This window comes from Neolamprologus multifasciatus, chromosome 14 (genome assembly GCF_963576455.1).
Source record: "Neolamprologus multifasciatus chromosome 14, fNeoMul1.2, whole genome shotgun sequence".
Taxonomy (NCBI): Eukaryota; Metazoa; Chordata; class Actinopteri; order Cichliformes; family Cichlidae; genus Neolamprologus; species Neolamprologus multifasciatus.
In genome coordinates this window covers 30,852,118-30,974,013 of record NC_140452.1, presented here as the reverse complement: position 1 = coordinate 30,974,013, position 121,896 = coordinate 30,852,118, and the positions used below count along the sequence as shown (strand labels likewise).

Genomic DNA, 121,896 nt, shown 5'->3' with positions numbered 1-121,896 from the left:
CAGTGTTTACTTAATAGAAATGTTTGTAAAGAGAGGATTCGCTAACATTTTTGGCTAGACAAGTCATTTGTACTGTTTTTGTGTATTTGTCCTCATCTATGATTTCTAAGAGCATTTTATGTCATTTCTCACTTTTACCCTACTTCAACTGGCCTAAGTAAAGGGAGTGAAGTCAAACCCTCTTGTCTGCGTGGTCATTTTGAAGAGGAGTTTAGTCTGAATGTCAACTCTAGCAAGGCGTTAGAGGCAGAGGACATTACAAGGGGAAAGTACAAAGAAGCGGAAAAAGTTAAGGGTCATATATGTTTGCCCTTAAAAAAGAGGAGTGGGGAAAAAAGTTCCATCATTTTATTTGTTCCTATAGACCAGCGCTGCATATAAAACACTGGGACACAAACAGAAGGTAATTAACACATACTGCAATGCACCAAGGAGAGAATGAATGACAAGTGTCAATCAGCCATCAGCCTATACCACGGTTATGAGGTATAGACTCTACGAAGATTCCCAGCAGAAGTATAAATCAGGCCTAACTTGGTAATAAGGATCATGTACTCTGAGACAAAAGTGGTTAAACTGAGTTATTTTTTTATATTTACTTATTTATTTTTTAATAAACATTGCAATTTAAAACATAAAAATTGTGCTTACTGTTGGTTCTGGATACTGTCTAATACACAGGGCTATGTCTAAGGCACCTCACTAGCATTGCATAAACCTGCACACCATCTGGCACACAAACACACATGGTCTACCTAATAGTTGCTTGGAATAACACAGAATAAAATGTGTATTTTAAAATAGCATTAGTTAAAGGTGCAAGATGAACCTTAGACTTTTCAATTAAATTCATTTTTATTTATATAGCACCAAATCACAGCTGCACTTTATATTGTAAGGTAAAGACTCTACAATAATATAGCAGATGGCAATGATACTTGAATGAAATACTGCATTTTTTTATATTTATGTAACAAAGCGGAGGTATGTCTACTTCTCCTCGCTGCCAGTGTTTCTGGATATAAAAAATGTAGTTTTGCAAAGGGTAAAATGAAATCAATCTCAAATCAAACATCACAAGCTATGTTCTGCAGACCTGTGTATTAAAAGGTAATACATCACCACCTGGCATCATTGATTCAAGTCTTAATGCTCCCATTTCAGCTTAGAAATAAAGTATCTTACAAATTTTGACTTTACAAGAATAGCACAGTGGCAGACTGTCCCTCATCTTCTCATTGAGGTGGTAATAATGAGTAGTATATTTCGAAAGTATCTCAGTACACACAAGTAAAGATGCTATGGTGTGTTGAAACTGTTGTTTGCAAGGTTTATCACGCTGTACACAACTGTTAGATGCATCTCTATAGAAAGTTTAAGGATGAAACAGAGCTTTAAGGCAAATAATTTGCATTAAAGATTTTTTTTCCTTCAGAATGCTTCTTCCCTACAAGCTTATTACTACTGAGCACCAGTTTTAAACAACAATATATTTTAAAAAGAAGACTTAGTTTGTCCTCCTGGTGACAGAATGATTCCTGGTAGGAAAAATAGCTGGGAAGTCTTGTGTGAAAGGAAAATGCCCTGTGTGGGCTGGTTTTGCTGAAACGAAATAAAGTTGCTAAACTGAACTACAGTAACAGATGGTGAAACCTCTTAGTGAGATCCACTTGCAGAGGCAGTTCACTAATAGCACAGTGAAAGCTTTTTCAAACTGACAGCTTGAGACACAGAGAGGCAAAATATTGAATTGACACTCGCTTATTTTAGCCATCAGGGCATGTAGCTAGAACAACAACAACAGATTTGACCATCTGTGAAAAGTAAAATAAAATACTGCATTTGCAAGTCATAGATTTAAAAATTAGGAAGATGTAGAAGCTGCAATTATTTACCTTTAAGATAAACTGCTCCATCTTTTTTTGGGGGGGAAGATACCGAGGTTTTCACAACCCCACAGAGACTTCTCTCCAGCTTGTTCTGGATTTGCCTTGGGGTTGCCTTGTAGTAGGACATGACCTTATCTCTCATACTCCTCAGATAAGGGTTTTTAGCTTTTGCATTTCTAAATTCCTGTTTATTTAGTATTATTAATGTACGTATATTATTTAGCATTTTGAGCCTTTAAGTATAAGTTCCAGTCCATGTTGTTTGTGTATTATTTTGTTCCATCAGTATTTCCCCCTCATATCAGTTTCTCTGTTCTCTTTGACGGAGTATTTACTATTCTTACTTCCTGTAATACATTAGCATGGTATTTGTCTCCTGCATTTCACGTTGAAGTTCACAAGTAAATTGACAGCCTTGCCTGCACAGCATTTTCTTAACTGTTTATCCAACACGGGTCATGTGGGTGCCAGAGCCTTTCAGAGCTGTCATAGGGTGAGAGTTGAGGTGGACCATGGACAGTCCATCACAGGGCCAACACAACCATTCATCACTCACATCATATACCTACAGCTGATTTAGAATCTCATAAACTGAGTAATTACTTTCTGCTTCACTGAACTTCCAGTTCGGCACACTGTTTTTGTGTATGTTTGTTTTGGCTGTGACTGAACCAAAACTGTGTGTGTCACATTATTACTGAACTAAAAAGCAGTTGGGTTGATGATAAAATAGCTAAAGTAGAATAATGGGATTTATTTATTTAGTCCATCATTAATCAAGCGTGAAAAAAAAAAAACCCAACCATAGTCTTGAGGCTTACATTAGTAACGAAGCTGGGTCTGAAAAAACATTTTATGAGAAAGACTTAAAAAAAAAAAAAAAAAATGAAATTGCTTTACACTGCTCTGGCTGTCAGGTGTAAAGCCTTAGACTTTTAACTAACTGGAGCAATTAAACATTCATTCACTGGCCACTTGATTACACCTGTCCCCCACACCACTGCACCACCTCCATACCTCCATCAGCCTGAACCAGCGCTACAAGATAGGATGGATCTGTGCTTTCACGTTGTTTTTGTCACATTCTGGCCCTAACATCTGAGTGGTGCAACAGAAAATAAGACTCATGAGGCTAGGTAAAATATTTTGGTAAGCCTGTGTGAAATGTAGTCTTAGTTTCCTGTTCTCGTGGATTGAATGTTCTTGAGTATTTACATAATTACCAAGGTTTCAAATTCAACAACTTATCTTGTCAATGATCTGTCAGTACAAATTTTAGGAATGTCTGAACAAAACTTAGTGGCTAAAGAGTAAATAAGCTAGAACAGCCTCCACGCACCCAGCTCTTTCCTTTTTCATGGCAAATTTCACAAATACTGTGCACACAGAAACTCTTCACTAGCCCGCCTTAATTTTTTTTTAAAAAAGTAGCTCAAACTGCATTTGCAGTCAGTCACATGTTATACGACTATGTGTCTCTCTTGCTTAAGTCAGTGCCGACATCTTTAGTAAGCCCCTTGACAGGCGTCTATCTGGAATTACAGGAGGCCTGAAGACACATCTATTGTGCGACACATCACCCTGTCAGTTCTTTTTCAGCCAGTCTCAAGCTTGTCTTCTTTTCAACTACAAGACAACCTGACGTGAGCATTTTCTCTTCACTTATCGTTCATCCTGCCCCCTCCTTTTCAAACAACTCTATTATTTCGCTGTTACGACGATTGACATATTTGCTGATAACTGACTGGACTTTGTGTGTGTGAATGTGTGTGTGTGTGTGTGGTCTGACTAGTCATAACACTCTATCCAAGCCTTAGGTCAGAGGCACAAAGATACAAAATCTCCACAGAGGGTGGAGGTAATGCATTTATCTTCAGCTGTGTATTAATCCTTCTACCTCAGGTTTAGTTTCTTCTTCTCCAACGGCCAAGTTCGAAGTCTCATATGTGAGAAATCTGGTGCTTCAGATATTATTGAGTAAAGCCCTGGTTTAAAACAGAACAAGTGGGGGCTGTGGCGAGGCAGCTTGTACTAACAAACTGACACACATACAGACAAAATGAGTTTCTATATACTAATAGTTTTTCAAATACTACCTTCTTGCTTTCTGTTGTCACAGACACTGAAACACTGAAACCAAGTGTCTACAGAAGACTATTCTATTATTCCCCTTTAACCAGAATTTGCCTCACCTTTATCACTGAGATTACAGCTGCTGGCTGAATGTCCAAGAAGCAGTCTTTCACAGAGCACAGCTATAACTCACATGACACCAAAGTTATTTGGCAGCCTGAACTAGTGCTTGAGACCAAGAGATACCTGGTAGATATAGCTGAGCTAGCCTCAGTCCACAGCTTATGTTATGGAGCCAGTCTCCTGGAGAGGGGTTGGACTCTTTTCAACTCTGGAGTTGCCTTTGGTGAGAGGCAATTTAAGAGCAGGTTCTTACACGATGAATGATAGTTCAGAGTTCAGAGTCATAGTTCCACATCAGGGTCCCCAGACTTTTTGGGGACCCTGATGTGGTTCTCGAGGTTCCCCCAACTGATGACTCAATTGTCCTGCTGGAGGACTTCAGCACTTATGTGCGTAATTACAGTGTGATCTGGAAGAATGTGAATAGGAGGACTTGCCCAACCTGAACCCAGTGTTTTATTGTTGGACCTCTGTGTGAAACATGATCTGAACCAGCAAACTGGTGGTCTGCTGGTTCAGATCATGGAGGCATGGGGGGTAAGCTTCAGAAAATGTATGGATGTTTAAAAAGAACTGACTGTATTGTTTAGCATATGGTCATATATCTACCAAAGGAAAAACGTAATGAATATAAGAATCCATGTCACATGTATTCATCAAGCATCCTGCTTCGTTTCATCAGCCTCATCATCAGCCTCATCATCAGCCTCCGACAGTACCTGCCTCCATGAAGAACAACTTATTTTGTTTCCTAATATTTTCTGTTTTTATCAGTTCCTGTGTTCTCCTCGTTTCCTAAGGTGTTATCGCCCACTTGTTGGTCCCTGTAAACCTGCATAACCTGTAATACAGTGCACTCTACATTCACAGTGTTTATCATATAAAGTGTTTATCATCACATTTATTTTTTTTACATGCTTTCCTTAGTTTTACACCTGCTACATAAATTAAACACCCTTCTTTGATGTATTTTGTGTATGCTGAAAAATTCTGTACCATTTTCCTGAAGCTGAATTATATATTATAGGAAGATTTCTTCACATATTTATTAGCGCACGACACATTCACAGAAAACCTCACACTTATAACCACTGATACAGGTTTTTGATAACTGTCAAAATGTAATCTAATGCGACACTTACTTCGTAGGATACTGTTTGTTATCCTGACATTTTACTGCAAAGTCAAATTCACTGCACTCCATCCTTCAGTATAGATTTTTAGCAACAACTAAAATTGTTTCCTATGCTGCAGGGAATTGTTAAATTAAACCACTGGAGGTATAAAAACATTCATCCAAAATAGCTCACCTGAATCGGCACTTAGTGTAAAATAGAATGAGACCACAATTAACTGCTAACTTTTCTACAATCTGAAACTGAATAGTGACAAATTAGCAAGCATTGCAGTAATTGTGTTAAACAGGAGTTTGTGTGACTGTGAAATTAATGGATTACTGCTTGCCTAAGTTTCAGTGAATTAAACGTGCACAGTCTGAATGGCTCTATAGCTATTTTACTTCCAACGCAAATGCAGCATGGATCAAGTATAGCCACTTAATCAGTTTGTAGGAATTACCTACCTAAGTTGAAAATGAGAAAAGGTCAGTCATGTACACCAAAAGTAAATACAGACGTTCTACCTTGCTACCTTGCTGTGTGCTTCTTGGTGGGACATAAGAATCTAAGCAATGAAGTTCAACAGATGAAGAATTGTTCTAAACATTTACTTTTCACTGAGTTAAAACAAGAAATAACTATTAATAGATGGTATTATGAGATACGGATGCACAATAATATGGTCACTTAGGCTACGTTCACACTGCAGGTCTTAATGCTCAAATCCGATTTTTTCTGTCTGCTTGTTCACACTACAAATAAAATGCGACAGCAAACGCGCTCTAGTGTGAACGCTCAAAGCGGCCCGCATGCGCAAAAGAAGACTTCACACACAACGCGCTCTGTTTAGACCTAGAGCAAACAGTATTGTTTGACAGATGGCCCTTAATATAAAGACTTGGGACTTTACGTTTCCCAATTTTTGCTTTAAGTTATTTTGTTATTTACACAATAATGTAGATAACCTAATAATTATCCTTATTGCTGTTTTAGAAAGGAGCAGTGCTTCAAAGGATAGTTGCAGATTTCTGTCAGAATCTGCAGATTATACAGTACAAATAAAATGTTCACGTTTCTCCAACGTTGTCTTCCCAACAGTTTCACTGACATCTACACGGGATGGCCAGGAAGCGATCGCGATGTCTTCTCGGGCGCTTCTCTGGCGCTGATAATTGGCTTCTGTCTTGTGTCGGTGACGTAAAAGACGGATTTAATGCGACCTGACCATTCACACAGCAGTCGCTTTCTAAAACATCGGATATGTATCGGATTCAGTACCACATACGAAAGTGACCCAGATCGGATTTGAAAATATCGGATTTGCACCATTCACACTGTCATAGCATGATCGGATATGGGTCGCATAGGGTCAAAAAAATCGAATTTGATGCGCTTTCGCCTGCAGTGTGAACGTAGCCTTAATGGTTAATGTTAATGCCACAACGGCTCATCTGCCTCCATCTCATCCTATCTCTAGCAGTTTACTGTTGATATGTATATAGAGCCGCAGAACTATAAACCTCACCTGTCTTTTCCACATGTCTGCATTGAATAGGATCTCATTGTATCTCATTGTACATGTGTATAGTGAGAATAAGAAGGCGTTCTATTCGATTCTGTTCTATTCTATCACACTGTGCATGGCCTCTTTCCCTTTTTCTCAGTTGTGTAGTACAGTTTAATGCATCAGGTGTCAGCAAATGGAAGCAAACAAGAAATGATCAAGAAAATGTACAATGTACAAAAATGTACAAAATGTACAATAACAAGTACATGAAAATGTACTTGTTATTGTGATTAAGCTTACCACATAACCAAATTTAAATGTATTGTTCACATTTATCTAAAAAAAAAAAAAAAATCCTTATAGGAGAGTAAATATGACTGACATCTTCCAATTCATATTTAATGCTACTATTTTCTTTCTAAAAAAGAAAATTGCTATGATAATTGCAGCTCTTGAGGAATGCAGTAATAGGATTTACAAACTGAACAAAACTGAGTCCACGACCAGCTGAGCCCCCGGCATTTTAATCACACAAGCTCATTCTGGCAGAGACAATGATTTCAAAAGGAAAATAATAAACACTAATTAGATTTTCCAGCAGAATTCACTGAATGTAGAGAAGCTACTTTTGCTTCTTGACTTATTGCTGCTGAGTAAATTGCAAAAACTCCTCTGCCACAATACTCAACTACCTCTGGCGAGGTCTGTATTATCTCCGGTACGTTTGTGCTTTGCAAAGAGGAGAGAGTTTCTGGCCTTCATCTGACAGACAGTCAGAGAAGCAGGACAAAAAACAGTAATTACATAAGGTGAATGACATCTTGCCTTTTATTCCATGTTCTCAATTTTTGCCTTATTCATTACAATTAACTCGAGGGCTCAGTTACTTTCAATATAAACAGTAACGTATGAGCTCCATTCTGTCACAAAAGCAAGTCTGATTGCTATTGTTTTATTGGTATCGATAGTAGAGGTTTTAGTAGTCTGTCTCAGCACTGAAAATTTGTCATAAAATGTAACCTTGCAACATCCACTCCACTCCAGGAGGAATGCTGTAATACAATTAGAAAGGAAAACATCATTATGTATGTATGATTTCTGCCAAAAGCACAGCGCAGTTACATTTTTTTTTTTACCTTAAATCAAGCTTCCCGACTACAAAAGAGTGCAGCCAAATTATATGAGGTGAGCACAGGTAGATAGACACTAGTTTTTAAGGTATTTGCACACTCTTAGCATTAAAAACAAGTTATTGGCATGTGACAATTGGTAACATGACTGGAATTAAGTCAACAGATGAGAAAGCTGACACACACAGTCTACAGGCAATCTGAAGAAATCCACTTATACTTGACTTAGCACAGAGGAATAGATCAGATTTCAGAATGGGACACATAAATGCTTTACTATCTAACCAGAGAGCAATTGGTGGGTCCAAATCTCATTCAAAGCCTAATGTCGTATTAATCTTCATTTAGTAGCAGATGTGATAGTGAGTAGTGACAAGAAGGATTTTTAAGTTGAGGTAGGAATGAAAAAAATGAAAGAAAACATTCAGTGCAAGAAAAAGAAGGAAGATTGTTTTAATATGTCCCACCTTTTTATCTCCATGTCTGACCAAGTCAAGTTTTGAATGGAAGCTATTGAGTTTGTTATAAAGCAGTTTACTGAAAAGAAATGCACGGGAGACTTAACAGATTCTATTTTATCTTTTTTAAACACATCAGTACATCAGGGAATTACAAATAAAAGGTGTGCCAGTCTCTACTGCCTAACACCGTCTATTATAATATGTCACAATATCCACTACTTTGACCACTACATGAGGCAACACATCACAGCTTTTAGTTATCATCAGCTGTCAGTGACATCTATTACAGTGCTACCATGTTGCTTATGTACAAAAACATTTCACTGTGTGCTACTGTTGGACCTCTGGGGTATAACCTGAGGAAACCATGTCAAATTTGCAATTAGTCTGAACTGATTTTATATTTCATAAGAAAACAGCATGAACCATTTCTACTGTTCTCACTACTATGACAGAAGATAAATGTAACAGCTTCAGTATACTGTAAAGCAAAGCCCAAAGGAAACATTATAGCAGATTTCCTGCCCTCTGCTGGACATCTAACTTTTCTCTTTTCTTATTCTGAAAAACAATAGAAGAAAAAAAAGTGTTTTTTTTTAGTGGGTATAATTCTCAGTGTTACAGCTAAGATACGCATGTGCCAGATACTATCAGTAACAAAAGCTGAGTAAGTAAAAGCAGTAAAAGTATAAAATAAACACAATACACACAACACTGGTACTCGACTCTTCAGTTATGACAGCTAGCTTGTTGTTCCTGCTCGTCATGGATTTATTTACAGCTGGACAGTAAAACAGCAAACAGGAGCCTCCACAATCTCCTCCAGGTCACACTGTGCTGACCAAACAGTTTCCCAGACTTCAACAATGCCAAGTCCTAAAGACAAAGAAAAGTTGCTGAAAAAAAACCTTTTTTTAAATCTCCTCTATCTATTTTGTGTCACCACAGAATTGTCAAGTCAACTTAATGCAGGATGACCTCCGTTTTCATTTGTGACGATATTGTGCCCAACGCCTCCGGGACAGCAAGCAGTTCTTTTAATGGTGTTTTTTTCTGTTTATTCTGTTCAGGTACTGAATCAAAATGTCTTACAATGGAAGAGAAACCTCACAGCTTTTTAGGCTAAACCTGACAGCATGCTAACCCATATGGAAAAGAAATAGTAAAAACTCAAGGGATCTTATATGTGTTTTCACTCTTGTATGCTTTTCATACAAGTTTCACACAAGACAGATACAAACTTTATAAGATTTATATATATCTTTTCCATATGGGAAGGCTCATGACGGGTGCTTGATTTGATCGACCAGGCGGATGCTCTGCTGAGATTAGTCACTATATTGTGAAGCAAAGCTGACTAGGCCAAGAGTGGTAAAACATACACAAACGCACAATTAAAAGAATATTAAAAAAAAAAAACACACAAGTACTATAACTCATAACAATGACTGAATAAATGGTTTGTGAGCAAACGATTCACAAATATATATATTTTTAAGTAATGGCAGCCAGCATACACCAGGGAGGCTTTTTATTCTCATTAACTACGAGGTACAAACATAATGTAGTTCACTGGACCATTTGAATTTCACTTGAGATGACAAATTTTGAAAGGCCTCAACTTCAGGGTCTGTAAAATGTAATTTCTTTATTATTTAAGTGACACTCTCTAACTGTGGATTTATGTTCTAGTGGGAAATCTACACTGCAGCTAGGTCACAACTTTAAAACCTTCATAAAACCTTTCCCATAATGTACAATGTAGGCATTGTGATTGGTCTGTTTAGCATCTTCGATTCTTAATGTGAATTACTGGCTACTTTTCTTCACTGTTTTTGAAATTATCAGTGAGGAAAAACAAAAAAGAAAACAAAGAGCATGGACCTCCCAACATTTTATTTGGTTTAATCTCCTAGCGCCGCATATAAAACACTAGGACACGACCTCGTGGTAATTAACACATAATGCACCAGCACAAGCATGAATGCCAGCAACGACAAAAGGCATGTCAGTTACAGCTCAGGTTCTACAAGCATTCACGGCAGAATGCTAAATATAGCCTCAGGGTGCACTCACACAAGGTATTCTGCACTGTGCCCAAGCACATTTGAGACTTAAAGTCCAGTTTATACAACTAGGCTGACTGCTGACAGTGTGCCCCAGCACAGTTCAGCTAGACACAACACGGTAAGCATGTAGCACAATTGCTTACAACACCAAAGCACAAATATCCAACGCATCCTCAGTGTCCTCATGAAAATTATGTGTTAAGCAGTTTTACAAATTCATAAGGGATGTGAGTGGATAGAAAGTCGCTGCTTCCAAAAAAGCCAGAAAATGCACAAAGCCGTGAACACTGATGTTCTCCTTTTCAAGAAAGCAGACACAGACTACCTGAAGCATACTCAAACCCAGATCATTAAGCACAGTGTGAGTACAGGCCAGCAGGGAATCGGGGAGAAGGGAGCAAGGGGGCAATGATGATACTGCACAGCACAAGGCAACTGTGTCAAGTGAGATTGCACGTCTATTGCTTAGAAGGATGTGTAATCTATGTAGCGTGCCCAATGAATGAAACTACTTTATGTCTCAGCTGAGAAGTTATAATGAAACTACCAAAGCGAAGAATGAAGGTCAAAATGTTTAGGGCACTAAAATTTTGACAAGCAAAGACTCATTGTGCAGGTTGTACCTGATCTGCCAACACACACATGCTGACATCCTGACATCTGTCAGCTGGTATTTTCTCTTCAGCAGATGAATAAGCTGTGACATATAACGCGTGCGCGCACACACACAGAATATGAATGTAACTTGTGTTTCTTGAAGGTTATAGAAATGAAGGAAGGAATGAAAGAAACTGCTGTGACGTTAGACCACGAGCTCCACATTCCATACAGCCTTCAGTCCCTCAATACAGCAATCAGTCCTGTTTTGAAGCATCCTCTTTTTTCTTTATTGGGTTACTTTTTGTTTTGTTTTTAGCCCCAAGTCTTCCAGTGGTGACCGATGAACATAATGCCAGAAAGATTTATTCTAATAGCTGTCCACATAAAAGGAAAAAAAAAACTAAATTGCTCTCTGCAAGATGTGCTGAAAGTAAAAATATTTTTCTTAGTATAGAGCAAAACTCAAAATTTGCACACATACAAAAAGAAAAAAAAACAAAAAACACACTGCAGTTGTTGATTGTCTGAGTTTGAGGACTCCTGTGAAGCATTGTCTGGCGAAGACAAATGAGCATGTTCCATCATGCTGTGATAAATAGATCATTTAATGGAGTGAATGATGACTGTGTTTGTGTTCCCCTGTTTTAATAATAATATATCATTAATGTTTAGTAGCCGACGATGTGACCTCCCGTTTGCTTCTTAATTTAACTCCAAAGTCAGCAGTGCAAAGCAGCAAGGGCAGGTAGGGCTTATTTTTGATCTCTTGTTTTAAAGATGATTTATTGCTGACACTCCTGCTGTTCTTCCCTGAAGCAAGACACCAGAGCTAGTAAACATCCAGCTGATGTTTCCTAGATTGTGACGGCACCCGTGCGGTGACAGACAGTATTTACCGTGGCTGCTGCTTTAGTCATCATGACTGCACTGTAACATTTCCAGCTGTGACACATGTGTTTATAATAAGTACAACACACAGTGGCTGCTTCTTCTCTGTCACCACTATCAAGTGGTGCATAAGCTTTGCATTAGTAACGTTTGTCATATATGACAGACGCAGCTTGATTCAAATCCTGTGCAGCCCATTGATGCTTTCTTGACTAATGCTTACAGAAGCAGTAAAGAGAAGGTAAATTGCAGCTAGACAAATCCGAGGCATCGTAAATTCAGCCAAACATCCACAGCAATAACAGTCATCTTCCCCGAGCATCAGCTGTGCTCATAGTCAATGGATTCGTGCCTTTACAGCTCAGCCTTAGTAAGAGTAATGGGCATATAATTCATCACACAAATTGTCACATCCTTTCTGCTTTCTGCAGTAGCTGGTAGTGATTTGGACTAACACACAGTTCTCCATATGGGCTAAATAGAAAAATCAAAAACACTTTAAAGGATTGCAGCCAATAAATAAGAGCAAATATATTACATCATGTCTCAAAGGTACATATATACTAATCCAAACATAAAAAGCCTACTTTATCTTTTCTTTCTGTTTTTGCTTGACAAGTCAAATCTGAAAGCCAATTACAAAAAAGAAAAGAAAAACGCAAGCATGCATATTTTTTTCTCTAGTCGGTGACAATGGCAGTTTTATTTATATAGCGCATTTCAGTATATGCAAATTCAATGTTCTTAACAGAAAATATAAAAACAGAAAAACCTGTGTAGGTTTTAAAATGCCTTAAGAAGGTGAAAACAGTCAAATGAAACTTGCATAGTTGAAAGCACTGTGTCGGGTTTGACTAGTTTGTAAACAGTCAGCATACTGTAGGTTTGTTGTTTATATGCAGATATAAGTTAGATGGTTTATTTTAAGGGAAACATTACTAATTCTACCTGTAAGCTAATGCAATGTCAGCCAATATCAGAAACTGAAGTGGCATTAGATGAAAGTTCTTCACTGAAGAACCTCCATATGTTTATCTCCACAAACTAATCTCCATTCTCATTAAGTTCACTCTCAAGTTCATCCCTGCCTGTTGCCTGAGTTAATTTACAATAACACAGTCATAACCCAAAATGGATGACACCCAATCTAACATTTTTTTGTCCTTCTGTGTAAGTCAGCGTGGCTCACTCTTTCACTTTGACTGCAGACAACACTGACAAAAATCCCAAAAAACCCAAGTGATTTGTAATCCTGCTAAACCCACAGCAAGAGACAAGAATACACAAGTGAGGTAATAAACTACACAACAAATGTTTTGTAAAGGCAGAGGGAAAAAAACAACAAATCCTGAGTACACTGTGTCTGCAGATGTTTGTGCATGTGAACATGAGCAAAAAGAGTGATGTATTTATTTTTTCCCATGAAGCCCTTTTAAGTCTCTGATTACCAGTAGTGCCGTCGCTGCTCTGGCTGTGATCTTGTCTGTTCTACATTGTCAGTCTCACGGTAACATTAACAGAAACCTGTTTCTCAACAGATTCTGCAGGAAGCAGCAAAAGAAAAGGTGCTCAGCACATGAAAAAATACTGAATGTAGCGTGGATGAAAAAGACATCTATTTTCTATAAATTTATAACCAATTCCTTCTTTTCCACTGACAGGCCATTTTCTCTTTCCTGCCCTTTCCTCCATGTTCTCAATCTGGCATCAAGTTTCCATCACTCACATTTTGATCCATTATACTGTACTATCCTGCAGACTGCCTCTCCTTTACAGTCACAGTCAGCAGGGCAGCAGCATCACTGTTTATAGGTGGTCAGTGAAATATGAATAATTGTCTTTAACAATACAACATATTAGCAGCAGCATGTTACCCTCATGTAGAGACACAGCTAAAGCTGCTTTGGAATGAGGATGTTCAGATAACCAAGGACACTTAAACAGCCTTGTGCTCTGCTCAGACGCTTATTACAAGAATCTGTGAAGCAGCACAAATCACCTCTGGCCCTCGTACAACAGCATTCAGAAATGATGAGTGTAGAGCAGTAAACCCAATACAAAGCAAAAAAAAGTGACCTCTAACTCTATACTCCATATACTCTGACTTTATGCTTCATGCATTTCATGGCTTCAATGAAACACTGAACATCCAAAAAAAATCGATAAAATCTGTAGACACTGATGCATGCAAACAGTACACTGAGAGATTGTAGAATCTGAGTAAAACCGCGTCACTGAAAGGTGGCGGTTTGATGGTCCACTAAAGATAATGGATGCTTCGTAGTTTAAAAGACACAAATTGCACTGCATGTTATGGTCCAGACAGGCTCGGGGTCTTTCCCCTGTTTTTCTCTCTCTTTCTTTCCGTCTCAATCTCAAGTGGAGAAGAAAGGGGTCGGGGCTTTTTCTCCCTACTCTGCTATTTATTATCTAATCTGCTCATGGTATTTAAGGCCCGGGTGGTGCTGCTACTCTCTGCTGGATCATTGTCACCAACATGGTGCTAAATAGGCCTCCCTCGTCAGAATTTGCTGCTTTCAAGTTTCTCGCTGAGCAACTGCTTGCTCGTTTGTTCTCTAGTTGCCTGGCCCAAGTCCTTGAGACTCTTCTGAGTTGTCTGACCTGCAAAAAGTCAGATGAGTTTAGCAAGTACTGCCTGCCTTAACTTACCTAGGTTAAATATTCAGTTGCAACAACTGAAAATCCAAGATCTTATGTACTACTCACTAGCCTGCCCCCTCGCTACCGAATCCCTTGTTCCTTCACTGAAAACCCTACTGCTTCCCCACTGCCCATCAAAATCGACAATTCAACAAAACACAAAGTAAGGTCTGAGAAACATTTTACAAACTTACAAAACCTTACCAGTAGCACGGCAGCAACTGTTAATATTTGCACTCCTCTCCAACAGAAACTCCATCCCTGCTCCAGTAAAAAATATATTCTCCAATTGCACTTCTTATTCCACCTTTTCAATAAGCCTTTTAAAACTACCATCGGATGTCTGGGTATACTTCATGTGTAAATTGTGGTTAAACATGACAGCGCACAAATTAGAAAAGGTTAAAAAAAACATCATGGCAGCACAGGAACAAGGTCTAAGCACAAGGTCAATTGAGTCTGAGGTCTAACACACCAACCAAGACACCAGGCACAAGCTTTGCAGATTGCAAGATGCTAGCAAGCAGGGCATACATGGAACACCATAATACAAGTAGCTGGGATAATATACAGGAATCTGTGTTTGGGCTGAATGTTCCAATGTCAAAATTGTCATGGTCCTGGGTCGTGCAACCCAGTGTTTTGAGTTTTAGTCTATTTTGATGTTTATTGTTTGTTTAGGTTCATTAAGTTACTCTACCTCATTTGTTATTATATTACCCTTGTGTTAAGTCTCCCTTGCCCTTCATTTGTTTATGTCTGTGTGTCTTATGTTGTCAAGTTCATGTTGTCGTTTCTGTCATCTTCCCCTGTACTCGGTCTCCCTGGTTCGTGCGCCTACCCGTTATGCGTCATGTCTGTGTGGCTCTTGTTGTCTAGTTCGTTTCATGTCTATGTCTCAGTGTTTTCTGTTTTATTTTTAAAGAGTCTGTTCTTTGTTCACTGCATTTAGTTTACTTTTTCCTGTGCATCATTATGTATGTCCAAGTCAGCTGTTTCCTCATGTGTCTCCACTTCCCCTCATGTGTGTATTTAAGTCCTCTGTTTTCTGAATGTCATTGTCAGGTCGTCTGTTATCCCCACCATTGTCTTAGTCATTGTCATTGTTATAGTCATAGAACTTCATAGTGTTTGTTTCTTAGTGTTTTTTAGTTTGCTTAGGGTTCCATGTTTAACTCCTGCTATCATCCAAATAAAGTATCGCTTTCTGTTTAAACCTGCAACTCCTCATCCACATCTGCTTTTGGGTCCTGTTTCAAAAAACACACCGGCGCACCCCGCCGTGACAAAAATGAGATTCTACCCCTAGGGTGGTTGGAGCCCCAGAGTGGCTCCAGCATATCCCAGGAACAATATCCAAGATCTCTGTCCAGACAAGCACAGTCCTAGGAACAGCAAAGATACTGCCCAGAATGCAGTTTCGCCATCAATTTGATAATTAGGAAAAAAAATAATTTAATTAAGTTATGGCGATCTGGGTGTCAAACTCATGAGGCCTCAAATAGGGCAAAGTATTTATTAATTACATACCTAATATGTTATTGACAGTTAATACTTTGGGGGGAAATCATTTGCTCAATGTAGTGCCTCCTAATTAGTTTGGGTTTTTCCACTACAATGCTTAGATTGTATTTCTTTGCACCTGGGATTCAAACCCAACATGTGCTTTCTCTGGCTTACTGAAAGTCTGATGAGGCTGAATTCAATACAGTGTCCACAGCATTTCATCAGGGAGTAAGCATGCAGGGACTGAAGTGATTTCTCTAAAGAGAAGAAGAGATTGGATGGGTTAAGAAGTCATTCACGTGCTTGCAGGTTTAAAGCTTTTCTATATGTAGACAGTGCTAATAGTGCAACCTGATTACATCTGGAAACAGGCTCAGGCTGAAGCACTGGCATACCACTTTAACAAAAGATTGGTGTGTTTGTCTCCTAGGCAGTTGTTTCACCACGGACGTTAGTTTAGGAGTCACTACTGCGGAGCACAGCAGCTTTAGACAGAGATAAGAATCAGCAAGAGGAAGTAAAATCCCCAAACTATGGTCTCTGTCTCAGGTTTAAATCCTGTTGATTAACCTGTGCGTCTTCGCATCAATGACAATGCCCGCATCAGCACTTCACTGACACGTCGGGACAGCAGGCTGCATTTGCTTCTTCTCAACATAAGCTGAAGACAACAGAGGCATGGAGGCTTTGTTTTACTTAAGAGCAGAGGTTATAGGCATCTGTGTATCTGTAGATTGACATTTTCTTGATGCTGCAGTGTGTCTGCTGGGGAAACACTGACTGAATCCCAAAGATTGTCCAGTGAGTTTGAATGTCTGTGCTGCATGCAGTCTTCAAGCAATTTTGCTTCTTTTAATAAGTAATTATTTACTGTTTGTGTCATGAGCTGAAGAAGTAGCTGCTTGTTAACATGTAGATTATTGTTCCAAAGCCTCAGTAAAATTCTCTTTCATCAGAGCCAAACTACCAACCAATGTGTAGAAATCATGTTCACCCACTGGTAAACTGACATTTCATGCATTAATGATGGTTCACAACATCAACATGAACACAAATTGTGAAACTTCAGAGCTTATGTGAGTGTGATATCAAGAAACCGATCCAGAAAATACACCAAATATACTCGACTACACCATGGCACGCAGCATGCACACAGACTTGCATATAATCTTTCACACTTCATCACTAGGAGACGAATGGCACATGTTTTACCTGCATTTCAGGATTGATGCCAGAAGATTCCAGATGGAGCAATAAGAAAAGAGAAAAGGGGGAAGAAACGGAATTAAAATACCAATTTTTGCATGTGCATGGTTTTGTAGTGCTTCATAGCTTGTAATCCTTCAAAAATAGATGTGTTTCATCAAAGCATCACGGTGATAAAGAAACACATGTTCAGCACAAATTAATTAAAATCAAAAGACTCACTTATCATTTTTTACCAAGTGCAGGCCTTTTAAATATTAACAGAAGCAATGACAGCCTTAATTTGTCCTGGCTTCTTTTCCAAGTTTCTTAATTATTGCTTGGAAGACGCATTCAACCTCAACCAGTTAGGACAGTGTCACTGCCCAGACAATTTAAGATGACCCCAGAGGTGATCTATCGAGTTCAGCTCTGGCTGGGCCACTCAAGGACTTTTCCAGAGTGTGGCCATAGCCACTTATTGGCAGTATGCATTGGAAAAGGTTTCCACTTACTCAATGTTTCTGCATGCAAGTTTCCTTCTACGATAAGGGATAGTCCTCCAATCCCTTTTTTGTAAAAAAAAAAAAAAAAAACATCCAAAAAGCCTGATAGCCTGATGCTGCCCCCCTAATGTTTGACTGCAGGGATCATATTAATGAGGTGAACCTCACTGCTCAACACAGAAGACTTAGCTTCTCTCAGTTTACGAGTCATTGAGAGTCTTTATAGGTGCCTCGTGGCAAACTCCGAGCAGGCTGTCATAGGCCTTTTACAGAAGAACAGACCTACTGACCACTATTATGAAGGCCAGACTGGAATGGTCAAAGTCCTGTAAGGTTATTTAATCGCCATAAAGGACATGCATTGCATTTATAGTGGTCATATTAGGTTTTTGGTTCTATGTCTGACCAAGCCCCCAAACTATATTGTTTTAGTTTAAAACATTGTGACTTAACAAAATTCTGCCTAGCAGTTATGTTCTAGAAACTCAATTCAGGCACAGACACCAATTGTAAAGGCTACTTAATAATATTGTATGGACAAATACAGAACAGGTTCAAGTCACTGGCCTTAAGTGCTTAAAAGAAGGCAACTGGACTTATTTAGGGTCGTACAGAAATTTCTCATTCAGGTGGCTTCTTTAGTTCTAAAACAACTGGCAGAAAGTCCCAGGCATATAACACTAAGCAGAGGGCAATTGACTAAACATGTGGCAAAAGACAGAGGAGACAACTCAACAGGATGAAACTCAAAGAAGAAAGGACCAGAGTTCAGGTTTGGCCTGTCTTCACTGAGAAGAAAGCGGATCAACTGTTCACTGTGAACAACCACTGTTAAACAGAGATGAGGGCTTACAACACCGGCTATCAGCCACCTGCAATGCTGTTTTGAGATCTCTTCCCAGGCGTTTCAACCTCCACTCACCCCCTTGCCTCAGGGGACCTCAATAGTTCACGCAATAAAGTAAAGTGAAATGTTCCCAGTGATGTCAAGGCCAAAACCATTTTTCTTACCTTAATCCTAATTCTCACAGGATTAACAGTGGGTCAACAATTCACACGATCAACTCCAAGGGGACAAATCCCCATTCTGGTTGTCACTCAGAAGGTAGAGCAGGTCTTCTGCTAATAAGGTTCATCATTTAATCCCTGACTGCTCTAGTCTGCATGACTCAATGGAGTGCAACATAGAACAGGAATCAACCCCCACAACCAAAATCTACAGTATTTAAAATCTGCGTATGTTTGTTTCTTTGGCCACCAACTCCTACACAACCAGGAGCAGAGTGACCAAACTTGGCACACAGGTATCTTATCTATATCAGATAACATGATGTCATCATGTTGCCTAGCAATGCTGTTTTTAGCATTCAAGCACATATGACACTTGATAAAAGCACCATAACAGTTTTATGTCACAACAATAACACTAATTAATACCCACAAAAGGTGAAATATCTAATGATATTTCATCATCAATATGTTGCCTAGTAACCACCTAGCAATGAGTTAAAATAACCCTTTTTTAATTAATGTACTTAAAACATGATAAAAGCATTATTTTAATTTCAGAACCAACAGTGTGAATAAGGCAATAGTAGAGCATGAGCATGTGCTAGTAATACAAATATACAAAAGCTTTTTGGTAAAGTAACACAAGCAGCAGTTCTTCATCTAAGAACAGAAAGATTGAGCCATGTAGTGGGTGCAACATAAACCTTTTTTACATTAGGATGAACAGACTGGCCTTTAACTATCAAAAGAAACACAAAAGAAAAGTAATTTGATGTAGACAGAAAAACTGGGACAAAAAAAGACAGCATTGCATGAGAAAAAAAGTACATTTTCCACCAAGTTTCAGATATAATGGAAAAAATTGCAGGTGGTGTGAAGGAGAAAGAAAATTATTATAAAGAAAATTTAATTACATCTGATATGTGTATTATAGATTGTGGGCCGACCTGTGAGTGCATATTGACTTTTCTGTTTCAATTTTTTAACTGATTAAATGCAAAGAAATGTGAAACATGTCAAGAGGACCTTACAGCAGAGACTGAGAATATCAAATGAACAAAGGGAGATAAAAAATCAAATCTGAACATTTATAGTAGCCCAGAAAAAAGAAAGAGGAGAAAGCTAAAGTGATTTTTTTTTTAATGTAATAATTCTTCAACACTTAATCATTTGACTACGATGGGTTCACTTCACACCAAAATGTGTGTGTTGAGATGAAGGTAAACAGGTTTTACATTAATAAAAACTACTGTCACAGAGTCATTGTGATTGTCTTTGTAAGACAGCACTGTAAATCAATTGATTAAAAAGTGGATATGGGCACATATCATATATAGCCTGCTTAATAATGTAAATTAAAAATGATGAGAGAAAATTATTCACCACAGCCTATTTTATTTTTGATGACCATGCACTACTAGCAAATACACCACGACAGTACCAGGCATGCTTCAGTAGCTGTGAATTTTAAGGACATAATGTCCTCGTAGAATCAGCAATGGATGAAAAATTATGTCAGACCTAAGCAGAAGTAATTGGTTTTGTTAAACGGAAGCCAACATTAAGATGAATGAAGATAAAGTAATACCAAACACCAAAATTAAGCCTAGACATGCTGAAATGTAACATTAGACAATCTAGTCTTTGATTGAGAAATGGACCCCTTTTTGTTTGCTCTATTTTGTTACTAATTGCCATTTAATGTAGTAGGATCTTAAACCTCTGCTGTGTTCTTCCTTCTGTTGCCACCAGTAAAAGATATTATATAAATATACATTGATTTTTAAATTCATCATAATACCTCCTTACCACCAGGAGAAAATGCTGTCACACTTTAGCAACTGATCATATTTTGAAGTTGATTGAGTCCTCAGCATTTCTAAAGTTGCTCCTGTCAGTCAAACCACCTCAGCCATATTTGCTTGTTACATATCTCTGTGTGAAGAGAGAAAAACAAAGGCTCAAGTGAGGATCTTGTCTGTATGATTTCCTCTCCTCAGAGTTTTGTTCTGATCTTCTGTCAATATCTGTCACAAAAAAGGGTTTCTCCCAGAAGAGGACTGAACAGAAATAATTCACTTTTCAATAGTAAAGTGAAGACAAGACTGATTGTGGGAGTAAAAATAGTTTTTTTTTTCTCCTGTAAAGTATATTTAAGATTTTCTTCCTGTGTTCAGTAGCAATAGTATTAGTTCTTGCTTTCATTCTTCTTCCTCCACCACTTGAGTTTTAACAGTTTGTCCTGAAGAAGTGGTCTCTATACAGAAAAAAACCCCAAAATGGACAACTTTAAATAATGTTATGTCATTTTCCCAATTTTAGTAATCACACAGAGTACATTCTAATGGATCATTGACTTCTTATTGAAGTCTTTGTGACATCTAACACCTAACTGACACAAAAACTAGTGCTGTGTCTCTGTACTGTGTCTTACTCTCATATATTACAAAAAATTACTATACCCTTGTCGTCTCTTTATTCATGTTACAGTCACAGAATAATCTATCAGCAGGGTATCATTATGCAGTGTGCTGAACAGTATTTTCACTCAGATTTGTCCCGCTGACATGGGCAAGAATGAAAAAAGAAAATATGGCCTTGTATTGAAGGAGGGAGTTAAGAACCCGCAAGAAGTAGCTAGAACTGAGACACTACAGCAAAGAAACACAGCTGGACACAACATGAAAACAATGTTAAAAACCTTGCAGTATAATGTGAGAGGAATGTGGACTGAGGCTACACACAAAAGCAGAATTGCAGCCACCCGTCTTTTCTTTTTATTTGGCTTCCAATGAGCCAATAACCATGACACAGCAATGAACCAGTGTTATATCTACAACACAACAGACAATTCAGCAATAAACCAGTTTTAAATTGTATCTTTAGGCTCTTTGTTACCAACAGCCTGTCACAAAAGCACATAATTTGTTCGCACTTCTTTAGTAGAATCTGGAAAATAGCAAAAGATAGCACAGTTTGACAGACATAAAATGGTATTTTTTGCACCAACAAGGGCCATATCTCAAAGAGATATGGCCAAAAATGTTTCATATGGTGTGGTGTGCAATGCCAAAAATGTTTCATATGGTGTGGTGTGCAATGTGAATCCAGATTTTTGGTTCAAGTCATCACGGGCTAGGGCACTCAGGGCTCGCAAAATCGCTAGCCCGACGTCCCGGGGCTAGCGATTTTTCCAGTCGGGCTACCAAAATCTATCTCTGCCCTGCCCGCCGGGCTATTGTAGGAAGGAAAAATATATGCTTTTGCATTTTTTTGGAAATGTAGCTGGGTAATTATGTCATTGGCATCGGTGAGCCACTGTCAATATGTGACATATTGAAATCGCGTTTGAATTTGCGCTTGTTTTTTGCTTTCACTTTGCAATTGCGCGAACTGTGTATAGAGAGCGACATCACTGATTGGTGAGTGATGATAATTTGCGCACCAATTCTTCTGACATCGTCTTATCAATCGTTAGCTTACTATGCAAACATGACAAGTGAAATCTCCCGCAGCAAGCTTAAACATGTGAGAGGTTGATCGCGCAGAGAATCGCTGCGCGTTATGTGAGTGCGCGTGTAAAAGCAGCAGGATATATATTTTAGTTCTGCTGAGCCAAATAAGACAGGTCAGGGTGAAGAAGTGACAGCCAAAGAAAAGCTTACCACAAAACGGAAAAGTTATGACAAATCAGACTATAAGGCAAAAAGAAAGTGCAGCTTTATGGTTTGATGGACAAAAGAATTTCAGGGCTGCACATAAGTGGTCCGCAGGTGCGCATTCGCTGTCAAAATAAAAAACGCGCACAAGATAAGAAGTTGCAACGCGTGTTTGTGTACATAAGATTTTTTGGAGGAGGACAGACATTTGTTTAGAACTCTTAAAGATGTCGAAGAAGCTCCTTTAAGCAATTACTTTGATGTTCCTCCACCTCCAAGAAATGTCAGAAGGAGTCTGAACCGCGTAAAAAGAATCGCGTATTCTTGGAAAAGTGGTTGCAGGAGGTGAGCTGGCTTCAAACAAATGATGAACGCACAGAGATGTGGTGCAGAATGTGCCGTGAAAATCCCACTCTAGCGGACAAAAACAGTGCCTTTTATATGGACGCAAACGCGCGTTGCAACTTCTTATCTGGTGCGCGTCTTTTATTTTGACAGCGAATGCGCACGTGCGGACCACTTATGTTTACCCGTGTAAATAACATAATGTTCTGCCGGGTGTGTCGTTGGTTTTCCCTCGATTTCTGAGTCGACAAGCGCCTTTGTTACTGGGACCAGTCATTTTAAGAAAGGCCCCCATTAGAGCCCATGGGAAATGCAAGAAGTGCATCATTGCTCAGTCTGCAATATCTTTCCCAGAACAAACACCAATTGCAAATAACATACTAAAAATAAACCTGAAAATCAGTTTAAAACAGCGTACTATGTTGCAAAGAGTGAACTACCACTGGGAAAATTCAGCAGTCTTTGCAAACTTCAAAAAGCAAATGGCCTAGATCTTGGTTCCACTTGCCTCTCACCCGTGACTTCAGTGGAAATTTCAGATTGAGGATCTGACACAGACTGATTCATGTCCTACACAGTTCTTACAAGTTCATAGAAATTTCTGTTCAATTAGAACCAAGTATTTGAGTTGATGATTGTAATTTTTATACAATGTTGTAATTTGTTTTTCAACAATTTTTTGATTAATGTTTTGTTTCCTTTACAATATTATACTTTAATGTATAATATTGCAACGAAAACAAAACAGGAAACAAAACATCAATCAAAAATTTGCTCTCTTTTTTATTCGGGCTACTTAAATTTATTTTGGGCTACCAAAAACTTAAGAGTCCCTGCCCGAAGGGCTACCAGGGACTTTGAAATTTTGCGAGCCTTGGCACTTCCTCTGTGGAGTTTGCATGTTCTTTTCATGTTTGCGTGGATTCTCTCCGGCTTCCTCTCAGTCCAAAGACATGTAATTAGTGGATTTAGGTTAATTGGTGATTCAAAATTGAAGTGATGGTGAATGGTTGTCTGTATCCAGTGTTGGGGAGTAATGGAATACATGTACCGCCGTTACGTATTTAAAATACAAAATATGAGTAACTGTATTCCGTTACAGTTACCGTTTAAAAAGGTGGTATTTAGAATACAGTTACTTTGTTGAAATAAATGGATTACACTGCGGTACTTTCCTGTTTCATATTGTGGTGGGTCAGGACTGTTTGGGTTTTGTTTGACAGCTATGTTCTGTTGTTCCAGGCGGTAGCGTTACGGTTGCCATGGTTACAGGGGCGCTCTCTCTCTCTGCTACTGTGTGTTTCCTGGGTGAGAGAGCGCCTTTTTGTTGTTGTTGTTGTTGTTGTGCTAAGCTAACAGGCAGAATGCTACAGGTATAGCTCTAAAGAATGTAGCCTCATGGGCAGTGTAGTCCGTGTTGCAGGGAGAATGGACTGCCATACCCGTTATGTGTCTGTGAGCGCGAGGAGGGAGAAAAATGACAGTGGAAAAGTATGAGCAGTCATCGAGCAATAACGGGAGCTGCAAGCATGTAAATATAATAATAACCACTGCAGCCAAGAAGAGCGCCTGACGAGCCCAGTTGTAAGTAAGCTATTAAGACTCGACTGTACACCGTGTTCGTGTTTTCTTCCAAAAACAATAAGTTCCATTGGAAGAGTCTTTCAACGCCTCTCTCTGTCTCTCGCAAGAAAAGTTGACTCAGGCAACAAAGTAAAGCTATTTTTCGGCTATGAGCCGAAAAAAAATTAAGAAACCAGGAGGGAAGCAAATATTATTTCACAACATTGTATATAAATGTAAATACAGTAAATCAGAGAAGGAATTCAGAAAACTCCAATGATGACTACAGGACCTATTTACTCTGCCTCTGACAGGGTTACCTGAGTCAAGCCAAGAGTAGAGTACACTGTTAGCCTTTGCAGTAATTTCCATAGCTTAGTACTGCAAAATCAACAGTAAAAAACTCTAAAGGATGTTTGCAGTGTAGTACTGTAATTTGCATGTAATTCCATGAGATTACATTATTTTTACGGTAACTCACCGTACTCATGGAAACAGCTGTAAAATACAGCAAATGTAACAACTGGTGATGTTACTGAGATTATACTATTACACCATCCGTATTTCTGTTGTTTTCTACTGTAGATCTAAGAGTGATTACCTAAATCCTCATTCAGAGTGTATTACCATAAAATGCAATTCACTGTGAAAGTAGTATAACATATAAACTACAATATACAGCATGATTTTTAACTTAAGGAGTAAGTTGTAGCCACACTAAAATTTAATTCCTTGAACTGAATGGAACCTCATATATTAATAAATGTATTTGTTTATTCAAACAATGTGAAACATTATTACAGCCCACTTTGAATCAAACAACCAGTCTCACTCTTACCAAAAATAATATTTAAGTATAAGTATACTTTAAAAACTAGAAAACAAGCAAGTATACCTTTAGTTTACTTTGTATGTATTTTCTTCCTTTTTTTTAGACCAAATTACATTTAAGCATACTTTAAGTACAGTTGGAAGTATACAGAAAAGTATAAGTACATTTAGCCTATACTTGTAGTATAGTAGTGCTTGTAGTATACTATGTAGTATGTAATTTATTTGAAGTATACCTGAGGTTTACTAAGAAGTAAAAAGAAATACCCAGCATGCATTGCCGTGCTTTAACTGTGAAATTAAAACAACTATGAAACAAATGATGTTTTAAAACAAGAATCTGTCAAAAATTCTTGTGCAATGTCTTTTACCTTTTGAACAGAGTAAGTGGGGTAAATTATTAATTTAAAAAATGAAATTGTTCAAACCGTGAGTGAAAAGGGTCAATAGTTAATAAACCTAAACTCTCAAAACCTTTTCTCACCTGTTCACAATATAATTCTGGTACTTGAACTATGGGTGCAGTTCTCTACAAATGAAGCCTTTGATAGTTAGATCTGATATCTGGGGAATGAAGAGATTTGTTACATGTGAAAAATATGTTTCAATTGCATTTTAATTACTGTTTTTCAATCAGAAGTAACTCAAATATAAACTAAAAAGTAAATTAATAGTATACTTGTAAGGTTAGTATTGTGATAGTCGAGTATATTTTAATTATACTCTTGCAGACATTATGACATTATGCTAGTGCATTTATAGTGAACAAAAAGTATATCTAAAAGTTAATTTCAAGAATACTGTTATGTACTAAAACGGGGGCCAATATAGTCCCAAGAAGCATTATTAGTATACGTACTAGGTAAGGTATACTTGGGAAATATAATTGAAGTATAATTATTTTTTGTATGGCCAGCAACAAAAACTAATGGCTACATTTAGAGTAATGTTTAAAAATGACTTCATTTAGCAGGGTGTTCCTTTTTTCTCTTCTTATTCTTTCTTATACTGGACCTTCATTTGTTTTGTATAAGGTGGTACTTTTTAAGACACCTCTGCCTAACTACAGTGAACTAACTAACTAATAATATGCTCTGGTCGTCATTTTACACAAGTTAAGGTGTCACATCCATGAAACCTGCAACACTAACCAGCATCAGTCCTACAACTTCACTCTCAAAATTAATAAATTCTGGGACAAGCAGAAACTGTATTTTTAGCGGTGCATTATGTTGCAGGCCAGACTGCTATTAAATGCACTCTCCTAAAGAAATAATTCCTTTGTAGCACCACTTCGTCTTGGTTCAGAAGAGATGTCCTGGATATACGTGATAATGTAACACGGGTGTTTATGTTTGTTCATGTTTAGCGCGTTGGGTTGTGTTTTTAAAGCGATTGTTACGTTTTTAAAGCTTTTTAATGCGACAGGTGCGATAGCCGACACCACACCTTCACCTGACGTACAACGTGACGTATGACGCACACGTCGGGTATTCACTTTCAAAACAACAATGGGGATAGAAAATATTGCTCGAGGTGGTTAATGCTCCTTTCGCTGATTGCCAACCACCATTAAATAACAAGAAGAAGAAAATATTGATCTGCTTTTCTTAGTTTTACACGTTTAAGACGCAATTCAGACTCAAACAAAGCTGCAAAGCAGGAGAACAACATGACCATCAACTATTCTGTGCCACAGATCCAGTTCGCTGCAGCACAGAGTGATGATGAGACCGTTAACATGTGCAACTTAGAAGTAGTCAGAGGTAACTGGATGTTCAATCGGGTTAAATGCAAGGTTGATTGGATTATATCTGAAGATCGTATGCTATTCGTGATAACTCTGCTAGACTCGAAATTGCTCGTCCATGCGGGAGTATTTCAAAATTAAATGAAACCACTTAACACTTTTTTCCCTAAAACGGACTGACATGGGACACATTAAAGTTGGACTGACACCAGCTAATCAGTCTGAAGGTAAGTGTTTTTTTCCACTTATTCGAGAGAAGTCCGAAATGCGTTCTTATTACTGTTTGTTTTGACTTTTAAGCTACCCTACCAGGATATTTTCATTCAAATGCTAAGACAAAATGTCAATATCTATGAATGTGGAGACTCAAAAGACTAGTTAGGTAATAGTTGCCAATGGATTTATGAGACTTGATAGAAAACTTGGACGTTTGCAACAGGTGAATCGGTGAGCTACCGAGGTTGCGCCCAAATGCTTAAAGCTGTTAGCTGGTCAGTGTTTTCAGGTGTGCTTGTACTACCTGTACGGTGCGGAGTGCTGACTAAGTCATGTTAAACCCATTAAAGCGTCGAGCTCAAATATCTTTTCATTTTTGTGCACTGCTCTCTTGTTGGCACACATTTTCTGTTTATTGAAGCCTTTTGTGAATCATTTTGATCATGTAAAAACTGGGAATTGGTCCCTATTGACAATACTCTTATTTTTTGCATTGCATATGTCATTTAGGAAAGGTAATTGGTCACTGAACTTTTTGCAACTATGTGTATTTCTAAATTTTGTGGCTTCAGTGCCATAAACCCAACACTTGAGCATATGTTGTTTGCCATGATATGGATATGACATAATATTGTTATTGTTTGTACAACCATCTGAGAAAATAATGGATTACATGGTTTAGTAAAAACAAGTGCTTCCTCAATGAAAATATGTTTTCAGTTCTTTTCAGTTTTTGATTTCAGAACTGAAATAAAGTGGTGTAAAGCACATGTCTCTTACAGTATGTTACTGTTTCTTTAAATTACGGTGTTAGGTTTTGTAATGTTGATTGTCATTTATGCTTAGAAATATCTACTTATATATGCTTAGAGTTTTATAATTAGTTTTAGATTGGTAGAGGTGTTTAATTGTGTAGTTTAATTGTGTAGGTGTGGATTCCAGAGTGTTCTGGAATCCACACCTACATCCTGGGAGCATGGGAAGAGGTCGTACCTTGTTTTATTGTTTTACGGTAGGATTAACGTAGCTATATCTGTTTTAGTCTGTTTAGGGAAGTCATTTATGGGGTCACACTCTGACCCCCCCCCCCCCCCCCACACACACACACACACACACACACACACACACACACACACAGGCAAGGTACTCTTTGTGTGTATGTAGACGTCGTATGTTAATGAACCTATGCATATTCATGTAACTCAATAAAAGAGCAGTGTTACGGGGGAGCGGACGAGAGCAACTGGGGTCAAGCGAAGGAACGGCGTTTGCCGGTTCTCTCCCGTGCACGAGAAACATGAAGAACTTTGCCTACTTCGTGTCTTGCTTTGCTGTGTAATTATATTGTCTTCAACGTTCCAGCGAATAGGTTTAAGCTACAAACCTATCATTAATTGGTCCTTCGATGCCGGATCCCTGGAGTCGACATTCACCGAGGGGAGAAGAGACACACTGAAAGACTGACGTCAGCCAGGAAGTTCCTGTGGATTAACTGTCTGTCTTTCCTCCTCGATGAATGACGATCGGCGGGATCCGAGGCGGATATTACACGCTAAGCAACACCAAGTAAGACTCTATAACCATGTGGTTGTGCAGTCTCCGCCACTTTGTGAGGCGTTGAGAAGTTTGCTACTTTATGGAGCGATAAGTGAGTTTTTCGCTGCTTTGTGGAGCGATAACTGAGTTCCTCGCTGCTTTGTGGAGCGAGAAGTGAGTTCTCCGCCGCTTTGTGGGGGGTTTAGAAGTTCCGCGGGGTCCAGACTGTGCTGGACAATAGACCTATTTTGTGTTGTTGTTGTTGTTGTGTTTGAGTGTGTTTGTGTGAGTGGGTGCGGAGCAGAACACGTGGTCTGTGACACAGGCTCTTGTTGTTATCATGGGTTCCTAAGCAACCAAGAGTGCGTCAGAGGGTGACAGAGGTTTATGTTGGACTTCGCTCCTGGCAGCGCAAAGTACAGTGGGGCAAAAAAGTATTTAGTCAGCCACCGATTGTGCAAGTTCCCCCACTTAAAATGATGACAGAGGTCAGTAATTTGCACCAGAGGTACACTTCAACTGTGAGAGACAGAATGTGAAAAAAAAATCCATGAATTCACATGGTAGGATTTGTAAAGAATTTATTCGTAATTAGGGTGGAAAATAAGTATTTGGTCAATAACAAAAATACAACTCAATACTTTGTAACATAACCTTTGTTGGCAATAACAGAGGTCAAACGTTTACTATAGGTCTTTACCAGGTTTGCACACACAGTAGCTGGTATTTTGGCCCATTCCTCCATGCAGATCTTCTCAAGAGCAGTGATGTTTTGGGGCTGTCGCCGAGCAACACGGACTTTCAACTCCCGCCACAGATTTTCTATGGGGTTGAGGTCTGGAGACTGGCTAGGCCACTCCAGGACTTTCAAATGCTTCTTACGGAGCCACTCCTTTGTTGCCCGGGCGGTGTGTTTTGGATCATTGTCATGTTGGAAGACCCAGCCTCGTTTCATCTTCAAAGTTCTCACTGATGGAAGGAGGTTTTGGCTCAAAATCTCACGATACTTGGCCCCATTCATTCTGTCCTTAACACGGATCAGTCGTCCTGTCCCCTTGGCAGAAAAACAGCCCCATAGCATGATGTTTCCACCCCCATGCTTCACAGTAGGTATGGTGTTCTTGGGATGCAACTCAGTATTCTTCTTCCTCCAAACACGACGAGTTGAGTTTATACCAAAAAGTTCTACTTTGGTTTCATCTGACCACATGACATTCTCCCAATCCTCTGCTGTATCATCCATGTGCTCTCTGGCAAACTTCAGACGGGCCTGGACATGCACTGGCTTCAGCAGCGGAACACATCTGGCACTGCGGGATTTGATTCCCTGCCGTTGTAGTGTGTTACTGATGGTGACCTTTGTTACTTTGGTCCCAGCTCTCTGCAGGTCATTCACCAGGTCCCCCCGTGTGGTTCTGGGATCTTTGCTCACCGTTCTCATGATCATTTTGACCCCACGGGATGAGATCTTGCGTGGAGCCCCAGATCGAGGGAGATTATCAGTGGTCTTGTATGTCTTCCATTTTCTGATGATTGCTCCCACAGTTGATTTTTTCACACCAAGCTGCTTGCCTATTGTAGATTCACTCTTCCCAGTCTGGTGCAGGCCTACAATTCTTTTCCTGGTGTCCTTCGAAAGCTCTTTGGTCTTGGCCATGGCGGAGTTTGGAGTCTGACTGGTTGAGGCTGTGGACAGGTGTCTTTTATACAGATGATGAGGTCAAACAGGTGCCATTCATACAGGTAACGAGTGGGGGACAGAAAAGCTTCTTACAGAAGACGTTACAGGTCTGTGAGAGCCAGGGATTTTCCTTGTTTGAGGTGACCAAATACTTATTTTCCACCCTGATTTACGAATAAATTCTTTACAAATCCTACCATGTGAATTCATGGATTTTTTTTTCACATTCTGTCTCTCACAGTTGAAGTGTACCTCTGGTGCAAATTACTGATCTCTGTCATCATTTTAAGTGGGGGAACTTGCACAATCGGTGGCTGACTAAATACTTTTTTGCCCCACTGTATTTAGTATTAGTAGTATTTTTTTTATTTTTTTTTTAAAGAGAGCGACGGCTCCTTAGCTGCGCGGGTACACGCGAGCACAGTCGCGCGGGTTTCACGCGGACCTGAGCCATGCGGTTAATCACAGGCTTATAAACAAAAGAGAGCGACGCCTATGCCATGCGGGTTTACGCAGGCAGGCGCAGCTCAGTGACTGCGCGGGTACACGCAATTCCAGGAGCTCAACGGCCGTGTGGGTTCACGCAGGCTGGGGAAAGTTAAAGGCCTATTTGTGTTGTTTGTGTACGTCTGTGTCAGTTGTTAAAAGTAATCTGCATTAAGCTTAGGGTTGCTCAAATTCAGTACAATGACATATGAGATGAAGTAAAATAGGTAAATATTTAAACTAATGATGTGCATAGAGGCACTTGACCTGTGTGAAAGACTGTCGTCTTATTATGAGCCATTGTTGAGATATAGAGCACACCTGTGAAAACAACTAATATGCTGAACCCTGTATGAAACAGCTGAAAACTACTTGATGGAGAAGCTGAATTGAATATGAAAGTGCAAGTCTTTGCCACTGTGGGGCAAAGCACGCAACTACTGCGAGGTTGCGTTGCGGTCTCTTCTGAGCTGATGAGCAAGCTACACATTATCAGATTGAGATCTGGCTGAGAACTCATAAAAGAGAGGGAAACAAAACTATGATAACTGTGATAACTGGGGTGTGCAGCATTTCCGTGAGCAGTTTTCCTGCATCTTGACTCATGTGTGTAGCGTGTTCATAGCATCAGCATCATGTTTTTGTTTATTTGTTTTGTTGGGTTGAAAATAATTAAATAAACTTGTGATCATATTTATGGATCACCATGGCACATATCATCAGCCATGTGATTTATTTATGCAGATGAAAAAAGTGAGTGTTAATGTGTCTGACGTCACAGTGCTTTTGTGCGCTGTGTAAAAGTAATTGCCTCGGATTGTGAGAGCGGTGATTCTGCAGGTCACCAGCTATGGAAAAAAAAAAAAGAGTAAAAAAGAGACAAAATTTACATTGTAGATGAAAAATAATCATAGGAAAAAGGTTTTGTGTTTATCAGCCAAGAACAACTACAATCTCATTTTCTGCTTTTAAGAAAGGACTGTTCACAAAAACAGAGAGAGAGATGTGTGTTGATTAAGCAGTGATAATAATAATGAAAATGTCTTAGTTTGTCACTTTCAGATGAAAAGCAGACCTGAATCAATTTTCCACATGCAGCGGTCAGAAGAAAGTTATAGTTTAACATCATTGGAAACGTTCAGGCCAACTTATTTACAGCTCCATGTGTCCCTCAATCTCACAAGCGAGCTCTCACTCCTCCCTGAAGACAAGGAATGCAGTTCCAAAGAGCAATAACATGGCAGATAAAGAGACAGCAGCAGAGTCCTGAGCAAAGAGTCCCAGCAAGCAGCAGCAGTGTGGACAAACAGCATCAGAGAAGAAGAGCAAATCCATCATCCTGCCTGATTGGATGAATGGCATTGTGTTTCCAACAAGCTGCAACTTCACTGTGCATGTGAAAAGAACGTTTGAGGAGAACTGAGGAGACTGTTGGAGTTTGACATTTGCCACCTTTGGAGAAAATGGCAAGAAGAGACAGTGGAACACAGGAAGAAGCTGAAGAAGAACTGCCGGCTGTTGGACTGTTGAAGTGGGAGAGGACAACAGAGTGAGAGGAGTGGTGAGAACACATAGGAATTTTGTTGTTTAATCTGGGAAATCAAAATTGGGGTTAGCAAACCTGGGGAAAAGAAAACTGACTGCTTAAGTGGGAAAATTGTGAAGGAGTCTGAAACACTGCAAAAAAAGAAACATACAAAATCACACACACAAGCAGAACATGCATTAACCCTACTAACACAAACACAAGAGAGATCATGAAGATTAGACAACATCTTAAGCATGTGAGTCTGTTTATCATCTTGTCCAAGTCACTTAGTGTGATGCAAAGACCAGTGGACTCATAGCACATTAGTTAAGAAATGATCAAATAATAGCAGAGAAATGTGTAGGAAAGGCAGCTTTAAGAACATGCCCTGCTGGAGATGCAGCTCCACAGACATTGATTAAACCTGCCTAATAACACAAACACACATGCAATGAAGATCAGCTTGTTATCTATCATCAGTGTTAAAATAGTGTCAATTTAGCAGACACTTGTTATCAAATGCTGAATTTATCCAATGCTGACAATTGACTCTCTGGGTTGCAGGACAACAGTTTAATTTTTGTGGGAAAAAAAGATTCTGGTTTGACCAACCAGTGATCAGACAATAAATTTAGTTGTTAATATAGTAAATTGGGAGATGCTTCCTGCTTGATTGATGCAGAACAAATAATTTACTGTATGAGGGAAATTCTATTTTTGTGATAACATTTTGAACATGCATTTCTGTTGTCCTGTCATCTTAGTGGGTTAATAGCTGATATGCAAATTAGTTGATCGTTCTTAGATTAAGGAAAGGTGACTGAATTCCAACACAAGTGAATGGGATGTGTTGGAGTTTGTTGTGTGTTGAGTGGAGACTCTAAAACACTGAGATTCCTGTTTTGATGTGCGAGTGAATCCTGTACCTAGATACACAACACTGAATACGTCAGAACAAACTTCTTTTGTGAATTGCATGACAACATGTCACATGTTTTGTGATGACGGGAAAAAGGAAAACTGAATAAAATGGGTCTGTGGCCTAACTGAGTGAAAAGCACAGACCTGGGGATAAAACTCATATCTAATAACATATTAGGGTTATGTTGTGTGTTGTGCAGCTGATGGTTGGTTTGGAGTGAATCTAGCTGATGATTTTTCTTTTGTTGTGAAGTTCAGCCTGCCAATTAGTATGATGGTATGATAAATCATGCTAATGGTATGATTTACCCTCCTGAGATGAGGAGCATGTGTCATGACTTAACAAGGCCTTTTTATTTTGATACCGTGCACTGAAATTTTTGTTTGATAATCCCTGTTTGAGCAGATCTGCACGATTAGAACAGAAAGCGCTGTACGACACGTCGTCGAGAAAATTGTTACAAGTGAGCTAAGTAGTAGTAGAAGTAATTATATTGTCTTCAACATTCCAGCGAATAGGTTTAAGCTACAAACCTATCATACGGTAAATTACGACCTGTTAAACAGTAAATGACCGCCTGTTGGGACACGGTATCCTCTAGCAGAGATGAATATTTTTGGTACTGATGATGCGTGATAGCGGTAAGTTACTGGTAAATATATTGCAGTTTATTACCTTGCAGCGGGCTTACAGTGACATACCGTGAATAAACGGTAGTATACCAATTTCTTAATCACAGTATGATGTTACTTTGTTGACGTAATTTACGACATAACGACATAACGGTATCTCATTGGCGTAAAAAAGGCTATTGTGCGTTACCGTAATTTGTCCAAGAGTATTATACCACACCAGCAAAAAACGGTATCATCCTGCAGAACGGTAAGCTACCGTAACACAGCGTCACGGTACGACGCTGGCAACAGTGACGCCAGTATGTTAACGTAAAGTGGCGATGAAAAGTCTAACAGTGTAAATTAAATTGAAGCTCCACAGTTCCTCTCAGATACACAGTAGCTGGTCAGAAGAATATACGAAGAGTGGAAGAGCAAGCAGGGCCTTGCCTAGGAGCTTTGATATGCAGACAAGCAAGGAAGAGAGAGATGAAAATCCAAGATCAAACACCATGCATTGGTACTCCACTCACATTAACTGACAGTAAGACTGCTAGAGGAAAAAGTGGAGATATCATCAACACACATAAAGCCTCCAGAGTCTTTATAAGCATCTCTACCTTAAAAAATTATTTTCAGATCAAAGCCATCCATGCAAAGGAAAAACCAGAGTGTGTTTGTTCTTAAAAGTGTGAGGACAGGACTTGATGGTACCACAGAAATGTATATTTTAACAGTTGAATTATTTTATTATAAGTATTTAAAAAAGATCAGAAAATTACAAGGCCATGGGAAAGTAAAATACATTTCTATGAAGTTGTAATAATGGTATAGCTGAAGGATGTTGGGTTAGGCTTCAGTATCAGTATCGCTGCAAAATATCTGACAGGCTGGCCAGGTGTGGATCCTGTGCTTTGTAAACCATTGCCTACTTGCCATTGCCAGTGTAAAAAAAATCAGTGGACCTATGGACTAGGAAATCATGGCAGAGCCCAGAAGAAATTCTGATAAGACTTCTTAACGCAAGATGTTCTTCATACCTTAAGAAAACACGTTCTAACTTCCTATCACCCTATTGGAGTAGACTACTAAACAAAGAAGGTATCAGTTTTTTGAAACCACAGAGGCAGATGGTTGGATGCCATTACACCTCTCGTCAGCAGTGAATTTAAGCACAGCATGTGGGTAAATCTGCATTCCTCTCATGTTTAGAATGTGATATTAAGAATCGTCAGACTCCAACTTCCATAAAGCCTCAAAGCACCCCAAGAGTACCTTTCAGCTGTTTTTAGTTACAGTCATGTAACTACATGCCGCACAGCCCGGGTTTGAGTCCAACCCACGCCCCTTTGTTACATGCCGCCCCCTCTCTTTCTCTCCCCGCTTTCCTCTCTGTCTTCACTGTCACTATTGAATCAAGGCAAAAAAGCCATAAAAAAATCAAGTAAGCACCTAACTGTTTTGTTTAATTGTTTTTATTTAGCCCTTTTTTCACCTGTGGATAACTCGAATTGATCACGTTTATTTTTTGCATACTTTACACTTTAAAAGCATGAAAATACTTAATCTATAGTTAATACTGACATCATCATGATTTGAGCCATTGACCCAATATAATAATTCTGTTTGATGAAAAGTAAACATACCAATTTCTGCTGCAGTTTCAGATCTCACTGCAGTTGTGTCTCAGAGGATGCAACCATTTCAGTAATTGCAGTCTAAGAGTATATATATATATATATTTTTTATAATGATGGTCAGTCTCCAGAGAAGACTTTGAGAAATGTTTACAGTGTGAAGGTGATTTTCCCTTTTATTTGAGCCTTCCCTCTTAAAACAACTTTCTCTATACAAGCATATATAAACATATTTCCTTATAGTAAAATGTTGCTGTGGCGTTCTGGTGACTGGAAATGCACATTCCAAACTGGAATTATTCAGAGAGACTAGCACAATGTAATAATAGCACAATTTGATCATATATCCTAAATCGAAGATTTAAAATCTATACTTTGAATGACACAGCATGAAGTGTATTATGAAATGTTCTTGTCATTTCTTTAAGGAGTATTCAGGAATAGTTGTCCAGGTTTCTTAAGGACATTCAGAGGGTCTGCTTTGGATGTTGTCTGTAAAGATAATCCCGCACAGTTTTGATAACACTGAGGGGTTCTGGAGCTCTGCAACGGCCAATCCATGACTGACAGTGCTCCATTGTGCGTTCTTCAATCCATGTATGCTTTTACTGCATTGACAGTGTGTTTGGGATCATTGTCACGCTGAAAAGAATGAAAACACTCAGATGCTTTTTCGATGGTATTGTATGGTGGATCAAAATCTGACAGTAGTTTTCTGCAATCATATTTCCATCAATTTTGGTGAGATGAGCTGGATTTATGAAAGCATCAAGAGCTATTGCTTAATATCACTTTTAAAAGATTACAAGAAAGTATAAGTTTGGAAGGGAAATAATAAGAATTGAGAGGGGACTCTTTTGCTCAGCACTGTATTTTTTTTTTTTTTCATTTAACCACAGTACTGTATCTGCCTTGTTATAATGAACTCCGTCTTCACTACAAAGATCTGTCAAACTACCACTGTGCTGCACCATGCTGACAAATCCACTGCAGTGTTTTCTGTATCAGACAAATGGAAACTATTCCTGCTGGTAGGTGACAGTGGGGTGGGAGTTGTAAAGCTGGTGAACTGCAACAGAGAACTGTTCCAACTCTCCTCTTTGTCCACAATAGTAAATCAATTCTGCTGGAAGAAAGCCTTCCATCAATAGAATATTTGTTGTTGACTTCTCCATCTGATCTCCATGTTTTTAATGTAATTAAAGTGGTAGTGATACATAAATAGAAATGTGGTGAAATGCTCACATGATTCAAATGTCAAGTCATGAATAAAACTACATTTGGCTACGCGCATGCAGCAATGTGTCCCCACAGCAGGTAGTTCCACATGTTTTGATTTGGGAGACGTATTTGCCAAAAGCTCTTCTAGAATTGAACCTTTGACTTGCTAGGCCAGGGGTCAGCAACCTTTTACACCCAAAGAGCTACTTGGACCCGGTTTCCACGCAAAACAAAACACTGGGAGCCGCAAATACTTTTTGAAATCTAAAATGAAGATAACACTGAATATATTGTTTTTTTTACTTTTATGCTTTGTGTGAACAACTAAAGTAAGTAAGTAAAGTTTATTTATCAAGCGCTTTTCACAGACAGGCAGTCACAAAGCGCTGTACACAAATATTAAAATAAACAATACAATCAATAGACATTATACACAATGTAAAAGATCAAATGTAAAGAATGTAAAGAATATAAAATGCATAGATCAACAAAAGTCTTGTTTGAACAGAAAAGTTTTTAACTGCTTTTTAAAAGAATCCACAGAGCAACTAAGATGTGTTGCTTATGAAATCCATGAAGTGCTACAGAGAAAATAACATTTTATTTATGTAATTAACACATTTTAAAACTCTTAAAGAAATATAACAAAAGGAAAGACACTCAGCTGAACTAAAATGATCCATGTAGCAAACAAAAACTGTTGGAGCCGCCACCCTCATATCGCCTTTGGGCTTTTGGAGCCTTGACCTGACTTTTAAAAAGTAACTGGAAAAAAAGCACTATGCTGCTGAAAAATGAAAATAGATATTTTCAAAATTCTGCCTAAATATGTATTTTACCTGGTTAATGTGTGTGGCGGGGCGTGGTCTGCAGTGCCGCTGCAGGGGAGGCGGACGCACCTGAGCGGCACCCGCAATCACACCTCACCGCCTTAAAGTCTGTGCCATCTATGCTGTTGTGTTATCGGGCTGTGAGCTGAAAAGCTGCAGCCGGCTGTATGCGTGCAGCAACTGTGTGTGAAAAGCAGTCGATAAAGAGATGCTGAAAAGCATGTTCATGGAAACATCGTCGGGTCTGCTGTGATATGTTTACAATAAGTCTTATGGTCCTGAACCTCTGCGCACAGCGTCTGCAAATCGGGGCTTTCATCTTTACGCAGGACTGTAAGCTGTCATCTGTGAGGCGTGAGCAGTGTTTGTTTTTAACATAGTTCACAGTGGAGAACAGCTGCTGACATAATGTGGATCCGAAGATCCATAACTGGCTACCTGGGGTTGAAAGTCTCGATAAATGCACGGCGTTTCGGCGGGTACACCGTCTTCCGCGAGTGTGGCGCTTATTTTGAGCGATGAAAAAATAATAAGATATAATTTTATTTTTATATTTCAAAATCACAATAATCTTCCAATTTAGAACTACAAGTTAAAAAAAGAACTAAACACAAATAAAATACACTTCAGCTAAATACTTATAATTTATTTTCCCAAACCACCCAGAGCCGCAGTATAAGGACAAAAGAGCCGCATGCGGCTCCGGAGCCGCAGGTTGCCGACCCCTGTGCTAGGCAAATGTGAAAGCCACTGTGCTGGGCAGCAACATGGCATAAGTAGACAAACTTTAAAAGACATGGACAAAACACGCACATACACCATTCTTGTACCAGTTTTACATTAAAGGATACTTTACCTTACATTTCTAACAGAAACCCCTTAATTCACATGGTGAACACACTTCAAACCATAACACTACTTTAAAAAAAATGAAGCATTATTGCCCCTGACAGCCTCATTCTCTTTTCCCTAATCTATCTTTGATCTGTTGTAATCTCATGAGAAAGTCCAGTCAGCTCAGTTTGCTTTCTTTACATTATCACATTGGCAAAGCAATGATTTTGTTCATCCCTAGCCCCTGCAGCAGTGAGCTCACCACATCTCTCTGATCTGCTGCTCTTCTTCCATTTAAACTTGATGTGATGAAGCTCGGTGCTGAGATTAATATCTGTCTCTGAGCCTGAATGGCCCGACATTTATCACGGATAAAAGGTTTAATCCACCATTCTGCATATGCATTATAGATTTTTTTTCTCATAATGTAAGAATGATATTAAAGATGGGGTATTAAAAAAATCTGTTTCTGTAAAATAAAACACAAGCCTGTGTTTTACTGAGACGTGTTGCTGCCATGAAATTCAAAATGAGCTAATATTTTTCATGAAATAATAAAATGTCGCAGTTTAAACATCTGACACACACTATTTTCTGTGTTCTGCTGTGAACACAAATATCGATTTGTGGGATTTGTAAATGATTGTTTTCTGTTTTTATTTACACATTACGCAGCGTCCCAACTTTTTGGAAATGGGGTTGTAAGTAATCAACATTGTTTTGATGTCTTATCAGTATGATGTATGGCGGGATCCAATGTATTGTCTCCAAAGGCATAAACTGGAAGAGTGGGAGCATAATCGGGTATACCTTGGGCACATGAGTGGGTGAGAAGCAGAATAAAACTTCTGTGTTTGGAGATAAAAAGCCTTTTAGGAAAGAGGGGGTGGTTGACTGATGGTGCTTGCCAGTTGGCCTTAATGACATTGGCTACAGTCCCAGTTGTCATTTATGGCAGCAAAGCATCACTTTAACTCTACAAAGGGGCCTAACTGAAAATACCCACCAGACTATTAGAATGACAAAGATGACGCTTCATTTTTTTCTTACTTATTGAATAAAACATTTAGCATATTAATGTTTAAGTGGTTATTTTTTTTCTTGTTCTTTGTTGCATTTTCTTGTTCTAATTTTGCGTGTAGATAATACTAGCTAAATGGTTGGTACAGTATATGAATGGCACACAAGTTTTGTAAAATGAATTTGATACATGCTAACTTTTTTATTTTGTATAATTGACTGGAATTAAAGGGTACTGGTTAGTAATTAAACAAAGTTTCTGGCTAAGACAAACTGAATTGACTCAGTAACTGATGTTCAGCACCATCATAAAATGACTGAAAAGACTGCAGAATTGATGGGGCACAACTTTGTTAACAAAATCAGCCAAGATCTTGACGAGCATCATCAATGTGTGGATCTATGAAACAGTGGGTGCTGATAAAGCACGTACCCAGCTGGGATCTGTTTAAAACAAATCGAAAATTTTGACAGACTAAACATTGCTGAGATTAAGTCGAATACTAAAAAAATCAGCTTTCTGTTTTGACAACATATGTAGGTGCTTTCAGATATTCTTGTTAATTAATTTTCTCTAGATTTTCAACAAATAGTAAATTGACTATTCCTTAAGGTGTCATGGTCCTGGGTCGTGTGACCCAGTGTTGAGTTTTATGTATCTTTTGTATTCATTTATGCTTTGGCTTAGTTCGTCTAGTTAATTTCTAGGGGGCTGTTTAGCCCTTTGTTTCTTAGTTGTTTATGTCATCTCCCCCTGCACTCAGTCTCCCTGGTTCGTGCGTCTACCTGTCATGTGTCATGTCTGCGTGGTTATGTTTAGTTCATGTCATGTCTAATCTCCATGTTTCCTGTTTTACTTTGAAAGTCTGTATTCAATGTCAGTGTATTTAGTTTCGCTTCTCCTGTCCTGTCTTTAGGTTCATGTGTGTCAGCTGTGCTCCCATGTGTGGCCACTTCCCCTGATCATCCCTCATGTGTATTTAGTCTCTGTGTTTCATGCAGTCTGTGTCGCGTCGTCTGTGTTTCCCACCCTCCGTGTCCTCACGGCCAGTCTTCGTCATGGTTTTCTGAGTCTTCATAGTTTATCAGTATCCGTTTCCCAGTTTAGTTTAGTTCAGTTTCATCACGGTATTTCTGCTTTGTTTGAGACCTGTCTTCAGCCATAATAAAGGCTCGCTTTCAGTTTAAGTTACTCCGGTCTACTTTCTTGTGTTTGCAGCACACGCACCACCACACGGTCTGTCTCCTCAGATCGTGACATTAAAGTGCTTTATACTACAATTCTCTTTCCCCCCTTTCACACACATATTAATGCAAGCACTTTTTTCTATGCCCAAGTGCTTTGTATCTAATATTCACACACATCCGCACTCTAGTGATCACATCTGGAGAAACTTGGGGAATCAGCATCTTGACCACAGATACCTGGTCTGTCTCCTGTGCCACAGATACCCCAAAAAACTTCTGCGTAGACATCAGTCTATATCACAACATGCAGTGCAGATTAACTCTTTAGTCTGATCATTACTGAAGTGACTGAGCTGATTCTAGCACTCCCTGGTTTACGTTATTGTGGAAAAAAGAAGACCTTTCAGCTATGGCCTATAACCAGTGTAATCCAAAGTGTAAAGTGTAATCCCTTTCCTGACTTGATATATTTCAAAATATTAAATTGAGGAAGGTTTGAGCACAAATCAGCAAATAAATGTTAATTGCACGATAGGACGCATGCTGTGATGAACCAACCAGAGGGCAGACATTTCTCATCAAGGATGCATGACCACCAGAGCCAGAAACAACAAATTACCTTCCTTGTTTTCTGAGATGTACAGAGCAGCCTGTGGGGTTAGCCTGACCGTCATCTCAGCCCTACTCCTACACTGATTGGGGGTCATTATCCCAGGGAGAACACTCTTATTTTAGGACCATGGGTAATTTGCCAATTCATGGAGATTTTTGTCAAACAACGTTTCATTTATAGAATAAGCATTTTATCACAGAAGCGCAGCTGCTTCAGAATTACTGCTATTTAGTGTTCAGTGGTGATGTCTGGAGCATTTCTTTTCTTTCAGTAGTGTGACAAAAGAAAGTGAAAAAATAGAAATGAGAATAATCATAGCATACTGTTTTGCTGTATCAAAACACAGTGTTAGTGACTAGAGGACAATGACCAGGCATGCAGAATTGAAAAGCAGAAATTTAGAAATCTTCTTGCCCAAGACATTATTGTTTTAAGCCTTATTTTTTGCAAAATCTCATGCAAATTAATCTCTCAAGAGAAAAGTTCACTTTATTTCTCTTTATTTTTAGTTTATTTATTTCATTTGTTTTCTTATCTATTTATTTTTTCTTTATTTTCATGAGGTTTTGAGGTTCTGGTTTTCATATAAAGCCCAGATGCCTTGTTAAGTGCATGTATGCTTGACATTTATATGCAGTTAAATGGTAAATGGTAAATGGCCTGTATTTGTATAGCGCTTTTACTAGTCCCCCCTAGGGACCCCAAAGCACTTCACACACCCAGTCATCCACCCATTCTCACACACTGGTGGAGGCAGCTACAGTTGTAGCCACAGCTGCCCTGGGGCAGACTGACAGAAGCGAGGCTGCCATATCGCGCCATCGGCCCTTCTGGCCAACACCAGTAGGCGGTAGGTGAAGTGTCTTGCCCAAGGACACAACGACCGAGACTGTCCGAGACGGGGCTCGAACCGGCAACCTTCCGATTACAGGACGAACTCCCAACTCTTGAGCCACGATCGCTCAATATATATAGATGTTGACATCTATATATCCTTTTTTTTTGCTTGCTTGTTTGTTTGTTTTTGTTTGTTTTTGTCTGCTGCAAATCAATGAAGCAGTTTAGCCATTTGACAGCCTCCATAGTTTAACATCTACAGTACATTGTTCTTCCACTCATATGACATTTAATCATGTACTCCTCAGCACATCCTCGACAGTTTGGTTTTCCCTTTTCTTGGCATCCTTTTGATGACAGCACTTTACTCTCCAGGGACACTCTGCAAATAGCTAATGGCTTTGTGTCTCAAGCCCTCTAACCTTTATACATAAAAATCTCTAAGCCTTAGACGACAATACAGTGATCCCTGCAAACCTCTGTCTGTCCACTTCTTCCAATGCACAAAGACCTGTTAGCATTTTTTGCTTTGTGTGGCAACTACAACATTTAAGGCTTTTTTTCAGTCTGTTACAATGTTTTGAAAGATGCAACAATCTTCAGTCTAGAATGTAGAGAGTAAAGCAAAAATGTGAAAACCAAACAATTATAGCAGGAAAAATGTGGAATGTCAATGTGGATGTGCAATTGTTGAACGAACACAAGAGGCTGGCTCCACGGTGAGTCAATAACCACAGATCCCATAAAAATGTTGAAATTTACTGCAGAAATTACCCAGTTTTCAGTCTGGTACAAAAATGGTTTCGGCATCTATCTGCCTCTGCATTACAATGAAGAAGGATGTTTTCCACTGTGGCAATGTTCCCAATGAATTGTCAAAAGGTACATTTTATTATATCTTATTAGCATTTGTATGAAACAAGGTTATATTACAAGCATGCTGTTCCCTATGTACTATCTCTTTTGATATGCCCATGTGAAGAGAGCAGTTGAAGTTTCTCACAATAAATCATGTGCATGCTGTTCAGAAAGGTCATACTGGATGTGATACAACCACCAGTTGCTAAGGGAAAAAAACATGTATTCCTCTTCTAGTGGTTACTGGAGGTTGCTGGCTCTCATTGGGTGAAACTTGAAGCAAAGAAGTTGCTGTAGCAAAAGCCTCCTAGTGAGTGTTTTGGTTGATAGCAGATTCCCAATGTTGCCCGTAGATTTTTATGTAAATAATTGATAACTACTAGCCCAGCAGTAGGACAACTTGAAAAGTGCACTGCAATCCAAAAAGTTGTGTCTTGGTGCTACAGCCAAAATATTTTACAAGACACAGTTTTTATTATGAAGGCAAATGGTCTCCATTTGTGGTTTGTACTGTACTTTTCCATTTCACTAAAGCAAGAAGAGTAGCTGACCAGTGTACTCACTGCAAACTAAAAATGACAACTGCAGCAACATACTAGTAACTAAACCAATCACAAGGAGGTTTTGCCAACGCGGTGGGAAATACACGTTTTTCCCTAATGACAGGTGGTTGCTGGGGAACGGAAGTGCAGGCTCACTGACTAGTCTGTAGTTTCTGTGTCACTGTGGCTTTAGCAATCATTTTCCAAGTGACTGCCATTAACCTCCAGCAGCCTTCACAACAGTGGTTGTAAGATGCTAACAGACCAGTCTCTATGCCAGAGCAACTGGGACCTTATTCACTTGATCCTATATTGTCACCATGATTGTCACAAATGCAAAATGATGTACAAGTTAACACCACGTAGTTTGTGGTCACATGCAAAACATCAACAAAAAAGGGAAAGCAGTATAGTTCCAGAAGAATAATAAGACATACACACTGTGTATTTACAGTGGTGTGAATAAGTGCTTGCCCCTTTCCTGATTTCCTTTTTTTTGTATGTTTGTCACACTTAAATGTTTCGGATCATCAAATAAATTAAAAAAAAAAAATAGACAAGGATAACACAAGTAAACACAAAAAACAGTTTATAAATGAAGGTGTTGGTTATTTAAGGAGAAAAAAAATCCAAACCTACAAGTGTTTGCGATAACTGGCAATGAGTCTTTTACAACACTGTGGAGGACTGTGGTGGCCAACTCATCTTTGCATAATTGTTGTAATTCAGCCACACTGTAGGGTTGTCGAGCACGAACCGCCTTTTTAAGGTCATGCCGCAGCATCTCATCTAAATCGAGTTTAGGTCAGGACTTTGACTAGGCCACGTTTTTAGCTTTTCTTAAGCCATTAAGAAGTGGATCATTATTCTGCTGCAGAACTCAAGTGTGCTTCAGCTTATATATGATCACTTTTTCACACAGGGCTGTGTAGGTTTGGATTTTTTTCCCCCTTCATTTAGAAACTGCATTTTATGTTTACTTGTGTTATCTTTGTCTTATATGTAAATTTGTTTAATAATCTGAAACATTTGTCACAAGTGTGACAAACACACAAAAAATATGAAATCCGGAAGGGGGCAAACACTTTTTCACACCACTGTAGATGTTTATGTCTTAGACGTCCTTGAAATGGGTAGGTTTCTTTAGCATCATGCAATCCACTTAGTGTAAATTTCTAATGTTGCTAAAGTACACATATTTAGATTTTTTTACATAAAGCACCTTGCTTAATGCAAAAAGAAAGGCCTCTTTTACAAAAGAAATGACAAAAAAATATCTGCAGTTGTGCCACAATGAAAAATAACCCAATAGCAACTCCAGCTTCCTGGCTCTGTCAGTAGACAGACTGAGAGTAGAGCTATAAGACAGAATTGAAATATATGATGGCAAGATTAAATACCCACTATTTTCTATTTGTCTGTCTTACTGTAACAGGTTTAACCAAACTTCTCAGTGTATCCTTACTGCATATACTGTAAAACTGTGAGTGAGGCTCAAGTAGTTGGCATTCACCTGTCTAGGTCAAAAATCTATAGTAGCATAATAAATCAGGCTCTCGAACTATATTAATATTTTGTATGAAACCTTTTAATGAATTAAGCAGTTTTCCCATGTCAGTGACCAGAGTAAGTTCATTGAAAATCCAAAGTTTTGTTAGATACTGACAACGAAAAAAAACCCAAAAACAATCTTTACTTGGACTGCCATCCAAAACATTATTACACCCAATTCATTTACACGTAGTGAAATCTGTATGATGACATGACAGTATGACAGTTTTCTATATCTTTAACCAACCACTCAATGCATAATACAGGAGACCACAGCTGCTGCTCAAGCAATGAACTGAACAACAATGAACAGCAGCAGGTCCTACAGCTCTTCATAGAACCAACCTTAAGAGTTACTTCATGATGAACATAATTAACATAAACTTACTACTAGTATCATTATTAATACTATTAGAAAAATGATAACAATATAGGTGGCATGTTGTATGATTCATTATTAGCTTGGATATCAGCTGACAGGCTGCTGTCAAATACCATGTGACTGAGAGGAACCTTAGGATTCACTGCTGGTGGTGCTGCTCATCATAATTTGTCAGATCATCCCATCTTGGGATCCCATGAAAACAGAAACTCAGTGTCACTTTAAATTAAGTCATAGAATAAAAAAAAACATGACAGTGAGACTTTACAAACGCCTTCATCCCTCAGTCTTAATTTACTGCAGTCAGAAATGTACAATGCCCCAATTCTGTCACTACAATACATCACATGGAATTTGAAAGATGGTATTAATCATTTGATTAATGTGCATTGACAGATGAAGAAAATGTGAATAATTACTGTATTACTGTAGTGTAACAAAGAAAACAATACTCTTTCAGCTACTATTCAAGATACTGATACTGTAGGAGTCTTGCATGCACACACACACACACGCACACACAGATACACTTGTCCAAAGAGAAAACTATCAAACTGTCTCCTCTTCTTCAGACTGTATCCATCTGCTGTCTCAGTGGAGCAGAAAGTGTTGGTCTATTCAGTTGTGTGAGAGAATATTGGTGTAGATGGAGTCACAGATGTCATGGTACCAAACCAGCTGTAAATTGCATTGGAGAACAAGTGTATGTGCCAGTTTTAGTTTAGTAGACGATGTCCGAATTCATTTAGATAGACAGCTCATTCTTACATTTTACAACGCAGAAATGCATGCTTATTTTTTATTGTGTTCATTATTTTTCACCAAAGGGACAATTCTTACAACAATACATGTTTGTGTGATATTTTAAATCCTATGTGCTGATTATTTCACAATTGGTGTGGTTAAAAATATTGAGCACCATTGAAATTAGTTGTTAGTTCAGGAGTAAAGAAAGAAGAAAGAGGGTAGGAGTTAAGGTGTCATAATTCTAGAATTTCAAACTCTATACCAATAACCAAGAAAATACTAGATACTCGTTACCATTTTAAATACCATGAAAAGAGAAGTATTCAAAATTAAGTTCAGATTTGATTCATGTTAAAAATTAATTTGATCACTTCATTACAGATCATAAAGGTAGAATATATTTTAAATCCTATTAATAAACAAAGGACATAACAAACAACAAAATACCTAACTCAGTCTGCAAGCATTATTCGTCTTTTATCTACAGTCCAACAGCTGCTATGTTGGCTAATGTGGCTATCGGGTAAGTTGTTAATAGATAAATGTTTGTCTGTTCGCAGCGGCGCGGTGTTGGACCGAGGAGGCAAAGATTGGGCAGTTTGTACTGATATTGTTGCAAAGGAGTATCTGAGATCCAAATTAAGTTTAGTATCAACTGATATCTGAGTCAAGACATTTATAGACCTAAAACCAGAAGAGGGGGAATTGGATTTCCTGCTCCTAAAATTCACATCAATTATCTCCAGTTGGTCAAAACATTAACTTGGCATCTGACTCTGTTACAATCAAAATTATCAGCCATGATACAAGAGTTTATGATATGATGAATACATTTTCAAGGTACTTGAATTTAGTTTGCAGATGATTAGATGTTTGGCTCCACTGAACACAGGCCTTTGAAGTATGCTTAAAACCTGATGCCACAGTCAGAAATGCTCACCTCACCACATTTACAAACACTTAAAAATGATTTCAATACAATGCAGCAGATTTTTATTCTCCTTTTTTCATCTCATCTGCTGGGGTCTATCAATCAAAACTCTCCAGGGTTTCATCACAAGATGAAACCAGTGAGAAGGAGAGAAGAGATAATATACTTTAAGATTAACCAGCAAACAATTGCCAGACCTGTTCAACATGCTGCACCCACCATTGAGTCATGAAACAGGCTGCTAAAACATATGGAGTAAACTCATTAGAAGGTGCAGAACCAGAGCAGTGCATCTTACTAATAAATGTATCTTGACTGCTATTCAGTTGATTAGCTTAGTAGGTGTATTGCTGGGGACCCTACTGAGTGCAGATGAGTTTGGGGTCATTTGGAAGCAGTATTGGGAAGGTTACTTTTAAAATGTATTCCATTACAGAATACAGAATACATGCCCCAAAATGTATTCTGTAACGTATTCCGTTATGTTACTCAGAGTAATGTATTCTGAATACTTTGGATTACTTAATATATTATCATGCTGTTTACAACTATGTGGATATATTATTGCTGTGATTTATTATTGTTACTGAAGGTCCGCGGCTCTGAACCATAGTAAAGGGACCTCTGACTAATACATCGGGTTCGGTGTCGGGCTCGTAGCCAAAAAATAGCTTTACTTTATTGTCTGGGTCAACTTTGCTTGCGAGAGACTGAGAGAGGCGTTGAAAGGATGCTCCAACGGAACTTATTGTTTTGGAGGAAAACACGAACACAGTGTACAGTCGAGTCTTAATAGCTTACTTACAACTGGGCTCATCAGGCGCTCTTCTTGGCTGCAGTAGTTATTATTATATTTACATGCTTCCAGCTCCCGTTTTTGCTTGATGACAGCTCGTACTTTTCCTTTTTCTCCCTCCCTCGCTCACAGACACATAACGGGTATGGCAGTCCATTCTCCCTGCAGCACGGACTACACTGCCTATGATGCTACATTCTTTAGAGCTATACCTGTAGCATTCTGCCTATTAGCTTAGCACAACAACAACAAAAAGGCCTCTCTCACCCAGGAAACACGCAGAGAGAGAGAGCGCCACCCTGTAACCATGGCAACCGTAACGCTGCCGCCTGGAGCAACAGAACGTAGCTGTCAAACAAAACCCAAACAGTCCTGACCCGCGACAATATGAAACAGGAAAGTACCGCCGTATAATCCATTTATTTCAACAAAGTAACTGTATTCTAAATACCACCTTTTTAAACGGTAACTGTAACGGAATACAGTTACTCATATTTTGTATTTTAAATACGTAACGGCGGTACATGTATTCCGTTACTCCCCAACACTGTTTGGAAGAGCTGTGGTCTCTGTTTTGTGTCCTCTTCCCAGCATTACACCCCAAACGATACACTTGTGTGGTCTGAAGCAGATAAGATGGATGGGTGAAAAAACAATCCAGACACAATACTTTTGTCTTACATGTACTGAGTGAAAATATGTGGTTTACTTTTTTGCTGAAAGAAAATGGAGGACATTTTAAGGGCAGATATTATTTTGTTAACGATAGCTCTTGCCAGACTAGGTAAAAATACTTAATAGTTAGTATTAGTGAGATATTAGTGCTCAAGTCTTACAAAAAAGAGAAGACTGCTCCAGATAATATCTAATCCCCTTATATTTTAGATGTAGGTGTAGTTCTAAGGTTGACCTTCCTTGAAACACAGAAAGGCTGCAAAATTACAGTGATTTAAAAGAAGTATATATTAAAAAAAAACTTTAAAGAAGAGAGAGAAGGCTGTGGAAGATTTTATTATATCTAAGGGCGTTTGGCTTCAATAATGTATATAAGAATGAGTTCAGATTGCTGACATTCAACAATTTTCTTACTCTGACGCCCAGTGTGGTGGTTTTGTCATTACAGACATTTTTAGCCCACTGCACACAGAAAATGACAGAAAGTGTATTCATTTCACAGTCCAGGCTCCAAATTTCCCCTTTTCCCTCTCTGAGGTGAGAGATAGAGAGCCATTATACTGACTGAGGCATTTTTATCAAAAAATATTGGAGCCACCAATAACCTTTCTCTGGTGTATATTCTGAGCATACCATCTATGTGACCAAGTCACATAAATGTGCGCAATCAAACCATAATCATGGCGCAATACCGATTTGTAGGGAAAGAAAATGCTAAACTTACAAGAAATATATTTTGGACTTAAGCAAATGATCAGTTTTTTACGTATCCTGACATAGAAAAGATGTACATGAATTTGCAACTCTGCTTTAATATAGTGCTGTCAAAATTAATGTGGTAACGCAAATTAATCCGCCATCACGGTCGACACAAAAAAACTTACGCAATTAACCCATCTGGAGTGCAGAATGACTCAAAATCCCTGAAATGTTTTTGTCAACGCATTTCGGGCAGTTTGTCCAAGTAGAGTTACCTTCGCACATGCGCAAATGGGCAGTTGAGCTGGTAGTGCCGGGCAGCTCAACTCAACATGGCAGATGATAAACGCACATTTCTCGATGGGAAATCTGAGTGTTAAAAAAATAACAAGAGGGAACAGTCAACTGACATAGAGTGTTATACACATTGTGCAAGGAATTTTTTCACCGAAGCTCTTCCAGCTTAAAACATCACATTGACGCGAAGCATGCATTAGCCGGGGATGCTGCTAGCACTTTGGCTTACAAAAAATTGTGCGATTAATTCGTTCGTTTTTTTTTTTAAATCTTTTGACAGCACTACTTAAATACTTCCACATAACATCCATCCATTCATCCATCCATCCATTTTCTTCCGCTTATCCAGGGCCGGGTCGCGGGGGCAGCAGCCCAATCAGTGAAGCCCAGACCTCCCTCTCCCCAGCCACCTCCTCCAGCTTGTCCAAGGGAACACCAAGGCGTTCCCAGGCCAGCCGAAAAAGATCTCTCCGGGGCCTCCTCCCGGGGCAGACTTCCAAATAACATATTCAATGTAAAAATGAAGCATGTTAGGACACAGGCCTGGAGACCACTCAGCAACCACGTAGCTGTTAGGGAAAAACATATATTCCCCGACGAGTTAGCAAGTGGTTGTTATAGGCCGATCTAGTGGTAGGAATCAGTGGTTGCCAAAGGGTCACTGATCAGTCCCTAGGCCTGTGTGACTAGTGTTTATTTTACATGTTCAGATATCATTTCATCTCCACTGCGATTCCTGTTCCGTCTAGACATTGTTTCTGTCATCAGTGTCTGTAGTTAGTGCTCAACAATTGCTCCTAACAGTCAGTCACATTTTTATACTACAAGAAACACACACAACACAAACATATTTCTTTTGACATAATAACATTTTTGAGTTTCAACATTTCATATTGTGTTTCTAATCTGATTTCAGCTGAACTGAGGGATTGCAGAGATACTGGAGAAAGATAAATGACTGGAGCGAGTCAGTGTATGAAAGTAAGTCACCACTGTCACAACCACTGTCTAAAAAATTTGTATTTCATCTTCCTGGAACCTAAACTGTGTCTCTCTATGGGAGACACTAAGACCTGTCACCCACACAAATAGAGAGCAAAATTGCATTTCCTGCAGAGACACACCTCTCTCACATCTTCCTTCACTTCACTCGAGGTCTGATTTCATCTTCTCTCTTTGATGAAAAACACTCATTTTAGCAGAGTGCTGATCCAATTTTCTCTATTAATACACTCACATAAGTTTGCTTCTCTGCCACTTTATGTCATAGCTGCTGTTTCATTTAGTTCCAGCTATAACTTCTATTACTGTCACTGCTTTCATTTTTATGATCCAGTACCAATCCAAATGTCACAAAGTTAGAACATTTAGAACACAAAACATTTTATTTTACAAATCAATTAATTATACAACCACGTATTGAGATAAATGAGTCGCTCAGGTTTTAAGGTCTTTGCCGAAAGACTGTTTGGACAAAGTACAAAGACTGACCAAACTAAAATTTGACACTGGCACCCTTTTAACGAGTGGGGCTACTGAATGTGTGGTTAAGTGGACCAGTGGTTTTCTCCTACACCCACTTTGTACCACCACTTCATATCAAATGTTTACTGACTGTCAGCTGATTGTTATTTATTTTCTCATTTTCTCTTGATCTTTTGTCTCAAATAGGAATGGACTATGACTGTCAGAGTGGAGCCAAGTAGCCCAACTGAGAGCCTTGTAGAGGAAAACTAAAAAAACACAAACTGACACAACACTACTATATAAAATAAAGCTATTTTTGACACAAAAGAAAAAAGACTGTCTCAAGGGCGTAGATAGAGAGAAACAAAAGAAGGAACAAACTTCCAGTTCTGTGTTTAAAACTCAGGAGATCAGGATTCCTCCCACTTTCTATAACTTCACTTAAACTCAGGTAGCTAGAAGGGTATCAAAGAAATACAGAAAACGGATGACAGCATTCAACTCACAGACAAGAGTTATCTATAAGACTACTGCAAAGTGCTGAATAAAACACACCTGTCCCAGCTTCTGCTTAGACCTTGCTCTCTGTCTCTGTCTCCACGTCGTCTTGTCAGCCTCTGTCCTCTGACTGAATGAGATCCAAAGTGCCAGGTTATCATTTTAAACCTCCACTACTGTTGATGTCAGACTTCTATTGTACCTTTGAGACAGATTTTGGCTCAGTGTTCCCCGTGGCTCCAAGCATGACTTTTCAGACTGTGACAGACTGCTACTTATCCTCTGTCTTGACTAGAGACTTTAAATGCTAGTCAGTTGTTTCAATGGCAAAACTCCTCCTGCCGGCCAGTTTACTAACCTGAGGCAACCAGCAGTTATTGAAGCCGTATAGGTGCGTAACTTTAGAAGAGGATTGTGTTATTCTGCTCTACACTGCTGTATCTCTCTTAACCTTTCATAAGGGATTGTGGAGGTTCTGCTCAGCTGGTGACCCAGACATGCCTTGTTGCCAACTGTTTGTTTTTAGCATTGTTGTTGTGTTGTTTCTTTTTATTTTAGCTTGTTTTAATATATACATTGCCTCGTATATTGCTACAGGTGGCCGGCAGTGTGATCACTCAGCGTCGTAGTAGATAAAGCTATGGAATCAATTTCAAAATCCTACATCACCCTGTTCTCAAGTTCACAAGATTTTCAGAAAACTTGACCTCTGACTTTGATCTTAAGGCTCGAGGTCACAAAGATTCAAAAGTATCCGAGATTTTTACAGACTCCCATGTCATTATGTTCTCGGGTTATTGCACTCACAAACTTGGGTATGCCCATCCCGCCCAACCCAATCAGCAGGGTGACAGCAATACCCCATCAGTCCTTTTATGGCTGAGGAGAGGGGAGGGGAGGAGAGAAGGGAATCAAAGAATTCTGCAGGCTTGGTTTTAGATCACCCAAAATATAATAATACTAAGCGCAATCAGATCACTTCAAAGTAAAATACACATGCTCCACACTACTGCCTGAGTTTCCTATGAGGCATCAATGTGCCTACTGGAACTTGATTTCACTCAGTCAGTTGGTCAGTTTGTAAATTGAACTAGTGGATTGTTTTCGCGTGGTCTACCTAAGATAAAGTTAGGAAGACTATATGAAAGTCATATTCTTCTATGTTTAGTCTTATTTAACTGGCATGCATTAGCTCAATATGCAATATGTTTCATCAGGCTTATCTATTTGACACACTTATTGCTGTGTGTGCTGCAAATTAAGCTTTTCAAAATGTCCCTCAACTGGGTTGTTGAAGCTTTTCACAGAAACTGAACACTGGAAAAAAAAAGAGAAAGAATTGTCCTCATTTGATTTTAAACACCATTTTATATTGAATGAAAAAAATTATTATCTGGTTTATTTGCAGAACAAGAATGTAAAAGGTCTTTAAACTTCTGTTAGCCCACTAAACTCTGATTAGATTCTAAGAATGTAAGGTCATAATAGAAATGCACCACTAGAGCAGTTTGGAATTAAATCTGGTATTCACACCAAATACATTGATAGAGGTCCCATGATGTATAGATACATTATGCAGCGAGGCAGTCTATGAATAATATACTCACTGGCATTTTACTTAAACTTTACTATTACTGGGTAATCAGAACTGTCTTAATTCTTCATGGCTCTGATTCAACAAGTTGATGAAAACATTCCTCAGAGAATTTGACTCATATTAACATGATAGCATCACACAGGTCCTGCAGATCTGTTGGCGAAAATCAATGATATGAAGCTCCTATTCCACCACATCCAAAAGGTGCTCTTCTTGATTGAGATTTGGTGACTATGTAGGGTATTTAAGTACATTTGAACACTGTGGCATGTTATCCCCCTGGAAGAAGCCATCCATACTCCAAGTCTGGTTTTCTGCTGCTGGGGCCGATTTGTTTCAAAAGGTTGAAAATACTGTGTGTTCAGAGACGCTGCATATCTTGCTTGTAACACAACTGGTTATTTGAATTACTGCTGCCCTCCTATCAGCTCAATACAGTCTTGCCATTTACTCCTAACCTTTGGCACCAACAAGAGAACTGCTACTCACTGGATATTTTCTCTATTTCTGACTATTCTCTGTAAATCACAGTTGTGTGGAGGTTGATTCAACCCACTGTACCTCTTTCATTTAACAAATCAAATGTCTTTTGTGGGAAAAGGCTTGTGTCAGTTACAGCCATGCATATTTACATTCTGAAAAAGCGCCAGTTTATCATTAATTATTTTAAATATGTCCAAAGCAATGTACGCATTTTGTAGTAATGATTGAAAAGACTACAATGTTTTGTTTTGTTCTTCTATCACTCTTTGTTCATAAATCTCAAGTTATACTGGAATACTAAAATAGACTCCACATTGATCCACAGCACTAGCAGTGAATTCTTTCTCTAATCCACTAGACAATCAAAGACAGCATGTACATCCTCTGGCAATGTTTTTCTTTTTTCTACCTCCCGACCACTTCCCTCATCTGTCTCTCTTAAGCTGTTTTTGACATCACATCCACTCCTGAAGCCTCTCCTGACACAGCTAGCATCTCCACCACACAGCCAGGTTGACACTTATCATCACAACAGCAGACCCTGTCTACATTTGCGGACAGCATGCTTTGTGCTTTGTACAGTATGAGTTCAGTGTCTCCTTCAGTGTAGAGAACCACATCACAACCCACCATGTAGGCGCATCAACAGTGAGCAGTGCTCACTTGTAGTCTCTCTGACAGGAGAAAGAAAAAACAAAACAGTGAAAACATACACAGCTTTTTATGCTCAGAGTAAACAGCTTCCGTCAAAGCTTTGAAGGTTTTCTTTGGACTTTTTCTTTCTTTTATTCTGTGTTGTATAAATGGCAGGCTCTCAATATTATCTGGACTAGATGTAAGGGTATTACATCTGAGGGAAAATGTGGTCAAAGGGTCAAAGATCTAGGTGCTGTGCAAAGAATATATGGAAATTTTGACATTTCAGAGATGATTATAGACAAATTTGTACCTTGAATATTTCCTTGATTGTAAATAAGCTTATAGTTGCCATTAGTTGATACAACAAAAATCAAACGTATTGCCCACCTAAAGCCCTCTGTTACGGCTGGGCGGCCGGTGTGTTTGAGAAGCAGACCCAGCTCTCAATTCTCACTCTAACTTTATTCTTCATCACAAAACAACTGACTACTTTGTGCCTCACAATTCAGCAACCACTTCCCATACCTGGGTGTGAGTAGAGCCCACTAGCTGTCCACCACAGCGTGAGGTAATCTAAACCCTGAACCTGAACAGTAGCTTGAAAATCCTGAAACCTGACATGACACGATGCAAGACAGACAGACAAACCGACACTGAACAGAGGGAGACAAAGTACACAGGAGGGTAATGAGGGAAGTGGAAACACTTGGGGAAACACAGCTGACACAAATGAACCTGACGCCACGGGGAAGTAAAACTAAACACACAAAACATGGAAACACCAGACTCTTCAAAATAAAACAGGAACATAATGGGACGTAGACAAGACAACACAAGCTTGACAATGTGGAACCCGCAGACATGAAACGCATGATAGACTGGGGAGACATGGAACACAAGGAGAGACACATGAAAACAGCTAAGGGAGACACAAGCGTGGGCATAACTAAAAGTTAAACACAGAAAAAAAGAGACTACACAGAGGCCAAGAGAAGACTTCTAAACAAGGAGACATAGATCAAACAAATTAGACTAAAACTCAACTAAACCCTAACTAAAAGTAACAACACAAGAACTTAACATTATTCAAATATAACATAAGAAATCAAAAATACAAAATAAACTTAAACTACTGAGTATCAGACCCAGCCCCCTGACACCCTCAACCTGTCCACAAACTTTAAAATCTTTTATCACAATTAGTCCAGCAACATATGACCTCAACCTCTTTCTCAACCCTGAATTTGACAGTGACTGGTGGCCTGGCAAAATCACTAATTCTATTCTATTTTATTCTATTCTATTCTGTTTAATTTTATTTTATTAAAATAATATAATTCATAAAAACAGTCACCTCAAACCACTTTATATGGTAAGGTAAAGACCTTGCGTCCTTATAATACAGAGAAAATCCTAACAATCAGGCAACCCTACGAGCAAGCACTTGGCAACAGTGGGAAGGAAAAACTCCCTTTCAATAGGAAGAAACTGCAAGCAAAAACCAGACGTAGGGAGGGGCAGCCATCTGCCATGGGGTGAGTGGAGGAAGATAACACAAAAAGAAATATCCCCTGATAATAAAATTTATATATCTTTAATTTTGTTGAATTTTTACAAGTCATTCAGTCATTTAGACTCTCATAGGTCTAAATGTGGCAACTGATCTTACATTTTATAGCCTTGTCTTTATAAACACTCTATGGTTTCACAGTAAAATTGGCATCTCATAAAATGAAACTTGCTTTTAAAGATTAAATTATATCACGGCAAGTTGATATACCAACCTGTCTCTGTACACTCATCACTACTCACCTTAAACAGAGAGCCTATCTAGACTTCCTTGTATTGGGGTGCTGATCTCAAACAGCAGTTTGTCATTAATTATGCTGACTATTTCATCCCTTTTAAATAACTCATATTTTGTGGACACAGTTGGCTGTTGTCTCTGGCTTGTAAGCTTAACTCTGCTTGACTATAAGCCACTGGGATATTTAGTGTTGATCTATTTGTATCCCATTTACAAAGGCTGGAGCTGGATAAGCTAAGGGTAAGCAGTTTTGTTTTGTTTCTGGTTATTTGCATATGCATATTATGAATAAACATTGATAAAAACTTTAATGAAAGACAAATGAAAGACTGGCATGCTAGACAAGCTGTTGCTAGCTCTGCTTTCAGTACTTTGAGATTAGTTATCATCTGTGCCCTTTGTTAGCATTAGCAAATAAATGGTTTTTGATTGCCATTTCTGTAAAAGTGACTGCATTAGGGTACTTTATGTACAATTGTCAGTAATATATGTGTCCTGAGATGTTTTCATAGTGACATTTCTTTTTTTTTACAAAGTCAATAGTTATTAAAAAATTGTCAAATTGTCAAATATTGGTAAATATTTTGATAATAACAACAGAAGTGAGTGGTGGCAAAAGATTAGTTCTTATCTTCTGTGGAGAGGTATGTTATTGTTCTCCTTTGTTGCTCACAGTTTTAGCATTGCAATACAGATTCAACAACAAAAAGCTCGGTCATTTGGGAACCTTTTTGGCAAAGTAATAGTCTTGAAGTAACATTAACAATGGATGTGGTTGTGGAATGCTGTTGTCGAGCCAAAAGATATTTGTCGCTACTATTTGTCCCCTTAACCACCAGTTAAGTGATTTCTCCCAGTAATCAGCAGCCGCAAAGGCAGCAGAGAAATTTGTGGAGCATGAACATGAATATTTGCTTCAGGGAAAATTTCCTGAAAATCATTTTTAGTTCTAATTATCTATTTTTGGATTAATTTGCATTGCCGATATAGGTCAGCTCATAATAATTATCTCTCCTCTTCATAATAATATTCTGCTGGTTAAATAGTCATTTATATCCTCATTTTCAATTAGTAACCAACTGTAGCCTGTAAACTTCTCCCAAGACTCACTTTTATAGGTTTATTAATATATTTAGATATTAATAAACCTATAGATACTTCAACAACCCAGATAGATTAGATGTTTTAAAATGTGCTTATTACGTTAGGGATCCTAAACAGAAGATTCACAGTGAGTTATGAAAGATGTGCCTGCTGGAAAGACAAAATGCTTTCTTCAGCAAGCACTCGTCTGACCGCCCGCATTTCACTTTGATTTCCTAAATTTTGGGGACACATTCAATTGTAGCATGGATCTGCCTAGTGATGTGCACCCCAAACCAATCAGAAAGGTGCAAATTCATTGCAGTGTCAAGATTATAAGCAAAATAACACAGAAAGAAGGAAAGAAAGAATGTTGATACTAAAGGTAGGTAATTTTAATTAAAAAATCCTAATCTCTGATCATGTGAGTCTTACCCAGTAGACAGTACAGATGGATGGAGATTCTAAGGGGAAGCTCTCTTGGAACTATTTATACAACTAGAGATCGCCAATTCACATTCTAATTTACGGCGCTAATCATGCTAGCTTCTTAAATGCATTATTAGGTCATTGTTTTAAGGCACATATTGCTGTTAACAGTACAGATGAGTAATGTACATTTCCATATACGCTTTATTGTTGCATCTCAACTACTGTCTGGAGTTCCTGGGTTCATGTTTAGCTGTTTGGATAGCTAGTCAGACTTATAGTGAGGCCAATTACAATACATAATTACTATAAGAAGGCCCAAACTGTCACCTTCAGATAAGAGGAAATGGATTATGATATATATGAATAATCCAGGAACTACCAAGGCTTAAGCTTGTCATGAACTGGAAACTGCAGTTACAATGAAAATGTAAGGTGGTCACTGATGAATGAAAAACTGTTACGTCCCCACATGACAGCTAGGCGAAGTGGGTGGGGGATAGTAACAGTTGGATCTGGGTTGAAATGAAAAGGACGCCAGGCAGAGGAGTTCAACACAAAAGAAATCTTTATTATAATTAATTAACCCAATAATCATAAAAGCAGTAACAACAGAAAGAGACAGCCACGCTGCTTTAATGATAACTTAGACAGGCCAACCCAAAAAGATGGTGGCTGCTTCAACTAAGAAAACAACAAGGATTCAACAGAAAAAGACAGCAACACTGCTATTAGCAATAACCAGGCAGGCCAAACCAAGAAATGGAGGCTGCCGTCACTTAAGCAAAACCACTGCCCAGTTGAGCTACTCACAACAAGCCACGCACGGTGGGGCTGGTCACACACACAGCAGGCCTTTTCCACACCTAGACCAGACTCACACACTGACCAGCACAGAGGAAATCCACCAGAAGCCTCTCCCACACCCACACTGCTCTCCTCCAGCTTATATCATCTCTGGAGGGTAATTGGTGGTAACAGGGGAAAAAGCAGCAGGCGTGTTCTAAAGGAGAAGGCAGGGGCAGAGAGAAACAGGTGAGGGGTAATAAAGAAGGAGGAGGAGAGGGAGAGGACAACACCACGCCCACACACTCCCACAGCCTCACAGGATGTAACAAAAACGTTGTCATGGATTTTGTACAGGCTCAGTTTCTTGCTTAGGACTGTATCTAGAAGAAAAAAAACGTATATCACATTAGCTCTACGCATACTATCCAAGAGACAACAGACCTCTAGGAAAAATGTCTTTTTCATATGACTATATATAAAAACATCTAAGTTCTGAGAGGAATGTGAAGCAGATTACATTTACTTGCTTTGTTCAAAAAAGAGGCAAAACCGAAATAGCAGAACTGCAGTGACCTAATTAGGTGTTGGACTGTAGCTGTGAATGTCTGTGCATTTGGACAATCATTGACAGTAAGTCCTTCAAGATGTAACAAACAGTGAATTGATCAGTTTCCAGATGGCACCATGGAAAAAGACATCGCATCACAGCTCAGCTCAAGGCTGCTTAGACAAAGCTACTGTTTTCACTGCAGCATACACTAATGAGCTAAATCATAATCAAATTACCACCCCTGCCTTATATAATATCAGTCCCTTGTATGCTGTCAGAACAGCTCTGAATTTAACAAGGCATCTGAAGGAGCCTTTGGTATTTAGCATCAATAAGGAAGCAGTATATCAAACTTGATTTGGCACATTCATCGGCACCTGTTTATGTGTTCTGTTCTTCCTTGTCAAAGTATTTTCAGTAGTTACTCGCAGTGTTGATTTTGAGCTCCAGACAAGCTCTGCAATTTCCAAGATGTCTGCACTGTGTCAACCTTGTATAATAATCTGGCCCTCAAAGCTAGCTCTACACGCTTAGCACAACTACTAACTTCCTCTGTAAGGATATGTTTTGATAATGCAGCAAATGCCTTACACTAATTGAATTTATTAGGCAATATAAAAGAAGAGAAATTTAACCATAGATTTTAAGACCCTCTGTTGCCGTTTGATAATAGTCAGGGTCCAAGGAAAGGGAACATGTTGTCATTTCCATGCCAACATGATGATTTGTGCTATAAAATTTTAAATCCATAGATATTCTAGAGAGATCATCAGGATTAAGCCTAAACACATTATAGGATTAACTAATAAAAGTGTTTCCTTTCAGCACTATAACTACAGTATAATAACACACTTCCCTCCATGCTGACAAGATGAGTTTTCTTTTCCTAAGGTGTCTGTTGTGTATTAGACACAATACTTCACCACTTTTAACAAACAAACAAAAGTTCAAGACCACTTTAAAAAAGACATGAGGTCATGTAATGACAAAACAATATTTTGAAATAAAATACCAGCTAGCAGTACCTTACCATATGAGCTGGAAACTCCGACATGTGACACAAACAAGGCAAACTAACTAAAGCTAAAGAAATAAGCCAGCATTTGTCAGAGGCCAGTTAAGCATACAGTGAGACTTGACCTGCTGATAGACTTTTTCTGAACAACATACTAAAATAGAGCTATGATACAAGGAGACAGCTGAAGTGATGCACACAACCTGTATTAGCTGCACAACCTTTAAACTCACAGTTCTAATTATATGGCAAAATTAATGTGAGACAACACACAGCTGTCTATAGCTATTCAACATGGCTTGATTAATGTGACCATAGCCAATTTCTGCATGTGCTCCTTCTATGCTTGACTTTGTGCTTCTGTAATAAATGACAGAGAACCAGACGAGGCAAACATAACCTACTCAAGTTGTTCCAGGTCTTTTTACCTAGACCGGAATAATTTGTGCTACAAAGTTTACAAAACACTGTCCATGCACTTCATAGCTTTGCTGTGGAAATACCAACGCTAACTGCCATTTCATGGTTTTGTTTAAGAACAGGCCACCAAAAGTGGCATTGCATGTAACTGAAAAGTAATAGAGGGCAGGAACTCTGCAACATCCTTGTTGGCAATACCCGTATGCCACAAATAATAATAAAACAGTTTGGTATCAGTGAATCTCAGTAAAGACATGCAGAGAGTAAATGAGTCATCCACAACTTTAAAACAAGATTTTTTTTAAACAAGCAGCCTGTTCAGGACTGCTCTGTGTCAAATGTTCGTTAACTGAGTCTAAGTGTTGAATATTTGTTGTTTTGGATGTTTGTGCATAAAATTGAGTGAATATATAGTTCCATTTCTGTACTTTTGTTGGTGGAGATGTGCTTTTGTGTGAATTACATAAATGCAGTCTTGTAAACCAACATCTCGGGGCTGAATGCAACAAATACACAGATACCTACGTTGTAAAAATAACTTGCGACAATGGATTAAACTAAAACATCTACAGTCTCTTAATTGGCAGATTACTTCTGTTAATTACTGACTAAGTCAATGAGATCCAGGTCACTGACACATCATCCTTTATTCTGCCAATGTAGATTGAGAATTGAATGTTTAATGCATCAATAACAAAGAAATCAGGCTTTAACCTTTCTTCTCCGCATTGATTTGCTGCTTGCTTGACGTTTGTGAATGTAAACTGATCTTTCTCTTTTTCTGTTTCGTGCTGTCTTTCTTTTTTCAGGATTTTCCTATAAAATCCTTCAAATATTCACGTCTTCTGACTATGTCAGCCACATTCTTGTAGAATACAATCTCAGCTGACTGAATCTAAAAGATTTACGTGCAAATGATTCTACCTTATGTTCATACTCAAAATATTTAGATCCTAACAAGTCATATCATTAGGACGGCTGTTAAAATAAAATTTGCATGATGAGCTATCTAAGAAAATCTTGTCAGATCCCAAATGTCGTTGTCTCAGAGTTTGGGTGATGGGTTACATGAATAATCATATCCATTTGTAACCAGAACATGTCTGTCTGAGAGCTGAACAGGTTGTGATGGCAGCAGTGTAAAGGCAGTGCGATCGCTATAAAACATCTGTTAGATTATGTGTACAGGAGGTGAAGCACAAAGTGGAAACACATTTAAAGTGCAAATAGTCTACGAACACACAGCCAGTGTCACAGAGTGCTAATAATCTCTTTATGGAAGGGGTAGGCAACCTTTCTGATGATGAGTGCCATCTAAAATTTCCTCAGAGGTCAGTGTGCCATATGATTGCATTAGCAATAAATTTAATAACGCTCTATATTAACAGTAACACTATATATAGAACCACTTCATAGAATTATATTTGTTCGCAGATGTTGGCAGCTATCAGCAAATAGTTATCAGCTATTTTGAAACAAAAAAAAAAAAACTTTTTATCCATAACAGCAAATGAAATGTGCAACAGAAAATACAAATGCTATTTATGGTCTCCTCACAACAATAAGTAAAATAAACTGGGCCAATATGGCATGTTTGTTAATACAGGGACACACATGTTAATGTGATCTCTGGTCTCCCACTCAGAGACACAGGTCTCCGAGTGTCCAGCATTCAGACGGCTACCTGAGGCCACTCATGTGAGAGAAAATCTGCTCACACAGATATGTAGAGCCAAATACTGTCAATAAGGTCTCTGCAATGTTCTGAAGACAGTCAAACTTGTCAGTTAGTGATGTCCAGCATGTCAAAATGCAAGCTTCATGAACACACACATCTATGGATTCCAGCTGCTTCGATGTTGCATTAACTGGCATTAACTCAGCCAGTTAATGCAAGACAAATCTAGCTGCTCATTAAAGCTTTCTGGTTTGATTAGAAAAGAAAACATTGGTCCATACACCTGAAAGTCCCAAAAACGCATTGTGAATTGTGTCTCGAGTCTATGGATGTATCCATGTATTTCCGTGGTGCTGATGCTGTGCTGAGCGGAAAGCTCCTGAAGCTTTTGAAGTGTCGGAATGTGGAAAGCTAACAACGTCCCTCTTACCAGTAGGCTAAGTTATTTTTAGCCAATTACAAGTTGAATCTGGTAGTTGGGGTTGTTAGCTAAGATACCATCATTAAGAAGAGGCACAACTAATGTGTCTATTTAGGTGCAGATGTGTGTCACAAGTTGATCTGGCTGTAGGCTGTGGCACTTGGCCAGAGGTGGCGCTGGTTGACTCGACTCCATGTTAGTGCACAAAGTAAACTGCTCGCTTTAGTTATGCAACAAAAACGCTGAAACCGGAGAAATAAAACGTGCGAGGGGGACGATAACGACGACAAGAGTCTCCCGATCGTTTACTCTTGCTGTCCTGTGAACAACATCGGCGTGGTGTTAATTGTTTGCTGTTTTCGCGATCGCGTCGCGCATGAGGATATCACCAGGTAAACTCGAAACATTTGTAAACATTTTGTTGTTCAACGGCATCAAGACTGACAGAGTGTGTTCGAGATAACCTCACAAGTGTCACAGATGACACATTTGGCGTTTTTTTTGCTGGTTTGTCGGTAGCAGCTCCTGAAACGCAAGACTGCCACACATCTGTTCGACCAACGCCAGTAGATCTAAACGCCAGTAGATCTGGAACACCGGCGGCCACCTCGGGTCTCTCCTCGTCCTGCCTCTGATCTCCCTCATCCACCTGCTGGCCTCCACCACTTGCTAATGTTACTGAATCTGAGGAAGCTCCGCCACAGCCACCACCATCCAACTGAGTTATTTTTACACACCGGCCAGCATCTGGCCAATCCAACACCTTTCATTGTTTATACCGTTACAAAAAATAAATAAATAAATAAATCATCGGGCCACCGAGCAAATGCCCGGTATGCCCGACGGCCAGTCCAGCTATGGTCGTGCCATCAGTTAACCCTTTGCGTGCCAGCTGTGGCACGTGCCTAGGGTTGCCAATCCCTGCTTTATGGTAACAAGGCACTGATAGTGTTGCTAGCAGATAACAATTTTGTCATGACTTTGCTCTACTTGACTGAAACAAATTAATACATTACTTTCTGTCCATCATTATCCATCATCGAGAGATTATCTGAGATTATCTGTGAACCAGTGTACAGTTCAAACTCTGTATTTCCCTCCCTGACTACTCAAGCCTTCACTGGGTAACCTAAGCCTTCACAACATCTGTCAGCCTGCATTTGGGTCCATACTTTACAATTCATGAAAGGCTCCAAAACTCTGGTGTGAGTTCCCCTCGCCGCTTGTTTTATTGAGTCGGTTAAAGCAATTAGATGAATGTTTTCTACTACACGGCTTCATGTCTTTAAGAAAAAAAAGGGAAAAAAAGAGCTAAAAACATTCCTATTCAAGACAGGCATTTGGGTAATTATGTGTCTAACCTTGTGTTGATCATTTCTGTTTTATTGTTTTCTTTTTGGTGTTAGACACTATGTGACTTTGTGATTGGTGCTTTATACATAAACTTTACTTACTTATATTTCTGTTTTTATTACCTCCAAAGACTTCAGGTTGGCTTCTTCTGTAACACCGATCTTCTATGTTTTACCACTAGCTGTAAATGATGACAGAAAGTGAAGATCCGGACTGTCTAGACTTTTTAAAACTCAAACATTTGTTGTGTCCTTGTGTGACGGATGCAAAAACCATTACCAAACTACTTCTTCCACTAAAGAGAGGCTGTTTGCACAAGACGCACACAAATCATTTTCAACCCCTGCCTCTTGTAAACATAGAGCAAAGCTTCATGATTTGTGTGCTAGAGTGAGAGAAAAGCCACATTTTCACTGAGAATGATCTCCAGTAAAAAAAAAAAAAAAAAGAAAAAAAAAGACTTCCTTCATTAGTTTTTAGTGCATATTCCTGTTTTATCACAAAGCTCTTCATTTGTCCTATATACTTGCTATACAACACTGCATCTTGTTAATAGGACGTGTAACCATCCAAATCAATGAGCAGGAGGGTATTATGCAGCACACTTTTCCATGATCACAGACACATCACAGAATGATGTGACCGTTACAGAAAACAATGTTCATCAATAAAGAAAAAATACAAATCTTTTCACAGAAATATTCAGATTTTCAGCAGCACTACAGAGAATATAAATTAGATACAAGGACTACAGTGAGCTTAAATTCAATGGTTTCTGTCAGGTGAGGCTTACGTGTTATCTGTTTAATGTTTACTAAATGATCACGAAATAGGACACCCTCACGCATGACCAGAACAACAAGTCCTCCAGTTCTTTCATAAGAGCAGGAGAGCAGAAAGTACCCGTCAAAAGATATTATCTCATCAGTCAAAAGAGAATGCATAAAAATGATAATCCTTTGTGTCATCTCTTTTTCTCTGTCTCCTACAACGGGCCTCTTTTGTGACTCAGAGCTCAGCTCATATCTGGGAGGACTGCAGATTATGGAGCACCATCAGACCTGAAGAGATGGAGCAGAGCGTAGCAGCATTTCACACTGCAGTGACCACACAAGAGGCACGGGGCCAGAAGCTAGAAACCTTCAAGGAATCTGCATGAGCATAAAACTAAGAAAGAATGAATTAAAGTTCAATAAAGCAAAACTCTTAGCAGATACTTCACCCAAACCCTTTTTTGTACTCTGCAGCTCCTGTCACCGAGTGTTATCCAGCGTAACCAAAATTTAGTGATTATAATGAGTGGAGCAGCACTGGTTTACGTGTGTTAAGTTATTCATTCACTGAAAACTAAAAGAATTCAAAGTGTAAGTGCATGTCCCTCTTCACTACATCCATGAATCTTCTCTGTGTTCTTCCTTTTCCTGGCAGTTCCATTTTCAACATCCTTTGTCCGATATAAAGTGGACAATGAAGATGTTTGCAAAAAATTTTCAATCTTCAGCTCAGTCTTCTCTCTTTTTGTCAGAGCCAATATCTCCAAACCACCCATCACAGCAGGTCTCACTTCCCTCCTGTAAATCATCTCTTCCACTCTTGCTGTTATCCTTGACCCCAGGTATTTAAACGTGCTGAACTTAAATTTCATTCTCTCCAGAATATACCTCCACCTCTTCAGGCTCTTTTCCACTTGTTCCCTACTCTCACTACAGATCATACTCTCAAACATCATAGTTCACAGAGATCTCATCTTTACCTAGTACCATGGTGACCCTTTTGGCACCCTATCATGTGCTTTCTCAAGACACAGTGAAGCTCCTCCTGACCTTCTCTACTTCTCCTTCACCACTGTCAAAGAAAGTATAGCATCTGAACCTTAAGGTGACTAACATGCATTGGAGCTATATGAATAAAATTGTACTGAAATTAAGCTGTTGTGCTTTCTCTTGCCACGAACCCACACTGCTGCTCACTGATCATCACCTCTCTACTTAAACTGGCTCCAACAACTCTTTTCCATATTTTCATGATTTGGCTCATCAGCTTTATACATGTGTAGTTTCTATACCTCTGTGGATCACCGTTGCTCTTATAAATATGTAGCAGTACGTTTCTTCTTTCCACAGGCATCCTCTCACTTTCCATCATTGTGTCAAACAATCTGGTTAAAAGTCCATTGCCCACTAGACATCTTCATACCTCCAAAGGTATGTCATCTTCCACAGGTATGTTATCTGACAAGTCTATTATATGCATTTTAAATTGGGCACATATTCCACACTACTGATGGTACCCAATGTTGAAGTTCACTTTATTGTAGCAACACAGCTGTCAAAAGACTGAAAAGAACATATTCAGTGTCTTATAAGTGCAGTGTCGACTTCTTACTAGGACAAATTAAAGATGGTATAAATAAATTTGGCAAGAAGAGCAGAGGTTCTTGAATTTTGACCACTTAGTAGTGACAAAAGATTAAAATTCCAAATATTTGTCCAAATATATCCGAGTAGCCAAAAGGTTACAGCACATGCAGAATAAATGGACCAGCTCCATTCCTAAAGTGAGCTAGTCGGACTGCCTCTCTCAACCAATGTTTCTAGTTTGTTTTTCACGGCTATGTAAGAAAAGGAAAACTATTTATGACTGACATAATAATGTTTATATGTAAATATTCTACAGAGAACTGAAAACAAAGCAACAGCGTGTTCACTGTAAACTAGTGTTTGTATTTCAATTTTATTTCAGTTCAATTCGATTTTATTTATATAGCACCAAATCACATCAACAGTCACATAAAGGCACTTTATATTCAAATGTAAAGACCAAACAATAATATAGAGAAAACCCCAACATTCAAATGACCCCATATGAGCAATAATTTGGCAACAGTGGGAACGAAGAACTCCTTTTTAACGGGGAAAAAACTCATGGAGGGGTAGTCATATACAGAATAGAAAAATTATTCAAATTTGAATTCTAAATCTAATGAATGCACTTAGCTTGAATCTGCTATGTAGGACACAAGCAGTGAATTATTTTCTGCTGCCTACATGGCAGAGGGTGACTTTGTCTACATACATCTTTCTCCGTCTCTAAGTGAAGTTCTGTCTCACTCTTTTCTCTCTCTGTGAAATACAGTAGCTGGACCTTCAGTTAGCAACACTGATGTTTGCTGGTGTTTGTTAAGGTGACAGAAATGTTAAATTTGGAATTACCTGCCACCTAAAAAAACATCACTCCCTTCATGCTTCCTCCTCTTCTGTAGTGCTAACTAGATGCTGAAGTAGCACGAATACAACTTACCGACCCCTGCACTCCTTTCAGCCCACTTTAACTCCAGAGCATAAATGCTATTAATAACACCACTGAACCTAAAGTAACGAGTGTGTTTTGAAAACCTGATAAGTGTAAAGTACTGATATTTGTTTAAAAATTTAGGGGGTAAAAGTAAAAAGTTGTCAGAAAAATAAAAATTCAAGTAAAGTACATACAGTGGGGCAAAAAAGTATTTAGTCAGCCACCGATTGTGCAAGTTCCCCCACTTAAAATGATGACAGAGGTCAGTAATTTGCACCAGAGGTACACTTCAACTGTGAGAGACAGAATGTGAAAAAAAAATCCATGAATTCACATGGTAGGATTTGTAAAGAATTTATTCGTAAATCAGGGTGGAAAATAAGTATTTGGTCACCTCAAACAAGGAAAATCCCTGGCTCTCACAGACCTGTAACGTCTTCTGTAAGAAGCTTTTCTGTCCCCCACTCGTTACCTGTATGAATGGCACCTGTTTGACCTCATCATCTGTATAAAAGACACCTGTCCACAGCCTCAACCAGTCAGACTCCAAACTCCGCCATGGCCAAGACCAAAGAGCTTTCGAAGGACACCAGGAAAAGAATTGTAGACCTGCACCAGACTGGGAAGAGTGAATCTACAATAGGCAAGCAGCTTGGTGTGAAAAAATCAACTGTGGGAGCAATCATCAGAAAATGGAAGACATACAAGACCACTGATAATCTCCCTCGATCTGGGGCTCCACGCAAGATCTCATCCCGTGGGGTCAAAATGATCATGAGAACGGTGAGCAAAGATCCCAGAACCACACGGGGGGACCTGGTGAATGACCTGCAGAGAGCTGGGACCAAAGTAACAAAGGTCACCATCAGTAACACACTACAACGGCAGGGAATCAAATCCCGCAGTGCCAGACGTGTTCCGCTGCTGAAGCCAGTGCATGTCCAGGCCCGTCTGAAGTTTGCCAGAGAGCACATGGATGATACAGCAGAGGATTGGGAGAATGTCATGTGGTCAGATGAAACCAAAGTAGAACTTTTTGGTATAAACTCAACTCGTCGTGTTTGGAGGAAGAAGAATACTGAGTTGCATCCCAAGAACACCATACCTACTGTGAAGCATGGGGGTGGAAACATCATGCTATGGGGCTGTTTTTCTGCCAAGGGGACAGGACGACTGATCCGTGTTAAGGACAGAATGAATGGGGCCAAGTATCGTGAGATTTTGAGCCAAAACCTCCTTCCATCAGTGAGAACTTTGAAGATGAAACGAGGCTGGGTCTTCCAACATGACAATGATCCAAAACACACCGCCCGGGCAACAAAGGAGTGGCTCCGTAAGAAGCATTTGAAAGTCCTGGAGTGGCCTAGCCAGTCTCCAGACCTCAACCCCATAGAAAATCTGTGGCGGGAGTTGAAAGTCCGTGTTGCTCGGCGACAGCCCCAAAACATCACTGCTCTTGAGAAGATCTGCATGGAGGAATGGGCCAAAATACCAGCTACTGTGTGTGCAAACCTGGTAAAGACCTATAGTAAACGTTTGACCTCTGTTATTGCCAACAAAGGTTATGTTACAAAGTATTGAGTTGTATTTTTGTTATTGACCAAATACTTATTTTCCACCCTGGTTTACGAATAAATTCTTTACAAATCCTACCATGTGAATTCATGGATTTTTTTTTTCACATTCTGTCTCTCACAGTTGAAGTGTACCTCTGGTGCAAATTACTGACCTCTGTCATCATTTTAAGTGGGGGAACTTGCACAATCGGTGGCTGACTAAATACCTTTTTGCCCCACTGTATGTCTGAAAATTCTACTTAAGTATTTGTACTTTATTTCCCACCTCTGATAAAAACACAGAGTGAAACGAGATGAGTCAAGAAGAAACACTCACATAAAAAAAAAAAATCCTGATCCAGCCCTAACTATAAGCTTGATCAAAAAATGTGAGCTTGTTCCACAGAAGAGGGCCCTGAAAGCTGAAGGCTCTGCCTCCCATTCTACTTTAATATACCCTAGGAACCACAAGTAAGCCAGCAGTCTGAGAGCAAACTGCTCTGCCTACACACAGATTCAATATTAATTTCAGTGACCTTCGACTGATGTAACCGGGTGCCATTAATGCCAACGTTAATTATTTCTTTACAAAATCTACATTTATCCTTAGCCAGCAGTTTCAGCGTCATCTGCTCTGGCCCCTGGAAGACAAAGAACAATGGTCGCTGGTCGCTCCATCTTCACATTTCTCAAAACAACATTAACATGTTAAATATTCCCCCTGCAGTTTCTTTCTCCATCTATCGAGATGTCACTAGCTTGGGCTGTGCTGTACTTGACTCATTTCCAGATGTAATCAGTGGGCACATTTATTCAAATGGCACAAGGCTAATGGCTTTTCTGGCATTTATGTGTTGGCCTCAGTGTTTTAGTTCAGCATTAAACGGTAAAGTTAGGTGACCACACCTTAGATTTATCTGTGTTAGGCACATATAGCTGAAAAGCTTCAAAAAGAGATCATTTTCTTGCCTGGTGAAAAATGTGTCTTTGTGCTTCACATGAAAGACCACTGAAATAAGAGGAATATGGTCACACCAGATAAAACCCTTTAAGTAAAGGTGGTTTCCTTAAGCAATCTATTTTAGGGCAGATTCTAAGCATGATTTGCAATGGGGTATTTTAAGTCTTTACAATAAATGTGCCTGTACTAGTTCAGTGATTTCAAAACAACTATAGCCCCAGTTAAAGAATCAATAAGCAATTTCCAACCTAATGACCAGGAAATGTAGCTAGGGACAGTGTAGAGTGTTATAATAGTATTCAGCTGTTTCTAACTGTTCTGAGGTGTCAGGAGTGACTATTAAGACTTAAAAAGATGCAGGACACCAAATGTGCTCATTCAAGAATGTCAGTGATTTACTTCAAACCAGTCTTAATACGTTTATTAAGACTGGTAATAACGGCTGAAACACTGCCAGGCAAATGGTCAGTTTTTGGGTTTTTTGCTTGTTTGATTTTTACAGTGCAGCCTCATTTAGTCTCACTTAGTACTAATATATCAAGTCTTTTCACAGTAGTGTGGAACAAAGTATTGCCTTACTGTACACCCAAGTGGGAGAGTACAGGAGAGGTAATAAGGACTACAACTGAAGTTATTCATGATTCAACAGTTTCACATTGCATTTTCATCTTCAGTTCTGTTTCATGTCACCAGAATTCTTATTGTGGCTGTTTTGTCTGGCATCTCTTAAATGTGTCACAATTGCATGCAAGAGTCTTTCAGCTGCATACTCCACATAGAGCAATGGTGGAATTTCAAATGAAGATCAGCTAGCTGCAGTTGGTCGCTGTCCCAAAAAGTATTCTATCCAAACAGAGGGCAACTGTGGTTCAGCACCATGGAGAGCTCCTGGTATAAGAAAGAGAAAGTGATTATTTTTGGCAGCTGCAAAATCTCATACTGTTCTTTTTCAGCCATATAAAATACACTTTGGGCCACTAACATGCACACTGATAAAAAGGCTATTTCCATCAAAGTGAAATGGAGGTGATGTGTGATGTTTATGCTTGGTGAATTGTCATAAATAATATATGAGTAATATACAGTGCAGTAGAACAGTTTTAGGCACTTTTGGAATAACGCAATACCATCTGGCTGGCACTTGGTCCTGAATACATTCTGCAGCAGCACAAAATCCCTAAATGGACTCGCTGTCTCTTTGTTTAGTATGTAAAAGCTGGTGCAGGTCAAGAAAACAGCTGTGACGTGAAATCAACTTTTATTTAAATTTTATATTTTATTGACACAATTTTTTTTTTTTTAAAAAAGGTCATATATAAGGGTTATTTTTGAAAGGATAGTGAGTGATGGTTGAGTGTTAAGGCTGGATTACATTTACAAGTAGCAGCATCTTATCTATTGAGAGACATAATATTAGGAACGCTAGAATTATCCTCAGCAAAAACAAGATGTCCTGGACCAGACTGTAGAACCTAAACACGATATCTCTACATCGTCACCACTCATCACCATTTCTGTCACATGAAGAGATAGAAAACACTGAAACATAACAACCATAAATTATCCAGGGTGCTTTGAAGTACTACTTTGTTTGTTTGTTTGTATTACATTAGACTTACTATTGTAAGAATATTAGTGGGAGCCAGTGAAGGGAAGATAATCTTTGGTTCAGTACAACCTAATGTGTGAGATTTTCCCTTGTTTCATCTATTCATCTTCCACCTGTTTCCTCTATACTCCAAAAGATTGGATCGGCTTCCACTGTAAGTCACACAGAGGAACAGACAGTTTTCTTTAAGCCACCAATCATGCTACTTTAGCTTGTTGCCAATCCCAGATTTGGCATTTCTATTCTGCTATCCATGGTGAGATCTAACATCCCACCTCATATCATCAGAAAATTCTCCATTTGACTCCAGATAATTAGCACAAGGTTAATTTTTGGAGTTAGAGCAGGTCATTTATTAATCAGAAGGTTGGTGGTTCGAGTCAGTATGCCAAATATCCTTGGGCAAGACACTAGCCCCAAGTTGCCCACCAATGCATCCACTGGAGTATGAATGTGTTTGAATTTTAGATAGAAAATGCTCACGTTGAAAAAGCATAGAAAAAAGTCTTGTATGAAAAATTATGAGCAGGTGAATGAGGCTTTGAGTGCTCAGGTATTGTAGAAAAGCGCCACACACACACACACACACACACACACACACACACACACACACCTCCAGACAAGATACATAGAGACTGCAAGAACATCTCATTTCAACTTGAACTGCGGGAACTCTAATGTGTTACCTGTTTCTTTGGTCATTTACCATATAAATAACTTGGACTGTGTATCAAGATTCACTTTAAAAGCCTGTCCTAAGAATAGGAGAGAAAAGGGATAGTGTCAGAGAAAGACAGAGTTTCTGGCTCGCATTACGGAGAGGCCCTCAAAATTTATTACTCTCTCATCTCATTAGAGGGTCTGAGTTTCTCTTTCTGGTTTCTGGTTTTGTGCTTGTGCACACTTTTCCCTGGACTCTGAATTCAGCAACAGTGCATGAGGGGGGTCATCAAAGTTAATCATTTACATATAATCATGGGATTTAGGCTTATGACATTGTCAGGATGACCTTCTAAAGTTTAAAGCACTAGAATGGAGAAGAAAGGTGATATTAGTGCCTTTCAACTTGGCATGGATGCTTTACCAATTTTCGGGGATTTTCCCACAAAATCATTTCTATGGTTTACAGAGAATGGTCCAAAAAGTATCCAGTGAGTGGCAGCTCTGTCAGAGTAAATGTCTTCTTGATGCCAGAGCTCAGAGGAGAATGGCCAGACTACTTCAAGCTGATAGGAAGGCAACAATCAATCTAATACCCACTCATTACAACTGAGGTATGTAGATGAACATTTATAAATGCACAATACAAACATTGATGCAACTGGACTACAGCAGCAGAGGAGAATTCAGGGTGCAATTGGTGTAAGATAGTACAATTTCTCCAGGCTCATCAAAATTGAACAACAGATACTAAGCAAATAATTGCCTGGTCTGGGTCTCAGTTTCTGCCACAACTTTCAGGTGGCAGGATCAGACATTTGCAAATCAACACTTCGGGATCATAGATATGGTGTAATGCTGTGAAGCTGTTGCAGTACCAAATTCAGTGTGCACCATTGGCAATGTGGTGTAATTGGAGACCTGTATAATGGATGATCAGCTGACAAATCTGCAGCAACTGTACGAAGCTATCATGTCAACACGGAGCAAAATCTCTGAGGAATGTTTCCAGCACCTTGTTGGCACCCAGGATTAAAGCATTTCTGAAGACAAAAGAGGGTCAACCTGGTATTCACAAGCTATAGTTAATGAAGTGGTAAGTATATGAAATAAAGAACTAGACAGTGTTGATAAATCTGAGGTATAATTAGATCAGAAACAGATGCTAAAAGTGCAGACAAAGTTTCTGACTAATATAATTTTCATTGTCCATTTTAGCCATCAATCTCCTCTTTTAACCTACAGAACCACACAGAACTCCTTCCTTCTCTACAGTAGTTGCCTGGCTGTTCAGTGTCTATTCATGTTATTTTACAGTATGTGAGCATGTTTGGCCTAACATATACTGCTGTTAAGTAAATTATTTATGTGATGTGAATTCTCTGACTGTGCTCTACTCTCGGCTTTCATTTTGCCCAACTCAGTTTGCACATTCTGCTCAACAGTCTGAAGTAAGGGTAAACCAAATGGACATTTGGACTGACTTCAAAGTGTTAACAAACATAATCACTATTATATAAAGCAATCAGTTCTTATTTTCACATACATAAAAGGCTGCACCACCTATGCAATCACTTAAAAACTTTTCAGAGGCAAAGAAATTCCCTCTTTCGGCTTTCCTGGAGACATTGTGCTTTCCTCATAACTAAAACAAGGATTCATGGTGAGTTTCTTTGGACTCTTTTAATACCTTGAAGAAAATGCGACTGGCAACTAAAATGACTGTATTTCTTCTCGTTTCTTGCGATATTTCTGTTGTCAGCACAAGTGTTTTCATCCAAGCAAAGGTTAAGGAATTAAAGAAGTAAACTTACTAGTGGTACACTAGACTAAAATAAAAATGTATAGTTATTAAAACTTATAATCTACACTATGAACATACACATCATTTGGTAGTCAGTGCTGTGTTGTTGCTCTCCTCTGACCTCCAGGCAGTATAGCATTATCATACTGGAGCAGACAAATGCTTCAGGTCTTTCTCCTAAGTAGATGGTGGTCCTGCTGCTGTCTCCCTCCACTGCTCTGGGAGATGTGAGCAGACTCTCCAATCAGCCTCATTCTTCTTTCTTTACAGCTTTACAGCTACAGAACAGCTGACAGCACATTTTATTGGTTCTTATCAGCCTCAGCCCCTGCAGCAGGAGTCATTTCACATTTTTCAAATCTGATGCCTCTTGTCCACAGAAACTCAGGAAACATATGTTATGTGCCTCAGTTCTGAGACTAGCCTTCTCTGTGGGTGGAAGGGTGGCGATTTGGCAGTAATGTCAAATGTCTGCTGTAAAAAAAAAAAGTCATCAGCAATTTTCAAAGTCGGACAACAGCACATTTATTTCACAAATGGTTATATCTTGATTGTTTAGATACATCTTCGAACCCAACTTCAAAACTTACCCTTAAAAAGGTTTTCTATGGAAAGGAACTTCAGAGATTCGCTTTTATCACCAGAAAGTGATCAGTCATCCTGTTTGTGTCTCTCTAAGCAAACTCATTCATTTCTCACTGCCACACACTGCACTTCTACCTCTCCATCTCCTGGTTTTTGCCAAAGGACACTCGGGTAAATACACTCTATGCCAGCTAAATACATTTATTAAGGAAGGTAACTTGGCTTTCTTATTCTAATTAACCTCTACACATATTGATTTACATACCTTGCACAAGTGCTTGCTTCTCTGGCAAGTTACAATCTGACATTTATTCACTGTCTAATTGCCTGCATTTTTATATTTTGAATACAATAGAGAGTTGCAAAAGCAAACAGAGCCTGAAATGTCCACTAGCAGCTGACTGTCAGTGCCAAAAAGATGCATTTGTCAATCATTTCCTGTGCGGATGACCCTTTAAACACTGAGGTACCTTTAAAAATCAGTCTTGGTGGTTTCAGTAAATTTTTTTGTATATTTATATAGAAATACAATAAATATTAAACCTTTAAATGTTGGACAATTAATCAACCTTACCAGACAACTGACATGAGAACAAAGGACCGAGCTGTGTGATCCTGTGAAATCTGTTTGAATTAGTCTGAGGTCCCTCACTTTCATGTCAAATCCAAGATTCAATTTACTGGGACAAGATTCAGATAAATCCTAAAAGGCCTTCCAGTTCCTAGTTCATAGGTCACCAGCAACTCTGAAAACTAGCGTGCTCACTAAAGACTGTCTGACTGTCTATTGTTCTAAGGAGCAGGTCAAAGCTTCCTGTATTAACTTTTATGCCACATATCAAAAAGATCTGACACTCAGCTGTCTCAGGGTTTGACTCCTCTGCTCCCTCTCCAGCTTTGCTGAATATCATTGGTAAGCATAGCGCTTCAATACCAGCCTGATCTATTCATGGACTTGATACTGCTTTATACAGTATCCAGTTCTTTATGATCACTCAAGGTGCTAGTAGTCTTATAGAATTTAACAGTCACCAATATGGCGGTAATTGGAAATGCAGGGCCTCAAGCTCCAATCAGTTTATGTCATGAGAGGAATTACTGGAGCCTTAATCCTGCTCTAAACAATCATTTGGGGTAATTATGTCATGTAAAATGGATAGCCAAGTCCTGAAAGAAGAGCATGACTACAAGAGGGAACATTCTGAAGTAAAGGAAAGAAGAAGTGACAGTGAGAAAAAAGAATTTCTAAACCTCCGGCCTCCATCTTTTGTGGTCTCTGTGGTGTGAGATCGCTGCTGGGAAAGGCAGCCACTGTGACAGTAATAGAAATGTGAAGAGCTTGCCTGCAGACTGAAGAGCAGAAGACAGAAAGTGACAGACCTATTTGCTCAGATTGGGACCTGGAGGAAGCTGTCTCTGTGCATGTGTGTTTTGTATCACACATGAAAGAAAATCATGGCAAATTACAAACAGTCCAGTCAAATTAATTTACTATTACCTCTCCATGAACAACAGAATACTGAGGAATCACGTTACTGTAGGTTTAATGGAAACAGATCATTTAAATGGTGAAAACTGAAACCTTGAAATTGGCAGTGATAATTATGATTATCATGAGAGTGTTGGGTTTACATTTTCACTGACCCACTTCTACTTCTAGTCCACATCACTGTCCCATTTGTCAACACAGAAACACAGTCAGTTCTCATAGTACAGACTGTTACTAGAATATGTGCAGTGCAGAGATTTCTGCAACATTCATACTTTTCATTTTGTTCTGCCAATCATTATTTTCCATTCTCATTCCCTATACATAAGCTGTCCCCCATTGTTTAGCTTTGCTTCCTTTTGTGCTTGCCATACACCGTTTAAGACAAATCAAGACAAGTCTTCAGACTAAAATCACAGATTGAAATTAGACCTTCTAAATGTTGCCTTACTTGAATTGTTTCTCAAAAATTCAGGACACAGAGCATTCAGCTGGCTTTTCAATCTCAAAAACTGACTATAGATATTTCTAGTTTTGCTCTGTGAGTGCACAGCTACAAATAAGCCAGTGCTCCACTCGCCGCTGACTGTGGTTTTAGTGGTCCCCTAGCTTGCAGTAGAGCTCCAGAAAAGAAAAAAAAGATTTGAATCTCCGCCACGAGCAGAGATTATGTAGCAGGAGACGCGCGACTCGCTGGAAAGGCAACTAAATCAGGGACAACCACCATTAAAGTCACCTAGCCAGTCTGTTAGTCAAAGTTAACTACTGGTGGACCACCAGTAAATATTTGTAATGAAAATCCTAATCAAACACTTAAATCACTCTGATTGATCAGGCTAACAAAGTTAGAGTGGCTAACGCTAAAGCAATCCAGAGCTCAGAGACAGCCACAAACCAGCAGCCTCGGTATGAGCGAAGGATCAAAGCAGTTATGAGGAAATTGAAAAAGTTGACAGTGTTTTTTCATTTTTCTGTGCGGCTTTCTGCAGCTGCCTCTCTCCAGTGCAGTACACAGCTCTGCCATCAGGTCCCAGCGGCATCCTACAAATATAGGGGAGGCATGATTAGGTGATGGAGAACAGCTGTGTAGATCAGCCTCCCCTGACACCGCACCCTGAACCAACTGCTCCGCCCCCCCCTGCAGCTGAACCAAACCACACCCTCCCACCCCCGTTATCTGATGAAGTTACAAACATACTGAAAAACCTGATAATTGTTTTGTGAAATGTAAATTTGCAGCACATGCTGGTGTTCGGTAAGGTCAAAGGTAATGGTGCAGGTACACCGGTTTAATTTTTCATTTAATTATTTGTAGCTTTCCCCAGTAGCTGAGCTCTTTATTTTCAGTTGTTTAAGCTTCTGTAACTTACTATAGTAAGAATTTAACAATTAAGTTCATTATGATAACAACATTCTGCACTGAAGAAAATGGATTTTTGCTTGTATATGCTGTCACTTAGAAAGCAAATGAAAAATCGACAGGTCGCACTTACAAACACATCAGTAATCTGAATAAGGCCAAGAAAACTGACATCAGTCATGAATATTGTCTCATTTTTATTATGTTCTGCTTTATCTTAACAAAAGCTGTGTGTTCAGTTTTCTACAACACAGAAGTCAAAAATGCCTAGTAGGAACTTAGGATCTACTAATTCCTTAAAACAAAACTAGATAAATGACTAAATATGTCCTTTCCTCTTTTCTTTCTACGGTCCTGTACGGCGTCTCTCTCTCCCACTGTGAAGGTAATGTGCAAAACAGCCACTATTAACATTACATACTGTCATTTGTCCTATTAATTAAATGAAACCATCAGGAGAGGGACTCTGGTGCCCTGATGAGGAGGCAAATATGAAGATCAAAGCAGGAAGGCAACTCTTTGAAGAATAAAAAAATAATCTGTACTTGGTGAAGAAAGAGGAATTTGTTTTACAAAGAAATAGAACACCACGTCGATAAATGATAATTCATTTGTAGACTGTCTCTATACAAGGCAATTATTTTTTGGAAAACATTGCAGGTGGCAATGTTTTTTTTATAATCCACCTATAATAAATATCCCCAACACGTCTACAAAAACATATAAGACTACCTTACAGACACTCTGAAAGTTCTCCAGCTTCCCCTCCCTCAGATAATGTGATCTCTGACTGACACTTCTGTATGCAGCTTGCCACAGTCTAACCTATAAAATATGCAACAACTAATATGGTAACACAGAGTCAGAGGCCTTGTCACAGCTGAACTGGCCACATACAGTATAACAGTTTGAAATGAACACTGTGAAAGATGCAAAAGACGCAACTAGGAGGAGGAAGCAGAAGCAGCAGCTGAAGTGACAGACCAAATCTCCATCCATCATTCTTTTCTTTATCAGCAGTGGCTTGGTAAGTAAATGAGCCACATCCCCAGACAGCACAGTTCAGTGCCAGTGCTGATTGTGACTGTAGACAACAGTTGTGCATCTGCCAAGACAACTGTTTGGAGATTTGATGGAATGTGGCTGGCTCTGTTTCTAGGATTTATCATTATCCGGATAGCAGAAAACTTGTTAAAAAAAATTATAATAAGATAACCAAAAAAAAATCAACATTAATCCGATGATAGTAATCAGTTATTCTTACCGTGTGTGCTACAGTACACCAAGTTTAAAAGCAAACTTCTCATAAGCCTCTGCTCTGAGAAGTAATCTGCCATTTGTGCTTTAAAATTCAGGACAAGCAGTGCGCTCTACATGAGCTGCATAAAAAGAAGACTCGTGGGCGAGGAAAGAGGAGGATGAAATAAAGAGAGGTACAAAGTAATAGTGAAGGGAGACAGACCATTTCTCACCATCAAAGAACTAGTGGTAACATTTGAGTATTCAAACACACTTTAACGTTCTTCAGTCTCCTACTGATATCCTGTGCAGTGAGGTGCTTGAGGATGCTTGAGAGCATTGCTTACTGCCAATAACTCATTTTGAATGTAACAAAAAATTTAAAAATCCGTCTGATTCCCGTTCAACATGTCAAATTTTCTCTCTTCCTATCTCCACTTACGTCTCTTCCTCTCCTCCTTTCCTCTCTCGCTCTCTAGTTGCCCCAATCTGGCACATCACACTATTCCAGGCTACTTGCCAGCATCAGACCACTGTCAAACTGAATCCAATATGCTTGGTCAGGCCGTATGCTTTTCTAGGTAGCGTGCTCCTATGGGAGACAAAAGAACCAAATTGATTTAACTCTCAGCTCCCGGAGAGGAGCTAAATCAGCTCAATTAGAGCGCTCGCGGTCGAAAGCAAAGTAGATCTGTGAGGTCAGATCACATCAATGGACAGAGAAAAGATCCAGTATAGACTAAATAAGACTGGTAGATTAGGTGAGAATGTGATCAACACTGTCTAGCTTTATAACAGAGGGTGGCTTTCACTCTTCCATAGGTTAGAGTCTACTAGAGTATTGCAAAATCATTCTTGGACATATAAAACTGCAATTTTTTATACAATTGAGATCACAATGTTACTGAATATCAAAAACTTCAAATAACCATCAACAGATGAAAGTGTCACGTGAGAGCCTCTTGGTTAGGTCTCATCTATAGGGGGGGGTTCTAATAGATAAAATTGATTTAAACTACACAGAATCACATTTTAACCAATTGGATGTTCGCAAACATGCTCTCTGGCCCTCAAATGACAAGCATCCGGTTTTCCAGAGAGCCACCAGTAAGGAAATGTAGATGAAACTTGGAAGCTTTGATCTGAACACTTGGGAAACGTCTCAGTCTGCTCCTGTCTGCCCTGAACCTCCCCACTAACAGTAAAGACGAACTTCACCTTCAGTCTCCGTGCAGGCGTGCTGCTGCTGTGCCACTTGTCCGACCCCTGGCATCTATCGAGTTTACAAACGTGTTATGCACCGTGACCTTGCTGAGCAGCGAGGTCTGTCTGACACAGATAATTTAATGTCTAAAGTCATACACTTAGTGATACAGTTTCCTAAGTGCGCAACAGCCACAATTCAAAGGGCCAGGTAACAGAACGAGGCACTAACAGGCAGCTAACACAGCTCCAAACAATTTCCAAACAGCCCAAAACTGCATCACAGCATAGTCTAACTCCTGCTACATTCACAGGGCAAATGAATGAAACTGTCTCTCTTACCTTGAAATCCGATGAGGAAAGCGAGGAAGGGGATCCAAACGCTGTATATCCAGAAGTAATGCATGGCGTCCTTCAATCAGCTCCAACTGCTCAGCGCTCCTCCAGAAGAAACTGGGTGTCCTGGCGTGGTTCGGGGGTCCGCAGGTGATCTGTTGACCTTGGAGGGTAGGGTAGGCTTTCCTCAGCAAATAACGCCTGAAAGTGAACGAACTCAGCGGCAGCTGCCGACAGAAACCGCACAAGTGCTGGAGGAACAACTGGTGGATTCTATCTCGCTCTGCCAAGTGGATGCTCGGTGGGCGGCCATTGCTTGGCCTGCGCTGCCATCTAGTGTTTCTTGCAGAAAATAAGGATTTGAAGATACAAGCTGAGCTTGCCATTGGTTCATTATTACCTGAGCTTAATGAGCCATGCGCACATTATAGCAACCCGTTGTCTCAGCGGGCCTCTGAGGTGCGTGTCTCGAATAAATCAAGTTTAACTGAGGTTGTCATGGAAACATCTTTCAGCGCACTAATCCTCACTGATATTGATTAGTATATTAAAGCAACAACCGCAGCAACCAGGCTCATTCATCATCGCCTTTGTTTAGAATTAGGACAATATGTGTTGGTGACATAAAGCGACACACGGATGATGACATCATTCATAGCATTCATTATTTAAAGCACGCTGTCATTTCTTATTTATTCTTGTTCTGCAAAGTTGAAATATTTGCCATTGTTCATTCTGACTGTCTTGTTAATATGAAACAACAAGGCTTCACAATTAAATATTAATTAACAACCGCCAAATGATTTGTAACCTATACATAATTAAAGTGGGCTTCTGTTATGAGGCACTGTTTATTAGTGCGAGACAGCACAGTGGGGTTTGTCGGGGCACCAAAATAGCTTCCTCTACCTCTCATGGTGATCTCTGACCTCCACTGCTGCTTAGAATAAATGGCATCTTCCTTAAGGTCAGCGGCAACCTGGAAATTGCCAGTAGCACCTCACCCATTGCCGGCAGCATCCACGAAGCAAATATTGCATTACCCTCAGGATGACCGATTGCACGGTTCACTTGATCCTCTGCGTCCAGGACAATAGCGGCCACTTCATCTGGACTGAATGACTTCCTGTCCTGAAGGTCATTGCAACAAAAGCTCTAGAGACGAATGTTCTATGTAATTGTTCACATCAGTTTGGGGCTACTTTTTTCGAAAATGGTATTTTTATCAGACATTATTTGACGTGAATTGATCACTGTTTAATTCCTCACAGTCTGAACGCTCTCAGAGACTTTCCAATTAATGTTTGCTGAAAGAAAATCAGGATCTGCCAGAAATAATGCTGAAAAGTAATTACTGAAGTGAAGACGGGCATTTTTAAAATATTTCTAACACTCTTTGTGCCTGAATGTAGTTTTAATTGCTTGAGAACATAATGCTGCTAGAAGATTATCTTTGAAACCTTTATATGAGCATCGTCTGTATGACGTCACTAATTGGCTTGACGAAACCTCTCTGACCTCTATAACAGTTTACACACAATATTCGTGCTTAAATCCGCCTGATGCTGCCCTTGTCATGAGGCGTCATCCTCACACTGTGGGCAATGCAGAGCTGCTTCAAATGAAGCCTTCTGAATATCTGCAAATCTTTACCTATTGAAATCTCAGAAGCTTTTCAGTGAACTTCACCTGCCAAGCTCTTTTCCATGTTGCTGTGGAGCCCCCAAGTGTAACACTAACTTTCCACCAGCTACAAGGGAGCTTTTGTGTCATTAACTATAATCTTTGACCTTTCTGGCGTGCCTTTCTTCCGAGGATTGAAATGTTCCAACTGAGGCTTTGATACGATTTTTTTTCTTTAGGCATCCAGATCAGAGTCGTCCTTGTGGATAAAGCATCGAACACTTTATCCTGTACAGATGTGCACTGTCTGCACAACCAGGCCATGTATGAAGCACCGTTGCCGCTGCAGAATTTGATGACAGAGCTTGCCGGTTTGGTACAGGATGCTGGTCCTCTGTATGTTCGCCATTTGCATACACACACACCTACACTCTCTCTCTCACACACACACACACACATAGTAGAACTTTTTTTAATTTACTTTTTCTTCAGGATTGTTTGGACTCCTTCAGGAAAACACATTTCAATTTAGTGATGGAAGAACATGTTGGTGACAAACTCTTAATAATTCATGCAGCATGAGAAAATGGTTCAACACTTCTCAGAGAACACCGTGTACAGTAGTGCTGAACATTTGCCATCCATCAGTTTTAGACGGTGGGGGAACCGTAGGGCAAGTGTTGAATTATTTAAAAGAGATAAAGACTATAAGAGAAAGTACCTGTAACCAGCTTTAATAACAGCACGGAGCGTGGGAGAGCCCAAGGAGCTGTCTTTATAGTGAATGTTTTTATGATAATACTTTGCTGCAGAACAACAAATCCTTTCAGCTGATATCTCCTCACCATAAACCAAAAATGTTAAATGTGCTAATGAGACTGCAGGCTGACAAAGATAGCCCATCAAAATACCAATTTACTGTCTGTGAACCTGTAGTACTCTGGAGGGGATAAGGCAAACATACTCAAGGCTAAAAGGCCAACAGTGAGACTACACTGTAACGTCTTTTGCCGTTGACTGTAACTAACTAAACTGCTACTCTCACATTTTCCCCTCTTCATCTTTTCTGGCAGTTTTTGCAGCAGTTTTGCATTTGGCCAGTGTCCGTGTCACTAGCATGCGACAATACTTGAATGCTACCATACTTGGGTAGAAGGTTGTAGAAGTAGCCCATCCCCCGGGACTGTACATCAGTAAGTGACATTGCCAGAAGGTCTGTTGTGTCTCCCAGCACAGTCTCAATAGCATATAGGAGATTCCAGGAGACAGGCAGTTACTCTAGGACAGGTGAACTCAGCTCAACTGAAACGTGTTTTGCTGTTTTCTTCAGGCTCATGAAACACGGGTGTAATCCAGTTCCAAGGCAAACATTGAAATCTGGAGAAACTGAACTATATCAGTCCATAAATGTGGCCACTCAGTTATTATGACAGTCCTTGGATAGTGAATAGAGAGAAAGTACTGCATGTGCTGCTGTGCGTACTACGCACCTGGTCCATTTTCTCAAGAGCCACCACAGGCAGAGACAGCAGCAGCAGCAAGCCAAATTTCACCTCAAAGCTCCTAACACGTCTGTTGTACTCGCAACAGTTTTTCTACGCATGTTTATTCACTCCTTCTTATCTATAAAGTTTCTTTATCAAGCCCTCGGGCTGTCTTTTCATTTGAAATGAAATGCAGCCTCCAAGAGCTGCAGGATCTCAAGTCAGACAAATTACAGTTATTTAAATTTTTTCCTTTCTGTTCTCTCTTTCATTTTCTCGTCATACCAGAGAGTTTCATACTCTTTAAAAGTCATCTGTATCCCAGATGGAAAAAGAAGATATCCTAACATGAGAGAGTATGACAAAAGGGCGGATGGGGGGTTTGAAGATGAACCAGACAGAGTGTAGAGACATCGCTTCTCATCCACCGAATTTGAAGTGGAAAATCTGGTCAAGCTTCAAATGCTAATTAGAAGATGAATATGAGTGTTGAAGATGCTGTTAAAGACATTTGGAAATTTAAAAAATCAAAGTGTAGTGGAAACTTATAAGAAGTTGTGGACTTTATTGATTAGAATTTATTAGATTTATACTTGACCTTTGTTTTCAGATCTTTTCGGTTGATGTGCACGTAATGGACTCATAGGAGATGCTGAGTGTATTGTGCCAGTTTACAGCGACAGTTGCCTCAGGGAACTTTATACTGAAAGGTGAAGCCCCTACATATTACAGAGAAAGTATAAACATTCAAGGGATCTCCATCAGGGTCAGGAAGGGCCTGCTATCTATCACAGCCAGTTGAGTGGAATGAAAAAAAGGAAAGAAAAAAAGAGCATGGAGAGACGAGGCAAAACACAGATGATATCACGAGTGAGGATCGGGTGAGACGCAGCCAAACCAAGAAAAACACATTTTTAAAGAGAATATCATGCCAATCGTAGTGAAGCTCAGGGCAAAACAACAGCCTGCAAAGTTACTGTATGTCATTTTGGATAATCATGCAAAACTGAAATATTTCTACAAATTCAAAAACAAGGAAACCTTTTCGCATTCTTCTAGAGTTTGCTTACAAATAATTTGCATGTAAAGGTTTTAAAATTACTTATATGCACTTTAAAAAAATTATAAATAAATAATTCATGCAAAAAATGTCCTCGTAGGTTTGTGGCAGTGTATTATCAGTTTTTTGTAGCTGACACGTCCATTAATGATAAAATATACAGGAAATAATCCTTTAATAATTCATATGGAAAATTTATTTTAAAATAGTACACTGTGGCATGTAGGTGACTGCATTCTTCTGGTTACATTCCAGCTGCATACATCATATATATATATATATATATATATATATATATATAATATACCAGTCCCCGGCCCCCTTCCTTCCGCTTAGCGTACAGCCTCAGGGTGCTAGACTTGGGGTGAAACCCTCCATGCATGGTAAGGACCTTTCTTGTCTTTATGTCAGTGGCTTCTATCTCCTCCTTTGGCCAGCCTATTACCCCAGCAGGGTACCTGATCATGGGCAGGGCGTATGGCCCGGATCTTGTTCTTACCGTTCAACTGACTCCCCAGGACTTGCCTGACCCTCTGCAGGTACTTGGTGGTTGCAGCTTTCCTAGCGGCCTCTTCATGGTTCCCATTCGCCTGCGGGATCCCCAGGTACTTGTAACTGTCCTCTATGTCTGTAATGTTGCCTTCTGGTAGTTCAATCCCCTCAGTTCTGACTACCTTCCCTCTCTTTGTTACCATCCGACTACACTTCTCCAGCCCGAACGACATTCCAATCTCATTGCTGTATATCCTGGTAGTGTGGATCAGTGAATTGATGTCTCGTTCACTCTTGGCATACAGCTTGATGTCGTCCATGTACAGGAGGTGGCTGACAACTGCTCCGTTCCGTAGTCGGTATCCGTAGCCAGTCTTGTTAATGATCTCACTGAGGGGGTTCAGGCCTATGCAGAACAGCAGTGGGGACAGAGCATCTCCTTGGTAGATCCCGCACTTGATGGTGACTTGTGCTATGGGCTTGGAGTTGGCCTCTAGTGTTGTACGCCACATCCCCATTGAGTTCCTGATGAAGGCTCTTAGGGTCCCATTGATCTTGTACAATTCTAGGCATTCCAGTATCCAGCTGTGGGGCATTGAGTCATAGGCCTTCTTGTAATCAATCCAGGCAGTGCACAGGTTGGTTAGTCTGGTCTTGCAGTCTCGGCTGACTGTTCTGTCTACCAGTAGCTGGTGTTTTGCGCCTCTGGTATTCTTGCCAATTCCTTTCTGTGTCCCGCTCATGTATTGACCCATGTGCCTGTTCATCTTAGCCTGGATATGATGCCTGACAGGAGCTTCCATGTAGTACTGAGACAGGTTATTGGTCGGTAGTTGGAGGGGACTGGTCCCTTCTTGGGGTCCTTGGGGATCAGGACCGTCCGACCTTCGGTTAGCCATTCCGGGTGTCCCTCGTTAACTAGCAGCTGGTTCATTTGTGCTGCCAGACGCTCGTGGAGTGCAGTCAGCTTCTTTAGCCAGTAGGCGTGAACCATGTCGGGCCCTGGTGCTGTCCAACTCTTCATACTGGAGACCCTTTCTTGGATATCTGCCACTGTGATGGTTACTGGACCCTGTTCAGGGAGGTCGCTATGGTCTGCCCTCAGATCCACTAGCCACTGAGCATTGCCGTTATGGCTTGCGTCCTTCTCCCATATGCTCTTCCAGTATTGCTCCGTCTCCAGCCTTGGTGGTGCTGTTCTCTTATTATTGTTCCCTTGCCACTGAGAGTACACCTTTGCTGGTTCTGTGGAGAACAGCTGGTTTATTCCCTTGCCTTCTATCTCTCTGGTGTACCTCCTCAAGCGGCTGGCCAAGGCTGTGAGTCTTTGCTTGGCAGTTTCCAAGGACTCAGGTATGGACAGCTTGCTGTATTTCTTATGCACCTTCTTTGTCGCACCTTTCTGCAACTCCGTTAGTTGGCTAACCTCCCTCCGTGCTACTTTGATCTTGCCCTCTAGCCTCCTTCTCCATGGAGGGTACTGCCCCTTGTGGCTGTTCAACTTGTAGCCAAGCATCTCACTGATCACTGCTGCCGTATTGTAGATCAGATTGTTAGTGTCGGTAATCGTGGCTGTAGGTATTGTCCGTAGTGCTGCATTAACATCATCTAGCAGACCTTCTGAGGGTACTTCACGTAATCTTGGTAACCGGCTTCGGGGGATCCAGGTTTCAAGCTTGGCCATGATCCTATCTTTCAGGTCAGTTCCTCTCGCACTCAACGATCCTTCTCCTGTCGCACTTGGGGCTATGTACCCAATCTCGGATGGGGGTGATGATATCTCCCCCCTGACCTGGCGTCTCCCATTTTGACCTCGGCACTTCCACGCCATGTTCGGCACAGATGTTTCTGTATACTATGCCGGCCACTTGGTTATGGCGTTCCATGTATGCCTTGCCTGCTAGCATCTTGCACCCTGCTGTTATGTGCTGGATTGTCTCGGGGCATCTTTACACAGCCTGCACCTGGGGTCTTGCCTGGTGTGATAGACCCCAGCCTCTATGGATCTTGTACTCAGAGCTTGTTCTTGTGCTGCCATGATTAGTGCCTCTGTGCTGTCTTTCAGTCCAGCTTTGTCCAGCCACTGGTAGGATTTCTGGATATCGCCACCTCCTCTATCTGCCGGTGGTACATACCGTGCAGGGGCCTGTCCTTCCATAATGGTTCCTCGCCTTCCTCCACTTTCTTAGGTTTCTGCTGCCTGTGGTATTCACTGAGCACGCTGTCAGTTGGGGCCATCTTTGTGATGTATTCGTGGATGTTCGTTGTCTCATCCTGGACTGTGGTGCTGACACTCACCAGCCCCCTTCCTTCCTCTTAGCGTACAGCCTCAGGGTGCTGGACTTGGGGCGAAACCCTCCATGCATGGTAAGGAGCTTTCTTGTCTTGATGTCAGTGGCTTCTATCTCCTCCTTTGACCAGCCTATTACCCCAGCAGGGTACCTGATCACGGGCAGGGCGTAGGTGTTGATAGCCCGGATCTTGTTCTTACCGTTCAGCTGACTCCTCAGGACTTGCCTGACCTTCTGCAGGTACTTGGTGGTTGCAGCTTTCCTAGCGGCCTCTTCATGGTTCCCATTCGCCTGCGGGATCCCCAGGTACTTGTAACTGTCCTCTATGTCTGCAATGTTGCCTTCTGGTAGTTCAATCCCCTCAGTTCTGACTACCTTCCCTCTCTTTGATATATGTATATCTTAGGGGTGCAGCGATACTCTTATCGATATTGAATCGTTCGATACAGTGCTTTCGGTTCGGTGCGCATATGTATCGAACAATACAAATTTTTTAATTTATTTTATCAACTTTCCTTCTGACGGTGCTGTCTGTGTTGAGCGCTCAGTGGATCTGCGTTCGACTACTCCGCCTAGGCTGCACTATCGAGCGCAGATCCACTGAGTGCAGGGCAAGCTAGCAAGACAGAAGCTAAGCTCTCCTTGCAGCATGGCAAATTGAACCTCCCCCACCCTCATTCAGATCTGGCGTTTGGAACTATTTTGGTTTTCATGTGACGTATGACCTTGAAGGTAAGCGCATCATGGACTAAAGCAAAACAGTATGTCGGATGTGCCAGCAATGCTCAATTACATGGGTGGGAACTAGTGTGTTAGCGCAGTTAGCTCGTTAACGTGTTGGCCGTCCAGCCCCACGCACGGGGCGATCCGCGGTAGCTCGTTAACGGAGATTTGCCGTGTTGTGGCATTAACGTCATTTCAACGAGATTTACGCTGACAGCACTAGTGGGAACACAACGAATATGACTGCACATTTACGCCGACATCATCCTAGTGCAAAGACAAGTGGAAGCAGACAAAAACAACAAGCACGCATGCTACAAACTTTACCCGAGTCATTTAGACAGCGGTTAGCACATGATTCTCCTTATGGGGACCTGATATGTTTAATATGCTGCTGAGAATATAGCCCAGAAGAAGCGTATAGTATAGCTTTTATTTTGGAAAGAGCCATTTCTCTGTAATAAACTCTCTTTTCCAAAGATGAGTGATTTCTCGATCAGATACAGGGCTCGCAAAATCGCTAGCCCGACGTCCCGGGGCTAGCGATTTTTCCAGTCAGGCTACCAAAATCTATCTCTGCCCTGCCCGTCGGCCTATCGTAGGAAGGAAAAATATATGTCAATGCTTTTGCATTCTTTCGGAAATGTAGCTGGGTAATTATGTCATTGGCATCGGTGAGCCACTGTAAATATGTGACATATTGAAATCGCATTTGAATTTGCGCTTGTTTTTTGCTTTCACTTTGCAATCGGGCGAACTGTGTATAGAGAGCGACAGCACTGATTGGTGAGTGATGATAATTTGCGCACCAATTCCTCTGACATCGTCTTATCAATCGTTAGCTTACTATGCAAACATGACAAGTGAAATCTCCCACAGCAAGCTTAAACATGTGAGTGGTTGATCGCGCGGAGAATCGCTGAGCATTATGTGAGTGCCTGTGTAAAAGCAGCAGGATATATATTTTAGTTCTGCTGAGCCAAATAAGACAGGTCAGGGTGAAGAAGTGACAGCCAAAGAAAAGCTTACCACAAAACGGAAAAGTTATGACAAATCAGACTATAAGGCAAAAAGAAAGTGCAGCTTTATGGTTTCATGGACAAAGGAATTTCTGTGGCTGCAATATGAAGAGCTAAATAACCAGGGCTGCACATAAGTGGTCCGCAGGTGCGCATTCGCTGTCAAAATAAAAAACGCGCACAAGATAAGAAGTTGCAACGCGTGTTTGCGTACATAAGATTTTCAGGAGGAGGACAAACATTTGTTTAGAACTCTTAAAGATGTCGAAGAAGCTCCTTTAAGCAATTACTGTGATGTTCCTCCACCTCCAAAGAAATGTCAGAAGGAGTTTGAACCACAAAAGAAGCGCGTATTCTCGGAAAAGTGGTTGCAGGAGGTGAGCTGGCTTCAAACAAATGATGAACGCACAGAGATGTGGTGCAGAATGTGCCGTGAAAATTTAATAAATGACAAATTAAAAAGGCATGAACATTTTTTTTTTGTATCGAAAAAATATTGAACCGTGACACCAAAGTATCGAACCGAACCATGAATTTTGTGTATCGTTGCACCCCTAGTATGTATATATATATATATATATATATATATATATATATAAATAAAAAATTTATTTTTAAATAAATAAAAAATTTATTTTTCTAATTATTCCTGTCTGGTGTTCATTCTTCTTCCAGGGACCTCAGCCAGTGTATTGTCCAGTCTGTTGAGCAGGTGATTGGCTGTCAGCTCTACTCTCAGAAGAAAATAAAGCCCAGATAGAGTTGCAACAGATCCTGCTTATTCAGTCATCCACACCATCCTCGAGCATCCCTCTGGGTGACATATATATATAGATATATAACCTGCATTAAATTCATGGTTCCAACCACAACGCTTGCTTTCTCCGTCCTCCTCTAGCTCTCAGTTTTCAGTTTCTCCATGTGTTCAGTGTTTACTCGCTACTATTGCTGGTTCCAGAGAGCGTCTCGCATCTGCTCATTAACTGACTGACTGTGTCACCTGCCACCTGCCAGCCCAGCTGTTCTGCATTTGTTTTCTAATACTCTCAGTACATGGAGGGTTTCTTTGTGACACCTTGATTGTTTGATATGCCTGACTTGACCGTGCTGTCTGCTCTGTTTCCTGCCAACTTGATTTCATGGATGTGTACTTCTATTAACTGCTTTGGGCCCTATGTGTAAAGCATCTTCAGCTTACTTCTCAGAGTTGTGCTGAACGTTTGAGGGGATCGATGGTGAGTGTTAGGGTGAAATTTTCAAGATACACCATAAACACAAACTTTGACAAAATCTTTCAGATTGATGTGAGCAAATGTGGGGAGAATGTCAGCTAATACTTTCTGCACTGAAACAAATCTTAAGTTCATTTAGGGGGAATGGACATTAAGATGAAAAAGGTTTCCATTTTGAGGTAGAAAAGATAGAGTACTTGAGCTCTCTGAAGGGGCCAAAAAGGTAGAGATTTAGAGGCTGCCTGTAGGGAGATGTATGATGGATTCCTTTGGTCAGATGAGAACAACTGGAAGGAAATCGAGGCAGACTGGGGCAGCCAGAGGAGCTTTTAGAGTGAATAAAATAGCTGCTGATGTGAAAAAAAAAAGGCAGGGAAAATGTCTGGGGCAGGCAGGTGAGAAGGTTGAAAGGGGTGGTTGGGAAATGCTGATCATCAGCTTTAAGAGTGAATTGATGATTTGCACAAAAATGCAGTTGAAGACGTCGATCCAGGAATGATGGGGGCAGTGAATCACTGAAAGAAAATGAAAGCGGAAAAGAAAACTGAAGCTCTGCACGTGTATAAAGGGGAAGCATGGATGAAGTTGCAAGGCTGTAAACATAAGGTGGTGGTTTTAAAATATCCATTGTTCCACATACAATACAGAACAACTATATGCAGGAGTACAAAGTAAGGTATAAGGCATTAAAGATCTTTTTTCAACTGACTTTCCCTCTGTGCATTTATAATACAGCTTCAGCTCATACCAGGTCCCAAAGGAAAGTCAAAAAAGGGCGGACAGTTTATATCTGGGGAAAAAATTAAGATAGAAATAGACTGAGACTGGAAACGGTGAAGAAGAATGAGCTTGAAAACTGTTATGTGACAGGTGGCAAGACCTAGGCTTAAACTTGATTCTGTCATGTCATTGCAATATCCTTTTTTTCCTGTGATACGATAATAGTCTTTCTTCTCTTTCTCCTTCGTGTAACTGGGGGAATTTGTAGGCAGGTAACAGAAAGATAAGGCTGATGGGAAGCTTAAATACATAGATAACAGGGGCACAAGAGGGCAGCAATTGTTTTCCATTTCACTGCAGCTGTTTTCTAAACATTGGATTACATTAATAATGTTAGTGTATTAAAGCGCACTCTCTGTCACCCACCAAGACAGACCAAAAATTCATCTTAAAGACATAAAAACATAGATATGAGACTGTCCTCCCAAGAAAATAACTCCAAAGGGATGCTTCTGCAATTGCATGCCAATAACATGAACTTTAGCTATTTTTAGGCATTAACAGTCTAAGGTTGAAATGTAAGTAAGCAAACTGTGTGCTGAAGTCAAACCTTTAGATGGGCTGGAATACGGCAGCCCGTTTAAACCAGACAGACAGACAGACAGATTTCATTCCAGCCCAGCTACAATCTTATACAAACCCCTCACAAGTTTTGCTGCCTAATATAATTCTTTCTTTTATTTAATTTATTTACTTAAACCTGAACAAACAACTACTGAAAACAAAGATAAGCAGTGTAACATCACATCTACTCCCCCACCACACTCTTGAAAACATCTCTATATTTCAATATTTTAGTTAAAAAAAAAAATAGAGTGAAAAAACAACTTTAATTCTAAGGAAGCTTTGTAAGCAAAAATACATTCTTCCATGTATGGCTGCATACCTGCTAATAAAGCTAAGCAACAGACAAATAAAATACTAGTATTCCACTTCTTACTTAGTTAGTACGATTAATTAAGCACATCTATAAGCCACGGTGAGACTGTGTTGTGTCTTTTAAATCTAGTTATCATTTTATTCATTATTAATTTATTTTGTGCAGCTATTTACGTCATTTTAATAACTAATTTAAGATGTCTTCTCTTTGTCTGTTTTTAGCCTTCATAAGTTCATAAAGATTTCCTTTTCCTAAGTGGTATTTGTCATTTCTTAAATCACACAGATCCAAATTACAGAAGGTATGTGTCTCTGCCAGTGTGGAACGGGTATGTTGTTTACAGTGAGACTACGGTTTGCTTGTACCCACACCTGGCAATGTCGTGCTGGATAAAACGTACCAAATGGTGTCTTCTTTACCCACTGAGATGCTTCGATATGGTATCTCGAGCTAAGTCAAGTGGAAGCAAAGCACGGCACATTTACGTATTTGAATTTCTGTCTCTGTGAGCATGTACCTAACTGTGTTATGTTAAATCCCACTCACAGCGTCCACATTTACTTCCTTTTTCTTATGCACTCTGTCATTTCATCTTTTATGACTTTGTCCAACAGTTTGTTCTTAATTATCTGACATCATTGTTTTCTATTCTTGCATTTATCAGTGCTTTTTAAAACTGGAAATGTTTTGAAAGGACTCCAGTCAAAAGCACCGAATTCCAGATCTAGAGTTCAAATAAATGTGAACTCTTGAGTTTCATTTTAAAGAGGAAAGACTCCATTGCTTTATTCGGTTATCAGAACATTGGAGACACCCTATATTTTCATATTTTCACCTAAGAAAGCTGGGGTATGCCCTGGTCAAACCACATATGAAAAGAAGAGCTGCTTTACAACCTCTGATCAAAGCAGCAATGACCTTGCTGAGAGTGAGGAAAACTCCATCTGCTGATGTGACTTTTCAACACTCAGCTGGAAAAGCTACATGATAGAGGTGTCATGTTTGGTCCCACAACACAGACAGGAAGGCAGCAACTATTTATCCCTCCTGTCAAAGTCTGCCCTGAGTATAGCCTGTAGTGTGTTTAGCTTTAGTTGTTTTTAATTGTTTCTGCTCCCTGTACAACTGCAGTGACAGCCTGGGTCACATAGTGAGAAACAAGTCATATTTATTCTTGGTGACCTCCAACATGACTGCCCTTTGCCACCAATTTACTGTTCATAATTTATGGAAAGAACTTGAAGGCACAGCCCACATGTAGATCTCATGTTTGCAGATGATGTGGCTCTCTTGGCCTCATCAGGAGATGACCTCCAGCTCGCACTGGTTGATCTATGTTCATACCCTCACCTATGGTCAGTAACTGTAGGTAGTGACTGAGAGAATAAGATTGCAGCTGCAAGGAGTTTCCTCTAAAAAGGCATCTGGGCTCAATCTTAGAAAGGGGTTTGGAGCTTGGTCATTCGGGAGGGGCTCAAAGTAGAGCTGCTACGTCTCTTTATCAAAATAAACCAGCTCAGGTGGTATGAGCATGTGACTAGGATGCCTCTTTGTCATGTTTCAGGGATGACCTTCCAAGAGGACACCCGGGGCAGACCCAGGATGCCTGGTGTTTATTGTATTTTAATTTCAATCATTTTAATACCTATATAAATCCAACACAATTAATGTTTAATTAAAATGAACGAAAGCTGAGTGATATCAGGAAAAAAGACAGTAAAGAAACATTAACGTGATACTGTGAGTTGTAGATTTCATTTAATAAAAAATGCAAATTAAATGTATCTTTTTAATAATAGTAATAATAACAACAATATTTTAAATGACATCAATTACATAACTAATAATGCTTTTAGAAGAAATAAGTTTAGCTGTTATTATTATTATTTGCTATTATATTTTTTTCTTGCAGTAAATTATGCTGTAAGAATCTATTACGTAAAATGTGTCAGTAGGATGACACTAAAGAAGCAAAAATTGTTATTGGTTAAAAAAAATGGTATACAAGTGTTTCAGAGTTGGCCTGAAACAAAATGGATGCACCCTGAAACTGCAATTTGTTAACTTCCTGTTCAGAGGACGCTAAAGATGGACAGGAAATACTAGGTGGCAATGCTGTGGAACCAGACAGGCAGACGAACACAAAGAGCCGGCAGACGCAGAGTCCAAGAACAAGCAGGAGACTAAAAGCATGAGGTCATTGCCAGAGACTGCAGCCTCAAGAATTAAGCCTCCCGTGACAATTTGGCAAATGAGGTATGGTGGGAGTATAACTGCATGGAGTAATGAGGTGAGTGGAAGCAGGTGAGTTGATTGGGAAGTGGGGAATAGACGACAAAACGATTAGGGCTGTGGTTGAACAGTCAGGTAAAAATGTCTTTCCTAATCAAAACAAGGTCAAGATCAAGGAAAAATATGAAGGACGGTTCAGAATAGACTCACACTAGACTATGTGACATCTTTAGAACTTACTTACGGTACTCAGTTAGAAACCATCCTAAGTAAAACTGACTATTCAACGCAGTCACTCCTGATGGTTGTGGTTAATGCTGTGTGTTTTGATGTAACCTTTTTGGACATTGTTTCCCTTGTGACATATAAAAGTGTGCAACACACAGCTGAATTATATAAATCGTGGTCATCATAACTTGTTTTAGTTTGGATGAAGTGAACAATTTTGCCCTTCACTGTGCAAATTACAGAAAACAGTAGCTAGCCACCAACACATAATCCCTGCCAGAGCTGCTCAGTTATGAAAACCCATGCCATGAAGCTCCCGGCATACAGTCCTCATGCTGATGTTAATGTCAGAGGAGGTTTGGAACGCTGCAGTTGTTGAGTCAACAGAGTGTTGGAGACTTATATGCTATATAAAGATTTAAAAAAGCACTCAGCTACCCCAGTCTGTAGCCACTCCATAGCCACAGAGTGGGGCCAGAACAAGGACCAGACACAACAGCTCTATTTTGCAATAATACCTCTCACTGTTGATCATGCAATAGCTGGTAGAAGAGAACTGACTTGTTCAAATGGTGGAATCCAACACGAATCTTTGTAAAGGCAGAGAGCATGGCTAGATGTCTGATGTTATACCCTGTGGCAGTGGGACTGAAAACACCCAAATGTAAACATTCAGAGGTGTGGCCTTATGTTTTTGTTCACATTATGCCATGTTGTAAAATCTATTGGAAATGAATAAATACATTGTCATGGCTTCTGTAAAGCTGATAATATAAAGCAGTAGGTCATGGCAAAGCAAAGAACAGCTGATGCAACTGTATATGTTACATATGACTGAGATTTCTTTTAAACTGAAAGCTCAGAAGCAAGAATGTATCGTTTTGTTGAACGGCTATTATCTCTTATTTGTCTCCTCCACTTGAATCTCATGTTGGAGAGACTAAAATGAGAAAAGGAGAGAAAGCGAAGACCTTACGTGAATGGAACAGAAAAGCAAATGGAATTCTCATTTAGATGACACTTAACAAATATTTGGCACCAAAATGTTTGTGCTATCCATCTTCAGTATTCATCAGAATCACAAACCTTGACTTCTAATCCGGCAAGAAAAGCAGATCCACTGACTAATGCTGTTAGAGTTTTCCTGCATATGATCTATTGCTTGGTAGCAGCTTTCTGTCATTACCATATTGATTATTTCAGTGAAACATTCAGATTAATATTTGTTCCTCCAAGCCAGTCCTCTTGTCCTGTCAAAAAAGAAAATAAATGCTCTTGAGAAGTTAGCCAACCCTGAGTTACTCCAGCAGAAAATTAAATGTCAGAACTTATAAATTGACCACTTTAAAGTCTTTCCTTTGGCTCTTTCCTCTGACTGTAGGATATTTGATGATGTATGTATACATGAAATACATCCTAATCATTACACCACAATATATACAATGAATGTTTTCTCTCGTATGTTGTATTCTTGAGTGAATAAGTCACAGAAGCAAGAAGGATCTTTCTCTCTTTGCAGGATGCATGCCGTACTGGGTACACTTCCAGTTCCAGTGAAGGGTTAGCTTTTTTTATTTTATTCATTTTCACTAAACAAACTTTTACTTAGTTCATCTCATGCTCGGTCAAAGTTTAAATTGGTTTTTTTTGGAAGGCATTCTCCTCATCTAAACTCTGAGCCCGTCCATCAGTCTGCTGAACCTGTTTCTATCTCCTCATTTTCTTTCTTCTCTTTCCATTCATTCTATCCCAGATGGACTGCTTTGACCCCAAACTCAGGGGGGTTAACAGCATCCTTATAGCTTCTGTAACTCCAAAGACCAAATAACAAAACTCACAGAAAACATGTTGGGTTTTTTTTCTGATTTTTTTGTCTTTGTTTCCATCCTTTAGTGCACTTTGGGGAAAACCTGTTTTTTTGTTTTTGCTGTTTTTCTTTCTTACACTTTTTATAAAGGTTTGTGCTTGAATAGTTTTACATCCCTACACCTTATCAGAACATTAACTTTTCTTTGTAAAGAGTCTACAGCAGGGAATAATAATTGTTTATTCTAGTTATGTAGCCCACAGGCATGATTGATACATCATTTGGCATCCAGTATTAGTTAACATCAAAGCAGTGACCTGAGTTCACCTCAGCTCTCAGATGAAATGTCTACCTACAGCTTCTGTAACTATAAGACCAAAAAATAAAACTCACAGAAAACATGTTGTTGTTGTTGTTTTTCTTCTTCTTTCTTGCCATCTTTCAATGCACTGTGGGGAATAACACTGAGTATGTATAATGTCTGTCTGATCCCTGGGATTAGTCATGTTTTTTGAGTTTGTGTAGTTTTAATTTTTTATTTTTGTTCAAGGGTTGGAGTCAGTATTCTGATAATGGATTTGTGTTTTGTTTTTTGTTTTTTTATACTGCCTCCACGTTCCGTGTGAGTTTTCTCTTCTCTGTATTTAGTTGGATTCTTTTTCCTGCTTTATCTCTCGTCTCTTACACCTTGCTGTGAGTTTTACTTCCTAACCTGTGATTGCCATGATTACTTTCCCTGTTGTTCACAATTCCCAATTAGCCCTCAGTGTGTGTACACACGGTTCCATCGTTCTCCTAGTCTTTTCCCCAGACTGCTCTCTGTCATCCTGCTTTCCTGTAAGCTTTTGTATTTCTGCTTTGTGCTTCTTGTGGACTTTGTTTTTGGACTTTGGCATTCAGTGTAAAACAAACAAAACAAAAAGGCTGCTTTTTTTTTTGCTTTTATCCCTAATTTGGGTTCTTAATTCTGAATACTGAAGGCATTAACAACAAAAAGATCAGAAACTAAAAGCAAAAAAAATTAATCAAAGTTTAAAAACAAAACAAAACATGGGGGCATTATTAATTGTCGAAGTAGTAATTGCTTTAAAATACTCAGTTTTGTTTTTAGATTAACTCCCATCAGGACTCAAAAAAACAGAATACACTGACAAACAAAAGCCACGTTTGCTGTTAATTGAAAATGCACGCTATGGTTAACTAGTTCAGTTACATCAGTCAAAAGGAGCACCAAGTATAGTTCAGTAGTAGCTAACGAGTACAGGATCAGCACCAAGGAGAGCGCTGCATTCTCGTCTCAGTCGTATCTGAGATGAAGAACTCTGCTGTCAGTTTGTTTATGGCAACAAGGCCAATGACAAAGTCAGCAAGGAGATAACTCACGTTTGATTTTGATTTTATTTTTTCATTTATTTATTTATTCTGACATCAGATGTCTTCCTGAAGTCCCCAAAGGGATTTCAGTCTCCACCTGGGAGAGGAACTGGAGATCTTTTTGCTTGTTTATGTGTAAAGCATTATGGAGCCACTTTCCTCTAGATTAGTAAGAAGTAAGAAACAAATGATGTCTATGACTAAACAGTGGACTAAGAAAAAGTACTAATTTAAATTACAAATTAAAGCTTCAACGTGAGCTATGACCTTTGGTAGTTTGTGTTGATCAGGTCACACATTCACTGTTAGATGTCAACTTTTTCATCTTAAGTCCATGTGAATGCAGGCTTGGTCGGTATCAATCAGGGATTACAATGTTTGTCTGCATATAAGAAGCCCTTATTTAGGCAATTTTTTATATTTAACTTCAACGTGACTGGAATTAAACGCATTGAACCTTCTAAAGGATTTTGTTTTTAACAGAAAGAAGTCTGTTTCATTTGTGCTGCAATAATAACAGATAAAGACTGGAGAAAGGCAAGTTATTGGGAGCAGCGAACAGTGTTCGCTTTCCAAAAGGCAGCCATTAGGGGAAGATAGAGCTCACCATCATTAGAGAAAGGCTGATTTGTAGACAACATAAGAGGAGACAGTGTTTTGGATAGAGCCAAGTAATGGATGTCTGAAGTGATTTCTCAGAAATGCCATTGTGCACTCAGCTTGGAAACCAGAGAGGCCAGTGTGGCTGTGTTCAGCTACTAGCTTGTCACCTGTCAGCCCTTCTGGGAAATGAGTTTCTGCCTTTTCCCCTCATCTGTTTCTTCACACTGCTCAATGTATTCAGTTTATCTTCAGCATATGGAGAAAAATATCCAAATAATACAACCAAACTGACCGTCACAATAATGAAAATCCTGGTTTTAGTCTCCATGTTATCTCGTTCATACCACAAACGCAAAATCCCTTCATAACCTACGACTGTAGCTGAGTCTTTTTTTTTTCCTTTAATCTTTGATCAATGTATGCTAAACTTTGAATCATAATATTTGAAATATCATATATACAACATCTGTCAGCCTGAGCTGTCTATGTGAATTTTCCTGCTTTTATGCGTGCAGTTTAAAAATAGTAACACAGTGCTGGATATTTTGTGGTATAGGAATTTCTTTCATTTAGGTATTAATCACATTATTTTATTGTATTAACATGTCTGACACTCATACTGAAGACAAATTGTGGGGGTGTAGTAAGGAAGTTGGGGGAAGCAGACCAGTCTTTTGTCTCTTTGAGGACTCTGGGAAGTAGCAAGGGAGTGTGAACCTTAAGGTGTGAAACAGCTGTGTACTGCCTTTTGTTCCTGGAGAAGGTATTTAACTGAGAGCCATGCTAGGCTCAGTGAGAACTCTGCTGACCGTCTGTCCCGCGGACATGCAGGGGCTCCATCAAGCTTGGTTGTCTGTTGTCTTTGTGTGTTTGAATTAAAGAATGTTAGCTACCGCTCACCGCTCGTCTGCAAGCTTTATTTAAGTGGAAAACTTCCACAACACCGTTAAGTATGATAGTGTTCAATACAGTTGACTGCTTTGTGCAGAGTCTAATCAGCCGTGGTCATCTAAAATAACCGGCGATTCAGCCAGACATCAATCAGGTAATAAAACACTTTAAAACTTTAAAAAAGACTTCTACAGGACATTTTGAAAGGATCAATAGAGTAAAGATAGTGTGTATGTTGTACTACACTCTGTTACTCACAATCAAATTATTATTGTATTAAAAGGTGTGCATTTGATAACATAACTGCCAGACAAAACTCAAAAAAGTTTTCACACACAAAATATGCTTAGCTTTGTGCTTAGATGTGATATTAAACAAAGAATGGACTTTTGCATGAGAGGAGATGGGAAAAAATACTGGAAAGAAAATTGATTTAAAATTGTTGTAATTGTGCTCATTACACAGACCAGCATCTGTCAGCCTTGTGACCAGAAAATCATGTATGCACACGCACACGCACAGCCTCAGCTGATGATCTCATCCATTTTTCTTTTTCTTTTTTTTTTTAAATGACTGGGCTCTCAGGTCCATTTGCCTCTTTTGTAGCAGTCGTCCCAGTGGTCACTTGGGTTGATTTTTAAAGCTTACATGGGCTAGAGGAGAAATAAAGGAAGGCTGGTGGAAATTCAGATTAGAAATGGAACCTTGAAGATTAATGGAAATCAAATGCACTGATTAAGACTGCATTAAGACAAGTGTTCAGCCCACTGCAAGTGGAGTCTGCTATTCAACTGCATTTAAATGAGTCCATTAACACTCACTCCATTACCGATGGATACTTTTGCCTTTCATAATGAATGGTTTGGAATTTACTGCCTTGAACTCTTTTGAACGAACATAAATGAAGAAGCTGCATGAATAAACAGTGCCCCCTAGTGGTTCAATAAAGGTCTTCACCTTCACCAAAATTACAGGGGAGGATGTTCAAATTATTATTATTATTATTATTATTATTATTATTATTATTATTGTTGTTGTTGTTGTTGTTGTTGTTTTTGTCATATACAAACTATTTAACAGATTCAAATCATCAATGCCATGTATAAATTATTTACATAATGGAATCACCAAGGGAGGACTCACATAACAATAACACACATACTAAATAAACTAGATAGAAACAAACTGAAAATGTAATGACTTAGTGGTAGAAAATGTCCCGTATTTTATGGTGGATTATGGTGGTATAATTCTTGGACAGAGGGCTGCAAAAGAATTCATTCACTAACATGCACCTGTTCATTTGTTCTATATTTCTTTATAAGCTGACTTAGGCTTGCTTAGGCTGCTACCCCTGCAAGCATGCCCCATGTAAGCGGGAAAAAATAGATGGATAGATGAACATTTGTTCATTCAATTATTGGTTCTGTCACTTGGTTTACAGTCTCTTAAAGCACTTTGCTAGACCCACAATTTCTTTAATTGAAATTTATCATATCTTGTTACTTAAAAAATTGAGGAAACTACATAAGTGGAGGACAAAAGAAGCGACGGGCCTAAAAAAAAAAGAAAAGCAGAGTATCTGAAAGTCATGTCCTAGAAATAGGAACAAAAATCCAGCAAAGACCTGACGCAGAACCTCAGCGATACATCTGGCCCTCCAGTTGTCGCAGCTACTGTTCACTGAAGTCTCCTCAGAAGTGGAAGCGTGACTGAGGTGTGCCAGATTACACAAGAAATGGATTGAAAATCAGTGGCAAGGAGTCTTAAGGAGTGACGAATGCCAATGTGAGAGTTTTGGTTCAAATGATCATCGATATGTACGGAGGAGATCAGGAGAGACACTGAGCATCTACAGCCATCTGTGAAACACAGTGGGTTCTGTCATGGTTTGGGGCTACACTTCAGTCAGCTGTTGAACCTAAAGATAAGGCCTATGCAGTAAAAGCATACTGGAAAAGAAAAACGCACAGTGGAGCACTAACAGTCTGTGGATCCACAGACTTTAACATTATTGAAGGAGTGTGGTATCATTTTACAAAATGTCTTACAAAAAGAAGCCAGCATCAAAAAAAGAGCTTTGAGAGAACTTTGTCCTTCAAGTAGCCTGGAGAAGTATTCCTGAAGGCAACTTAAAGACATTACAAGAAAGCTTGCCAATGATTCAGGCTGTGTTAAAGAATAAAGGCGCTCATACCAAATACTGACTTTCAAGCTCATTAGAAGTCTAGAAACTCTGTTTTTGCCTTATATATAATATATTCATGTATGTTTAGACCTTTTAATAAATCCCTGAACCTATTTCCTTTTTTTCTAGCAAAATCTAAAGAAATAAAGGTTGGCTCAAGTCTGAAGTGAAATTGTGTAATAGTGTGAAGTCATTTCAAATAGAAACAAGGAGGGTGTGAAGAAACTAACACATGGTTATTTGTTATATTGTTATTCTATACCTCTCCCTTTTTATGGATGTCTTTACAGCCAGCACCACCAAACGATATCTTGTGTACATCTTTAAGCTACATCTGGACACTGGCATTTCTAATTTCTTCGTCATTACTGCTTACTAAGAAATTGAAAGTGTATCAGTGTATTTCAGTGCATGTATTCACTGAAATACAGTTAGGGAGTTTGCATCATGTCACAAGCACACATACACAAAATGAGCAGGATGCCAACTAGGATGTATTAACAATATTTATTCACTACAAGCTCCAGTGTTATTTTTCCTATTTCATTTCAACCCAACAGTCAGAATGAGATGTGTTTCTTTTTCTTTACATATTTACAGATTGGTTTCACTATTGGCAATATATCACATTTATCTATATACACAACCCATTTACCACCTTGTTGACACTAAGCACTTTGAATGGTCACTAAGACCAGAAAAGCGCCATATAAATGCAGTCTATTTATTGTTCTTGCCAGCCATCAGCAGAAGATGTTTGTTTGTTAAATATGGGTTAAAACCTCAGTAGATTTCTACTGATTGTGCTCTCTCTCCGCCTTATCTCTTGAAAACAGAGGGCAGAGCAAAAGTAAAATAAACTCCATTTAGTTTTACTTTTGGAACTTTCCATTCTCTTTAGGAATAAAGCTAAAGGCCTTAGAACAAGAGTTCAGTAATGCTTTCAGAAAGTGTTCAGGGCAGGGACACTGGAAGAGATTGTGAGTGAAATATTCACAAAGACTTTATTATGAAAACACTGACAGACAAAAAGGAGGGGATGCGATCACTGATCTTTGACCATCTGCCCTCGTTTAGCCTTTCTCTATTTAAAATCAGTGTGTTCAAGTGCCATAGCTCTCCAGCACTGTAGACAGCATCAAAGGAAAACAAAGAAAGAAATGGGTCCATGTAGTCAGACCATACATGAGCAAGTCAGTTTATGATACTGGAGTAACTGATTAATGTAAACTGAATACTGAATAAATGAAGAATATGGAGATCCAAAGTACCAGCCGTTATAATGTCAGAAAAGCAATTCTGGGTTATGGTGAAGCACACGTAACTGTCAGGACATTAACATCATAACATATTAGGCCTGTATAACTTGATATTTATTGCTCCCATTATCAAAATATTTGGTGGGATTCGTCTGAAAGTGAGTACTGAAAATCAGTATTTCATTTAAAAATGTTCAAATATTGACTTTAAGTTTCCTTTTGAAAAGTGCAAGTATTTCTGAACTGATTACTCATCAAATGTGGTACGAGCGTACTTCCAAGTCATAGCTATGGATAAATACAATTTGGTTTTGGAAAGAGGTGAAACGAAAGAGTAGGAGGAAAAAAAAGGTTAACAGTGAGACACCTTCAGTTCTCACTATAATGATTTTAATGGAAGAACGTGACAGCCAATCAAAAATACAAGAAGAAGAAGAAGAAAAAGAAGAAAAAGAAGAAGAAGAAGAAGAAGAAGAAGAAGAAGAAGAATGCGTGATTTTAAATTTTCAAAACATCTACTGAAAGTTTTTAAAAACTTCTGAGCCCGTACATGGACTGATGAGAAAATTTGAACTTTTGTCAAAAACAGACAAAGTATGTTTGGAAGGAAAAAGGCACTACACAAAAACAACAAAACCTCATCCCAGCTGGAAAGCACGTTGGAGATAGTGTCATGGTTGGATGGAGGTTTTTCCAGCTATAGACAACTTTTTTTCTTACTTCTATCAAAGACTTGAAGAGCACATCTATTTACTTGTCATCGGTTTAGTCAGATAGTGTGTATCTAATGAATAAGAAAAAAATCAGGTCACATTTTTTAGTAATCAGTGCAGAAATCCTGTTATTTCCAAAAAGAGTACGTAGGCAAATTGTACGAAGAGTTAAAGTAAATAAACATCAACCCCTGATTAAATGAGTAAAGTCATCTATATAAAACAATTTTTTGTGACACAAGTGACACAATTGCATTTGTTACAGGACACTTGCTCGCTAAGAGTTTTGTCTAGTAAGACTTCAAAATGCTAAACAGCACATTTTAACTTTTCCATCAAACACACACACACACATTTTCCAATACTGCATTTACCTTGAAAAGCGGCTGTGTCCAATATTGCATCGTTGCTAGAAGGATTGATAAGAAATGGTGCCTTCAGGCACAAAATGAAATGAATATGGCTAAATTTGGAAAGGTGGGACATGTTGAAATTTGGTTGGAATACAAATATGGTGGATCAGAAATACAGTACCTTATACAACACACATATCATAAGCTGTAATGAAACACATAGCCATCCGTGTTTAAACACTGCATTTACCCCTGCATTTATCTCCTAACGAAACCCTTCACTGAAACCAGCACAGTCTATGAAACCTAGCTTGTTACCAGTATAGCAGAAAAAAACCTGTTTTCAAATTAAGACGTGAGTTGTAAAATATGTGTTAGATGTGTATTTTCTTTGATTTACAATCTAGCCTACTTTTGCAATATGCACATTAAAAAATATATTTAGACGGAGAAAAAAAATCAGCTTTAAATATATATTTATCTCTGTGTTTTTAAAAAAATCATTTATGATATAAGCGGTCAACTTATTTCATGTCAAAGCAGCAGTGATGTGTCATGAACCAGGCTAGGACAACAGCAAGTATAAGGACAGCAAACGCTAAGATCCATCTCCATCTGTTGGGAAAGTGGCACCAATTTCTTCTCTGGTGCCCTCTTCAAATATTACCACTGTTCTGTGTGTGTGATAAACTTTAGATGTTATGGGAAAAGCATATTGTTAGTAAGACTATTATTCAAAAATCAGAGAGGGTTATATAAAATTGTTCTGAAAAGTGCAAAAACTTAATTTAAAGGTTTTCATTCAGTGACTTAATGTATGTTATGCCTTGTATTGCACCCAGTAACACCCAGTCGCCTTTACGAGCTTCTAAGGCCATTTGAAACCCCATCATTTCATTCACACCTTCATCTTTGGGGTACTGCCAACAGACTTTAAACATTCACGTTTTCATGTATAATCCTCATCATCTCTATCATTTCCCTCAACCAAAATTACAACAGAAATGAAAAACGAACAAACAAATGGAAAAAAAAAAAAGCAAACTTGTTATGTTCTGAATCAGGGATCACATGCATTTATTTAAGAATCCAAGCTTGCTTTTGTCTGACCATGCAGTATGGACACACTGTGATGTATGTTGCTTTAAAAAAACAAACAAACAAACAAAAAAAATCAATCATCACAATGATCCAGCCCTGAAAAACACCTGGGAATCCAGGTTCTGTAGGATGTTTCACGCCAGCTTTGGGAAATCATCCACATGGTTTTAAAAATAGTTCCCACTGAACCCACCAATGAAATCCATCCAGTTAAGGGGATGATCAGATACAACGTAGTGCTTCTCTAGAAAAAACAAACAAAAGAAAAACAACACCGGTCCATCAAGGAATTGGCATCAAATGAACTCTGCACTGTAAAATCCCAGTTTGTTTGGAGATAAAAAGGTCGAGACATACAGAAAGACACAGCTGTAAAGGGCAGCGGGCTGCTTCAGCCCATATTTAGTCTGCTTCTCATCGGTGGATTTCAAACATTGCAACCGAACGCTCATTCAGTCTCGTTTTGAAAGCTAACAGTTCCTCAAACTCAATTTCAAACAAGTGAGCCCGCTCTGCTCTGGGCAGGCACCATGACTGGCACCGCCCCCATCCGCTCCAGAGTGGCCTGGCTCACGGCGTAGGAGTGTGTGTGTTGCCCGTGTGCGGACGTCACCACCGGTTTGAGGCTCACGGTGCCGTTGCTGCGCACCATGTTGGGAGGGGAGGGGGCAGAGTTTGTGGTGACCACCAGAGTCTTTGGCGGCGGGAGGGTGTGGCTGCCGTTGGCAAACGATGTCGTTGCTGTCGTGGGCGGGGGGTGGCGGGAGAGCGGGGTTGAGCCTGGAGCTGTCACTGCTGCGCCGTGGCCTTGTGCTGCGTTCTGGCCTGGGCCGTGTCCGTGCGTGCCGTGAGCAGCGGCAGAGTAGGTCTGGCGAGCGTCTCCGTTGTAGCGCGTGTAGGAGTTGGTGTCATAGTTGGGTTTGGGGTTGTGCCAGTAACGACTGTTGTACGTGTTGGTAGACGTGAGCGTGTCATTCTCTGAGGAGGACGCGTCGGCATGGAAAGCCTTTACTGATGATGACCTCTTAGGAGGAAGGTCATCCTCTCTGTTGAGGAGAAATTTGAAAGAGAGCACAGTTAGACATGCACAGCTTTACACGCAGATTACAACAACTGCCTGTACCAACGTTTATGGTTTGCACAGGGAAAAACATTAGAAAACTGTTTTTCATTAAACAAAATTTTATGATATTTATTTTGTTAATCTTGTGCATTTATAGCAAAGCAAAAGATCACAAATACTGCTCTTTGTAAAGACGTAAGTAATACAAGAAGTGAAAGCCAGTTAGTTCAGCTTCATATATTTAGCACAAATTTCCATAAAAGATTAATTCAGCTTCACAGTGCAGCAAAAGTTCTACTGAGAATCTACAAGGTGCTTATGTATTCATGTGTGCACTCTGATCTTCGTGGAGCCTATTAAATATAATGTGATAATCATTGCGAAGCCGTGTGCGAGTAAAACAACAATGTCAAAACTATGATAAAATAATTTTATATGTATTCAAAAGTATTTCAAATGAAGTCGACAAAAACTTCCTGCCTTTCTGTTTTTCTATTTTCATGAGGAAATGGAGTTGAGCTCCTGAGGCATATGAGATGAAGTGTATTCTTTGTGATTTTCTGTTGAGGAAAAGCAGAAGTGTAAGGGTGGACTGACAGTTTTATTGCTCTCTCAGTTACTCAAAGCTACAGATATCTGAAAGTAAACTAATTTATCCTCCAAATGAGTCCTGGAGTAATCTAGTGGCAAATTTGCAGCTAAGGTAAACAACTGACAGAGGTTTTAAAAGACAAACTAGCCTGTAATTAGGAAGAACATTTAAGCCCATTACTGGTGTAGTTTTCAGAGCTTTCAGTGCTGACACGCTTAATATTCTACAACAGGAAGCACAAAGCCAACGCTGCATGTTTTTGATTTTTAAAATCCATCAGACAGGCCATAAATGTCACCCTGCAACCTTCTGAAACACTAAGTATGTGATTAGCTCAGTAAACAAACCCTGCTTTACTTCAACAGAAACTCTATATTAAGTATAAGCAATGTCGTGGAGAGACTGACTAAAGAGCTGCTTAATTCTGAGAAACAAACAAAAACGCTTTGATGACAAAATACAAAAACTGCACAAAATGGGGAAAAGCTGGACTGTTAAATAGCTTTTCACCTGATAGTAACAGACAGTATGGATACTGGATATTACTGGTACTTTATTTATAAGTAGTATTTCTATGTTATGCTACTTTCTACTTTTACTCCACTTTATTTTTGGAACCAGACATCCCAACACAATTTATTTGAAATCTTTAGTTGCTTATTTGGAAGTAAAATTACATATAGCAACAAATAATGTTTAAATAATATAACATATACGATTATGAAAAGTTCTATATAATATATTTTTATTTTTATATTTTTCTGATTCCCCACCCCCTTGGCTCTTGGTTCCCTGTGTGCCCCTTCATTAAAAAAAAATCCTGGAAACGCCCCTGCATCCTAATAGCCTTAACACCTTATAAGGTAAACACATTCTTTATGGCTCCTACACATCAGTCACTGGACAAATAAAAGCTTATCTTTAAATATAAATGTATTCAGTCTGAATAAATACATAAACTACACCCATTAGCCACTTGATCAAGCATAGTGCAATCTACTACCATCCAACAGTCTGCCGTAAAGCCTTGCTTTTGTTGACTGATTCCATTGTGTGTTGTGATGGCAGTCTACTGAACTGCATTTCATTGAAAAATCTTCCAAATATTTTCTTCATTCCATAAGCACACAGTGAATTTAGGGGGCAAATCATCAAATGTATGTTGTCTAGTACAAGCACTCAGCACAGCGTGGCCTCAATAATAAAGCAGAATTATCACCTTTTTGACACAGTCAGCAAAAATAGAAAATGTGCTCTCCATAAAAGTTCAGCATGCCAGTGCCGCTGCGTTACAGGTTACAGACATACTGAGTAAACGTGGTGAGCGTACAAGCTTGCAGATGCACTTTCACACCAGCCACATAGTAGTGAAAAAGAAAAAAAGAACAATGGAAAAACAGCAATCAAAGCCAAACCTGATCTCATTGGGGATCTCCTCCTCGTCATATTTGTTCTTGTTCTTCCAATAGAAGAGTGTGACCACCACTAACAGGGAACAGATGACGACTGCCAGGACTCCCGTGGCAATGGTTCCTGCTATTAGACCTACACTCTGAGGCTGGGCTGCAGGACAGACAGACAAGAGGATGAGATTTGAAAATGACCGGAGAGCTGAAAGAGTTGGCCAAAACTACACTTAAAAAATTATCTAGTAAACAGAATCATTTCATTACACACAGAGAATCAAAAAATGTATTTGTTTAATATAGCTCCTAAAATACATCACTAGATCTGTATGTCAGGTATTTCAGAATAATATAAGGTGTCACTACAATAAGACACAGAATAAGGTGTGGTCCACACTTGATAATAACAGACTGAGCACACAGTGCAGCTTTTATAGGCTGAAAGCCACATAAGAAACTAGAACAGCTGATTATCCTCCGACATCAGGCAATTGCCCACCGAGGCTGGCAGCTTCCAAATCGTCCAAAAAATAAATAAATAAATAAAATATATAAAAAAAAAACAACCCATTTTTGAATATTGAAAACTTTGTCTTGCTTTAATGAAAGAGCCCCAGATGTACTAAACTGACCTTTTCTGTGCCAAATAACAATTTTCAGAGCCCAGCTGACACAACTTTACACAACAGATGTACTTGCCAAAATAAATAAATAACCAAAACACTTTCAAGTCCAACGTCTGACTAACTTTGTCAAAAAGAGTTTGGGACAATCCATGTTAAATATATACATCATGCCTTTTAGTTAATATATGGCTTTGTAAAAAGCAAACTCTTTGTCATAATTAATGGATTCAAATTGTTTTTAATAAAAAAATAAAACAAAATCTCATTCACGAGCCTTTACGTCTGTATCGTGTCAGCAAATCACAAGTCTGGCATGTCTGGCAGACTCAGCACTCTGATACAGAGCCCCGGCCTGTCACACACTGTCAGATGACCAAAAGAAAACAACATGTTACAGCCCTTTCTGTCAAGCTATCAAAACTGCCCGACCCTGTCACTTTTATCACCTCTGTTTTTTTCCTGGTGTCAGATGTCAAGTGCTGCCGTGTGCAAGCGGCTCTGACTGTGCCCTTTGTTTGGCTGGATTTTGTCACATTTGTTTGTTTGCTTATGTCTGTGTTTGACGGCTGTCAGTCACCGAGAAGACTTCTGCTCTGCCAGTAGCAGCCTTTCCATCTTAAACAAACAGACACGTGTCACCTTACCCGTGCCTGTGATGTTTGAGTATACTTACGTGCAACAACCTGCAGGTTCAGCAGACAAGTGCTCTTTCCGATAGCGTTGCTGGATGTGCACTGGTAGAGTCCTGAGGTGGTGGTGCTGATGTTTCTCAGTGTGACAGTGCCCTGCATCTGGTCTAAAGGACACAAACGCACGCACATACAGAGAGCCACATAGTAATTAAAGTTTCTAAAACACAACCATATGGACCCTGTGTTGTAACTCGCACATTTAAATAATTCAAACACACTTATATTGATTTATACTTTTAAAAACTTCCGCTGAACAAGTCATACTAACTACCAACAGAGGGTGCTATTGCCTTCTTAATCCCAGTTGTGCAAATATGTTGTTCAGTAGAACAATAAAACTGAAGATTCCTTTTTCATAAATGATGAAAGGGTTGAGCTGTACACTACTGGATTCATTTAAATTGCATAAGCTTTTATTCATTTATTTATTTGTTCTTATCTTATATTTCCGCTGCAGAGGAAGTCAGCCAGATCTTTAACTGTTCTCTTAGCAATGACACGACAGATGTCATAGCTGTCTGCGTCAAACTAAACACACAGAGGATTAGGAGTGGCACTGGATTCCAGGATCCCTTTACAGTTTGAATGACATGCAAGCAGAAGAAAACAAACGTGAATATTTAAAGATACATTTGTTATGTTTGTTTGTTGTTTTTTATGGAAGCGGACATGTCAAATGTGGTCATCAAAAGGTATAAACTTAATATTTTATATATTAATGCAAATTTTATTTTAGAGGCTGTTAAATTATTTATACTGTAAATAATACCTGCAGCTATAAGTATAACCTCAGTAGTGAGTCATATTTTGGGCTACATGTTGCAAAACAAGCTAACAAGTGTGGTTTTTTCATTAATGAAGTGGATTTATTTCATGGCTGCTAGTCTGTTCCATAAATGCATGGACTAAAAACTACTTATTAATTCTAGGCTTGACTACTGCAATTCATTGTTATCAGGTTTTCCTAAAAACTTAAAGTATTCAGCTGATCTAAAATGCTGCAGGACAAGATTCACAGGGACTAGAAAGAGAGAGAGTATTATTTCATTGTTTCCCTGTGAAACCCAGACTCGAACTTGAATGATCAGGCACCATCTTATCTTAAAGTACTCATAGTACTGTATCACCCCATTAGAGCATCAGAGAGACTGCTGGCTTACTTGTGGTTCCTTGAGTATTTAAAAGTAGAATGGGAGGCAGAGCCTTCAGCTTTCAGGCCCCTCTTCTGTGGAACCAGCTCCCAGTTTGGATTCAGGAGAGAGACACCCTCTCTACTATATAGTTAGGGCTCGATCAGGTGACCTAGGCCTAGGCCGCTGGGGACGTCCCATGCATGCATTCTGCATTTAAGCATGACTTATCATTCATTGTTGGCTCTCTTCCACAGTGTGGCTTTTGGCTTCCCCTCCCCTAGCTGGTTGCAGCACATGGCCGCCCCTCCCTGAGCCTGGTTCTGCCGGAGGTTTCCTTCTGTTAAAAGGGAGTTTTTCCTTCCCATTGTCGCAAAAGCGCTTGCTCATAGGAGGTCATTTGACTGTGGGGTTTTCTCTGTATTATTTTAGCTTCTTTACTTTACAATATAAAACACCTTGGAGCAACTGTTGTGATTTGGTGCTATATAAATAAAACTGAACTGAACTGAAATGAACAGTGTGCACCAATACACATTAAAAATACTTGTGCACACAGACGAAACTTTACAGTCTAACTGAAATATTGAAAAAGAAAATGAAAAAACAACAACAACAAAATCTAGATTATTTAAAAAAAATGTTTTTGTGTCAGGTTGTTTTTGTGTCTTTGTTGTTTGTTTGTTCATTTGCGCTAACGCCACTCCATTTTGTGGTGAGTCCGATCCTTTGAAGCGCTTTTCGATGTTATCATTTCAAAGGCCTGATTGCCAAAATTGCAAATTAGCATATCACAAAAGAAGATAATTGACATTTATTCAACCACCTTTGCAGCCTAATTTGCAATTATGATTTACTGAGTACACATTTCCTATTCTCCCCCTGCAAGTGCTCAGATAATTGGACTCATACGTGTTAACAGAAGACTGTCACTTTTATGATAATATGCTGTCTGCAATTGATGTGACTTTTGCACAGTGGGCTTTCTACTGACCAGTAGTGTACAGACAAAGAAAGATACCAGTAGGGATGGGTACCGGTATCCGGTGCCATCATGGCACCGGTTCTGACATAAACGGTAGTAACCAGACCGAAAAGCAGCGCGCATTTCGGTGCTTTATTTCGGTGCTTTATTTCGGTGCTTTTTTTTCCTGAGCTGTGATACACTTTCTTCTTCCTTACATTTCTATTGGCGTTTGGCAAACAACTGAAAGGTGCATTACCGCCACCAACTGGTATGGAATGATACACTTTAGATTCTAGCCAATCATTTTACGTTTCGAGGATAGTAGGCGGGTCCAGGTACGTACGTTCTTTTAGAGCAGAGCTACAGATTAAAAATGCCCAAGGCAAAGCGGTCAAAAGTCTGGCTGTACTTCACAGCAAAAGATGCAAACTCAGCAGCCTGCAACAAGTGCTTTAAGCTGATACTGTCAAAGGAGGTCACACTTTAAATCCGATGAACCTAGCCCTGCCAGTGTAGCAGAAATGATGATGGCAGCAGCAGCCGTTCTTCTCTGCGTGAGTAGCTTAATGTTGTTCGTGTGTAATTTACGTTGAGTAAGCTAACCGCGTTATTAAATTAATGCATGTAACGTGAACTAGCAAACACCATCATAGCTACATGCGGCTGTCTTCTTGTTTGATGGCAGATATTCCCTTCACCCTGGCCAAAAAGGCTAAAATGACCGAAGAAAAAGTGGAAAACAGCTAAACATGAGAGGTTTTTGGACAAAGTTTGTGTTTTTTCCATTGTTTAAGCACTGCTTCCAGCCCAGAGTGATACCATATATGCCGTATACCTGCAGAAAAGACTAACATTGTTATCTTTTTACAAAAAAAAACAGCTGAACATGAGAGGTTTTTGGACCAATTTTGTGTTTTCCATTCTTTAAGCACCGGTTTGGGCACCGTTTAAGCACCGGCACCGTTTCAAAAGTACCGGTTTGGCACCGGTATCGGATAAAACCTAAACGATACCCATCCCTAGATACCAGTGATGAATATTATTTCACTGTGCAGCTGGAAAAGAAAGGAGAGTGCACCACACCAGTCCTCTCTGATGCTGAAAACCAAATGCAACTCCAGTTTCTGTAAATATTAAACGCTGGATGGCAGAAGAAAGTCATTGTATGTATTGCGGTCGCAGCAATGACACAACTGCAGATCTCACAATGGCACGTGTGGGCAGAGTTGGTATTCAGCATGAGGAAGGAGCACCACAAAGCAATATCACTTTGCTCACTTACAGAAACACATTGCTGACACACACACACAAGCTCATTCACAAATTCACAGGTTCGAGTCACTACATCCATCCATCATCACCCTCAGCAGGGTCAGCGGAGGAGGATAGTCAGGAAAGGGGGCAGTAGTTCAGGCCTGGCACATGACAGGTGGCAGTGATTTGGAGTCTGAGCTACGCTATGCGTGTGAGATTTACCAGCAAAGGTGGGGCAAAAGGGAACTCCGACGGCCAGCTTGTTTGTAATACCTTGCATGGCGTTGTGCGGCAGCTTGGGCAGCGCGTCCAGCTTCTCCCAGGAGTAGGACGGCGTGGGAATACCTTCCTCTGATTTGCAGATCAGCATGATGTCACTGCCTACATCCAGCGTTCCCTGGATTCGACACGCTGGCACCGAGGGGGGCACTGGCAGATGGAGAGAGTGGGCGGTGGTGCGTTAACCACTTTACAAAGGAAAACTCATTTCTTTCCAAATAGGGGAGAGAATTGCATAATTTAAAAAATGTGCAGAATCTCATTAATCAAACAGTCAAATATGATGTTTTCTTATTAAAAGGGCTCCTGACAAACTGAACAGTTTCCACTTTGCCACAGTGATGATTGTGCTGTTTATCTTTCTTTAATAAAGATCTGCAGATGGTAGAGAAGAAAATAAGACAAAACCTTTTTTTTTTTGTCCTCTACTGTTATTAGCTGGCACTTGAGATGCATTTTAAAAAAAAAGTGAGCGCCACGTGCTCTCAGGTTATGAAGTGCGCAACGCTTTCCTTTTCTCCTTTTTATTTTTGGAGTTGTGGAAAGAATAATGAAAGAAATGTGCTGGTGTACACTACCCAACACTGTGAGTCCAACGACACCAATGCTGCGCCCCCCTCTGTCTGGGAGGTTGTTGACCAGGCACTGGTAGGTCCCAGTGTCGGACACCTGGGTGTTGTTGATGAAGATGGAGGCACTTGTGCTTGGCATGGTGGCAACGAAGCCCACACGACCGTTGAGGTGGTTGGAGAGGCTGAAGACCCGACCGCCCTGGTAAATTATCACCTGGATAAGGGACCAGAGAAAAATTTAAATTAAACGCAATATTTAAAATACTGTTACACACAGTGTCACTTTTAATGTAATTTAAAAGATACAGATGAGGACTAAATTATTACCCCCATTGAAAATGTTTTTTCAAAAGTATTTCCCAAGTGCTCTTAAACAGAACAAGGAACGCAGTTTTTCCAAACATCCTATTTGTATTTTACACACTGAAACCAAAAGTATTTAATAATAACCAAAAAAACTTATGCTAATGTTTGCATATCCTTTTGTCTGGATCACAACCTGCAGTTGTTTCTTGCAATTTCCACAAGTTTAACCCACATCGCCTGAGCAATCCCTGCCCATTCTTCTTTAATGACTCATAAGCTCCTCCAGATTTGATGGTCTTCTGGCATGGACCTTGGTTGTCAGTTCATCCCAAAGATTTTCATAGGGATTCAAGTCTGGGCTTTGTGCAGATCAGTCAGTAACGTTCACTTTGGTTTTCAGGAGGTACCTCTTCACTGGGAGTGACACATGTTTTGGGATGTTCTCATGTTTGAAAACAAAATGACGACCTAGACCTCGTTTTGCTGCTGAATGCTTGAGGTTTCCTTTCAAAAACCTTCATGTATCCTACTTTCCTTATGGTTCTTTCCACCCTGAGGGGATTGCCCATTCCAGACGCACTGAAGCATCCCCACAGCGTGATACTCTCACCACCGTGTTTCACTGTGGGGATGGTCTTCTTTGAGTCAGATGCCTCTCCCTTCTTTTTCCAAACACAAGCAGCATCTCTTTGGCCAAAGAGCTCTAGTTTAATTTCATCTGAACAAGTATGCATAATCTAAAGGTTGTCCTTAGCATACTTGTTGTCTTCTTTGAGACTACATTTTCCCAACTTGGCTAAGTTATTCACACACCGCTGCCAGGCTTGTTCTGTGTTCGGTGCTGCATGGCTGTCCTTAAAATTCTTGACACTTGAAACGCTATGATAACTTTTTCTATCCATCTTTTTCTATCCATGCTTTGTGAGCATTCAGTCTATACTGATTTATTTTGTTCTTGGTATGATGCTTTCTTAACTGACAGCGCCAACCCTTGCATAAGTTTTTATACTGTGTTTAAATTGAAAGATAACACTCAGTTCTAACTTCATTTTACAAACTGAGCATCTCAATATTGACTGGTAATTTTATTTTTCCTATTGTGCACAAATAAAAATAATTTATGCTAGTAAAGTTAAAAATGCTGGATTCAAAATCCATTGAACTCCTAAACAAGCACTTGGGAACATTTTGACAATAACAATAACTTTAGATTTCATAGGGGGACGAATGATTTTTGTCCTCACCTGTAGATGACGTTTCCTTTAGTGTTACACATCACTCTCACTAGAGGGAGACCTATTTCTACACAGAGGCTAAAAATAGACAGTGGACAGAATGGAGCAAACTGACTTATTTCTCTGGAAGAAACAAACAAACAAACAGACAAACTAAAAAAAACCTTTTCATTTGTAAGTGGTCCTTTCTAGCTCAGTGGGTAGATTTAGGGGGAGAAGTACACACTAAAAGTATGCTTTCATGCTACTGTAAGGCTCTTCACATAAAAGCATGCACTAAATGGTATGCATAATTGAAAACATTTTAAATTAGAAACATATAAACTGCAATATGACCAATCTGACAGCAGCAATGCAGGCAGACGTCTGCACAAAGAGGTCAAACCCAGCAGGAACTTAAGGCAGAAGCTATCATTTTATCATTACATCCGTGACCTTTGAGAACAATCACAGACTCCACACTTGGTTGAGGTTGAGCTGATCTTGTCTCGGGATCGAAATTAAAAGCCAATGAAAGACCAAGTTGTTTAAAAGCTTCCCAGAAGCTTCGAATTTGGCCCGAACAGCTCGTTTGTGAGGCCGAGCCACATGCAAAACAGCTCTCACCCCTCAGCTGGGCCCACACAAAGGATGAAGGACCCACGCAAACACACGGTACATGCACACAAGTCTGGCAGTCATGACACACGCGCACCAACTCACACGGTGGCGCGGCGCATACATCTACACACAAAACGTGGTGGGGAATCAGAGGGGCTATTCACTTTGCTGAAAAGAGGCCTCATTGAACTGTTCAAAGACCCAGGCGGAGAGGCAACCAGCACCAGTGTGTTCTCGCGTGAGTGTGCGCGGCTCTGTGTGCGCGGCTCTGTGTGCGCGGCTCTGTGTGCGCGGCTCTGTGTGCGTGCGCATGCATGAGAATGATAGTTCGGATGAAAGTGCAGGAGTGCGTATGTGACCGTGTCCTCCACCGCTGCTTAACGATTGTAAATTGCGTGGCAGCAATTTCCTGAGTGCAGCACGCTCGCTTTGTCCTCTTATGTGCAGATGAATAGGCAGCTCCTCAGCTGTGATGAGAGCCTGCAACTGCATCTCTTCTGTGCGTGTGTGTCTTTCACTGTAGATACATTTTGTCACAAGGAGTGTATCAGTTGTGAGCAGAGTGTGCAAGTGTGTGTGTGGAGCATGGAAGTGTTTGTGACTGTTATGTCACAATAAGTGTCCCTCCGTTTAATAACTGCCCATTCTTTTCTTTCCTTCTATGTGGTTTTTTTGTGTAATAGGTTCATTTGTGCATACCTCTCTGTTTCCTTTCTCTAACACATGATCTGACCTGGCTCTATATTCCTGATGACCCAACAATATAATCTGCATGCCTGGGGAAAGCGATCCAATCAATCGGCCTCGCACACACCGTTTTGACTGTGCTCGTTCTGAGTGTGTGAATGAATGAGCGGAGGATTAAAGCAGGTCCTAACCTGTGCTGCAGATCAAGCCCATTTTGGCAACTCTATCTCCTTCTACTCTGCAGGTATTAATTTTAGGAACAGAAACAAATGCCCGATGGATTATGGAGAAATAAATCAAGCCAATGTATGTTTAAAAGGATGTTAAAAATCACAAGCATGAGAACAGTGGTGCATTTATGGTGCATGCCAAAAGCCCTCCTTTTTGTAGACTTGTTTTTATTTTGCCTCTGTCCGCTATGTCGATCCATCCGTATCTATGTGTATGTATAAATCACCTCATTCCCTCGCGTGACCTGGTTGGCTTTGTGGCTATGAACAGATAGAAAAGAGGTCATGGCTGGCACTCAGATGGCAGATGGCCCTAAGAACTCTAGCTGGACTAGCTGGACACCCAGCTGGCCCAGTGGTAAACCTCTGTTTCATCCTTTGACTCCTAAAATCCTACACAGATACAGTACAAGCATCTGCACAAATTGTGCTACATCCCCAGTAGCACGATAGTACAATATACCCCGTAAGTGTGAGTAGCAAACGAATGCACATAGTGAACTTTCAGATACTGCTGTACCAGTTTCGTACTCCTATTCCAATTCTAACTGACCGTGCAAGGACCCCCTGGCCCCTGACATGGCAGATACTGCCATCGGTTCAATAAAGCCTGAATAAATCTGTAAACCCTCACAGCTCCCTTCAATCTTATGACTATAAGCTGCAACTGTTATCTCTTTCTATCCTTTGAGACATGTTCTGAACAATATGGGACCAAACCCCATTTTACTTCTGGATTTACCTCATTTACCTTTTTGACTCTAGTACATATATATATATTTGACTCTTTTGTCAGCACATTTTCACACATTGCCAAATGTTTAAAATGCTTGGTCAGTTGTTGTGGCACAAAAACTGACCAAGAGAATGAAGTGATGGTGTGAGAGGGGTCCTATAGGAACCGTCTCACTTGTAACTGATCTAATGCACAACTCTGTTTGAACTAAACCTGTAATCTCACTGGCCTGTCTGATAATCTGAGCTGTGTCTTCTGTGTAACAGTGGGGCTTGTACCTCGATGAAATACTGAAGGTCAAACTAGATTCACTGAGACTTCAAACTTCAGACAGCACTGGAGAAACTGTGCCTGGAGTCGCTCACACGAAGTACGACTCCCATAAAATTGAGTTGCTTATAAAGTGCCCATGTCGTTGGCCTAAGCCTGGTACGGTATTAAAAACTCATCATAATCACGATAACCACATTCTACAGTAAACTAAAAAAAACTCCCAGTATTATTAAAAAGGATTTTTCCCATTAAACTATCCTTTGGAAATACACTTGTAAAACACAAAAATTGTATAATATAACATAATAAAAACCAGAAAATAAAAAACTAATTAAGTTGACTCTGCATACTTATGTCCCCTGAGGTAGACAAGTGGAAAAGTAATCAAATATATAAATAAATAAAGTAAAATACCTGTCTGCTGATAAATACAAAGTACAGTATAGTACAAATATACTATGGAAGCACATGTAAATGTTCAATGTGGTTTTGCTATATGAGTACAATGTATGCTAAGACGTTACGTTTAATCGAATCTGGTCAAATTAAATTGACTTTACAGGCACACAGGCTATATACTCATTTAAAGATCAGCATTATTTCTGCATCACATATTCTTTATGATCTCAATTTCACAGAATATTCATTTCAGTGATGCGGCACATATTTTACTATATCAACATTATATATATATTTTTAAGCTTCTTTTTCCAGGAACTAAGAAAAAGAGGGACTTAATCAGGGAGATGACCAAGGTACACAAATACTGAAAATGAGAAATGTTTTCATTAGTGCTGAGAAAATACACCTTTCTCTAAAACCTTTGATCATCAACTGCAACAACAAAGAAAACGATATGCAATTTTAAAAGATGTCCCGCCACAATAAAAGCATTTTATCAAGAGGACCAGAGGACAGAGGCCAAGACTTCTGATCTCCACAACAATTTGTCAGATGGATTACATCCACAGAAAACAGCACATGAATATGCAAACATGCAGGTACACTTCTCTGAGCTATGCACCAACATGTTAGAACCTGGAGTTTAGCTTGTCTGGTCATGAGAATAAAAAATGACCACAGCTGGAATTAGGTAAAAGTTTACAAAGTTAGAGATTCAAGCTTGAATTCTCTGAGCACTAATAAAGAGTACACTTAACTTCACAGTGCTTTACTTGTTCAACATTTTGTCATGTTAGAGCTTTATTCCAAAATGGAGTAAATTTCCAAAGATGAGCTCTGCCCCAGTACGAGAACCAGGTTATCAACAAGGATGTCTCTGTACATTGCTACACTCACATTTTCCTCGACCCTGACTAGTCTCCCAGTTCCTGCTGCTGAAAAAACACCCCGCAGCATTATGCTGCCACCACCTGACGAGATGATGAGTGGTGCTTGATTTCCTTCAAACTTCACACTTGGTATTCATGCCAAAGAGTTTAACCTTTTTTCATCAGACCAGATAATTTTGTTTCTCATGGTCTAAGAGTGCTTCAGTTAACTTTTGGGAAACTACGGGCCTGCTGTCATGTGCCTTTTACTGAGGAGTGGCTTCAGTCTGGTCATTCTAGACCCTACCATACAGGCCTGGTTGGTTGAGTGCTACAGAAATGGTTCTCCTCTGTCCACATAACAATGCTGGATCTCTTTCAGAATGACCATAGAGTACTTGGTCATCTCCCTGATTAAGTCCCTTCCATCCCGATTGGTCAGATTGGCGGCCACCTCTAGGAAGAGTCCTGGTGGTTCCAAACTTCACTTTGGATGCGCAGTAAATGCTTGTTCAGTGAAGCTCTCACATTATTGCTCCTTTACATCACAATTTTGTTGCTATAGGAGAGATGCAACACGGACGATACTGGCTTCATGTCATATTATAGTAGGTTCAGGTACACAATTACTGATGGAGGTTTTCCTCAGTATAACTGAAGTCATGGAGACTTTGCACGGTGTAGTCTATGTCATATAAAGTGTAAAAGAAAGCATCAGGGTGGAAGTTTTCATTAAGGTGTCCTACAAATTTCTGAGTGGGCATCATCCCAAGATACCAGCCAGATGTCCTCAGCTAGCTGTCTCTATCATAGTGAAAGAGTGTGTGTTGTTCTGCAGACCCTTCCATGAACATATTGTTAGTTGTCTGTTTTAGAAATCACAGTTTTTCACAGTTTTATCACAATGTGTGAAGCATTTGAGCAAGTTTTCAAGTCTAATTTATCATGCTTGGGAATCTGAAATCTCTGTGAACTTCAATAAATAGCACCTCATGTGTCTGTTAAATATGAAACTACAACCACCAGCTGGCTATCTTAGCTAAGCTTAGCTGTTTCTTTGATTATACAGTGGTGAGAACACAAACAAAGTAGATGCTTTTGTAACCCCTGTTGCTATCTTGGAGGTGATGCTATAACCTTCAGGGTAGCCTTAGAGTCTAGGAGTGTAATTGGCTGACATGGCCACTAGATAATGCTCATGCATATGCTAGTAAAGTAAGTAAATACTTCAAAGCACATACAAACCACATGCACTCAATTGTTGTTTTGTTTTGGTGTAGGTTTCATACGTTACCTTTATTACTTTTATGCATGTTCTTATATTGGTTTATGTTTGTGATAGGTGTCTTTCATCAAAAAACACATGCCGTGAAAGGTAATTGAACCCATTTTTAAATGACAAAGCCTGGTACTGTCAGTGGGCATTAGTTTTTACCATAAAATAGAACAAATATCTTTTGGAGGTCTCTATGTGTGAACTATTTCATGTTATATAAAATGGTCATTCATATGCCAAAGAAAAGAACAGAAGAAGGATTTTTTCTGCTGAATCTACAGCTACTATATTACCTTATGCTGAGCAGCAAGAAGCAAGGTGCAAATGCACCACTAATGTCAAGACCTTTAAATTTGATAATGTGTAGGAGTTAACAGTTCTGGAGCAACATTAACATTCATTTGAGGTCAGTTTCCCCTTCAGCTCTGTTTTGTTACCTTAACTCCTGGGGGAAATATGTGGCTCTTTAGACTCTACCTAATTGCTTACTTTCTCTGTTTGTTCTCCAGGTAGTGTATATATATATATATATATATATATATATATATATATATATATATATATATATATATATATATATATATATATTTATGTGTGTGTGTGTGTGTGTGTGTGTGTGTGTGTGTGTGTGTGTGTGTGTGTGTAGCTTTTTTTCTGTTGGTTTAAGAAATAAAAAGAAATAAAAAAAATCACAGGAAAATGCTGAAAGTGAATCAAAAATGACTGTAAATGATAAAAATAACTAAAAGATCTTAAAAAGCACAGAGCTGAGGATGAACTTGAGATAGAGTTTTTTGGGTGGTTGTCAACTCTTTACTTGTGTAATAATACAGGCAGACATTTTATCCATTTTTAAAACATACACCAAAATATATTCTAATGGAGTCATTTGGGGTTCATTGTGACTTTTAACTCAAAATACAAATTACTTTGTCTCCAGAGTAATTCCTTCATACATCAGGATCCCAGCAGACAACAAATGCACCAGTCTGTCACACTGCCTGCTCTCATAAACAAAATATATAGAGCTCATAGTTAAGTTCCCACAGCCTATAACGTGGGGTTGACCGTGTAAGCTAAAGGCTATGAAGTAGAGGGTGATGCCTTAGACAACAATGCAATAAAGGCAGCGGGGAAAACAAATAGCTACATTTGCACTTTTTAGTGAGGCCGACAAAGTTTTGCCGTCGCCTTCTAACAGTTCATGATTCGGTACGGACCAACACGAACATGGCATTCGATTTTGAGGAGAGAGAGATCTGAGTGGTCATAGTGTGTGCTCACTAAAGTGCTAATGCAGGTTGCGCAAGTGTATGGAGTTCTGTTCAGTAATTCTTAATGGCTTTCAGCATCAACTGTAATCATTTATGACAAACACACTCTTTCTCTCTCTAAAATGACCTTGTGCGTGTTCTGTCGCACCGCGCAGCACTTTATTTCATCACACACTTTTTAGACAGCTCCCCAATTTCATGGCAGAGTGGCGGGTGGGTGGGGGGCAGCCATACAAGCGACAGGTGTACACATGACATAACCATGCCATGATGTGTGAATTTCTGGATGTATACACTCACGTCAGTATTCACACTTAGACTGTGCACTTTGTCTACAGACTTCACACATGAATGCATACTGTATATAAGCCCCGCATGTAGGCACGTGGATCCGCACTACATTTGGACCAGCAGTCTGTTCAATTCCAGTTTGTGTGCGTGCATTTGTGCATATTTGTGTGTCTGTGTGTGTGGAGAACAGCTGCGATATAGAGCCTGTCGTGGGCGTGAGTTAATTAGTGCAGAAGATGATTGTGTTATTTGGACGGCCGACCAGCACTGGGGTTCAAAGTGAAGGGAGGCAGGTGAGCTTGTACGGCCTGCAGCTGCATGTTAAACAACTCAAATGGAATCACAGAAGTCCCGCACGAGGGGATGAAGAGTGAGCGAGAGAGGGACGGAGGGAAGGTGAGAGAGTAGACTGCTATAAACGAGGCCAGATAAACAAAATGAGCATCAGCAGTCGGCGAGAAACTTAAATTCGCCATGTCTTTGCGTGGAACTTTCTGACAGTGTTTCCACATCAAATCAGCACTGCGAAAGCAGTTTGATGCTTTGGCTGTGCATATGTTGTTTAAGAGGCATCCTGCAGCACACAGATTGTAAACTATTAATACAGCCTTAAGCTTACTACTACATTACTTCTATTTTAAAACATGGTGATCTCTATTAATTGCAAAACTGACGTACTAAAGGTGTGTTCAGATGCACTGAAAAGGGAATTTTTTTTTCTGTCTGCTTTTGTTTAAGCAGTGCAACTATATTTTTGGCATATGCAAATTTAGCATGGGCTAGTTAGATAGTTTTTTTGCAAAAGCCTTGATCCACCCCTAATTTCTTTTTACCTTGCCAGGAAAATTGAGAAATAGGTGCACCAATCATATTTATTTTTCAGCACAGCCTGAACTCTCTTAGACAAGCTTTCTTGTAATTTAAGGAGTCTTCAGGAATATTTCTCAGGCTTCTTGAAGGTC

At 39.5% G+C, this 121,896-nt stretch overlaps 1 protein-coding gene and 1 long non-coding RNA gene across 4 annotated transcripts in view; both read right to left on the bottom strand.

Moving 5' to 3' along the window:
• Positions 1-9,473: 9,473 nt before the first annotated feature.
• On the bottom strand, positions 9,474-81,913 carry LOC146504379 (uncharacterized). The gene is made up of 2 exons (XR_014877848.1): positions 79,848-81,913; positions 9,474-17,237 (listed from the first exon to the last, which is right to left on the bottom strand). It is a non-coding gene; the product is annotated as an uncharacterized LOC146504379 (long non-coding RNA).
• A 19,323-nt stretch (positions 81,914-101,236) lies between these two features.
• igsf11 (immunoglobulin superfamily member 11) overlaps positions 101,237-121,896 on the bottom strand; it is a 123,900-nt gene continuing 103,240 nt past the window's right edge. For 2 of the 3 annotated variants that reach the window (XM_085184122.1, XM_085184124.1), the window contains 5 exons: positions 112,762-112,969; positions 112,127-112,333; positions 108,535-108,657; positions 107,245-107,392; positions 101,237-105,220 (listed from right to left, as the gene is read on the bottom strand). In XM_085184122.1, the coding sequence (XP_085040248.1) occupies positions 104,668-105,220; positions 107,245-107,392; positions 108,535-108,657; positions 112,127-112,333; positions 112,762-112,969 (1,239 nt within the window). In that variant the 3' untranslated portion in view covers positions 101,237-104,667. The remainder of the gene's footprint in view (positions 105,221-107,244; positions 107,393-108,534; positions 108,658-112,126; positions 112,334-112,761; positions 112,970-121,896) is intronic. The other variant, XM_085184123.1, reaches the window with a different exon arrangement.